The sequence below is a fragment of the Cnephaeus nilssonii genome (genome assembly GCF_951640355.1).
Source record: "Cnephaeus nilssonii genome assembly, chromosome: 4".
In the NCBI taxonomy this organism is placed as follows: Eukaryota; Metazoa; Chordata; class Mammalia; order Chiroptera; family Vespertilionidae; genus Cnephaeus; species Cnephaeus nilssonii.
Genome location: NC_137075.1, coordinates 76,254,927 through 76,356,894, shown reverse-complemented (window position 1 = coordinate 76,356,894; position 101,968 = coordinate 76,254,927). Strand labels below are relative to the sequence as shown.

The 101,968-nt window shown below is 36.9% G+C and overlaps 1 protein-coding gene across 1 annotated transcript; it reads right to left on the bottom strand.

Annotated features, from left to right (window-relative positions):
- Window positions 1-13,647: 13,647 nt before the first annotated feature.
- LRRC9 (leucine rich repeat containing 9) lies at window positions 13,648-100,406 on the bottom strand (the record flags this gene model as incomplete). The annotated part of the gene is made up of 31 exons (XM_079769789.1): window positions 13,648-13,820; window positions 16,429-16,573; window positions 22,178-22,318; window positions 28,328-28,396; window positions 32,160-32,377; window positions 36,186-36,322; window positions 42,614-42,753; window positions 43,387-43,495; window positions 45,460-45,590; window positions 49,218-49,340; window positions 50,663-50,883; window positions 52,946-53,123; window positions 54,145-54,279; window positions 57,019-57,144; window positions 59,429-59,620; window positions 63,254-63,373; window positions 66,983-67,195; window positions 70,842-70,957; window positions 71,779-71,901; window positions 74,087-74,219; window positions 78,349-78,466; window positions 78,789-78,965; window positions 84,752-84,883; window positions 86,446-86,642; window positions 88,688-88,843; window positions 92,264-92,446; window positions 97,379-97,449; window positions 98,002-98,065; window positions 98,568-98,708; window positions 99,877-100,095; window positions 100,359-100,406. 31 exons carry the CDS (start codon window positions 100,404-100,406, stop codon window positions 13,648-13,650), a joined length of 4,449 nt encoding a protein of 1,482 aa, XP_079625915.1.
- Window positions 100,407-101,968: the final 1,562 nt, after the last annotated feature.

Genomic DNA, 101,968 nt, shown 5'->3' with positions numbered 1-101,968 from the left:
GAATCTGGACCACTTCAGTATATCAATAGGAATTCTTAGTTAGTTTATTTTATATTAAATGAGAGCATTTACTGAATTTATGTATTCTCAAGATTTCAAATGTTGCATATAAAATCCTAATTTTTAGTATAGTATATGTAAAATATACATGTATTGATGTATTTCTACAGATATATATATATACATGTAAAATAATTGTATTTTTAGAAAATGTATTATAAATAATATGCAAAATAAAATACATAGCAGGCTTATTTTATTGAATCAGCAATGACTAAATATTAATAGAAGAAATCTTCATATGTGTCTTATCTTTAGCAACCTAAGTTTAAAGTAAACAAATTTTAATAAAATTTATGCAAGTAATTAAAAATTTCTCTTTTACTGTAGACACTTCATAGGCTCTTAGTTTAAATGAAAACCAATGTGTAGAGATTAATATTAAAATAATTATTAATCCTATTGAATTTAAAAGATTCTGTTATTTATGAATTTCAAGCCAAATATCAAATTAAGGTTTTAAATGGAAAATTCCCTCCTAAAAGACTTTGTAATTAGTAGAAAATATATTTATCAGTAAAGAGTAGCAGCAAGAAAGATGCATTTACTTGTAGAGGTAACCATATATTAAGAAACAAATTATGGATATTTTTAATTGAGGTTTTATAAAAAACTACCCTATGGATATCTTCCCCTGTGAATTTCTTTATAGCTTTTTCTCCTGGTGATAATATTGAATAAAATTTTAAAGACAAGCTTTTTTTAAGGGTATAAATGCCCTTCCTACCACATGTAATAAAACCAAACAAATACTCATACTATCTACTGAAAAAAATCAAATAGAATATTTTTATTTTCAATGACTGAATTAATGTAGAGAGGCATACACTCTAAATTTCACAATTCAGTATCCCTGGACAACTTGTTTCTGTATCATTGGTATACCCCAAAGTACTCTGGGCTAGAACACTGGCCTATGAAAGCATAAGTTACATTTACTCTATAAAAAAAGACTTCCTTTGTTTATGTATATCTCCTTTACCCAGCATACATTTTCATTAAAAATATAGTACATCTTAAAAATACTAACCTGAATGTGATGTGGATTCTCCCAGAAAGAATTTTTATTCTTTTTTCTCTTGATGCATGTAGTGAAGTGTTTACTTTATGAGACAGTGTACAATCTTTAAGAACAACAAGGGAGTCCTGAGCAGATTTCCCCCTCCTTTTGATTATAGCTCCAATATCCCATCCATTACTGCTTCCTCCCAAAGAGAACGATTCATTCTGTTCAGAAACAAAAGCAGCCCTACCTGAAAACACTCTGAAATACTTGTCCTCTTTTCATAATCTCCATTTACTAGACCAACATTTTCCTCACTCCTATCAAAGCATGAACCCAATAACTGATTTCTTCTTTGTTGGATAAATGGACATGGGAACTTTATTCCCAGATTAAAATAGTGGAAATGTAATATTGTGAAGGAAAAAGCTAATGATTTTCTCGGTGCTATAGAAAGCATATTTCATCAGAAATATTAAGGTCTGGGTTATAATTCACTGTCAGCAAGAAACTTGATAATTTGACATTGGGCAGACTCTTAAATTCTTCAGATTTCAGTTTCCTTAGTTAAATGAATAGGTTGGGCTATATTACTAAATTTCCATTTCATTATAAAAAAATTTCTGCTGTTGTATTATTTTTGTGTTAAGTTTATCATGTATGGATGGAAATAAATACAGGATATAACATTTTTATGTAGTTTTTTTTAAGGTATACTAGTATAAGTTTTCTAACCATACTTTAAACATAAGAGTGAGCTTTATTTATTGTTAAATAGATCTAAACAAAACATGATTATTATTGGTAAACTAAACTCTACCAACTTCTGTATTGACCACTTTACCTGGGACAGTGATTTAGTATTAACATTATGTAATGTGTCATCTTAATCAGAATTCATCAAGTACCAACTATTTACTTTCTGAGGCCTCTCTTTTTAAGGTCAACTAATAAAAATGTTAAAGCCAGCATTGTTAAGATTTCTGCTACATAATAGTCAAATTATTTTATGCTTAGCCTCTTTGATTAAAAGTAGTGGTTAAAGATGGTGAAGCTCTTGAAGGTGATTTTAAAAATGTAGAAGTGCTGGGGCTACCCAGCCAGCAATCAGAAACAATTAGGAAAATGTACCAAACGCTTCATTCTTTCTCTAGGCTGCATGACAAATTACATTTAATATTTCAGTCTAGTAGAATTTTAAAATAAGTCCTCCAACTAAGCATTTTTCAAGACAGCTCCAATCAAAAGATACTGCTTAAAATTTTCTTATTGCTATAGAAATGAAAAGACTGATTGTCTGTGTTGATTAACTTGAAGATTGCTTTGGGGAGAATTTGACAGTTCTGGTAACATTCCCATAATTTACAACCTGTGAAGACGAATTGAATCAGGGTAGTTTAAAGCTTCCTTTTTATCTGATAATTTTATCCTACTACTTTAACATAAAGAAGGGATCCTTGTAATGTATATTTTAAATGAATATATAATGTATTTTATAATGATTCTTAAAAATTATTCTCAATTAGGTCAAACAGAAAATTAATATATAGCATGATAAATGTGCCAAAGTATTTATTGATGCCTACTATGTGCAAAATATGTTGTGCTAGTTGGTTTGGCAGATACAAAGATGAAAAAAGAAACATCTTTTAATACCAAAGAACTAGCAGTTTAATGAAGAGAATTCACAAGAAAAAAGAACAAAATAAGGATAACTTAGAACCAATTACACTTTAGTTATGATGAGTTGAGTATGACTGGTACTATGTAATTTGCTTATACATAAATGCTAAATAGAACCTATATTTCTGATACCACAGAATGTGGCAAGTTAGGAAAGTGACCCCACAGTAATATTTTTGTTTAGAAGAAAGGTTATAACTGAGGGAAATTACATTACACTTGGCAATGTATAGGAAAATGTTTAAATATCAAGCTCAAAACATGCTCAAAGTCACTAATCATCTGAGAGAGGCAAATCAAAATGACAATGCAGTACCATCTCATACCTGTCAGAATAGCTATCAACAACAAATCTACAAATGACAAGTGCTGGTGAGGATGCGGAGAAAAAGGAACCCTGCTGTACTTCTGGTGGGAATGCAGACTGGTGTAGCCACTGTGGAGAACAGTATGGAGTTTCTTCAAAAAACTAAAAATGGAACTCCCATTTGACCCAGTGATCCCACTTCTAGGAATATATCCCCAGAAACTAGAAACACCAATCAGAAAGGATATATGCACCCCTATGTTCATAGCAGCACAATTCACCATAGCTAAGATTGGAAACAGCCTACATGCCCATCAGCAGATGAGTGGATTAGAAAACTATGGTACGTCTACACAATGGAATACTATGCTGCTATAAAAAAGAAGGAATTCTTACCATTTGCAACAGCATGGATGGACCTGGAGAGCATTATGTTAAGTGAAATAAGCCAGGCAATGACAGAAAAATACCACATGATCTCACTCATTTATGGAATATAATGAACAACATAAACTGATGAACAAAAACAGATCCAGAGAAAGAGAAGCATCGATCAGACCATCAAACCTCAGAGGGAAGGTAGAGGAGGGTGGGGGTAAGGGGTAGAGATCAACCAAAGGACTTGTACACATGCATATAAGCCTAACCAATGGACACAGACAACAGGGGGTGAGGGCATGAGTGGGGTGGGGTGGGGGGAGACAATAGGGGGACAAGGACACATATGTAATACCTTAATCAATAAAGAGAGAGAGAAAAAGACCTTCAAGCTGGCAAGATTTTTTTTTAATGGATCTTCTCATTTGAACTAAGTAAGATTCAGTTATTGTGAGGATTCAGTTAAATGTCATTCTCACTTATTCATTAATTCAATTAGTAAACATGTATTGTGTGTTTACTAGATGATAGGTAATTTGTTAGAAATTAGTGATGCAGCCATGACTGGTTTGGCTCAGTGGATAGAGCGTCGGCCTGTGGACTGAAGGATCCCAGGTTCGATTCCAGTCAAGGGCATGTACCTTGGTTGTGGGCACATCCCCAGTAGCGGGTATGCAGGAGGCAGCTGATCGATGTTTCTCTCTCATCGATGTTTCTCTCTCATCGATGTTTCTAACTCTCTATCCCTCTCCCTTCCTCTCTGTAAAAAAATCAATAAAATATATTTTTAAAAAATGAAGGTAGTTTAAGGGACCTTTGGGACAACATGAAATGTAACAGCATCCACATCATAGGGGTACCAGAAGGAGAAGAGAGAGAGCAAGGGATCAAAACCTATTTGAAGAAATAATGATCAAAAACTTCCCTAATCTGATGAAGGAAAAAGACACACATGTTCAGGAAGTGGAGAGAGTCTCAAACAAGATGAACCCAAAGAGGCCTACACCAAGACAAATCATACTTAAAATGGCAAATGTTAAAGACAAAGATAATCTTAAAAGCTGCAAGAGAAAGACAATTATCTACAAGGGAACTCCCATAAGACTGTCAGCTGATCTTTCATCAAAAACAGTTTAGGCTAGAAGGGACTGGAATGAAATGTTCAAAATGATAAAAAGCAAGGACCTAAAACCAAAATGAATTTACCCAGGAAGGCTATCATTTAAAATTGGAGAAATAAAGAGCTTCCCAACAAGGAAAAGCTAAAGGGTTGGTTAGTTACCACCAAAGCAGTATTATAAGAAATGTTAAAGGGCCTGCTTGGAAAAGGAGGAGGAGGAGGAAGAAGAGGAGGAGGAAGAGAAGGAGGAGAAAAATAGAGAAATCTAGTTAAAAGAATAAATGCATGCCTGTCAATAATCACTTTAAATGTAAATGGTTTACATGCTCCAATTAAACGACATAGGGTAGCTGAATGGATAAAAAAACAAGACCTGTATATATGCTGTCTACAAGAGACCCACCTCAGAATGAAAGATATACACAGACTAAAGTAAAGGGATGGAAAAGATATTTCATGCAAATGGAAAGGAAAAAAAAGATGGGGTAGCAATATATATATTTGACAAAATAGACTTTAAAACAAAAGCCATATAGTAAGAGACAAAGAAGGACACTACATAATGATAAAGGGAGCAATCAAACAAGAGGATATAATCCTTGTAAACATTTATGCACCCAAAGGAGCACCTGAATATGTAAAGCAAATCTTGATGGACATAAAAGGAGAGATGGACAGTAATACAGTTGCAGTAGGGGATTTTAACACCCCATTGACATCAATGGATGGATCTTCCAGGCAGAAAATCAGCAAGGAAATCGTTTCCTTAAATCAGATGGATTTAAGTGATATATTCAGAACAGCAGAATATACATTCTTTTCAAGTGCACATGGAATATTTTCTAGAATAGACCACATGTTAGGACACAAAACGAGTTTCAAATTAAGAAGATTAAAATCATATCAAGCATCTCTCTAACTTTAATGATATGAATATAGAAATCAACCACAGGGAAAAAAAACTGAGGAAACACACAAAGTCATGGAGGCTAAATAACATGTTACTCAACAATGAATGGGTTAACAGTGAGATCAAGGAAGAAATCAGAAGATACCTTGAAACAAATGATAATGATAATACAACAACCCTAAATCAGTGGGATACAATGAAAGCAGTCTTAAGAGGGAAATTCATAGAATTACAGATCTACCTCAGGAAACAAGAAAAGTCTCAAATAAACAATCTGACTTTACACTTAAAGGATCTAGAAAAAGAACAACAAACAAAGCCCACAGTGAGTAGCAGGAAGGAAATAATAAAAATCAGAGCAGAAATAAGTAAAATAGAGTCCAAACAAACCAATAACAAAGATCAATGAAACCAAGATCTGTTTTTTTTTGTTTTTTTAAAGATAAGCAAGATTGACAAACTTTTAATGAGACTCATCAAGAAAAAAGAGCACCCAGATAAATAAAAGCAGGAATGAAAAAGAAGTACCAACTGATACTAAAGAGATGCTAAGGGTCATAAGAAAATACTATGAACAACTATATGCCAACAAATTGGACAACCTTTTTTAAAAATATATTTTATTGATTTTTTTAAAGAGAGGAAGAGAGAGGGATAGAGAGTCAGAAACATCGATGAGAGAGAAACATCGATCAGCTGCCTCCTGCACGCCCCCTATTGGGGATGTGCCTGCAACCAAGATACATGCCCTTGACCGGAATTGAACCTAGGACCCTTCAGTCCGCAGGCTGACGCTCTATCCACTGAGCCAAACCCGTTAGGACAAATTGGACAATCTTGACAAAATAGATAAATTCCTAGAAACATACAATCTTCCACAGCTGAATCAGGAAGAATCAGAGAATCTGAATAGACAGATTACAACTAGTGAAATTGAATCAGTAATTTAAAAACTCCTAACAAAATTTTTGAACTGGACTAAATTCACAGGCAAATTTTATCAAACACAGGAAAAAAGATCTAACACCTATCCTTCTCAAACTATCTCAAAAACTTCAAGAGGAGGGAAGGCCCCCAAGCTCATTTTACAAGTCAACATTATCCTAATTCCAAAACCAGATAAAGATACTACAAAGAAAGAAAATTATGGGCCAATATCCCTGTTGAACATAGATGCTAAAATCCTTAACAAAACATTAGCAAACAATCCAGTAATACATTAAAAAGATCATACATTATGATTAAGTGGGATTTATTCCAGGGATGCAACATTGGTACAATATCTGCAAATCAATAAACTTGATATACCACATAAACAGAATGAAGGTTCAAAACCTCATGATCATATCAATAGATGCAGAAAAAGCACTTGAGGTTTTAGATATATTTCTATACATATACCTCTATCCAAAGCATAATATAACAACATAATGATGATTCCATTCACTATACATGAAAATATTAGAAGTTTCATCTAACTTGAAAAATTATTTCAGCATTGTAGTAGTTGAAAGAACACACACACAAAAAATAAGCCAGAAGACAAAAGCACAAATCAGGGATCTTGCCATAATCAACTTCCAACGTTATATCCTCAATTCAGGACACATTCTACATTCTTTTCTTTAGCTACATTTTTTTTCTAAAATTGTAAATCATGTACAACTATCAGCCTGAGGCACTATATAAATAATTGAAAATTTTTAAATTTATTCTACTTCTAAAACAGTAAAATATATCAATACATTTAATAAAAGTTTCCCCAAAATCTAGAAAACAAGTGTTCTGATTGACTTCCAGGTAATTAAAAACATTAAGCCATTCAGTCATCTCAACGTATCCTATTCTATGAGTTATATGTGTTATCCAGGTTAATTTTCAAGTTTTTGTAATTGTACACCTGAAACTTTGCCACTAACTCTAAATTACCCTTTTTTGTTATTGGAGGACAGGAAGTTTGACATATACAGTGCACTGACTGAGATAGACTACAATATTAAATTATCATAGTTATATGAGACCTATATATTGTATTTTTACTTGCATATATTATATTTGTATATATAGTACGTATATATGAAATTCACAGATGCACAATGGTGACAATTTAAAGATGATTTTATTGTTAATAAAGGCTTAATATCTAAAACGGAATAGAGTCCTTCACAAGATAAATTAACCAGGGAAATATGCCAATTTTGACATCATTTCCATCCTATTGAATGGCTGCATTCATTCTCTTTAAATTTAAAGCTCTTCATTCTACTGTTCCTCAACACTCTATATAGAATTACAGCTTGCTTTTCACCTATCTTTTAACAGTTTAACATAGATGGCTGGAACAAGTCCATTGTTCCAATTGTATGTAGCTTAAAAAGCTCTGCAGTATTTTACTCTTTTCATTGTATCTGGCTTCCTTGAGTGCTCTGCTCACTGCATTTTACTTGTACTCTCTCTGTTTTCTAAATCCATTTATGCCTATTCTTTCTGAGACACTTGTTTGTCTGGGAGCTCAAATTGACTTCTCCCCATTCTATTTCCTTAACTAAAAATGCACCATTAAGGTTGATTGAACTCTTTTAAAGCACTTCATAAAAAATGAAAGGCCATAAGAAAGTAGGCTACCATTGTTTGTAAATACCTGTCTTCAGCCAAATTGATAGTAATAAGAAATAATTGGAAACTTTAAAATGTTATTGATATATTTTTACAGATTAGTCTTTTTTTTGTTGTTCTTGAGAAACATACTTGTAAAACATTCGGAGTAAAGGCGGGTTGAGGAGCAGCATTATGTTATAATTAAAGATGGAACAAATAGAGCCAAACTACTAAAATTATCTGAAACATTTTCTAAAAAATATAATGTTTTACTATAAGCATGATATACAGATCTATACCTTTTAAACCACATGACCTTATTTTTTTTCTATATAAGATATAGATACTGTTATTTAAAAATAAATATAACCATAAATGGTTTATATAACCATAAACCATAATTGGTTTACAAAAATAGTTAAGGTCATCACTAACCTTTTCTCTTATTTGTAATGTTTAATAATGGAACTCTGCTAGTATAAAAGATTTTTAAACAAATTGGAAGTTAATTAGAATTATAATACTAAAAACCAGATGTAAATGTAGATTATTATTTGTAAAAGTATTGCACATTAATTTTTATTTTAATGTTTGATCAAAATGTCATTAATTTAAGTAAGTTACCAAACTATATTATCCCAATGGACTTTTATTCAGAGCATATAGAAATACGTTTATTTTTAATGATACAATATAAGGAAAAAATATATTCTAATTTTTAAATGAGCATTTCAGAATCACAGGTATTTTATATGGAAAATAATAATGTTAATGAATTGACTTTTTGTATTACCTAAAAGAGCATATAGTTAAGGTAAGGCCTAATAAATAGAACATAAATGGTAAATAATTTTATTTCAGGTAATTAACAGTTTCAAAGATACTTCTTTCTAAGTTCCTTTGAATGTAGCATTTTCAGGTTATAGCATTTCATGTTTTTGCCAAAAAGTCATTCATTTTATTTTAATTAGAAGGAAAAATAATTATCAAAATAAAAATGTACAGATTAGATCTAAGAAATGTCTTTTGAGTAGTCTACAAAACAATTTTATTCACAAATGAAAAAAGGAATAAGAATAGTATAATTCATATATTTATAAGATTAAAAATTGTAGAAATAATATATTACTAATAAAATAATGGTGTGCTTCTGGTTGTCAGCAAACTAAAATTGCAATTTGGTATAGGTTTTCTTTAAAAATATTTCAATAATGGAGAAAAGTGCAGAGAGGAACAGGGAAGGTAATTAAGCACTACAGCATGAGTAACAGTAAGATCTAATGTTTTAAAACATTAAACACTTCTCATAATGTATGATACTTATGAATAAGCAGTGAAATGCCATGTTACTTAAATATAAGGATTACTTTAAAACTAAATATAAGGATTACTTTAAAAGTCATGGGTGCCTGCAAGCACACACAAAAATCTGTTCACAACCATAGTTGATTTTGTATCAACAGTCAGAGAAATCCAGAACTATAAAAATAGAAGTAAATAAAGTTCTTATTGAACAATTAATTATAGTCCTTCATATATTAAAATCAGAAGATTACTCTGGCATCATCTATATTCAATTCAGCATAGTAAGCTCCTAATCTGTAGTTAAAGTGCCCTAATTTTTTAGCTTTCCATGTTGTTTATGGAATTGTCCTTGAATTTAGAACAAGTCAAATAATCATGTATATGCCTGCATGCAAAAGAAATCTATCAAAATATTTACTGGGAATAAAATACTAATTTTACTGTAGAAATTTTCCCTACATACACCAGAAGAAATTGAATAGCTTACAGTTTTTACATACACTAGGGCTCTACAACAGCTGCTTAATGGCACATTAGTAAGAATCAGATGTCAATTTACTTGTAATAACTGTAAGTCAATGAATTTAGAGTTGAAAAAAATCTAGGATTTGTTGTGATATCTGCTCTTTCCTTTTAAAGCCAATCCTATATAATAAAAGGCTAATATGCAAATTGTTCCCTCGACTGGGAGTTCGGGAGTTCAACCAGGGGGTGGGGCAGCCAGCCAACTGCCCTCAGCTCCTCCCTCTGGATGGCCCCACCCCGATCGACCTCCTTACCCCACCTGTGCACGAATTTGTGCACCGGCCTCTAGTTTATCTATAAATAGAGACATTTCACATCTACTTCATATGGTTGTTATTGGGATAAACCATGTTAAAACATGGACTAGTGGTTTGTAGATTTAAAGCACTACCTGTCTATTTTGTTGCAATGAGTTGTGAAGTGTGTTACAAATAATTTATACTATAACTTAAAATTTTAGTCTGGGACTTACTTAAACAATTTAGAGCAAATCTAAAGTCACTCCTACAAAAGCATCCCTCTTATTCAAGTATATTTTCATTGGTTTTATTGAACAAGAAAGGGTGAAGTTATAGCTATTGTTTTATGAACTACACATAACCAATGGCTAAACCTATCTAGGTATTCCCAGAGGAGTATGTTGTATATTATGTCAGTATCATCTGCCATCAGAATGACTGTGCTAAATTATGTTAGTAATCACCCCTTATAAATTATTTTATATAAATATTTATATTAGTAAATTATTCCACAGAAATTATTTATTGTATATTTATATTAAAATATTTCTAAGGTTGGGTTTGTATCTGTTTTCTATACCTAGCAATACTTAAATACATGTTTATTATTATTCTTAGTATGACTATCAAATTATATATTTCAAATTAATTTATCTTCAAGGAGAAATTCAGATGTTTTAAAATTTTTGAAATAAGATATCTCAAAATTCAATAATGTGTACATAAGAATGAAATTATAGATCTGAAATATATTATAAATTAATAGGAAAAATAGTTTAAAAAATGTCAAATGTTAAGTGGATGCTGGATAATGAGTTGTTTTTTTCTGCTTTGTACTTTTCTATTCTTGTAAAATTTTCTCCAGTGAAAACCTGTTACATTTATTTGTCTTACCCGGACTTTTATTTAAAAAAATACATTTTATTATAAAAGTAAAATATATTTGGTATTTCATTTATACATTATCATAAAAGAAAAAAAAAAAGGCAGATGATGCCCAGTTGGTAACAAATAGTGAACAGCAGACCCTTATCACTACACAGTAATGTAGGCAGTTGTCAAACCTAAAGGGCAACAAAGACATCTTCTGGACATCTTAAGAACTGCACAGTTGTTTTTTAAACAAAGGATCTTATTTCTACCTAAGAATAATAGTTTTTTAAAAACCACACATTAAGAAGTGTAAAATCAATTTGTATTAGGTTTGAAATTTTAAATATTACATGATTTAATTACAAACATACAGCCTTTAAAGAAGAAAAGATACAAAGTTGTTGCATACACATTGAAATTTGTTTCCAAAATATCTTTAAGACTATTTCCAGATAAATTAAAAAATACAAATATTTTAGTAAATTTAATTTATTTTCATGTAAAGAACATAAAATAGTATGAAAACTATATGCAATGTTGAACCAATACTTGAAAAATTTAAAGAGAATAGGTCTGAATCATGGAGCTCATTTATATTAAAATCTGATTGGTAATTTAGTTATTAATTAATTTGAAGAACTGTATTTAACAAACAAGCACATTGAATATCATATTTGATTTGTGATATGTGCTAGTACTATGCAATGTGATATTTTAGAAAAATTATTTCCAGTGAAATATAATTATTAAGGGTCCAAATTTTAAATGTCTATTCAGTTTGAACATGTTCTTTTTAGCCTAAAACTGTTTGTAAAATTATAACACTATAGGCAATTAACAAATTTTGTATATGAAATAGCACTCAGTTATTCTTAGAGCATGAATGACTGGTTGAACTCACAATTAGCCACCTTCAGGAAGCGCTAGCAATTGATGTCCAGGTTTGCCTCTAAACAATTCTTTGAACAAACCCAGTTTGAGGATTTTTTTTCCAAAGTATAGTCCTAAAAAAACTAATCTGTGATTCAACTAGTTAAACTCAACTTGCTTTAGTAATAGTTGTATTTGGTAAGAACTGTATGCTTTAGTTTAAGGTAACTCCAAATGAACAGATATTTTACAAATGAAAGTATGCTTATTTCCTAAAATTACATTTCTTAGTATCTTCATATGATAGGCCACAATGAGATTTTATAACTAAAGGTTTCCATTACCAGGACTAAATATTTGAGCCTTTTGACTTTTATGTCACTTGTATCTTTTTAAATTGTTGTATGATATAATAGTTAATAATTTTTTCTAATATAGAAATGTAAACGAATAATTAAGATAACCATAAAGAAAGGTTAAGAGAGAGCCAGTATGGCTCAGTGGTTGAACATCGACCCATGAACCAGGAGGTGATGGTTTGATTCCCTGTCAGGGCACATGCCCAAGGTGTGGGCTGGATCCTCAGTAGGAGGTGTGCAGGAGGCAGCCAAGCCATGATTTTCTCTCACTGATGTTTCTATTGCTCTCTCCCTCTCCCTTCCTCTCTGAAATCAATAAAAAAATATTTTTAAAAAGTTAGTAAGTGAAATTCACTAAGGGTGACAAAGATTACCTTCATATGAAACTGAAGTGCTTTAGTAACATAAGTAACATGATTATCTTTTTTTCCCCCACTGACATTGTCTGCTAGTTTTTGCACAACTACTAAACAGAAAGAGGTTTCTTGGTGTATGTTCATTTCTCTTTAGGTAGTGCCATTCTATTTGATCTTGGGAAGTGTCTGCCAGGAATTCTGTCAGAAATAAAATATTTGAGTCAAATAATGGTGACAATTTCTTAATGGATCAGCTAACTTAAAATAATTCTGCAGTAAATAATTTCTGTATTTTATATGTGTAAAGTTCAAAAAGATACAAAAGAGAAAATGACCCTAATTTTTGGCTATCTAAAAATTGGGTTATCCTGAGGACTCAATGGGACATGACTGATTATAGCAGGGAAGTCAGTACAGCAAGAGAGAGGCCTAAGCTAGATCTGCTGCTGAGTAGGTCCCTCTATGACCTAGAGCTTCGCTACCAAGAGGCTGGTAGACAGGTAACTATTGGAAATCAAGGCAAACAGGTTTTGAGCAGCAGAGTGAGTTCTTAATGAGACGTAGCAGGCTCTTAGGCATTGAGCTGGCCTCTAGGGCTAGAGTCCAGAAGGGAGGAAGGGCAAATAGGAACTATAAGGAGAGATTTGAAGAATTTACAAAATTCTCAGTCTTTGTGATTTCAGAGAGTTGAAATTATTGTTTGAAACATAAGTGAACTTCTTTGCATATTCAGTGAGTAGAAGTGAGTTGGGAGAGAATACAATTAAAAGTCGTTCCCATGTAATTATTTCAATTTACCCTCACATAAGTACTAGGTGAGCACTCTTCTACCTTGATAGCCATTCTAACTAAGCCTTTTTTAATTATGATGCAAATATACTGGACTTCAGGAAAGATTTTGTGAATGTGGAATAAGAAGTCTATGCTATGTGATAGTTTTTCTCAGTTCTCAGAATGAAAATGCAATAGTATATAACAATATTTCCTATTTTTATACACGACTTGCAGATTTAAGGAAGTTTTTTTAATGATGAGAAATTATGTTAAAGCACAGAATAGCTTTACCTTCCCTCATCTTGGTTGCTTTGGTACATTTGTGCAGTTGGAGATGCCATATTCTGATGTGATAAAAGAGACGGAGAGAGATTTATTCCTCTGAGTTGACGAAAAGCTATTTCTGCATGGATGCTCCGAGGATTATTTGTCAGAATTCCTGCATTCTTGGTTTTTTTGTCTGAAATTAGGAGTTATGAAACAATAGATACATTAAGTAATAAAATAAATAAAAATTTGTCCATCAGCTGAATGTATGCGACACATATTTCATAAAATGAATTAAGATTTTTAATAAATATAGAATTGGAATATATTTTTAGCACTTAATACTGCTTAATTATCTGAGCTAGTGAATCAATTTGATCCTTTCTAGCATTTTATAAGTTGAATTTATTGGGGTTACATTGGTCAATAAAATATATAGGTTACAAATGTACAGTTCTACAGTACATCATCCGCACATTGCATTATGTGCTCACCATCCTAAGTCTAGTCTCCTTCCATCACCATTCATCCCATTTATCCTCTTCAATCTGCCCTCTATAGGTAATTTTTAAGAATATAAATATCCAAAGCTGTGTACTATAATAGATGTATAGATAAAGTGACCATAATTCTAAAAATAAATACTGACAAAGCATTCTATATAATAAAAGGCTAATATGCAAATAGACCAAATGGCAGAACAACCGGACAACCTAACAACCGAACAACTGGTCACTGTGACGTGCACTGACCATCAGGGGGCGTACATGGAACATGGTGGGTGTTGGCCATGGTGGGATGGTGGAGCAGGTGAGCAGGGACACCTTACCAAGGCAGGGAACCGGTCGCTGTCATCAAGGCAAGCCTCTGGTGGTTACTGAAAATTCTTTGCTTGCACCTGCTGCCAGCAGCGGCCCTGCTGACACCCACAGCTGATGCTGGAGCTACCACTTGTACCCGCTGCCGGCACCTGGCGCCAATCCCAATCGCTCGGTGCCATCAACGGGTGTGAGCAGTGGCTGCCAGCCCTGATCGCCCCTGAGGGCTTCTCCACCTCCCCCTGCTCCTGAGGGGCTTCAGGGCAGCAGCCACCACTCACACCCACTGATGGCACTGGCCCTACTCGCACCCACTCTTGGCGCTGGCCCCAATTGCTCTGCGCCGTCAGCAGGTGCAAGTGGGGCTGGTGCCGTCAGTGTGTGGGAGTGGTGGCAGTGGGAGTGGGGCTTCCAGCAGAGAGGGGACTGGGGGCCATGGCAGGAGGGGCCGGGCAGGGGTGTGGAGGATGGGCCGAGACTCAACCCTGTGCCCACTGCAGCCTCTCAACCCACAGTTCCTTTCAAGGTGCAGAAATTCATGCACTGGGCCCCTAGTAGAATATAAGAAAGAAATCATAGGATCTTTCCAGAAAATCCTAAAAAATAGTTGCACAATGAATCTTGAAGAAAGGTATCTGAGAAGGAAGTTATGGAGATGAATCCAGGGTTGAACTAATGCCATATATATTGACTAGAGGCCCAGTGCATGAAATCCGTGCACTCGGGTGGCGGGGGGTCCTCCAGCCCAGCCTGAGCCCTCTCGCAGTCAGACATCCCTAGCACTGCTGTGGAGGTGGGAGAGACTCCTGCCACCGCCATTGTGCTCGCCAGCCATGAGCCCAGTGCTCCCCCTGTGGGAGCACACTGACCACCAGGGGCACCTCCTGTGTTGAGCGTCTGCCCCTGGTGGTCAGTGCACATCATAGCGACGGGTCATTCTGCCATTTGGTCAATTTGCATATTAGCCTTTTATTATATAGGATGACTTTCCTGAAGATGGCATTATCTTGTTAAGGAGCCTAATAATTTGGTACATCCAGTTTTACAGATAGCTCTATTTACTGGATAAAAGCATAAACATTCTGATTATGATTAAAACCTTGAAACCATAAGTATGTAGAAGTATGAAAAATAAATTAAAAATAATATCTTAGAATAAATTATGTTGGGTTTCTTTTAACTGAGTTTTCTTTAAAAATAATCACATAGAACAATCTGTTATTCTTAGCAGGCTCTTAGATCTTTTTACAGTTATTGTCATGTTCAGTTTTATTGTCCAACAGTGACCTGAGCAATGTGGGATATTAAAAGCAATGGAAGAGATGAGCCCCTCAGAGAAGGAGCAGCTAATCCCACTTTCACCAAATGGTTGCCAGTAAAGATCTGTAATTAGGGGAAATATCTGACCTAAGCCTGAATTAAAATGTATATATTAGAATGAACCATTTCCATGCCCTGTCCTTTTAGCATACTTTCTCCTTTAGAGCTCTACCTCTTAAAATTCTACACTAGTATTGTCTCCATAAATATTTGGTTTATGGTTTCAAGGATAAAGCCTGATCTTTTCTTTCTAAGATATCTTTCAAACCACATGAGTCTTATTCTCAATATTTTTAAACCTCTATTTTCTACTTTTAACAGGATGACTAATGAACTGGTTTTAGTTGTCATTTGCTATAAAATATACAAAATGAAATAAAAACTTTGAAAATAAATATCAGGAAATAATTGTGCAAGTATCACAATGTTTGAATTGCAAGCAAATGTTTAGTTACAGCATATTAATAGTTGAGCAGAACCAAAAAATACTACAGACTTCTTTGAAATCAGAATGGCCAGATGAAACATGCAATTTTAAAATGTAAATTTAAAACATGCAATTTTAAGTAGTAATTGAAATTAGACAGAGTTTTGTTTCAAATGAAGTGGGTTTTGTTATTTGTTTGTTTGTTGAATATTCACTTTGACACTCTGTCAAAATACCTTCAACTTCAGGAGTTAAAGTGAAGTCAGATCCCAAGTAATGGTTAAATCCACCAGGCAGAATTATATTTGTTATCTTTATGGGAGAAGCTTTCACTTGGCCAAATGGTCCACCATCCATAGGAGCGTTGGCAACAGGAATAAACTATGTAATAAAATAAAAACAATTAAGAACCCTCACCTCCAAAACTCAAGTCAATAGGTTTAGTTCTACCACAAGCCCCACTTGATAATAAAATTTTTTTCGGTTATGACTTATATACTTGTCTAAACTCAGAGTTAGTAAGAGGCAAAATCTGTTAAGAGGTCTTTGGGTCTTTAACTTCCCACAGAACACTATGTTCTGTCTTTTCAGATGCATTGTATTTATCACTAGAATCCAATGTGATGGCACCGACCCCTTTCCAAAAGATCTTCACAAGGAAAATGTAGAATTAAGAAAATAAAAATTAAGCCTTTTCTCTTTGTAATGTTTGTTCTTTTTATCTGAACAGAAACTTCTGGACAGTAGAAGTTATATCTTCTGCATCTTCATATCCTCACAATATCTCATCAGAAGCCTTGCAGTGAATTAGTTTTTCAAAAACAAACAAATAAAATGAGGACTAAGAAAAGCATCTTATAACAACCACTTGTAATGATTGTGCTCCCTCTCTAAATAGTGTTTGCCTTTTAAGTTAGTTGAGGATTAAGAGGCTTTTGAAAGAATTTCGGAATCCTATATATAGAAGCGGTAATATGCATATTGACCCTCACGCCCTCACAAGATGGCTGCCTACGAGCAGCCCGGCAGCGGGGTTAGTGAGGGATGACCAAACGACTGAACAGCAGGCTGCATGGGGCAACCAGGCCGGCAAGGGGGGCGGCAGTTGGGGGCAACCAGGCCAGCAGGGGGACAATTGGGGGCGACCAGGTCAGCAGAGGGGGAAGTTGGGGGTGACCAGGCTGGCAGGGGGGGCAGTAAGAGGTAACCAGGCCAGTGGTGGGGGCTAGTTAGGGGCAACCAGGCCAGCGGGTGCAGTTGGGGGCAACCAGGCTGGCAGGGGGGGCAGTTGGGGGCGATCAGGTTGGCAGGGGGGGCAGTAAGGGGTGACCAGGCTGGCGGGGGGAGGGGCAGTCAGGAGCAACCAGGCCGACAGGGAGGGGGCAGTTGGAGGTAACCTGGCCGGCAGCGGGGGGCAGTTAGGGGCGACCAGGCCATCGGGGGGGCAGTTAGGGGCGATCAGGTCGGCACGCAGAGGCAGTGAGGGGCAATCAGGCCATTGCAGGGGGGAGGGCAGTTAGGGGCTACCAGGCAAGCAGGCAGGTGAGCAATTAGGAGCCAGTGGTCCAGGATTGTGAGAGGGATGTCCAACTGCCGGTTTAGGCCCAATCCCTGGGATCGGACCTAAACCGGCAGTTGGACATTCCCCAAGGGGTTCCTGATTGGAGAGGGTGCAGGCTGGGCTGAAAGGAACCTCTCCCCCCCGCACAAATTTCATGCACCGGGCCTCTAGTCAGTAAATAGAGGAGGGAGACTCTTGGTTTCCCTAGAAATTTGTGCTTGCTGTGTCTTCATTAAGACTGATCCTGTTTATACTTTTTAAAATGTAAATTCTGAATATATGACAATTTAGAGACATAGGCTTTTGCATTTGTATAAAATAACCAATTTCCTTCATATTTCAGTGAGTGTTGTTAAGAATGCAGCTTTGTAATGAATACTAAGACATCAGGGCTTTTACTAAAGCTGGCAAGTCCCAAATTCCCTAAACTAATTATTTTCTGGGGCTCTCTCCCATTACTAATCTAGAATGTTGTCAAATTTTCTTCTGAAACCAAAGCACCAAAAATGTGTTGATTTAAAGGACAATTTTAGATTTCATTTATTCCTTCTTTATTTGCTGTTAAAAAAGAAGGAACAGCAGCAATTTCAACAAAGAAAAATATAAAGATAACTAATAAACTTCAAAAGTATTCTGTCTCCTAAACAGCTAAAAGAAATAATGGCTCAATTTTGTTCTAGCCATGAAAATAAAAAAATATTATTGAATCTTAAAATAGGTTTCCCTAGAATAAAGGCATCAAATATCCCATTTATATTACTGACCATGTGTTGATAAATTTTAAAAAATTAAATTAAATGTTTACTTATAGAATAAGTTGACATATATAAGAACTTAATTTTTATATATGGCTCTGATTCAAATGGCAAGAATAGGTATCTAGAATCACTCAAGACAACATCATAGCATAGTAATGGGAAAATGAGTTCACTATATGAGAAAGAAAGAATAAGCAACAAGTAAACCCTTTAATGAAATAATCATCATTGACTAAAATTTGAGTTTATGTAATTTTTCTGCTATACTAAGTCAGTTAATAATATATATGGAAATTAATGATCTTTAAAGTTATGCCAAGTGATATCATTATATGTAATTTACTGAATTTATATGTAATTATATGTAATTTTTCAAATTTGGTCAACATTACCTTGAAATAGGATTTATAAATTTTAATGTGATGATTTTTATAGGTCTCTCACAGGAGCCTTCCACATATATGGTGTGGTAGGCAGAAAATCCATCCCCCCAAAAAATGTCCACACCCTAATCTCCAAAACCTGTGACTACATTACCTTACAGGGTAAAAGGGACTTTTCAGGCGTAATTAAATTAAGGATTTTGAAATGGGTAGATTATCCTGGTTTATCTAGGTAGGCCCAATACAATTATAAGATTGTATTTGGTCCTTATAAGAGGGAGGCAGGAGGGTCAGAGTGAAAGAAGATGTAATTTAATGATGGAATCAGAGGTCAAAGTGATGCCATTGTTGGAAGAGGGCCATGAGCCTCTAGAAGTTAAAAAGACCAAGAACAAATTCTCTCCTAGAGCTTTCAGAAGGAGTGCAGCCCTGCCAATACTTTTGATTTTAGCTCAGTAAGACTGATTTTTTGGACTTTTGACCTTCAGAACTGTAAGATAAAAAGATTGAGTTGTTTCAAGTCACTAAATCTAAGGTAATTTGTTATATCAAGAATAGGAAATCAAAGTTTTCCAGTCCTGGAAGCAAGTAGTGACTTGCTCCAAAAATATGAAATAGAGAAAGGGAAAGGAGGCTTAAATCACTGAACTAAATTTTATTTGATTATTTGTTGTCCTTTGAAAGACTGGAACTTGTGACAGTAATTTCAGTAGATGACATTAGATCATTCTCTTTCTTAGATATATCATACAGATTAGTAATTAAAATTTTTTTCACAAAACATAGTTTTTAGAAAACATTTTTGGAGATATAACCCACAAATGAACCAGTTTCCTTGGCCTAATCTAGCTAATCTTTATTAATATTGTACACCTTAAGTCTCACAGGCCTCCATAGCTACTTTGACCTATAATAGAATCTTATTGGTTAATTAAAAAAGGTCAAGGTTAATAAAAATGTCAGGGAATAATTAAGAATTATATATGTAATTCATATTTCTCTTTAAAAATTTTAAAGCGTAAAATACATGCACTAAACAATGTTTTGATGAAGGTCCAAGGTCGTCTCTATAAGCAAGAGTCCCTTGATTGGTATTTTATCTGATTGCTCTTGGATAAATCACATGTAAGGTTTTGCTTACAATGTCTAATTTTGGTTTCTTTAAAGTAGCAAGAATTTAAAAGACATCTGGAGAAAATTTGAAAACAAGAATCTGTCTAGATTTAAAAAAGAATTTTCCCACATATTTTGTCTGAATCTATCATTTTCTCTCATATTTTGCATTTTCCCCTCCCAACCTAATTTGACATTGTGTGTGTGTGTGTGTGTGTGTGTGTGTGTGTGTGTGTGTGTGAGCTTTGTTGACCTTCCAAAGTATCCTGTTTGGTTTTCATAGAAACAGAAATAATAATTTAAAATTTGCATTTATAGTTATCTGCTTATTTAAAATAAGAGAACATTAAATTTTGAAAATACACATAGCCAACTCTTGAAAAATCTGTGAATCTATTACTGAAAGCTGAAATGGGCTGGAGATGAGTATAGCACATTCAGTGTGCTCTGAGATTTAGTTTGTTTTACAGAGGGAATGGAGAGAGTTGGGTATTCTAAGTGATAGCATCTATAGTAAGTCATATCTCTTTCCTCAACATAACTTTTAGAAGTAATCTTTGTTTGCTAAGGTCTATGCTCTCTGGCTTTCACTTACATTAAAGGTTCACTTACCTTCTCACTGCCCCTCTCCCACCAACAATACTAACCAGTCCAGGTCTTCATAATCTCCTTCTTGGATTATTTTAAAACCCTTTTAACTGGTTTCCCTGTCTCTAGCCTCTTCTTCCTAAATCCTTGCAAAAGCATTGCTTTAATCATGCTGCTTCTTAAAAAAATATATATATCATAACTTTTCTGTGTTAAATTTAGTCTTTGGAGGATGGTCAATGATAGAATTTCCTTATGATATGCTTTGGTGGCTTCTCTCTCTAATTTCTTTTCTCCCATTTTTAGGAAAGAATACCTTTTTAGGGTTCATGGGTAAAGGTCCAATTATTTTGCCAATATACAGAAAAAAAGATACACATCTCTCTTGTTAGATGAACTACAGTCCAGAGAGCTGTGGTTAGAATTCCTTCCTTCCCTTCCTATCTGCTAAGTGGAAGGAGTTTTGCTAGTTTCTGTTTAAAAAAGTGACTAGAGGCCCGGTGCATGAAATTTGTGCACTGGCGGGGGTGGTCCCTGAGCAAGGCCTGTGCCCTGTCGAAGTCCAGGACTCCTTGTTCCTTACCGCCGGCCTGCAGTGGAGGCAGGAGAGGCTCCCACCACCGCTACTGCACTCGCCAGCCATGAGCCCAGCTTCTGGCTGAGTAGCGCTTCCCTTGTGGGAGCACACTGACCACCAGGGGGAAGCTCCTGCATTGAGTGTCTGCCCCCTGGTAATCAGTGCATGTCATAGCAACCGGTCGTTCCGCTGGTCAATCTGACATTTGGTCGATTTGCATATTAGGGTTTTATTATATAGGATATGTTGTAGTTTCTTACCTTAGAGCATTATCAGACATATTGAGAAAGAGGCACACATCTACACTAATAAAAGAGAAACATGCAAATTAACCATCACTCTGCTATGCCCAGCAGCCAATCAGGAGGGAATATGCAAATTAAAAGAAAAAAGATGGCAGTTGCCCAGTTGCTCCAGGCACCTGCTATGAGAGGGAGGGCAGGGGCGAAGGTATCTACAGGAGCGGCACTTTGGCCGCAGCAAAGAGGAACACTGCAGACTCCAGCCTGAGTCTGCAGCAAAGACAAAGAAGGCAGACTCTGGCAGGAGTCTGCAGCAAAGACAAAGAAGGCAGACTCTGGCAGGAGTCTGCAGCAAAGGTGGCAGACTCCAGCCGGAGCAAAGGCCTGGGTCCTAGGTGCTGGAGGAAAACCGGTGCAGGAAGCCAAGGGAAGGAAGGCCTATTGCACAAATCTCTTCATGCAATGGGCCTCTAGTTTTAAATAATTAGCTTTATATCAAAATATGTTATTAGAAAAAGGAGCTCCCCTGGCTTGTGAGTAGTGTGTGTGTGTGTGTGTGTGTGTGTGTGTGTGTGTGTGTGTGTGTGTTTTTAGTGCTCTATTCACCAGATCAAGCCTTTGATACTAATCACTGAAAAGATACTAAATAATCTACAAAAGCATCATGGCCTAGGTTTAAATATTTAAGTAAAATGCACAAGATAGAATTTTTTTTACTAATAATGTATATATTTTAAAAGAAAAAGTATAAATAATATATTACCGAATTTTTCTTTGCTTGTAGTTCAGAGAAGTGAAATTCAGCTTTCGCCCTATCATCTGAATTCACAGGAATTCCATCTAACATCTGTAAGTTAGGTAGTCGAAATATGAGCACATGGCGATGTACCATTTTTCTAGAAATCTGATTAAAGATAAAAATAATTTATTTCTTAAGAAAATCTTTTATTTCAAATGTTAACTTTTATAGAGAAGGAAGTTTAGCATGGACAACAAAGAGGTAGATGATACAAATATGAGCTCCCTTTTGGAAAGATTTCTCAATTCCCTGTTATGCTAAATGAAAGTTAGAACTTTTCTTTTTTCTAACCAAGGCTACCATTTGGAGGCTTAGTCTCTTTTTTAGAGTACAACTATAATAATAAAAGTGTAATATGCTAATTAGACTAGACAACCTTCTGGACATCCTTCCGGATGAAGCTGGGTCTGTGAGGGCTGAGCCCCTTGCACGAATTTTGTGCATTGGGCCTCTAGTATATAATATTGTTCATTAATTCCAGGCAATCCACCTCAGGAATAGGATCCTATATAATAAAGAGGTAATATGCAAATTGACCCTCACACCATCACAAGATGGCTGCCTATGACCAGGCTGGCAGGGGGGGTTAGTGAGGGACGACCAAACGACTGAACAAACAGGCTGCATGGGGTGACCAGGCCAGCAGGAGGTTAGTGAGGGACTAACAAACGACTGAACAAGCAGGCTGTGTGGGGCAATCAGGCCGGCCGGGGGACCAGGAGGGGCGACCAGGCCAGCAGGAGGGGCAGTAAGAGGTGACCAGGCCAGCGGGAGGGGAAGTTGGGGGCAACCAGGCCAGTGGGGGGTGCAGTTGGGAGTGACCAGGCTGGCCGGGGGGAAGTTGGGGGTGATTAAGCTGGCAGTGGGGGCAGTGAGGGGCAATGAGGCCAGCAGGGGGGCAGTTGGGAGTGACCAGGTCGGCAGGGGGGGCAGTTAGGGGCAATCAGACTGGCAGAGGGGGGCATTTGGGGGCAACCAGGCCAGCAGGGGGGGCAGTAAGGGGTGACCAGGCTGGCAGGGGGGGGGGGACAGTTAGGAGCAACCAGGCTGGCAGGGAGGGGGAAATTGGGGGCAACCTGGCCGGCAGTGGGGGCAGTTAGGGTCAACCAGGCAGGCAGGTAGGTGAGCGATTAGGAGCCAGCGGTCCAGGATTGTGAGAAGGATATTTGACTGCCAGTCGGACATCCCCCAAGGGGTCCCGGATTGGAGAGGGTGCAGGCTGGGCTGATGGGACCCACCCCTCCCCCTGTGCATGAATTTCATGCACTGGGCCTCTAGTTATATTATAAAAGTTCACTTATAAATAATTAGTTTGAAGCATATTTTCTAATAGGCACTATCCAGTTTAATTCAATACACATCTATTGAACTGCATAATCTATCACTTCATAGTACCAAACTACTCTTAAAAATATTTGCATATGTGCATATGAAGGTGTGTAGAAAGAGTTAACATAGTAGGCCTGAGGCTGTTATTTTTAGAAGGGTCTGCTTACAAGGATAGCTCTTGACTAATGTTTGGTACTTAGATTTTAGAAGTGTTCCCACCATTCCTTAACTGAAAAGGATAGTTCACTGTACCTGGACTACTTATACAATAATATGATTTATGCTCAACCTGCTTTCCTTCTGAGATCCTGGAATTTTGGTATGTGATAGGCATAGGGTACCTATGCAACTAGCACCCAACAAAATTCTTGAGTGCTAAGTCTATTGGGATTCCCTGGGCAGAAACATAATGCACATGTTGCAGCATTTTTGTTGCTGAGTGAAGAGTATGTATTGTGTGACTCCTCATGGGAGAGAAATAGCATAAGGAAGACTGCATATGGATTTCTCCAGACTCTGCCTGTGTCTTTTTCACTCATCACCTGGCTGTGTATCCTCATTATACCACTGTAATAAATCTTAGCCATAAGTACAACTACCGTACTTTCCGGCGTATAAGACGACTGGGCGTATAAGATTTTCCTGGGTTAAAAAGTTGTTTTATACGCCGGAAAATACGGTATATTGGACTATATTGATGGGATTAGATATAATGGATTAGATATATTGGACTACCATATTTTCCGGCGTATAAGACGACTTTTTAACCCAGGAAAATCTTATACGCCCAGTCGTCTTATATGCTGGAAAATACGGTATATGCTAAGTCCCACAAGCCAGCCCTTCTAGAAAATCCTTGAACATGGCGGTGAACTTGGGGACTGACAACACAATCATGTGTTGTGTTATTTGTGATAACAAAACAGTCATCAAAAGGGATGAATAAACGATTTATTTCTTAAAAATGTAGCAGATACATATTCATTAATGGAGAGAGATCTCTAAGACACATAATTGAATAAAAAGAAAAATTTGACCACATTTTTGGCCATGAAGCAAGTTTAATAAATATCAAAGACTATATATAATAAATAGACTGGTTCATCTGACTAAAATGTAATAATGTAAGAAGTTAGGAAAATTCCTGGGCAAGAGGAATGGGGAAACTGAGATAAGAAAATTAAGCATGGACAAACAGTTTGGGCAGCTTGCAGCTAGCTTGTGAATCACAAGACCTTATCTTCCCAAAGCAAGACACTTGAGAGCAAGTGGTTTATACCTCTCCTTCTAACCAGAGAATACATAGCCTAAATCACCTAGGCCTGGGAAAATAGAGAGCCAAGACCAAATTAATGTCATTTTTCCAGCTAAACCCAAGAACAGATAAAGTCTGGGGGACAAATAACAAAAACCCTAAAAGCATTGGGTTGGTATCACTTAAGGGGGGAATGTTAGGCAGGACAGATTAGCTGATAGGGCAGGAGGTGGGGAAGGGGGGAAGAAAGGGGAGTTTATCTCACCCATTGAACAAAGAAGTCAACAGTCTTGGTACTTGCCAAGATAAAATCTCTAGGAATTTTCATAACTTCTTGGAAAAGCCACAACAATATAAAAGGGGGACCTTGAAATCTATCTGGCAAGGGAACCTTGAAACCTATAGAGGGTAAAGGTATAAAACCCTTGATCCCTCACCAGCGGGGCACTCAGACAAGCTGAGTTGCTCACTTGTGCTTTATGGCAAGTGTATTCTTAATAAATTCACTTGCTTTGCTTCCTTAATAAATCTGCTTGCTTGCCTAGACAGCATGACTCAATGGTTGAGTGTTGACCCATGAACCAGGAGGTCACAGTTCGATTCCTGGTCAGGGCACATGCCGGGTTGTGGGCTCAATCCCCAGTGTAGGGAGTACGGGAGGCAGCTGATCAGTGGTTCTCTCTCATCATTGATGTTTCTATCTCTCCCTCTCATTTCCTCTCTGAAATCAATAAAAATACATTAAAAAAAAAAAGAACAGGAAAAACACTATATAGCAAAACTTTTAGGATGCTGCTAATGCAATATTTTATAACCTAAAATTTATTCAGTTATAAGAAACATAAAAAATTAATGAGCTAGGCATCTACTTAAGCATTTTTTTTAAAAAGCAAATTCTAAGAAACTAAAAGAAAGAAATAATAAAGGGTGGAAGTGAATGAAATAAAAAACAGAGAAATAATACATTTGATAAAACCAAAATATGGTTCTTTGAAAAGGGTGATACAATAGACAAACTTTTAATAAGTCTTATAATAATAAAAGAAGAAAAAAACAAAAATCAAGAAACTTAGGTATAAAAAGATAACAAACAGATATAATGGAGATGTTTTAAATTCACGAGAGTACAATGATAACAATACATTTAAAATTCAGATGAAAAGGATAATTTTATAGAAAAATAAGACTGCTTAACACTAACTTTTGAAGAAATAGAAAACTAAATGACTAGATTTATAGTCATTGAAGAATTTGAGTAAGTAGTTTAAATCTACTTATTAAGCCCAGATGGTTTTAGACATAAGATTTAATTATCCTTCAAGAAACACGTGTTTTCTCCTAGATAAGCTAACTCACAGACTAGAAAAAGAGGCAGAATTCTACAATTAATTTCATGAAGCAAAAAAGGTTTGATGAACTTGAAATGAATAGTATAAGAAGATAGAATTATAGGATACATTTACTTATTTCTATAGATACAAGATATGTATGCTACATTAAATCTTAGCAAATTAAATCCAGCAAAGTATAAACATAACTAAATAGTATTCATCCCAATAATTTTAGAGTGGTTAAGCACTAGAGTCTATTTTTTTTAATTTAATACGTTTTTATTGATTTCAGAGAGGGAGAGAGAAAAACATTAATGATGAGAGAGAATCATTGTTTGGCTGCCTCCTGCAAGCTCCCCACTGGGAATCAAGCCTGTAACCCAGGCACGTGCCCTTGACAGGAATCAAACCTCGGACTCTTCAGTCTGCAAGCCGACCCTTATCCACTGAGCCAAACTGGCTAGGGCAGTGCTGGAGTCTATTCATGTAATTTGCATATTGATAAATTAAAGAGAAAAACTGTGTTACCAACTAGTCAAAATCCAATACCATTTATAATAAACTGTAAAGGAATTGCCTTAAAATGTTGAAGGTTATCTACCTATAACCTAGAGCAAACATCAGATTTAACAGTGACAACTTAGACACATTTTTTTGAAGTTAGTAGCCTACTATAATTGCTTCTATTCAACACTGTTACCAGAGATCCTAGTCAGCACATCAAGAGACGTAAAGGAAGTAAAAAAACATAAGGATTGGAAAGAAATAATTGAGTCATTTATAGATAATATGATAGTCTACAGAGAAAATGCAATAGTTTACAATCCATTAGAACTAAGAATAGAGAGTTCAGCAATGTTTCTGGATAAAGAATAATATTCAAAAATCAGAATTTCTATACTCCAGCAACAAACAATTAGAAAAATGTAAAAAGACATTGTTTAAAACAGCCATTAAAACAACAATAAATCTAATCAAAGATGATTAAAACCTTAAGGAGAAAATTAAAGGACATAAAAAATGTAGGGATATTTGTGTTTATGAATGGGAAGGATTAATGCTATAAATATTAGGGGAGACTACTTAATGTTTTTCTTTTTTAATGGAAATAGCTCCCTGATGTATCACTACTGGGCTTTCTCAATCATTTCACTTTTCCACTGGGGAAGTAGGGTGATTTAATAAATCTGGAAATAATAAATTAGACTTGTTTAGTTCCCATCTTTCCTTTTGGAAAGAGCTCACTGTTGGGAGAATGCTTTCTGTTCCTTCAGAAAGTCCTCAGTCAAGTATTTTCTGCTAATGGGTGATCATGATTGTCTATTTCTGGAATCTGTTAGCTGGCCTACTTGGCTTTCTTACTAAGCTAAGCAAAATATTTTCACCTCTCATCTGCCACTATCATATTTCTCAGTTTGTTATTAGGTGAATAATGGTGCTACTTATTAGATGCCTTCAATGACTCCAACAGGAAAGGTGGCAAATTTCTTCCAAAATTAATTTAAACTCAATGCAATTCTAATTAAAATATCAAGATTCTCATATAACTTGAGAAGCTGTTTGCTAAAACTCATAGAAATGAGTAAAGGGCCAAGAATAGCCAAGACAGCCCTGACTGGTTTGGCTCAGTGGATAGAGCGTCAGACTGTGGACTGGGGGGGTCCCAGGTTTGATTCCGGTCAAGGGCATGTACCTTAGTTGTAGGCACATCCCTGGTGGGGCTTGTGCAGGAGGCAGCTGATCGATGCTTCTCTCTCATCGATGTTTCTAGCTCTCTACCCTCTCCCTTCCTCTCTGTAAAAAATCAATTAAAAAAAAATATATATATATACAATATATATAAAAGAATAACCAAGACAGTGAAGAAAGAAAAACAGAAGGTGGAATAGAAGAAGTGCTTACTCTATCAGACATCAAGACTTAAAAAAAACTTTAGTAATGAAGACAGGGTAATATTGGTATACAGAAATTGGCAAATAGGCCAATGAATATAATGTAGAACCCTAAAACTGACCCTCATATATATGACAATGGAAGTTTATATTGGAACTAGATGAAAGAAGACACTAGTCAATAAATTGTGCTTGGAAAACTCTGTGAATACATAAATAAAATTAATCCTTTCTCTCTTTATCTAAAAATAAATTCTATATAACTGTAAGTAAATTAACTAGTAAATTAGAAAAGCAACATACTCACTGGATTGCCATAAATTGTAAGCTCTCTGAGAGAAGAGATTCCATCGAGTTTTTCCAGTTCTGCTATATCCTATTCGAAAGTAAATAAGTTATTTGGTTAGATCCAACATCTTCAAATATACACTGATTTGAAGCTAATTATATATAAGTGTTGGGTTGCAGCTAGCTCATGATTGAATCCTATGAAGTGAGCTTGAGTGACAATATTCTGTATTACTGATTAAAGACAAGTCTGTGTAATATTGATTCCAAATACATGATTGGCAGAGATGACATTCTAACATGGAAAGAGGCCATATAGCAGCAGTTACAAGAAAAGACAACTTTTTTTTTTCTCAGAAAAGTTATGATCTATTCCAGGACTCTAATTATAGTTGATTAATTTCCTAGAGAATTGATTCAGAAGTGTGGAAAAGAAGGTGAATCAGTCTAAACAATTTCAAATGTGTATATGCAATACAACCTTAACCATAAAGAAGCATGTGATATTGAGTGGACTGCATCCTGATATATTTGCTGGGAATATATGTAGTTGAAAAACTATTTCTCTAGTTGAATTACTTGCCTTCCCTAGGATTGGATTATTTCTTATTTATTTAACATTGGTGAAAGTTTGCAAATACTGTACATTTTAGGTTTTTGCACAGAAAGTTCCCAACAAGATAAATCCAAAGAGACCCACACCGAGACATATTGTAGCTAAATGACAAAAGTTAAAAATAAAGAGACAATCTGAAGAAGGCAAGAGAAAAATGAGTCACATAAAAGGAAACCCTATATAGCTATCAGCTGATTTCTCATTAGCAACTTTATAGGCCAGAAGGGAGTGGCAGGATATCTTTAAAGACTGAAAGAAAGGAACCTACAACCTAGAAGAAGTTACCCAGTAAGGTTATCATTCAGAATTGAATGAGAGATAAAGAGTTTTCATGACAAGCAAAAAAAAAAAAAAAAAAAAAAAAAAAAAAAGGAAGGACTTTATCACCATTAAACCAGCTTTATAAGAAATGTTAAAGGATCTTCTATAAGTAGAAAAGGAAAAGCCATAACCAGAAATAAGAAAATTTGAGAAAGGGAGAACCTCACAAAGCCAAATATTCAATAAATTCAGCAAATCAGACATTTAAAAAGCTACTACACAGGTTAAATGAGATGCTTAAAAGTAGATGCAATTGTTGGATGCCAGATAGGGGAATCATTTAGACACAGGACCAGGCAAGGACTATAAAGATGAATTAAATAACATCTTTCAACTGTGATCCTGTGATTCTTGCAGAAGCAAGACTATTGGCAACAATTTTCCAAAACATGATAGCTAAATCAAAAGCACCACACTGGAATATGTTATCAAGAATATGCAGTGTATGAAAGACTTTAAAGTAGATTAATGAAGGACTGCATATACCTTTTTTGGAAGTATTATTTTGCTAATGTTTCTGTGCTTTTTCCCTTCTAGGCTATAAATCCTTGTTTATTCAAGGATTATAATCTGATTGGCCAGTTGTGCAAACTAATGCCTATCCATGTTGGTATGAATCTGGAGAGAAGATCACTCCCAAAAAGAAAAGTTGAACCAAGAGTTAAGAATTTTGAATAATATAATATTTTCAGTAGAATTAAACAGAATCTCCAATTTAACCTTCTTATTCTTCTCAGTTCATTTCCCCCCAGCTAAATGTATGGTTATATTAAGTCATTATAATTTGAATGGTTAGAAGTTTAATAGTAAAATGATCAATTTAAATTCAATTAAAAATACCATTTCAAGGACACAATAAACAAATAAGGGCTGATAATTAAATGATAATCAATACCCCTTCATTCAATGTATAATCTCTTATGATTTATCCTAGCAGTTGTCCTTTAGCTATTTTAAATTTTGATAATAAATAAGCTTGACTAAGCATTATCCTGTTTAAGTTACTGGGGAGTAAGTTGCTATATCAGTTGATCTGCCATTCATTCACTTTCTTTAGTGGGTTAGCGGGGTGGGGAGGTGGGTTAGAGACATTTCTAGGGAAAAGCAAGTTACCTGGTCTAAACTCCTTGTAAGTACACTGATAACTAGATGTTCTGTCAAATAGACCAATGCTATTTACTAGAAGGTCCTTATTTATTAGATGCTCTTAGCGGATCTCTCTGGTTAAGGACTGTTTATAATAAATAAACCTAGGATGTATAGAATTATCAGGCATGGCTCCCTATAAAATGTCATATAAACTATAAATAAAACACTCCCTTGTTGAATGGGATCATATCATTTGGAGAGCTCATATTTTATTCTAAGCTGGACATTTTGTTCTAAGCTGGACAGTATGTGTGTGTGGTAAGGAAAGAAAGGACCTGAGAAGCCATGGGAATGTCCCAGGTCCTGTATACTCTTGAAATTATTTGTAAAGTGTGATACTGGGTAAGATCTTTGATTCATGTAAGTCTAACTTGACAATCCTTTGTGTTAACTCAGTTGCTATCATTGGAAAGATTGTTCATAGGATAGCAATTTTCCTAATTTAGATTTTTGTGTGTGGATAAAGCTTTGTAAGAATCATTCGGTTTTGCAGTCTTATCTCAGATGAATTTTGTTGAACCTTGATAAATTAATTGCATGATGTTTTTTTCTCTGAATGTATATTTTCTAGTTGCTATGTAGAAAAGGGTACTGCTCATGATTTCCTTCTAGCCTCAGACACCTTCTAGCCTTAGATCACCCCAGAAAAGGCTTTCTAAACTGGACTAAGTGGAGCCACAGACAAATATTGATTGTGTACCTATTATGTACCAGGCACTATGTATACTGACACAAATGTGGGCAGGACAGACTCAGTTCCTGCCCTTTGAGGCAGCCCACAGTTCATTTTGTCATGGAGTTTGTTTTAGAAATATGGGCAGAGTAGTAAAATGGATAAAAGGAGGACTAACAGATCATCACCAAAACACTGAGAGAAATGTTAGGGCTGTATAAAGTTATGCATACTACTACTTTTAACCCTCTCATCTGCATACTATCTCAGGAAAAAGTCTGGGCAGGCTCAGTTGGGGCAATGGCCTAGGTTGAATTTTGAGCAGCTAAAACTAAGGCAAGATCCTAAGAAAGCCTTGAGTAGGGGGGAGATGGAATATTAAACCATAATTAGGAATGATTGAAATGTCAGGTAGAACAAGTCCATATGCGAAGTTTAAAGGACCAGAGGAAGTCTGGAATTGAGATGCAGAAATAGCATGGACCAAGAGTAAGTAGTCAAGAACAAAGGCGATCTCTTAGAGAGGACTGCTGAGAAGAGCCTTAGGACATTAATATATATATATATATATTAATTACACACACACACACACATATATATAATACACACACACATATATAATACACACACACACATATTATTTCAGAGAAGAAGAGAGAGGGATAGAGATATAGAAAAATCAATATGAGAGAGAATCATTTATTGTCTGCCTCCTGCACAGCTCCACACTGGGGATCAAGCCTGCAATCTGGTCATGTGCCCTGACCAGGCATTCAACTGTGACCTCCTGGCTCATACTTTGAAGCTCAACCATTGAGCCATGCCAGCTGGGCGAACCTTAGAACATTTAGAGCTAACCTTTTTTTTCCAGGTGGATGCATGTGGGTTGGTTGGATTTATAAGTCTAGAAGCAGAGTGGACATCTTTGCACCACAGGCTATTTATATGCCTCTGTATCACAGAGTATTTATCTGGCATATAAATGATAAGTAACACACTAGCAAAGTTTTCATTGGTGTATTTGGAAGCTTTATGTTCAGAGGAGTTAAGTAAGTCTTGTAAGTCTCCTAACAAAAAACATAATAATGTTACCTGGATTTTATTATATCCTAGGAAAAGTTTTTCTAGTTTTACCAAATGTTGTAAGTTGTTCAGCTCTCGTAGTCTGTTTTCTTCCAGGTGAAGTGCCAGCAGGGAACTTGGTTTGGCAAAGGCACTGTCATTAAATGCTCTGATGCGGTTATGGTCCACTACCAATTCCTGAAGTACTAGTAAGTTGTCAAGCCCTTCAACTTGACTGATTTCATTCCCTGAAAAAAGGTAAGTCATGATATATTAAGTAAGCCCAAACTTCCCGAATAACGGGTTATCTATCTTCATTTAACTATTTTTCATACATTTGTTTTTGAAAAAGTACTTAAAAGAATATATTTCCAAGGAGAAATGAAAATGTGATTTTTAAGAAGGTAGACTTATCATCAAACAATATTTTATAAAATTTCCTCTTTATGTTTGAAAGATTAAGATGTGACATACACAATATCTGTTCAGTAATTAAGTACTAAAATAGTCTTAATTACTGGTTTTGACAAAAGTAGATATATAAAAGTGCCACAAAAGATATGTTCCTGAGTATATCTGATTATTCTAATAGGCATTCAAATAGGTACATCTAATTATTTATTAAAATAAATGAATTTGTTGTGTAAGTTGAAAAAATATACCTTAATACACTTTTTCATAAAAACATATTTTATACTATAACCACATTAAAAATTAAGAATTCATTACATAATTTTAAAACCGCAGTCCTTTCTTTAAAAAAATATATTTTTATGGACTTCAGAGAGGAAGGGAGAGGGAGAGAGAGAGAGATAGATACATCAATGATGAGATAGAATCATTATCGGCTGCCTCCAGCACATCCCTTACTCGGGATCGAGCCCACAACTTGGGCATGTGCTCATGATCAGAATTGAACCCAGGACCCTTCAGTCTGCAGGCCAACTCTCTATTCACTGAGCCAAACCAGCTAGGGTTCAGTCCTTTCTTTATAACCTATGAGTTCTCTCTACTGTAGCAATCAATAGCTTTATAAATATTAATGATCATTTATATGAGAAGATGACTCTTGAGTTAACAAAATACTTTTATATATGTTTCCTGTTAGAGTCCCAAAATAGGATATGGTAAATAATGTTTTTTAATGATCATAATAATAAGGGTCAGAGAAGTTAAGTGACTTCCTCAAAGACATAAAAATGGCAATATCAGGCCTAGAACTGATCTTTCCATACTGCAAATGAACAACCTTTCCCAATGTTTTTATTCTGCTTTAATACCCCCTTTTGTCCCATTTCCTAATGAAATCATGAAAAACATATGGAACTATTTTTTCTCCCCTAATATATCTAGTTAGTCATTAAATGCTAGTATTTCCTTTTTTTAAACTGCAGTTTGGACTCACCTCTTACTCATTGTTCTGTCTGTCACTATTATAGCCGGGGCCCTTGACATTCATGTCCTTTGGAGCCAGAAAGAGCATATGCTTTGGAGCCAGACTGTGTTTTATCCTGTACCATACCATTTACTGGCACAAATTTAGATACATTATTTAACCCCACTGAGATTCAATTTCTTTTCTTGTAAAATGCATATAAAATTACTATGCTGTGAAGGTTGAATTAGATAATCTATGTAGACAAATACCTTGACCAGTGACTCAATAAGTGGCAGCTATTACTGTCAAAGTAAACTGCTTCACTTCCTGCATAAGGCTGCCTCAGTGTAATCTCCCATGGTAGACACAGCAACACAACACACTTGTCCTATACATTGCTAGATTAAATAGACCTTCCAGGGGTAGGTTGTTTTTTTGTTTTTGTTTTTTTGTTTTTTGTATGTCAATGTTTCTTTTAAAAGATCTGACATTGTTTTGTTCAGTTTCTTGTTTTTTTAAGGCTAATTCTCCATGTTCTTGACCCAACTGGCAAGGACCTTTGATAGGCAAAAATATGCATTAAAAAATTAAAAATAGTCTAGAAAAGTCTGTCTTTCAGAGAAAAATTACTATACTCAGATAAACTATGCAGTTATCTCCCTCATATATCTCACTGATGTATTTCCCAACCTTTCTTCTATGTCATTTAATAATTATTTTTTGTTTTTAAATTAAATTTATTGGGGTGACATTGGTTAATAAAATTATATAGATTTCAAGTGTACAATACTATGCTGTATATTGCATTGTGCGTTTACCACCCGAAGTTGAATCTCCTTTCATCACCAAATATTTGACCCCCTTTATTGTTAGACTAATGTTCCAAACCCTGTTTTTTATGCCACTTTTCTAAAAATTTACAATTTCTACCTATTTTCAACTGCAAAATGAGCATTATCCATGAAATTGATAATATTTAGAAACTTTATAACTCACCCAGAGAACTATATGTTCTGTTTTAATCAGGTTAGTGCCTTTCCAAGTGTTGGCCCATAGACACCACAATCTTGCCCTTATGACTTTCTCCTTCCCCCACACCCTCACTTGCAAAACTCTTGATCATGCTCACTTTCAATCTAAATTCTATCACTTTTTCAGACTCCTAGATATATAGAGGGGTTAATGTTTCAATTTCTCTAAACTTCTGTTGCACTTAAGTTAATAACATATATTCAGAACTTAATTTATTTTTGTTTCAGTATATTTCTATAGGTAGATCTTAAACTATTTTAGAGCAAAGATCTAAATTATATATAATAGCAATAATTTGGTATTTCTGTTTTCTTTCCATACTTTTTATTGTTTTTAAAATAGAACATCATACCTAATAAAATGGTAATATGCAAATTACCATCACTCCGCTATGCCCACGATTGGGCCAGCGGGAGACACAGGGGGCGGGACTCGGGGTGGCTGGGGTGGTGATTGGGCCGGCAGGACGCTGAGCTCGCGTTGCCAGCGGCGACGCGAGCTCACCATCTGCGCCATGGCTGTGCTGCAGCACAGACGGGCCTCTGGGGCAGCGAGCCAGCGTTTTGGAGGTTTGGAGGCGGCGCGGGTGGGCGGGCGGCGCGGCTCCCGGGGGAGGAGTCTGGCGGCAGTTGGGCCGCAGGAGCGCGCGGCAGTGTCCCGGTGTCCCGGTGTCCGCAGAGGAGGCGGCGGCGGCCCCAGCATTCCTGGGTGGGAGGCGAAGGCAAGACCCCGGCCTGGGCTCCGGCCGCAGGAGGACCATGCCCCTGCCCCGCCTCGCCCTAGGGGCCCAGGGACTTCAGAGCTGCCGGCCACACCGGGTCCCGACCAGCGGACAGACAGCCTACACGTGCATGATTGAATCATGCACTGGGCCTCTAGTATATATATAATATGGAAGCCTGTTCGACTGTTCGACTGGTAGCTATGATGCTATGACGTGCACTGACCACCAGGGGGCAGACACTCCAACCGGTAGGATAGCTTGCTGCTGGGGTTCGGCTGATCTGGACTGGGAGAGACACCAGACACTCCCTGGAGCCCTCCTGCAGTCCCTCCCCATCCCGATCATGCACTGGTGGAGTCCCCGATTGCAAGAGGGTGCAGGCCAGGGGGACCCCACCGGTGCATGAACCCATGCACTGGGCCTCTAGTATGATATCAAAGTAAATTATGTTGTAATACTATACTGTACAGAGTCCTAGGATATTGCATTTTCTAGGGCTATAAAATATTGCATTTTCTAGGGCAATATTCAATAATCCTAGAATATTGCATTGACATTATTTATGTAAATAATCCAAGAGAAACCCATTTGTGATTACTAAAATATTTTCATCAGTGAATCTGTTTTAAGTAAATGTTGAGGCTTGTATTTGCTTATCAAAAAGGATGATAATCAAGTCAGTTTTTAAAAAATATATTTTTATTAATTTCAGAGAGGAAGGGAGAGGGAGAGATAGAAACATTAATGATGAGAGAGAATCATTGACTAGCTGCCTTCCACATGCCATGTGCCCTGACTGGGAATTGAACCCAGGACCCTTCAGTCCACAGGCCAACGTTCTATCCGCTGAGCCAAATTGGCTAGGGCTATCAAGTCAGTTTTTAATAACAAAGACTTAGGTATTAACAGTGTTGCTACTCACCCTGTAGAAAGAGGAATTTTAAATTTCTTAGTCTGTTTAGTTGCAGCTGATTTAAATTACAAATTCCATTGTAGCCCAAATGAAGAACTTCTAAATTGTGCATTATTGGAGGCAAATTTTCATTGCTTATTATATCTCTGAAACACACATGTAAGTTTGATTCCATAAGCTTAATTTCAAACCAGTTATATCATAAAAAGACAGCCTGTATGTACTTAACATAAATTGAAGATTTTTTAAAAGGATGAATTTCTTAATGTATCCAAATTAAACTGTAGTAAGTTGTCTCTATATTTTATATAATAATTTTGTAATCTTTAAAATATTTTCATATGGTAAAGTACAGAGTTACTTAAAATAAAACACAAGAATAAGTGCAATTAACCAAGAAAGAGAAAAAAAAATGCATCCAGATTAGAAAGGAGCAAATAAAATTGTTTTTATTCTAAGGTGACATGATCTTGTAGTTACAAAATCCTAAGGAATTCACCAAAAAGAAAACAAAACAAAACAATCCCCTAACCTCCCCCCACATAACTGCACTAATAAATGAGTTCAGCAAAATCACAGGTTAAAAACTTAATATACAAAAATCATTTGAATTTCTATATATCAGCAAAAAATTGAGAATGAAATTAAGGATTCTATCTACAATAGCATAAAAATAATACAATACATCAGAAAATTTTAACAAAATAAGTGCAAAATGTATACACAGAAAACTATAAAACATTGGTGTGATAAATTAAAGAAGCTCTAAGTGGAGAAATATTTCATGTTCATGGATTAGAAATTCAGTATTACTAAAATGGCAGTTCTCGGCAGATTGACCAATAGATTCAATGCAATCTCTATCAAAAGCCCAGCAGTGCCCGCTCCCTCTGAAAACAACCATATTAGGAGAAACCAAGATTGTGGCATAGGTAATCACCTATATCTGTTGCCTCTCACAACCACATCAAAACCACAACTAAACAGCAGAACAACTACCACCCAGAACTGTGGGAAAGCTGGCTGAGTGGAAATTCCACAACTAGAGAGGTGAAGAAAGCGCATTGAGACCAATAAGAGGTGTGGAGGTGTGGAAAGTGCTTGGCACCTGGATGTGCTGCTCTTTATACTGGGAGGTATAAGCTCCCCCTTGCTCTGAACTCCAGTTCCGGGCGAGACTTTGGGGGACCCAGGCACATATGGGGTGAAACTGGACTGTCTGGCATCGGGACAGGAATGTGAGGGCGGCTTACTTTTAGAGGTGCTCGCAGCGATTATTGTTCCTTTCACAGGGGCACGGGACGCAGAGAACCGGGACCTCCCTGGTTCAGGGCAGCCATCACTGTTTGCTCTGTCCTGGTGATTCCCAGATTCCCCGCCCCTCCCAATTTACAATCCCACCCAAGCTGTGCACATCAGCTTTTGCATATGAATGGCCTGTCCTTTCACCTATAAAAAAAAACTTCAGCTGGGTCAGAGAGCCTCAGAGATTCCAAAAGAAGGCCCACTGCCTGGTAGCAGCAGCGGCCTCGCTTCACAGCTGGGCCTTGTCTGGGCACTTGCAAACCCCATGCAAAGAGGAGGAATCTGCAGATGTCTCTGTAGTTCCTGCTGGGTGGCCCCAGACAGTGGCTGACCTTGCACCTCTTTGGAGATCCAAGAGCCAGTGTAACCAGTGGTCAGAGTGAAACCAAAGTGGATTATAACTCTTCACATCCATAAGAGACAACACTCAAGGGACAGACTCAGTGAGCACCAAAGCTCTACTGAAGCAAGTTCTGCTCCATAATGGTGTCTCTTACGCAAAAGATCTTCCAGTATAGACACAGCTGGTCATCGCAGCCAACTGGCCTGGAGGTCAACTCCTCCCAATGATACCAACAGCAATCAAGGGTTAAATACAACAAAACTGTGCACACAGCCCACAAAGGGGTGCACCAAAAGCGTCTAACTCAGGTAACTGGGGAGGCTGAGCCACTGGGCCTTATAGGACACCAACCAGAGACTTAGCAGCTACCCAGTACATAGAAACAAACATAGGGAAGCAGCCAAAATGTGGAGACAAAGAAACAAGTCACAAATGAAAGAAATGGATGAAAGCAAACTACTGGATATAGAGTTCAAAACCATGGTTATAAGGTAACTCAAGAATCTTCTAGAAACCTCTGAGAAATTAAGTGAGATCCTCAAGAATATGAAAAAGGACCAATCAGAAATTAAGCATACACTGACTGAAATAAAGAATAATATACAGGGATTCAACAGTAGACTAGAGGATCCAGAGAATCAAATAAATTATTTTAAATATGAGGAAGCAAAAAACACCCAACCAGAAGAGCAAAAAGAGAAAGAATCCAAAAATATGAAGATAGTGTAAGGAGCCTCTGGGACAACTTCAAGTGTATGAACATCTGAATTATGGGGGTGCCAGAAGAAGAGAGAGCAAGATATTGAAAACCTATTTGAAGAAATAATGACCGAAAACTTTTTCTACCTGGTGAAAGAAATAGACTTACAAGTCCAGGAAGCACAGAGAACCCCAAACAAGAGGAATCTAAAGAGGACCACACCAAGATACATCATAATTAAAATGCCAAGGGCAAAAGACAAAGAGAGGATCTTAAAAGCTGTAAGAAAAAAACAGTTAGTTACCTACAAGGGAGTACCCATACGATTGTCAGCTAATTTCTCAACAGAAACTATGCAGGCCAGAAGGAAGTGGCAAGAAATATACAAAGTGATGAATAGCAAGAACCTACAACCAAAATTACTCTACCCAGCAAAGCTATCATTCATAATTGAAGGTCAGATAAAGAGCTTCACAGACAAAAAAAAGCTAAAGGAGTTCAACACCACCAAACCAGTATTATATGAAATGCTGAAGGGTATTCTCTAAGAAGAGGAAGAAAAGGTAAAGATAAAAATTATGAACAACAAAGTGACAACAAACATATCTATCAACAAGTGAATCTAAAAATCAAGTGAATAAAAAATCTGAAGAACAGAATAAACTGGTGAATATAATAGAATCAGGGGCATAGAAAGGGAATGGACTGACAATTCTCAGGGAAAGGGGTTGTGGGGATGCCAGAAGAGATTGGACAAGAATCTTACACCTATGGACAAGGACAATGGGGGGGTAAGGGGTGGTAAGAGCATGGTGTGGGGTGGGAACCGGGTGGAGGGGAGCTATGGGGAGAAAAAAGAGGAACATCTGTAATAATCTGAATTATAAAGATTTATTTTTTAAAAAAAGAAAGAAAATAACCATCTTAGCTTAACAATGGTAAGGAAATTCAATGAGCCCAGAATATCCAAAACAATCTTTAAAAAGAGCAAAGTTGAAGGGTTTACAATTCCTGATTTCAAAATCTATATATATAAAAGCCTAAGCAACCATTACGACTGAACGACCAGAATAACTGGAACGACCGGTTGACCAATCTCTATGACATGCACTGACCACCAAGGAGCAGATGCTCAATGCAGGAGCTGCCCTCTGGTGGTCAGGGTGCTCTCACAAGCGGGAGCACTGCTCAGCTGACCAACCCATCCAGGCGGCCCACCAGCCTGGGGGCAACCACTCACTCCCTCAGTAGTTCTGCAGGTCCAATCTCCCGAGAATGGGCCAGGCACCAATGAACCAACAGTGCCACCAACCTCCTGGAAGTCGGCCTCAGGCACCACAGCCACTTCCCCTCCCTAGACCCTCCACAAGGAAGAAATATAAAAGCGGCCGCCAGGTGGCTCCCAACAACCAGCGCAAATGTCAATGGGAAGGATCCAGATCCCAGCCAGCAAAGGCATCCCACCGCTCATCTGGAAGGCCGATCACATTTCGCCCCCCCCCGCCCCCCTCACGTCCCTTGGGGTCCCTCCCATACATGAATTCGTGCACTGGGCCTCTAGTTTATTATAAGCTGCAGTAACCAAACCAGTCTGGTGTTGGTAAAAAGACAGATACATAGATCAATGGAATAGAACTAAGAGGCCAGACATAAACTTCTACATTTATCCATCAATTGCTTTTCAACAAAGGTACCAAGGAAAGTCAATGGGGGAAAGGATCATATTTTAAATAGTGCTGGAATAATAGATAACCACATGCAAAAATATGAATTTAGACCGCACATTTTACCTCAAAATATGCACAAAAAATTAAATGGTTCTTAGTCCTAAATGTAAGAGATCAAACATAAGACTTTGGCCCAGTGATTGAGTGTCAGCCTATGCACCAAGCGGTCACCAGTTTGATTCCTGGTCGTGCAGGAGGCAGCTGATCAGTGTTGATGTTTCTCTCTCATCGATGTTTCTATCTCTCTCTCCCTTTCCCCTCCTCTCTCTCTTTAACATCAATAATTACATTTAAAAAAAAAAACTAAAAAAAACCCATAAAACTTTGAAGAAAATGAGAAAAATCTTTGTGACCTTAGGTTAGGCAAAGAGTTTCTAGGAACAATTCACAAATCCCTATGTGTTAGAGAAAAAGTTGGTAAATTGGACTTTATCAAAATAAAAATATCTTTTAAAGACACCATTTAAGAAAATAAAAAGTCACACATTGAGAGAAAATACTTGTAAATCATTTATTTAATTATGGGCTTATATCCAGAATATTTAAAGAATTCAATAATAGAAAGTCAAACAAACTAATTAAAATATAAGCAAAAGTTTTAAACAGTTCACCAAAGGAGATATAATAATGGCTAATAAGCATATGAAAAGCTGCTCAATAGCATTAGTCATGAGGGAAATGCAAATTAAAACTATAATGAAATTGCACTTGAAAACCACTAGAGTGGCTATAATAAAAAATACAGACAATAGCAAGTGTTGGTGAGGATATGGAGAAATTAGAGTCTGTATAAAGTATTGTTGGTAATGCAAAATGGTGCAACCAATTTTGAAAATAGTTCGGCAGTTCCTTAAAAAGTTAAACATTAAATTACTATACAATGCATCAATTTCACTCTAGGTGTCTACATAAGAGAAATGAAAATATAAGTGCACACAAATATTTCTACACAAATGTTTATATCAGCATTATTCATACTACCCCCAAAGTGGGGACAACCCAAATATCCATCAACTTGTGAATGGATAAACATAGTGTGGCATATCTATACAATGGAATACCCAACATATTCAGCAATAAAATGTTCACTTTCTAATACACACTATAACATGGATTAATCTCAAAAACATTACGCTAAATGTAAGACATCAGATGTAAAAGTCCATGTAGTATGTGATTCCATTTATATGAAATGTCTAGAAAACAGACCTCTATAGAAAATAAATTAGTGGTTTCCTGGAGCGAGAGGTGGAACAAGGAATTAACTGCAAATGGACCTGAAGGTCCATTTTGAAATGTGACGGAAATGTTCTGAAACTTTATTGTGGTAATAGTTGCACAATTCTATAAATTTATTTATTTTTTAAAATATTTTTATTGTTTAAAGTATTACATATAGTAGTACATATATCTCCTCCCCCCCCCAAATTTAGTAAAACTTATACACTTAAATGAGTGAACATAGTATGTAAACTGTACTTTAATAAAGCTGTAAAAACTACTATAAATAGTTCCAATTATAAAGGATGTGTATAAATGAAATGTTTATAGAAGCTTTAATCAAAATAGCCTCAAACTGGAGACAACCCAAATGTTCACCAATGATAAATGAAGAAACAACTTGTCATATAATCTGTATAATGGAATACTACGCAGTAATAAAAATGAATCACTGACACTTGCAACAAAAGATAAATTTCAAAAGAATTATGCTAAGCAAAATAAGTCAGACACAAAAGACTACTTACTATATGATTGTAGTTATATGAAGTTCTAGAAAAAGATAAAATTTATATAATATATATTTATATTTATGTTCTACCAAAAATGTGTACGAAAATGGGAGGTATGTTTGCATTTTCTTCATAATGTATCATTTCCATTGATGCTGGGGCATTAAGTAACCAGATAAATAATTTAGAAACAAAACCAAAACCAAAGAAACCTAAGCCTATGCTTTTAGGTTTTGGGTTCTTTTATGGAGAGATGAAAATGTTCTGGAATTAGATGGTTGTAACTTGGTGAATATACTAAAATAATCACTGAATTATACATAGAGGGTGAATGTTATATGTGAATTATATCTAAATTAACACACACACACACAAGGCTATTAAACATACAAGGTTTTTCATTTTCTTTTTTTACAATATGAGTGTGAAATGGAGGAAGCAAAGAAAAATTAATGACAAAGGAGTATTTTGAGTACCTTTTTATTTGTGAAGTTCATCTTTGGCATGTAGTTATTAAATAAGTATTAAAATAAGCTAAGTGTATGTTACTGCTATCATTAATGTGACTTAATTGCTTTTTAAATTCCCAACAAAATTGATTTATAATTGTAAAGATAAAAGAAAAGTACCTGTTTATTTTTGATGTTCCTTGCTGCCCATACCCACTTGAAGACACTTTCTGGTAGAGTACTTGCCTGTTGGTCAAGTGATTCTGAGGCTTTAGTCTGGGCATGATTGATTCAATATGATTATAGTTGAGGCATAAAACCTACCAAAAGAATAGCTTATTAATCAGGCTTTAAAAAATAAATGCTGAGATATATATATCAATATATATATATATATTGGTTTGAATTAACATCTCAAAAGCTATTAAAATGGTTGGACTGTACAACATAATTTAATGATACCAGTGTTAAAATTACAAATTTTTATATTGCAAATTGTCTGGATTTGGCTTTGAATTTTTTAAAAAATTATTTGACATTCTGGGAAATGACAGCATTTTAAACAAAATAATGGAGACAAAAGAGAGCTGTTTACTTTCTCAATCTGCACTGATTTCTCCAAGCCTGATTTAAATGAAATAACTCTTTAGTTGGAGAGATTGCTATTTTCCTATGTTTAAAAGACCATAAAATGGCTCAGCCAAGCTATAGGATAGATAAATCTCAGACTTCCATCCCCATCTCCTACACTGAGTAAGATTTACTGCTTATAAGATAATCACATAAAACTGAGGTCAACCAAAATAACTTTGGAAGGTAATACTTTTTCTTGTTTGGTGAAAAAAAAAACTTTAGGAATTGTTTTTCTTTAATAACATGAAAATACCTTTTAATCCAAAGTAAAGAAAATTACAGCTTTTTCTGAAAACTTTGAAAGAAAATTTGTGATTTACCTTCACATTAGGCAGATAGATTAATCCACTGAATGAGGTAAGATTATTGTTCTGTAGGTTCACATTACACACATTTCTAAATTGGTCAATTGGAATCAAATCCACAGTTCTGAATTTAGACAAAGTAAATACAGTTACAATTTTAGTAGGAAAATTATTTAGGTGAATCCCTCATGTACAACACCAAAAGCATTTTCAAAAATCTCATCTGACAAATGCTATAAAAAGAATTGCCTTTATGTAAAATGTATGGGTCAAGTGATGAGATAAATACATTTTTTTGGAGGAGCACATATGTAAAAAAATGACATAGAATTTCATTGCTTTAAAAAATGTCTATTATAACAACACTATCATAAAAGAAACTTTAAACAATTAACATCTTCAATTTCTTTATAAATTCATATGTTCATGAAATCATAGTGAAGTTGATATGGTAAATCATAAGATTTTCAGATTGTAAACTGCAGAGGATATGAGTGAAAGAGGTGATTTCTGAAATGCCAGGAAGGGGTTAGGAATGGAAAAGAAAAGGTGAAAGCAAGTGAAATCTTTGACAGCAAGGTTTTTGTGAGATCTGAAAACTTTTATTGCATTCCACTTTGTAAGAACGTTTCGGTAATTAAACAGAATGCTTTACAACTCTTCCACCTTCCTTTGAGTTGTGAGAAAGAGCATAAAGCTAAATAACCATGCTGCCCATTTCTTTAAACAAACTCTAAACCCTGAAATTATAATTATGACATACTTTTATTCATTCAACATATTTTCATTACTATTTCCTAAGTGCAGACAACATGTCAGAAAAGGTTATAGCAAATATGAAAAGACATTGTCTCTGCCCTGAAGGAGTGGGATCCAGAACACTGAAATGAAGAAAAATTGCTATAATAGAGTTAGGTGTAATGGCATTTTAGGAAAAGAAAAACGTATTTGGGAAAGTCAGGAATTTCTTTGCAGGGGAGAACAGTCTTAAAATGAGACTTGGAGAATTTATAGGCATTTGTTAGGCAAATTAGAAAAGAAAGAGTTCTAGGCAGTGGAACAGGCATAAGCAAAGGCAGAAACATGACACATCATCTTATGATTGAGATTGAAGAACTATAATATTTTAGAATTTCTGGAGCATAAAGAGTTATAGAGCCACAGAGGTAAGAATTACAAGAGATAAAAATAAACATTAAAGGGTTTTCTATGTTGTACAATGGGACTTTAAATTTTATTACGTAGACAATGGAAAGCCACTGAACAATGTTAACAAAGGAAGTGTTCTGATAAACCTTGCATCTTAAAAGGCGGTATGGATTGTAGATGGACTTGCAGGGAAGGTTATATATGACAATAAAAAAGGTCAAGAAAGTTTCTAAAATTGTTTCTTTCCCAACCTAGGCTAATGGCAGTGATTTTGGAAAGAAGAAGGTAATTATGAGACATACTTAAGACATAGACTCTATAGAACATGGTGATTAATTAAAAATGAAGGACAAAGGAGAAAGAGAAATAACTCTTAGATTTTTGGTGTGAGCAACAATACGTGGATATTATTTTCTAGATGCTATCTAAAAGCAATTGAATATTCAAGTGCGGAGCCTAGGTTGGGCAAAAGTTGGGGGTCATTATCATAAACTAAATCCTTTTATTGCCTTTCCTTTTTCCTTATTCTGTGTGTGATTAGTGCAGAATAAGGAAAAAAGAAAGGCAATAAAATGATTTATTAACCATGAGGACAGTGATGACATAAGAATAGTGTCAGAGGAATGAAGTTGGATTGCGTTAATTAGGGTGATATGATGTGAGGAGTAAACCTAGTATATTCTAACTTTTAAAAGCTTGGTTGTAAAAGAAAAGAGAAATACAAAGTCCTAGAAAGAGATTAATGACATTTTTAACCATAGTGTGTGATGACAAAAATTATAAGGGTAGCAAAGTTAGCATGAGATTTTGAAGTAAGGTAGTTAATTTTCTGAATTATAAGTTATATTTGGGTAGATGTATAAATTATAAACCTTAGAAACTGATAATAATTACATGTTTAATTATAATATCAAAAAACATATAATAAAATGTTTTTACCTGATGGATGATGAAGTCCAATTTAATTCTTGCATTTGGGTGAAGTTTGAATGTCCTTGTCGTTCTGCGATCATGTCAGAAGTTAGTCTGCCACCAAACAAATCCTTTGCACACTCAGTCTCTGGTGGGTCCTATATATGAGAACATTTAGGAAGGGATGTCTTCCCTTACAGATGACTAAATGACATTCATTCTTTGGTTCCAGGTAAAAATAAAGTGGACTCATTTCTCTCTATTCCTCCTATTAAGTACAACTAAAACCCCTGCACATGGTATTCTCTTATATAATAAAAGGCTAATATGCAAATTGTCCCCTTGGGAGTTTGATTGCTCGCTATGATGTGTGCTGATCACTAGGGGGTGGTGCAGAACATGGCGGGGGACCAGGGGCGCTGAGGGAGTGAAGGAAGGAGGAGGCGGCAGGGAGGCCGAGAGGAACCAGATTGGCCCTGATCGCCAACCATTCCTAGGGAACCTACCTGTGCACAAATTTTGTGCACCGGGCCTCTAGTATAAAATAAAGACTGAAAGGTACAGGGAAGAAAACAGACCAGCTAGGGACCTTGGGACTTGAGGAATGACATTGTGGTGAGTTCCCTGGTGCATTTTGCTATTTATAATTAAAAAATATATATATGAGGTCTTCATCCAATGTTCCTAGCCAAGCCATATGATCAAGCAGGAGGGCAATGGAAGCCTGGCCTATTAAAGGGATGCCCATATGAGGCATGGCCCTATGGAAATTTGAAGGGTACATTAAAGTAGGTCATATTAATACCCATTAGAACTTCCTTCTAAGTTTGGAAAATAATTGGAATTGACAAGCAGATATTACCCTATGCTTAGTTAAGGTGGCCATATGGGCCTATGAAATAGGTGAAAATTTGGGGGTCTATAGTAATGCAGAGATGGACCTAATCTGAGACACAGAATGCCAATGATACTGTTCTGTCTGCCAGCAAAAGAGAGACTACAGATGGACAAGTTGTAGATTCCCCTGGGGGAAGGCCCTGCACATAGCCGGTAAGTGTTGTGAGTGTGATAGTGATGTAAGAGTAAAGGAAATACACAGAAGTGAATTTTTCCTTTAGACCTGGGTTTTCTTTTTTCCTCATGTATGCTGAACTAGGTGTTGGAGAAGCCAGAAATCCAAAAATGCCAATAAGAGAAAACAAAAAGTCCACAAAAAGCCTGCTCTCTGTGGTCACAAGACTAAGAAAGGGGAAGTCAAGCAGAAAACTTTTAGACAAGAATGGGTTTACTCCCTCCAAACACTACAAAATAAACTGTGGCCCCAAACAGAATGGGAGCAAGGAGAAAGGCCTTGAAGCCCTAACTGGTTTGGCTCAGTGGACAGAAGGTTCAGGGTTCGATTCTGGTGAAGGGCATATACCTCCGTTGCAGACTCGATCCTGCCACATATATAGGAAGCAACCTATTGATGTGTTTCTCTCTCTCTGTCTCTCCCTCTCCCTTCCACACTCTCTAAAAAAAAGAGTCAATGGAAAAATATCCTTGGGTGAGGATTAACAAAAACAACTCTAGAATTATATTGCTCTTCTATCTCCCTGGGCACATACTTTTTATGGCTTCTTTTCCTCTGTAAATTTCCTCAATGGAAGTTTTAAAGCCTCACTTGGATTTATTTACTTTCTCTACTCTCTTAATTTAGACAATCTTACATATGCTTTTGGTTTAACTATCAACTTTCTTCAAATTACTTCCAAATCTAAACAAATGTAAATCAAATTTCCATACTTCAAATTAGTCCTGTGTTTTCAACTGCTTGCCTGGCCTCTCCAGTCAGATGGATCCACTATCATATAAAACTTAGTGTGTTCAACATTAATAATCTTATTTCTGAAAAGTGCTTTTCTTCTTATATTCATATTCCTGTTATAATATCTCTTACTGGTATAGACTCAAACCTTGTAGACATCTTTTACTCTTCCCTTTCATTGTCCTTCAACCCAATTGATTGCTACATTCTGTCAATTCTCCCCAGTATTTCTCATACCTTTCAGCTCTCCATTTTAAAGTCAACTCCCCTTCATTCAGGTTCTCCGTACCTCACATGTAGACTATTCTAATAGCCTCGTATTGGTCTTTCATCTATTACTGTAAACACTTCTGTTAGATTAAAGTTCCTAATATATAGTTTTGAATATGTTACTCCCCTACTTGATCTATAATGCCCTCCCATTATGCCTCAATTAAAGTCTAAATTATTCAGTCTGGTCTTCATGTTCCATTATTAATTCATATATTTATACTCTACCTCATCCCACAAAGAATTTGTGGCAGCTTACAGGAAGCACATATAATTCAGCAGTAAAATGAAAATAATAAATAATGGAGATGGGTACCAAGAATGATCTAAGTCAAAATGGATAAAAACTGGGGGTAGGAACAGATAGACCATAGATCCTACAGGGTTTTCTGTTACTGAACCATAATTTGGCCCTGAACTTTTAGGTAGTCAAAGTGAAAGGAAAAATAGTTAAACAACACTCATTGTCAGTGAGCGGAGCATAACTTTTCCTTGGGGAAAAAAGTTTTCCCACACTTACTTCTAAAAGCACTTTCTCACGTGATCCTTCAATGAGGGCACAGAGAGATAGGAAGGATAAGATCTTCGCCACCATCATTAGAGCACATGCGTTTCCTAAGTCTACTTTTAAAACATCCCCCAATGAAAGCCAATACCTAAATAAAACCCCGTACAAGATTTTATAGAATTTGTTTGTGTTGGGGGAGAATGTTTTTGATTTTCTATTTTGAGGAATAGATGATCTGTCCACTGAGCCAAACAGGGTAGGGCTTCAAGACCTTTCTCCTTGCTCCCATTCTGTTTGGGGCCATGATTTATTTTGTGGTGTTTGGAGGGAGTAAACCTATTCTTGTCTAAAAGTTTTCTGATTAATTGGCTTCCCCTTTCCTAGTCTTGTGACCACAGAGAGCAGCAGACTAGAATTAGCAATCTTCTCAGAGCACCTCAAGAGTCCCAAACAGTCATGAACTATCTCTCAATTTTCTAGAAGATTTGATGAATTTTATTGTTTGGCAGGACTTAGGCAGTGTTACACAGGAGCCCTGTATTAACTTAGTTGTTACAGAATTCAAGCTTCTAAATATTGCTTTCATATTTAGTCCTGTCTTATTTTTCTTTACAGTTTACTGGTAATGTTGACATATCATTTGTTGGTTTAAATATGTTTTTCTTAAATATAATAACTTTATGTTCCAGGAAGCTATTTTGGAGCCCAAGGGGATGGTAGGACTCCAGAGCAGTTTTTTGGTAGGACTCCAGAGCATTTTTTGGTAAGGTTCCAGAGCAGTTTTTTTCTCCTGTTCCATAAAATTGTGCTGCTTATTTTTTAGGCATTGAATTAGTGGGTGCAAATGTAGGCAGCATCTTTGCTTCCCTGCCACCTCAATTCAGATTATTAGAATTGGCCAGAGGAGGATGATGAACACACAATACAGTATACAGATGATACACTGTACAATTGTGCTCCTGATACCTGTATAATTTTGTTAACCAGTGTCACCCCAATACGTTTAATAAAAGGGGGAAAAAAAGAATTGGCCAGAGGAAAAAATTTGGAAACCCAGGTCCATAATGTGTTTTGGAAACCTAGATGTTAATAAGCATAGTAAGTTAGAGATAAAGAATGTTAAATATGATTATGGCCTATAGATATATGAATATTCATATATTCCATATGGATCAAAAGCTGAGTCATAAAACAACTTACAATTGAGATTCCATCCAAAGCTTTCAGTTCTGGAAGATGAAATATTACAAACAACCGGTAATTTTCTTGATTCCATACAATAATGTTTCCATACACATTTAGAATGACCAAGTTGCATAAATTCTGGGTAATAAAAATACATACATTTAAAGTGATATATATCTCAAATTTTTCCCCTTAAGAGTTTATCCTTGAATTTTAATATTTGCATTACCCTATCATTTTATAGTGATTTGAGTGATTTTAAGTATACTTTTTAGTGCAAGTATACTTACCCATTCAGATCATTAGAGTCCAATTTTGTACAATATGATCAGAATCCATTTTTGGATGTTGGTGCTAAATGAATCATCTATCAGTAATAATAATTTGGAAGGAAGTTTAAAAGAGTATACTTTGTTTATGGAATAATGGCCTATTAAATAGTATGTATATGTGCATAGAGATATAACTGGGATGGAGAACACTGCCTTCTTTTTTTTTTTTTTTTTTTTTGAGAACACTGCCTTCTGATGAGGGATAAAACTAAAGTGCTCTTACCTTCTGAGAGTGTGGCAGAATTTGTTTTAAGGAAAATGTGCTTTTTTATCAGACAAGACATTTTAATGTGCCCTTGTGGAGAAAGGGTCCTGAGTGGATATAGCTGGGGGAGGTTAAGATTAGAGGGAGTGAAACTATTTTGTATCATAATGTAAAATTGTTTATTTTGTTGCTGCTATTGTTGATTAGGTTGCCTCTGCAAGCGTTAGAAGAACTGTTTATATTGGGGAATAAGATGGGGAGAAATCTGAACTTGAGGGAAGATGGGAAATGGACCTACATTTTTGTTAGGATATAAAGTCCTAGAAATATGGTAAAAGCAAAAGAAAAGGGGCCAAGGTTCCAGTGGGTTCCAGTGGTAGGAAACGGCCATTGAACTTTATAAACAATTAAATCACACATTACATGTGAAATGAATTCCCATTCTGTACTGTGGTAAACTCCCATTTTATTCAAACTTTCAGTAAACCCTGTTATACAGTAGCGTGGGAGAACTAAAGAGAACAAAGCTAAGGCAAAGTTGACCAGAAAGACAGAGCTACCAGTAGGAACTAGTAAGTAAGTGAGAGATAATTAAGAATTGCTGAGAACAGGAAATGTTAAAGAATCTTACTCTCTATCCAGGTTGGGAAATCCTTAGAAATACTGAGTTAGGAGGAATGGTTATTTTATCTGAGTACTAAAAAACATTTACCCATTGAGGTTATCAACCTGGGCACGTTATGGTTACACATACATTTGTTTGTATGTATATACATAAATGGAATAAACCATGTTATTCTTGATCATTATTTTCTTCTTACATTTTTTCTATATCTCCCAAACCCTGTACAGGGAACATGCATTACTTTATAGTACAAAGAAACAATATTTTTAAAGACAAAAACATTACCCCAGGTAGTCACCTTTAAGTTGTAGATCTCCTGATTGAGAGCAACATAGTTATTGCTTATGTATAGTTCAATTAGAGTAAAAGCTTTTTGTAAACCACTCAATGAAGTGATTCTGTTGTTCTCAAGAGAAAGGGAGTGAAGATGAAGCATGTTATCAAAAGTATGCTTTTCCAAACCAGTGAGAAGATTATTGTTTATACTGAGGCGGGTTAATTTAGTCAGCTTGGAAATGCCTAGAAAAATAAGCAAATTCAAGAAAAGATTCAGACAGCACTGAAAGGTTAATTTAAAAAAATAAATGGTCATTTTTCTGTTTCTCTTTTTCTGCAGATTCTATAATATTAACCATCATCATTTTTCCTTTTATTTAAGGATATAGTGTGTATGAAGTCCTAGCTAATGTATTAAATTCCAGTTTTGCAATTCTGAGTAGACTCATTCTTCTTAGCTGTTAAGGGAAGGTATTACGTAGTAGGAAATACTAAGTTTTGCTTTCAAATAAACTTCAAGTGATATAATTAAGAGTTTTCACCATCACAGTAACACAAAGCTCTACACACAGGTAAAAATAATTACCCCATTTAAAAAGAGGGTAAGGAACCGGAGTACAATACTCTGGAGCATATTCCTCATTGTGGTATTATTTGCATTAAAAAGAATCAACTAGGCTAATTCTACCTTTGTATGATTACAAGTACTCTAAGACAGAACTTTAAAAAAAATGCCACCTCTCACCACAATCTAACTCCTGTGTACGTTACATAGTGTAGGCACTTTATAACTGTAGGTAGGAAGGAGGTGCAGTTGAAAGATAAAAGCTTTGGAGTCAGGGTTGGTTTCAAATGTATCACTACTAGATTTGTAAAATGATGTGACCTCTGAGCCTCATTTTCCTCATCCATAAAATGGAAATACTAAAATCTACTTCTAAAGGGCTATGGGATTAAATGGAATGGCATTTGAAGAGCATCAGTTATAGCTTTTGGCAAATAATTGGTCCTCAGTAAATTTTACCCACTCCCCTTTCCCACCAACTTCTATCACAGTGAAATGCTGAAAAGTAAATCCATCTAGGGTATGTTAAGATAAAACCATCCAAGCAGAAATTTTTAAATGGATATTAAACTTATCTATGTCTGGAAAAATGAAGAGAAATATCTGTTAAAGTTTAGTGGGGTAGCTATCTTCTCTGAGAAGTAGGTATAGGGAAAGGGAGTATAGGTTGGAGGATTCTTCCCTTTAGTGGGCATATGGAAGGGAATATAAAAAGGAAATAGGGTTCTCAATTATATGTACAAAGCTAAACTAACACCCTATTGTATTGGAATGGAAGACTAGTGATGGTTTTCAATACAAATTCCTGAGCTACCTTCAGGCTTACTAACCAGTTCTCTCTTACAGAGAGACCTGTGAATCTGTATATTCAGTAAGTAGCTCAAGTGATTCTTATGCTCAAGCAAGGTTTAGAAATATATTGTTAACAGCCATTAACATAAAGTATAACAAATGCTATTTACTCATGCTGTTTTAAAAGATATTTAATATTTGCTTTTGCATGTAGAATTTTTTGATATAAAATTTTCTATTTTATGAAAAAGGTAGTACACACACACGTGCTAAAAATAATCCAAGAATTCAAAAGTGAATAAAGTATAAATTAAGTCTTTTTTCCAGCTATGATTTCCAGTTTTTACCTTCAGTCCTTGCCAAGGGCCTCCCTGTTACTAAAATGCACATTCAGAAATATTTGATGCCCAGATAAGTATGTGTGTGTGTGTGCATACCCAGACATTAGTGAAGCTGCCTAATTGTACTTGCATGTGGATCCATATAAAAGGTTACATAGTACATTTGATTTTTAATCTCTTGTGAATAAATTTTCATTTTTGTTAAAGTCTTCAAATTTCCAAATGTAACCTTAATTCCATATTTTGAAAAACAAAGTGGGCTGTTTTATCTTTTTAAAAAGCACTTCATTCATTCATTTTTTTCAACTCTATACATATTAATTACTGCCTGTTTGTAATATGTTAGGTTTGATAAGAGTTGGTAAACACTGGCATAGAGGAGAGGAGAGGGAAGGCGGAGGAGGTGAAAGTCAGCTACCTGGGCTCATGATATTCAGCAGGTGGTCACTGATCCCACTAATAGGTGTTTAGAATACTCTGCTCCTAACCTTCTTGGCACTTCTCTAGAGCTTTTCCTCTTCAGAAATTGTATCCTCAGTGCCATTCATTTTTTTCTCTTGTCAATTAAATATTCATATTCTGACTTTCAATTTCTCAAATTCTTTACCTTCTATCCTTGAGATGCAGTTCCCATCTAATGTGAGCTCTTCTAAGTTAACACAGGATTCCAAGCCTTCCATTTTAGTGAGATTGTTGTTGTTGAATGATGCCCATTTCAAATTTTCCAATTTTTCTAAATTTGTGATTTCAAAGAGATGTTGCCCATCTAAATTTAAGGCAGTTATCTGTAGAATAATTAACAGTATATATTACTTCTGAATCTCATCAACAAATTCAGTGTTATAAAAAATGATTAGTGAAATGACTCAAATGTGGTAACATCAAAGGAATTCCTTCACAATATTACGAAGCCCTTAGGTCACCAAAAAGTAAAATTTGACAACATTTTAACTCCAAGAGGGACTTATATGGAATATGGTCATTGTGCTGTGCCAGTCAGATTCCCACTGCAGTGAAAGACTTGTCCCAGCTGCTGGGAATGCTGTTGGAAGAAAGCTTTCAGCTTTGAGCCCCTTCAGGGGCAGCCTCAGCTGCAGAGAGCTGCCTTGCCCAAGGTCACGCTCCAGCCCAGGCTGGCCCACATCCAATGACAGAGGGATATAAAGGCCTGGCACACTCAGCCCAACTTGGAACAATTTAAAGGGCCATTCTAATTCCAGAACTCCCTGTGTCCCAAGGCTGTCATTGGACCTGCATCACAGCTAAATTATCTGTATATATCCCATCATAAAAATCATGCCACGAATATCTTCCATTTTCAAGGTTCAGCTTCTTAACCCAGTTTCTATCTTTGGTAAGATATATAAGGGTGCTTTATGCAGCAAGAGGCTGCTGCGGCTCCAGAACCTTGTCCTTTAACTGCGGCTGACTTCTAATGAGGCTCCCCTATGCCCATGTCAGGATTTTCCATCCCTTTCACCTTGCCACCCAAACTTTTGGTTTGATCTCTGGCTCTGACCTTTAAAGTTTGCTTGCTTATTTTGACATATTATCAGAATCTACTCTTTGATTTTGTAGTCTACCTTTATGCAAAAATCTCCAATTCTATGGTGACTACTGTCAAGGCCTAGCCCCCATAACATAACTATATACAACTTGATCTCCCTATTTAATTTTAATTCCGCTCTTCCACTTTTCTGACACCTATCTGTGTCCTCTTTATGATATACAGACCAAAGCTAACTAAAAAAATCTATTGAAATTAAGCTTTTTTTAAAAATTGGGTTTAATAGAATTAGCCTTTACCTTCAAGTACCAGTTTGCATTCAGATGTGCATGCGGTCCTAACTTCGAAATCTGTGTCAGAATTTTGGCCGAAGGCCATATACTAAGTATCCGGGGTCTTTCCTCTTTACTGCTAGAATGCCGTAAGAGAGATAACTAATACAATAAAAAACACATGATGAGTAAAGGAAAGGACATATAGAAGTTTATTTCTAACTAGTTAAAAGTACTGTTTCCTACACGAGTGGCCCAATGAATAATTTTAAAATATGACATTTCCTTTGCCTTAAAATGTTTTCAATGTATAGATAAACCTTAAATTATGTACTTTATTTTTGTTTTAGCAGATATTTAACCATACAAATAATATTTATAAAATTGTGAAAGGAATACTGTAATACAAACACCATATGATCCACCCATGAAACCAGCTTAAGAGCTAGACTATTCCTATTACCCTTTCTAATTCTTTCCTCTTTCTCCTCACAGGCCATTACTCAAGTGAATCAGTTGATCCCCTAAGAATGATCAAATGATCTCAAATTTTGTATCTACCATTTACTTACTTTATTGACCTGTTTGTTTTCATAAACAATATATCATTTAGTTTGCACATATTTGAACTTTATGTAAATTGAATAATATATATGAAGTTTTCTATGACTTGCTTTTTTACTCAACATTATATTCAAGAGACTTAGCTATCCTGCTGCATGTAGCTGTAGATTATTTAGATGTCATTGCTATGTAGCATTTCCTGTCAACTCTTCTGTTAAAGAACATTGGATCTGATTTCAGTTTTTTGCTCTTATAGACATTCCTGTCATGAATATTATTGTGCATGACTCCTGGTGTATACAGTAAGAGTTTCTTTAGAGTATATACAAATATGTACCCAGTATATATGCTGGGTTGTAAGGTATATTTATATTCAGCTTTACTAAATAATGCCAAATTGTTTTTCCAAAATAATTGTACCAATTGTAACGTTAATTCAGATCTTTGCTAAAACTTGATATTGTCAGGCTTTAAAATTGTTGCCAAGTGGTGGCTATAAATTGGTAAATCGCTGCAGTTTTTTGTGTTTTGTTTTTTTTAATCCTCACCAGAGGATATCCTCCCATTGATTTTTAGAGAGAGTGGAAGAGAGAGGGAAAGACAGAGAGAAATATCTATGTGAGAGAAACACATCGATTGGTTGCTTCCTGCACACGCCCCAACCAGGACCCTGGCCGGGGGAGAAGCCTGCAACCGAGATATGTGCCCTTGACCAGTATCTAACCCAGGACCCCTCCGTCCGCAGGCTGACGCTCTATCCACTAGAGCAGTCACTGCAGTTTTAATGTTCATTTTTCTTGAATACTAGTACAAATGTGGTGGAGCATCTTTTCCTAAGTTATTTGGCTGTTCTGATTTCCTCTCCAGTGAAGTGTCTGTTTAAATCTTTGGACCATTTATTTCTATGTGATGGGTGGTTATTTTCATGATATATTCTAATTATAAAAAAAAATCTATTGTCAGTTATATGTGTTGCAAATTTCTTTTCCTAGTATGTCTTTTCATGGAATCCCTTTTGAGGAACAGATGTATTAATTTTACTGAAAACAAATCCAGCCTTTTACAGTTTTATGCTCTCTGTTTCTTGTGTAATAAATTCTTCCCTAATTCAAGGTCATAATGAGAATCTCTGATATTTTTTTCTAAAACATATTGGTTTTTCTTTTTACAGTGAAGTTCTTAATGCATTTGTCGCTGTGCCTTTTATTGACTAGCCTCTCTGATCTGTAAAGGCAGCTCTGTTATTTATCAAGTCTCCATGCATGTGAGGGTCAATATTGAGTCTTTATATTCTATTCTTTTGGTCTATTTGTCTAACTCTGCACCAATTCCACATTGTCTTAAGGCAGGGATGGGAACATTTTTTTCTGCTAAGGGCCATTTGGATATTTATAACATCATTTGTGGGCCATACAAAAATTAGTCTGCTATATTTGGTCAAACATTTAATTAACTCATCCCTAATGTGTTGGCAGGGCCAGACCAAATGATTTCACTGGCCTTATACTAGTCCAACCCGCAGGCCAGATATTCCCCACCCCTGTCTTAAAGGATTTTAGTAAGTTTTTATTTCTGGTAGGGTAAATCCCCAACTCTTCTTCAGGAGTTAATTGTATTTTTAATCAACAAAAGAGTTTCTTTCCTTCATTTTGATAGATCCAAAATTAACTAATATTTAAATGCCTTATAAAAAATAAATAGATAGAAATCTAGACTGGAGATATTTAGAATGTTGAAGCGACTTTGTCCAAAATATTAGCACTATTAATCTGCGTAACATAGACCTCTCCCCTCCTTCAAGTTAATAGATTTTGTTTTTTTCAAACACAAACATATAATATCAATACTATGTAGATAATTCACTAAATGATTTCTCATGGCCTCTAAGCTTATCTTACTTTATAGAAAGTTAAACGGGCCCTGACCGGTTTGGCTCGGTGGATGGAGCGTCGGCCTACGGACTGAGGGATCCCAGGTTCGATTCTGGTTGGGGGCGTGTACCTTGGTTGCGGGCACATCCCCAGTGGGGAGTGTGCGGGGGCGGGGGGGGGGCAGCTGTTCAATGTTTCTCTCTCTCTCTCTCTCTCATCAATGTTTCTAACTCTCTATCCCTTTCCCTTCCTCTCTGTAAAAAATCAATAAAATATATTTTTTTAAAAAGTTAAATGGGACACATTTAAACAGGAAAAAAATTCAAGGGATATGATTGTTATATATTAATTGCTTTTTTATTAGTATGCTAAGAGGATATAAAATCTTAATAACAGAACAAGAATATAGGAAATATTATTTGTATATTCAAAATATCACAATTAGTATTAAAGAGTAAAATCTAACCTGAGTAATCTTTGTGCCACTAATGAATTTCATAGCTGCTGTAGCTTCTTCCTCCGAAACTACAACCCCATCTAAGTGAGTCAGGGTCTTCAGTCTGCCAACAACACTCAGCCTTAGTGTGGCTGGCTGGGGAAAAATAACAGAAAGTTAATTTTTACAAAATATTACATCTGTTACGGCATGGAAGGAAGTGCTTTTTCATTCCTTCCCATATAACTCAAAATTATGCACCTTTCATTTTATTATATATCCAAAAATAAAGGCTTAGCTTATCTATAATAATAAAAGTGTAATATACTAATTAGACCCGACAGCTGGATGTCATTCCAGACGTCCTTCTGGACGAAGCCGTGGCAGCAGGAGCCGAAGCAGAGTGGTTAGGGGCGATGAGGCAGGCAGAGTGGTTAGGGGCGATGAGGCAGGCAGGCAGAGGTGGTTAGGGGCGATCAGGCAGGTAGGCAGAGATGGTTAGGGGCGATCAGATAGGCAGGTGAGTAGTTAGGGGCATCAGGCAGGCAGAGTGGTTTGGGGTGATCAGATAGGCAGGCAGAGTGGTTAGGGGCAATCAGGCAGGCAGAGTGGTTTGGGGTGATCAGGCAGGCAGGCAGAGTGGTTAGGGGTGATCAGGCAGGCAGGCAGAGTGGTTAGGGGCAATCAGGAAGGCAGGCAGAGTAGTTAGGGGTGATCAGGCAGCCAGGCCAGTTAGGAGCCCGCGGTCCCGGATTGGGAAAGGGTGCAGGCCGGACTGAGGGACCCCTCCCATGCATGAATTTTGTGCACTGGGCCTCTAGTTCTTTACATAATAGTTGAAATTAAATTATATTTGTGAATTCATCTGTCCTGTTTGGAGGTGGATGGTTTATTCTTACAAAGGGGGAAATCCCATAAGCTGTTGAAAAGCGACTGTGGTGAAAGTGTTCAAAGAACAATGGCGGTGCCTTCTTTCAATCTAGATCAGCAGTCAGCTATTCAGCTACGGGTGGGATTCAACATGGATCTTCAGCCCTGGACATTTAATTTGGAAACAGGGAGATAGGTGTACTGTGATGATTTAAGAAGTCCACTTTGGTAAAAGAAAAATATCTTTTAATTTTATGGAGCAAGATATAAGAAATATAAACAGTAATATGGCCAATTGAATAGAACCAATCTTTGAAAAGCAAGAAAGGAGGATTCTTGAAATTATAAACTTGGGGATTGTTTTAAATACTTGGATATACACTTAAATATAATCATTGCATACTGAAATTTCTTAACATGAACCTACATATTTTTTGATGAGAAAAAAGTGTTCAAATTTCTTTTCATAGTAGAACATAGTAGTGGAGATGACAAATTTGTTCCCCCCTTTGTAGTATATTTCTTTTACTGTACTTGGTTCCTTTGCTTCATTACAATAAAGTTCTAGCACACTGAGCTACATAAACTCTCTGAAGTTTTATAAATGGCAATGACATCTAACATTCTTAAAGCCATAATACTATCAAACTATTAGATTACAAAAATGTCTGGCATGAAATTATAGCCTTCTTATAGGCTATAATGTTACTTTTTATAGTAACACTAGAGGCCCAGTGCATGATTGAATCATGCACATGTAGGGTCCCCTACACGCTTTTGCTTTTGATCGCAGTGGAGCTGGGTGCCTGTCCGCTGGTGCACCAGGCCTTTCAGAAGCCTCCAGCAAGGTGGAGGCTTCTGAAAGGCCTGGTGCCGGAGCAGACAGGCACCCAGCTCCCCCACTTTTGATGGTCCGCGGCGGGACGTGAGCTCGCTGCCCCAGAGGCCCCTTCTGTTCCGCAGCACAGCCATGGCACAGACGCTGAGCTCGCGAGCTCAGCGTCCCACCGGCCCAATCGGCTACCCTGGCCACCCCGAGTCCCGCCCCCTGCGCCTCCCGCTGGCCCAATCGTGGACGTAGCGGAGTGATGGTAATTTACATATTACCTTTTCATTAGGTAGGATTTGATTCATTTGATCACTATACTAAATTCAACTTATGAAATACTTAAAGAAATTCTAGCCTGACTGGTATGGTTCAATGGTTGAGCATCAACCTATGAACTAGGAGGTCACGATTCAATTCCTGGTCAGGGCATATTCCTGGGTTGCCGGCTCAATCCCCAGTGGGGAGCGTGCAGTAGGCAGCCAATCAATGATTCTTCCTCATTATTGATGTTTCTCTCTCTCTCTCTCTCTCTCTCTCTCTCTCTCTCTCTCTCTCTCTCTCCCCCTCTCTCTCCCTTCCTCTCTGAAATCAATAAAAAATATTTTTTAAAGAAGAAATTCTAATGCAATGAAGATAGTTTGCCTATTTCTGGCTATCATCGAATAGTAGTGAGAAAATAAATAATAAAAATTATTTGAAATAAAAATAATTGTTTGCTTTTTTATCACGTCTGTTACATACCTTTTGCCATGGATTATGTCGAATATCAAGAGTAAGAAGGCTTGTGGTGTGTTTGCATAATATATTTATTTCATCGCCAGATTTTTTCAGTTGATTCCAGCTCAAGTCTAACTGCTTCAGTTTCATCAGACCTCTAAATCCCTCAAGCGTTATCACATGGTTATGGCTTGCATCCAAATATTCAAGGTTGTACTGCAATAGATACAAATAGAAGTGATGCTGAAAGGACTGTGGTTTGTATTTACATAGTTCCTTTCTCTATGATCCTCTAAGTATTCTGCATGCTTTTTGGTAATCCTCACAGAAACCTAAACAGTAGTTATACTGCAATCATTGTATCAATGTATACATTCCCTATAGAGCTACAGGTATTTTATTTTAGTCATTCTTTCTTAATTCACACTTCACCCTTATTAACATAGAGTGGCACTGTTTGCTTCCAGAGAAGAGAAGGCAAAGAGAAACTGGGAAGATAATTTGTCCCCCAAAACAAGGAATTACACTTCTTAATACTTAGGTTTTTGCTTTAAACTATTGAACATGGTTAAAAGGTTGATCTTCAGAGGTACAAACCAAACCTATTTTAAGATTTTCTTATTCAAAAGTGCATGAATTTTAAAAAATCATTAGAGTAACATATTCTCTGTTGGAAATTTGGGAACTACAATAAACAGATACAAAGAAAATATAGAAAACATATAATTCTATTGCTCAGAAAGAATAATTGAAAATTTTTTATTATAGGGACATATATATTTTTGTATAAAACAGATTATATTGCATAGAATTTTGTATCCTTTAACATGCTCACATATCATTAAATGTTCTTCAAAATTATTTTTAATGATAGCATAATATCTAATATGTGTATTATTAGGATAGTTTTTTTTAATTTTTTTAAATTAATCTTTATTGTTGAGATTATTACAGAGGTCTCTCTATATTCCCCCCATAGCTCCCCTCCACCCGGTTCCCACCCCACCCCAGGCCCTCGCCACCCTATTGTCTGTGTCCATAGGTAATGCATACATGCATATAAGATCTTTGTCTAATCTCTTCCCACACACCCCCACAACTCTCTTTCCTCTGAGAATTGTCAGTCTGTTCCATTTCTATGCCCTTCCTTGTATTCCATTCATCAGTTTGTTCATCAGATTTTTTATTCATTCAATTTTTAGATTCAATTGTTGATAGGTATGTTGCCACTTTGTTGTTTATATTTTTTATCTTTACCTTTTTCTTCTTCCTCTTCTTAAAGAATACCCTTCAGCATTTCATATAATACTGATTTCATGGTGATGAACTCCTTTAGCTTTTTCTGGTCTGTGAAGCTCTTTATCTGACCTTCAATTCTAAATGATAGCTTTGCTGGGTAGAGTAATCTTGGTTGTAGGTTCTTGCTGTTCATCACTTTGAATATTTCTTGCCACTCCCTTCTGGCCTGCATAGTTTCTGTTGAGAAATCAGCTGACAGTCATATGGGCATTCCCTTGTAGGTAAATAACTGCTTTTCTCTTGATGCTTTTAAATTTCTCTCTTTGTCTTTTGCCCTTGGCATTTTAATTATGATGTGTCTTGGTGTGGTCCTCTTTGGGTTCCTTTTTTTTGGGGTCTCTGTGCTTCCTGAACTTGTAAGTCTATTTCTTTCACCAGGTAGGGGAAGTTTTCTGTCATTATTTCTTCAAATAGGTTTTCAATATCTTGCTCTCTCTCTTCTTTTGGCACCCCCATAATTCAGATGTTGGTACGCTTGAAGTTGTCCCAGAGGCTCCTTACACTATCTTCATATTTTTGGATTCTTTTTCTTTTTGATTTTCTGTTTGGGTGTTTTTTGCTTCCTCATATTTCAAATCATTGATTTGATTCTCTGGATCCTCTAATCTACCGCTGAATCCCTGTATATTATTCTTTATTTCAGTCAGTGTATGCTTAATTTCTGACTGGTCCTTTTCCTTTTTTTTTTTTTTTTTTTTTTTGCATTCTCACTAAGATCCTTGAAAGTCTCACGAAGTCCCTTAGAGGTTTCTAGAAGATTCTTGAATAACCTTATAACTGTGGTTTTGAATTCTATATCCAGTAGTTTGATTTCTTCCATTACTTTCATTTGTGACATGTTTCTTTGTCTCTGCTTTTTGGCTGCTTTAATGTGTTTGTTTCTATATATTGGGTAGAGCTGCTAAGTCTCCTTGAGTTGATAGAGTGGACTTATGTAGTAGTTGTCCTATAGGGCTCAGTGGCTGAGCCTTCCCAGTCACCTAAGCTGGGAGTTCTAGGTGCACCCCTTTGTGGGCTGTGAGCACAGCCTTTTTGTAGTTGAGACTTGATTGCTGTTAGTGTCACTGGGAGGAATTGACCTCCAGGCCAAATGGCTGTGAGGACCAGCTGCAACTACAGTGGGAACACTCCTGTGCAGGAGACACCCTTATGGAGCAGGACTTGCTTCATTGGGGCTTTAGTGCTCACTGAATCTGCCCCTTGAGTGTGTCACTTACAGATGTGTAGAGTTGTAATCTGGTATGGTCTGACACTGACCACTGGGTACACTGGCTCTTGGGTGTCCAGGGAGGTGCAAAGTCAGCAACTGCCTAGGGCCACCCAGAGAGATCTGCAGATTCCCCCTCTTTGTATCAGGTTTGGAAGTGCCCAGATGAGGTCCAGCTGTGAAGCAAGGCAGGATAGTGCTGGTGCTGGGTCTTGGGCCTTTTATTGATAGGTTTGGGGCTCCCTGACCAAGCTGCAGCTTGTTTGACAGGTTTTTAGCCTGAGAAAGGACAGGCCATTCACATGCAAAAGCTGCTGCCCACAGCTTGGGTGGGGTTTTAAATTGGGTGGGGCAGGGTCTCAGGGAATCACCAGGGCAGAGCAAACAGAAATGGGCAAAAGAGGGAAAATGGGGACTGAAAGAGACTTTGCTTTGGGCGATGGGTGCAAGATGCAGTATGCAGATGATGTTTTGTTGAGTTGTACACTTGAGAACTATATGGCTCTGTGAACCAATGTCACCCCAATAAATTCAATTTATAAATAAATGAATAAATAAATAAATGGGACTTTGGCTTACCATAAGATACAAGGAAGGGAGCTTAATTAACACTGAAACCTAAGGCCAATAAACCAAGTAACCGCTCCCACAACAGTGGTGGAAGCAGCAGTGCAAGGGTTTTGATATGGTTGCTAGGAGGTAGAGAATGAATAAGAGCTGAGAATGATATTCTGAAAAGGTATGTCAATGAGATGGGACCCAGGGAAACTTGGAATGCTGGATTGGTGTTATGAAATCACATATGTAATTAGTTTTGCTATATAATATATGACAAGGAAAGCAAAAGCCAGACAAGATCCAAAGTAATGTGTATATGAGCATTACTGTAATTTTCCTATGAACTATGAGACGACAAACATAACTCAAACAAGAGCCATGCATGTGACATTCAGGTAGAAAGGACAAGGCAGAGAGAAAAAGAAATAACATGGATAATGAACAGATGGGAGGAACTGACAATATTAGATGTGAAGTAGTAAGAGCAGAATAAAACGAAAACAACACTTTCCAAAGGATATTTTTAAAAATAATCTGGAATGGTTTTAATAAAAATTTTTTAAAAGTAGCTAGAAATAAGATATGACCATAGATGTATATTTGGTTTTCAAATGGAATTTCTATTTTAGAGAAATTAACATAGTATGGTCTATGTAGGTTTTGTTCCTGATCTGGGCTATATAATCTTGAATATGATATATATGAGGTCATAATTACAATCACAATATATCCATTAAATTAATAATTCTGTTTTACTTAAATAATTTCAAAAGGACAGTTCTTACCAAGTGGTATACATCATCTAAACAAGTAAATTCATTAAAGCTGATATTAAGTTTTCGAAGTCCTGTTAACTTGGAGAGATCTCTCAGTCTACTCAAGCTGTTTCCATGTAGATTCAGATTCTGAAGTAAAATAAAACATAAATTAAAAATAAGACAGATTATACTTTCTACCATAGTTACTTAAATGACATTAAGATTGAGCCAATATGAAAAAAAATCTGCCCAGCTGGTGGCTCGGTGGTTGAGTGACGACCTATGAATCAGGAGGTCATGATTCAATTCCTGGTCAGGGCACATGCCTGGGTTGCAGGCTCGATCCCCAACATGGGGTATGCAGGAGGCAACCGATCAATGATTCTCTCTCATCATTGATGTTTCTATCTCTCTTTCCCTCTCCCTTCCTTTCTGAAATCAATAAAATATATCTTAAAAATCTAATGTAGGATTTTTAGAAGGTATAGTTTATTATAGCATCATTAGATCTGGTTCTTGATTAATTTGATTTTCCACTTGGTCCAAGTTTATCTTTAATTGGCATAAAATTATTTTAAGAAAATAGTTAAATACTAGAGGCCCAGTGCATGGGCTTGTGCACCGGTGGGGTCCCTCAGCCTGGCCTGGGGAGATCGGGCCGAAACTGGCTCTCCAACATCCCCCAATTGCGGGAGGGCAGTTCTTGGGTGATGCACCCCGGAATCAAGCTCCCTCCTCTCTGGTTCTGGGTGCATCACCTGAGAACCCCCAGCTGCCAAGTCACTGCAGCTCGGCAGCTCCTGCATTGAGCATCTGCCCCCTGGTGGTCAGTGTGCATCATAGCTAGCGTACAGTTGGCCAGTCAGCTGGTTGGCCAGTCACTTAGACTTTTATATATATAGATATTGTTGAGATATTTATTAGGACCGATATCTTGCTTAGGCTAGCTAGTGAACAATGTAGGCCCTAAAGATTTTGGATATTAGCTGGATAACTCACAAGAGAGAGAGGATAGCAAGGATATACCTTGACTGCAGGAAACCTTGTGAGAGCACTGGACTGAGGATGAAAGGCTGAGTGAGGTGCTAAAGTAGAAGGACAGAACATCAAAGAAGGAGGTGGAAGAGTGGCTAAGACAATTTCTATGTCAGAATTTGGCCCAGACTTGCCCTGTTCATTTCTCCTGGGCTATATAAAAATGAATGTTATTATATATTTTTATATTTGGGGGAGACCCTGATATCTAAATATCTTTTTAAGCTACAGCATTGTGAATGGTATCAAGTGAAGATTATGTTTATATATAGTCTACAAAATAAACAGTGGCATAAGAAAATGTATTAATACAATTAAATGCAGTATTCACAATAAATTGGTATTATGATAAAATCAGGTGTCTACCTCCCAATCTTCCTCACTTACCTCTACCATCTAATACCTTATTACATATACTATGGACACAACTAAATTCCTGGTAGGGAGAAACAAGTAAATGTCAAATAGTTGTCAAAACTTAGCTAAAATTAAGAAGGGCCAATTTATGCATACCAGTTTATTCTACAGGTCATATGTAGGTATCATCCATCATAAATTCTACAGATACCTTACACCTAACATGTCCACAACTGAATTCATCAACTTTCCTATATATATATATATGCTTGATAGTCTATGTTGTCAATCCTGATTAAGAGTTTCACTATCTATCAGATTTGTTGATCATCCCTTTTCCCTCTTTTCCACATTCATTTGATTCTAGAAATGTTTCTCAAACCAGTCACTCCATACTATCACTACTATCAGTGCCTTAGTTCAGACTATTATTTGTCATTTGGACTACTACAATAGTTTTTACTGGATTTCCATACCACCAGTCCAACTTTAGTGAAATCTAATCACAAGCTGTCAAAATTAGAGTCTTTACAGAGAGCCGGTTTCTTAAAGAATCTAAAATTTTAAATTTGCCTTTAAAAATCCAATCTAATATGGCTATAATCTCCTACTCTTCCACCTATTGCTTCATGTTGCTTCCTGTATTCCAACCGACACCTCTACCTCCTACCATCACACATCCTATGTTCTAGTCACACTGAGTTTCTCTGGTTCCCTGAAGACACCATGCTCTTTCAAAACCATGTGCCTATGGGTAGAGTATTTCCTCTGCTTGGAATATGTAAACAACTAAATTTCGCTTATCCTTCAAAAATCTGCACTAAACACCTCTTTCTGTGGAACTCTCCCAGCAACTCCAGACTTCCTATGTTTTTTTACATATCTGTCTCCTCCACTAAAATGATGTCCTTGATGCAGGAAAAATAATTTCTTCATTCTGAACCCCAAGTTGCCTAAAACATAGCCCAATCTCAGTAAATGCTAGATGAATAAATCAGTGCAAAAAACAGACTATCACTGACAACCCTAATTTTTTGGTATGTAATTGTGCTATAAGAGAATATAAAATCATCTGTTACAAATCTGGGGCTTTTATTTCTATATAATTTATTTATTTTTATGTATATTTTCATAAAACTCAATCCAGTGGGGAAGACCAAAAAGAGAATGAGAGGTATGTACCTGAACTTACAGTAATGGCACAAAGAAGGAAAACAAAGAATGTGCTCTCTGAACATTCTTGTGACATCTAGTATTCTTACTGGAAGCTCTAGAAAGTTTGCTGGCTTTTAAGCAGTATAAACAAATTTAAGATGAAAAAGCCTCTCCATTCTTATGGGTGTTGACCAAATTAATGCATCCAGGTTGAGGTCAATAGCAGGCTAAGGCATTCTGAAATCGTATTCTCCTCCTCTCTGTTTTGTTTGTTTGTTTGTTTTTTTCCTCTTCTCTGTTTTTTTATCTTACAAACCACAGATAATAAAAGACCTATCTTCTGTTGTGTTTTTAACTTTTATTCAGTCCCTTTAAGTCTACAGAAATACATGTTATGGAATTTCAATCCAGTCAAAACACACTCATATGTATTATACCTTGCATTACTAAGGTTTTATAATAAAATTTTTATTACTCAAATATGACATCTTGATATTATAGTGTGGGAACAATGAATTGCAGGCACCGGGGGGTGAGGGCATGAGTGGGAGGGTTGGGGGGAGCAATGGGGGCATAAGGACATATAAGTAATACCTTAATCAATAAAGAAAAAAATAAAAAAGAAACAATTAATTGGAATGTGCTGTAAAACATATTCCAGAATTCAAATAGTTATTATGAAACAATTTGGTTAATGAATCTTAATATCAATTGTATTTCAAAATCATAATATTTGGGGTATGTTAGATTAACTAAAATATATTACTAAAATTAATCCTGCCATTTAAATTTTATTATCTATTTATTGATAGAGGAAGAGAGAGAGAAACATCGATTTGTTGTTCCACTTATTTATGCATTCATTGGTTGATTCTTGTATGTAACCTGACTAGGGATAGAACCCACAACTTTGGTGTATCGGGGCAACACTCCAACCAAGTAACCTACCTGACCAGGGCCAACTTTTAAAATACGCTGTAAATGTGAATAATAGAAAAATTTTAATTACATGTATAGTTAATATAACATTGCTACCAGACAGCACAAATGTAGCCCACATAGAAGAAAAGGGTTGGGTACTTTGGAATTTGACCACATGATGCCTGGCATGATCAGATAGGTGGTTTAATATCTTTAGATTTCATATGATAGGTTCTGATTCCAAATTTAAGGATCTTGTCCAAAAACGTTATTCATCATAATACTTACCACAATATGACTGTATATGTTAGTCTTGGCAAGGGAAAGTATTGTTTTATCATCCAAACTAATAAGTTTTGGTCTTGGCTTGATCCTGGGGTCCATTTTTATAACTTCATCATCAAATTTCAATTCCTGGGACAGTACTGATCCTTCTGAACTTTTTTTGCTTTCTTCTAGAATAGCATTGTTGACTGAAGAAAATAAAGAATAAGTCTTGACCTAAAAATTTATTTAAAATATTGAAAATTTGATTGCTGAGTTTATCATTTTGAAAAAGAAATAGGCTATTTAGAAAAGATAAGTTTATTTAGTTATATAATAACTAGAGGCCCAATGCACGAAATTCGTGCAAGGGGCTCGGCCCCTGCCCGCCACAGTGGCCGCCTTTGCCTCAGCCCTCTCAGCCCCGGCTTCATTTGGAAGGTCGTCCAGAAGGATGTCTAGTCTAATTAGCATATTATGCTTTTATATTATAGACTAGAGGCCCAGTGCATGAAATTCATGCATGACGTGGGGGTCCCTCAGCCCAGCCTGCACCCTCTCCAATCCGGGACCCCTCGGGATATGTCTGACTGCTAGCAGTCAGATATCTCTCTCGCAATCTGGGACCACTGGCTCATAACTGCTCACCTGCCTACCTGCCTGATCGCCCCTAACCGCCTCTGCCTGCCAGCCTGATGTCCCTAACTGCTCTCCCCTGCTGGCCTGATCACCCCTAACCATCTCTGCCTCAGCCCCGCCACCAAGGCTTTGTCTGGAAGGATGTCCGGAAGGTCATCCGGAAAATGCCCAGTCTAATTAGCATATTACCCTTTTATTAGTGTAGATACCTATGATGATAAGAATCACATTAGCAATGTATGAAAGTAGATTAAAATTGTGGGCTAAGAATAGGTGTGATGTATTCATCCCCTCCCACTAATATTAGTTAAAATTAGCAAAAAATTATATTACAATGGATAGGGCACAACAAAAGACTAGAAATTGTGAGACATAAATCAGAGGGGACTGAATTGACAGAGAAATAGGAGCAGAAAGGTAACCTCTAGCCAAAACACATGCAGGAGATAACCACTGCAGAGCAGGTCCAGAGAAACTTGGTGTTCTGAGTGGACAAGTAAAACAGCAGGAGAATGCTCCAGGTAATTAGTAATCAGATAATTATGTAACCGATAAGCAAGAAAAATATGAACAGACAGAAATGATTCTAGAAAAAAAACAAAAGAGTCTATAAGAGAATTTTCAAAAACCTAGGAGAATAAAGCATCTATAATAGAATAAAGCATCTACTATAGGAAAAATAAGATACAAACTTTGAAATAAAAACAATAAGTGGAATTAATAAATGATTTGACAAACCAATTGGATATGGTAGCAGATCAAATTAGCAATGTGGAAGCTGATATTGTGGAACTCATCCAGAACACAAAATTTTAAAATTGAAGATATAAAATATGAAAGAAAAAATTTGTAAGATGTGGAGGATAATTTAGAATGTCCAACGTTTAGTTCCAGGGAGCTTGACAGAAAATAGAAGAGAGGAAATAATCAAGGAATTACAAGAAGAAAACTTCCATAAACTAAAGAAAGAACTGAATCTTCAGGTCAAAAGAGCTCATGAAGTGGCAAGCAGAAGAATGATGGAGTTACTGTCCTTGCTGACATCACTGAATGGTCAGGAACTGCCCACCTGACAACTACTTATAATTTGAGTTTTTTTTCTATTTACTACTTGTCTGCATTTCTGTGTCTTTTGCTGAAAGCATACTTGACTAATACAATTCCATTCATAATAACAATATAAAATATACATGCCCAGAACTATACTTAACAAGAATTAAAGCTTGTATAAAGAAAACTGTCAGAGAGGACTTGAGTAAATTAAATGAAATAACTTATCATGTTCCTGGATGAGAGGCCCAATACTGCAAAGTATTCATTTTACCCTAAATGAAGTTTTAAATTCAATAAAATCTCTATCTAATCCTAATAGGATTTTAAAATAGAACTTAACAAGCTGATTCTAAATTTTATTTGGAAAAGAAAATGCTCAAGAGTAGCTGAGAATTTATTTTCTCGATGAGTTGGGGTCAGGGGAAGGGAATTTTCCCTATCATTTATCAAAACATATCAAGGTTGTAATAACCAAAACAATGTGATAGGGATCTAAGATTAGACAGATGAATGGAACAGAATAGAAAGATCTATAAATCGACCCCTTTTATATGAAAATAATTTAAAAAACAAAGATGGTATCTTAAAGTAGAGGGAAAAAGATGATGTTTGTCAAGTAGCTATTCATTTTTAAGAGAAAACTTATTTGATCACCATACCTACCTCACACAATATAGAAAAATACCTAGATGGAACTAAATATCTAAAAGTTTTATAATAATCTATATAAGATTTGGAAGAAAAAAAAAGAATATTTATATAAGCCTTCTGAAATGAGACATAAAATTTAGAATCCGTACTGGAAAAGAGAAATATCTGACTTCTTAAAAATTAATGTGTAAATTACAAATTAAAATGAAAGGTAAGTTTTTTGCTACAAATAAAAATATAAGTGACAGAAAATATTTGCAAGATATAGACATGATAAAGGATTAATATCCAGAATGAATATAAAAATTTTTCCAATTAGTTTGAAAACAATAGAGCCCAATAGAAAATGGTTAAAGGATATTACAGGTGATTAAAAAAATTATAAATAACCCATAACATATGAAATAATAAAATAACCTTTTTTTTTTTTTTTTTTTTTTTTTGCCCATCAGAGTGAGGAAAAAAAGATTGGTAAGATCCTGTGTCGGTAAAGATGCAAAAAAACAAACACTATAATACTGTTGGAAATTTATAAAATGGTAAAATCTTTGCAGAGAATGCTCAAATTATCAAAATTTAAAATGTATATGCTCTTTTACTATCCAAATTCTTCTTTAAATCTATGCTTCAGAGAAACGTCTACAATGATGTTCACTGAAATATTGTTTTAAATAGTAATAATACTGAAAGAAACCTATGTTTCATCAATAGGGAAGTCAAATAAATAAGATTATTACTGAATAGTATGCACCTAGCAAAAGACTGATGTATAGACCTATATATACTGAAATGAAAATATGTCCAAAACCTATTGTTAATGGCAAAAATCATCACAAAATACTTAGAATTTGATTTTACAATGTAAAATGGTATGTGTTGTTATATTTGTAAATGCATAGAATAAGTCTGAAAACAAACCCACAAAGCTGTTAATAATGGATGCCTCCTGAAAGGGAATGAGGTTGAAGTGAAAGCAGATTTTCATGTTTATTCCATACTAGAGGCCCAGTGCACGAATTCGTGCATGGGTGGGGTTCCTCGGCCTGGCTGGCGATTGGGGCTGATCAGGGCCAGCCAGCCAGGGGGAGGGACCATGGGAGGTTGGCTGTGGGAGTCCACCTACCACCCAGCCGGCTGGGGTGAGGGACCATGGGAGGTTTGCCAGCCGCGGGAGGTTGCCTGTGGGAGTGCACTGACCACCAGGGGGCAGCTCCTACATTGAGCATCTGCCCCTGGTGGTCAGTGCACATCATAGTGACTGGTTGCAATGGTTGCTTAGGCTTTTATATATATAGATTCTTCAATATAGTTTGAATCTTTTCCAGTGGGACTCCAGCCATATGGTACTCATGTAATATATTTGCATAATTAAAATATTTAGGTGTCATAATGATTTGCTTTTAAAATTTGAGTATATATAAAATTTGAGTAAAACCTTTGTTGTTAAAAGGGTTTTTATATTTTGACGTAACATTATTAGACTTCAAATTAATGTTATGTTCTCATTTAAGAAACTCTAGTATTAAAAATACATCCATACCACTGTAACAAACTCAAATTCAACGATGTATTCTGGCAAAACAAGGTCATGATCAAAGACAAACCACTTGCACTGCCGAAAGCTGCAATCACAGTTTCTTTGTCCCACTATAGAATCTAGAGTAAAATCAGAAACAAAAACAGGCAAAACAAACACTCTTCAACATGACACATAATATACTTTTTCATTCTTACATAGATTCATAAACAACAAATTCAGTAAGTTCCAACTATTATGTTAGTATGTGGAGGGTTTTTTCTTATATTTTCCCACACTACATAGACTGTTAATTCCGTAAGTACTTACTAGTCACTCTGTCACAACATAGATAGTAGGATTTACTTTTTTTTCATATTATTTCCCTTTTCATACTTTTCCACTTTTCTATTCAATATGTGATCATATAGTTTTGACAAATTATTTTTCTAGCCCTAACCAGTTTGGTTCAGTGGATAGAGCATCAGCCTGCGGACTCAAGGGTCCCAGGTTCAATTCCGGTCAAGGGCATGTACCTTGGTTGCAGGCACATACCCAGTAGGGATTGGGCAGGAGGCAGCTGATCAATGTTTCTCTCTCATCGATGTTTCTAATTCTCTATCCCTCTCCCTTCCTCTCTGTAAAGAATCAATAAAATATATTTTTTAAAAAATGTATTTATCTAAAACCTTTGTTGTTAAAAGGGTTTTTATATTTTATCATATGTAATATATATATGTGTGTATATATATATATTATATGTATGTAAAATATAAAATTTTACAAATAAAATATTTGCACACATAAATGGCATTGATGTAGGGGTTAGAAAAATGGAAGTTCATTAGTATCTAGGAACATTTTTTGTAGAAAAGTTTACTAATTACTTTAAGTAGAGGTTAAATTGTAACATTTTGTATTCAGAAAGATGAAAGCACATTTCTCTTTATGGCAGACATACTTAGTGCACATTTTCGAGGGACGAACACTGAATTAACCATTGGATAGTTGGCTTGATTGATGGCGTCATGTTCACGAGCCTGAACACTCTGGCCAAGGAAAACCTTTGTAATGAGGAGGATGCCTAAGTTGAAAAAACAAATCATTTTTACCAATTCATTTTAGTAATTTTCCAATATAACATTCCTTATTGGCCCCAGACCTGACTGTATATTCTGTAAGGGCAGAGATCCTGCCTAACTTGTTGCCACTGGATAGCACATAGCACATTGCTTGATCCAAAATAGTAGCTCAAGAAATACTTGTTGAATAAATGCAATGGTTCTAAAAGGAGATTCCTGTGATTATATGAAGCAAAGCTTTACAGAAAAGGAAGGAAAGGACCCAATAATTTAGCAATGTTTTTATTAAGTAATTTAAAATAAGAAATCTGTTGTCCTTAATGTTAACTGTTGTAAAAATTCATCTCTGCATCATTAGTATTTAGCATGTGGCTTGGAGCATAGGAGGCATTCAATAAATGTCTACTGATGGATGAACATTTCTTTTCCCTTTAGATTTTAGGGAACCTTGAGATTCACTAAATCCTAAGGATCTCCAGGAGTCACTGAATCATATAGAGTAACTTCTAATTATTATGCATAAAACATTCAGATGACTTTTTAAAGAACTACATATCCTATATAATAAAAGGGTAACATGCAAATTGACCCTAACAGTGGAATGACCAAGAATGACTGGTCACTATGATGCACACTGACCATAAGGGGGCAGATGCTCCACAGGGGGAGAGCTCTGCTCAGCCACAAGCCTGACGGCTGCGAGCATAGCGGTGGTGGCAGGGGCCTCTCAGCACTAAGGATGTCTGACTGATGGCTTAGGCCCGCTCCCACTGGCTCCTGGGCTGCCAGAGGGATGTCCACCTAAGCCAGCAAGTAGACATCCCCTGAGGGGTCCCGGACTATGAGAGGGTGCAGGCAGGGCTGAGGGACCCCCGCCCCCGCCCGCCCCTCCTGCCGAGTGCACAAATTTTTGTGCACCAGGCCTCTAGTAAGCTATAAAATGTTAATTGATAAACACTAATTGCTTTAGAAAGCATATGCTAGAAAGATAGAAAATACCATCCTTAGGATGGAAATGGAGAAGGATGAGAAAAAAAATTTAAATGTTGTTTTTTCAAATAAATAGTTCTTTCTAGATTCAATAATCTGCTTAATTTTCTGGAACCTAGAATATCACTCATATAAATGAGTTAACCAAATTTCTGACTACTCAATCTTCAGTAGGTTGGATAGCTGAGACCAAAGAATAGGTGTCCCTTACTCCCTGACCTGGTCAATTCTCATTATGATGAGAATGGATACTATGCATTAATACTTCGTCTTTGTAGCTCTTATGATAATTGTAATTCTACATTAATTTGCATAATAATTAATACCTGTGAGCACCATAAAAGACAAGACTGTCTAGTTTGCATTGACTATCCCTATCACCTACCAAGTGCCTCACTGTGTGTAAGCATTCAGTAAATACTGGTGGGAGGAAAAATGAACTGTGGAAGAGGGCCAGGCAAGAGAGGACATGATGAGTTGGTCTTTTCCCCTAATCTGTAGGTACCAGGGAGCCTCTTCTAGAAGCGTCCTACAAATGGGTCATGTACTTTTATTTATATCTACTCAAGATGCAAATAAAGTTCTGATGACTGAATCAATGAAATAAGAAAAGTTTATCTTTAAAAAGGCAACTTATAAAGCAATCCATATACTTCACAGTGGGTCTTTAGCCAATTTTGGATTTATAACCAGGTTTTCGTATCATTTTATATTTTGATAATTAAGGACAAATAAGGCCTGCCTTCCTGAGTGCTCTCTATGATGATTATTGCATAAATGGGCCAAGTTCTCTTTCCCACAAATTTGGGGTATGTGTAAGTGTAAATAATATATATACATTTATATGTATGTATGTATGTATGTATGTATGTATGTATGTATGTATATTTAAAGTTTATTTTAGGACACAATGAACAAAAGCAGACTTTATATTAGATAACGTGGATTAAATATGAGTAACAAATGAGTCTCATCCTATTAATGTTGACACATAATAATCACTCAGTAATATTTGTTGACAACCTGACTAAAGTAATAGATCAGAAAGTCATGTATCACTACAATGGTAAATACTAAATAAAATGGTTTCAGAAAATCTCCCTGAGTTGATAAACCAAGTATCAAAAAATGTTATGAAACTAATGAATTTGAAGACTTAGAACTTAAAAGTTCAGAAATAGAGTATATTTGTATTACCGTGTCTAAAGAGCTCGTGGTCAAAAGAGTTTTTCTTCTCATCCTTGTGCTTTTGCTGTAGAAATTCAATTCTGGGACACTCACACATACTTAGGCTGTTAGCAAGAGGGACAGCTTCCTTTCTGAGAGGCAGCTGTAATGAAAAACAAAGCCAGTATTTTTATAAAATTGGTAATACTTCAACATAATGGGTTTATTATTTTATGTTTATGTGGTGCAGGAGCTACAGTTTTACACATATTCACTGATACCCCACTAGTAATCGTGCATATTCCAAAAAGAAAATCCTAAAATCCATTACATTAATGAAGGTTCTAACATATGTATATTTTTTCTAATAATATGTCTGGTCTAATAATCTACCTTGTTTTTCAGATACATCTCACTGTGCTAATGCATAGAAATTTCAGTTTGCACTGTGACTTGATTTCTTTCTTCAAAGTGTTTTATCAGAAATATCTACGTTACTTGTTGTGAAGCAACTCTAAAGAGCAATCAATCTCTAGTTTTATCAGTCAAAAAAAAAATAGAGCTAAGAGAGATTATATGATCTATCCAAAGACAGATGTAGAATTTGGCAAAGCCGTGATCTAAACTCAGTTCTACTTCTCCATGTCACTTACTCAGTTTTGAAGTTATTATTAGTTTAATGTTAGTAGCCAAATTATCTAGAAATATAACTTTTCTGTAAATGCTGAATTGCCTATATCTTTTTTTTTTTTTGCATTGGGAAATCTGTTGTCCAGGGGTTTTATAAAATAAATGCTGAAATGTGGCTCATATGACCACAATTTCCACATCCCAGTAAGTACAACCTTCTTAGATTTCTAGGAAACATCACTTAATATTTATTAGATGCAAGCTATTTGTATGGCATTGTGAGGCTATAGCATGGTCTTAGCCGTCAAATAAGAGAGGGGATGGAAACTATACCCAATAATTAAAAATACAAGGCATCAATAGATGCATCAAATAAGATATCTTTTTTTTAACTGAAGTGGTCAAAATTAGACATAATTCCAACAATCAGAAACTTTATAGAGGAAAGTATTTTTAAGAGGAAGAAAACATATGAAGGCACAGAAACAGGTGTGATTGCCATTCATCCATCTGCCCAACTATCCATCTTTTATTCCTCAGACTTCAACTAAGAATCTATAAACAGACCCTATTCTCAAGGACTTTTGGAGAAATGCATATAAATTATTACATTTCAGTATAACAAATGTGCTCCAACTGCTTGCCACTTAATCAATTTCCACTTAACCAATTCACAGCATTAACCAATATTTTCCATTCTCTCTATAACCCACAGTATGGTAACAGTCAGTATAAGAGGGTACTTTTAAAATTACTGATGTACTTCTAATTCCATCCAATCATGTTGTATGCTTATCAAAAGTCAGTTAATTTTGTTCCTAAACTTGTTTATACTGGTTTTATTTATTATTGAAATCATGTACATTACACAAAGCAATGAAATATGAGATTTTTCCAGCCAATATGTCCCTCCATTTCTAAGATCTTAACAATGAGAGTAATTGATGGTGGGTGTAGAAAGAAGGGCATGTTAGTAAAATTTAATCTTTGGGCATTCTGATGTTTTGAAGCAAGACAAGGAACAAAAAGGAAACAAAGATAGGGCAATCAGAAAAATAAGAGGATAAAAATAGTGCAATATCATGGATGCCAAAGGAGAGTTTCAGAAAGGAAAGATCAGTCAATAGTATCAAATGTTTCAGACAATAGTAGTAAATGTTATAAAAAAATGTATGTGCCAGGAACTGCTCCAAGAACCCTTTTGATAAATTTTAATAATACATTTTACTTAATCAAATATTTCCAAAATATTATCATTTCAGTAAGTAATCAATATAAGAAATTACAGTCCCGTTTTCTGTTCTATGTCTTCAAAAACTGGTATATATTTTAAACTTAGAGCCCATCTCTGTTCTGGCTGGTAGCCCTTCAAATGCTCAGCAGTCACAGGTGGGTAGTGGCTACTGGATAGAGCATTGTAGAGAGCCACTGGGAGGATTAGAGATATTGCATCTCCTTTAGGAGATGCAGGAGTTGAAGCACTAGCACAGTGTCTGGCAGGCAGAAAACAGACAGAAATGTTAGCCCCATCCTTCCCCTACCCCAGATCTGTGCCCATGGCGGTTCACAGTTCTCTGAAATGACCCTGAGCACTTTACCTTCTAAAACTCTCAATTCCCTACCTCCTTCATACTTCTCTTCCAGAAAGTACAGAGAGGGCACTCTCACCACACCACTTGCTGAAGCCACCCTCACCTCTGACCTAAGCTGCGTAGCACCTGCATATAGTGCCCTTGTTATTTCTTCCTACTCCCTTCAATCCATTCTCCACAGAGCAGCTGGGAGGTTGTTGTTTTGTTTTAAAATGTCGGTAAAAATATGGTAAAAGATACCATTTTGAACATTTTAAGCATACAATTTATTGGCATTAAGTATAGTTACAATATTGTGCAACCATCACAACTATCCATTTCCAGAACTTTTCAACCTTCCAAATAGAAGCTCTGTACTCATTAAGCAATAATTCCTTATTCCTCTATCCTCCCCACCCCCCTTGTTCACCCATATTCTACTTTCTATCTCTACCTGTTCTAGTACCTTATATAAGTGGAATCATATAGTATTTAGCCATTTGTGTCTGGTTTATTTCACTTAATATATATTTTCAAGGTTCATCCATGTCATAGCATGTATCAGAATTTCATTACTTTCTATGGCTGAATAATACTATATATATATATATATGAATGGGTAAACAAACAAATTACATATATATATATATATATATATATATATATATATATATATATATATGTAATTTGTTTGTTTACCCATTCATTGTGTTGTTTCTAGTTTTTGGCTCTTGTCAAAAATGATGTTGTAGACATTGATATGCAAGAACTTTTTTAATTCATATGTCACTGAATCCTGACCACAACTCTGTGAAGTAGATACTATTATCATCTTCATTTTACAGATAGGAAGAAACAGGCACAGAGAGGGGAAGTCTCATAACTGGTTAGTAGGGTATGGATTCAAATGTAGCAATGTTTTTATTTTATGTGTGCCATGATGTGAAAAGAGTTAGGAAACACTGCTCTATACCAGTGTGCTACAGCTGCATCAACAAGAAGGTAGAGGACTGAGAAGGGTTGATGTTATTTTGGAGCTCGGGGTGATCAGGAATAGAGCAATGTCAGCATCAAGGTGTGGACAGTGAAGTAGAGAATAAATAAATGGTGGCAGTAAAAAGAAAGAGAAAAATAAGATGACAGAAAGCACAGCAGTGTTAGTGAATGTATTTTTTTTTCCAAGATGGGATGGACTTTGGAATGCTGAAAACAGACGAAAGTAGACTTCAAGATCATCAACAAAAGGAGCATAACATAAAAGGTAAGATACCTAGCAAGATTAAATAGTCATGCAGATAAATTAATGGACTTATTCTTGTACAATCCAAAGAATGAGGATGCTATACTTTCTATGATAGCACTAAGCCTTTTGTGAAACAGAAGTTTACTATCCTATATAATAATAGGCTAATATGCAAATCAACCAAACAGCAGAATGACCGGTCACTATGATACGCACTGACCACCAGGGGGCAGACACTCAATGCAGGAGCTGCCCCCCTGGTGGTCAGTGCGCTCCTACAGGGGGAGCACCACTCAGCCAGAAGCCAGACTCACAGCTGGCAAGCGCAGTGGCAGTGGCGGGAGCCTCTCGTGCCTCCGTGGCAGTGCTAAGGATGTCTGACTGATGGCTTAGGCCCGCTTCCCACAGGGAGCAGGCTTAAGCCATCAGTTGGACATCCCCTGAGGGCTCCTGGCCGTTGAGAGGGCGCAGGCCGGTGCTGAGGGACACCCCCCATGAGTGCACGAATTTCGTGCACTGGGCCTCTAGTATTTACATATGGGTAAAAAGTAAAAAGGATTGCCTGGCCGGTGTGGCTCAGTGATTGAGCATCAACCTACGAGCCAGGAGGTCATGGTTCAATTCCTGGTCAGGGTACATGCCTGGATTGCAGGCTTGATCCCCAGTGTAGGGTGTGCAGGAGGCAGCTGATCAATGATTCTCTCTCATTATTGATGTTTCTATTGATGTTCCTCTCTGAAATCAATAAAAACATTAAAAATATAGGATTTAGGAAAAAGTTCATGCTTAACCGAAACTTTGTTCATGAGGAAGAGACCATTGTTCTGAATGACATTTTTTTTTCTTACTTTGCTTGTTTCATTGTCTTTGAATCCTTTTTCAAGTATTTGTAGCAGATGTTTTTTCTTTACTGCAACTTCAGGATCAAAAACATAAAAAAGGCATTCCAGCATCTTTCTATAGGTCCTTAAGAATAGAGATAAAAAAATTGAAATCTGATATTAAAAAAGTTTAGCTATAGATAAGAAAATTGTATGTCCTGCCCAGGATTATCCTAATTATATTGGATGTTCCAGTGTCATTATTAAACTTCCACTCGCCCTCAGTCTCAACAAGAGCCCAAATGTGGATAAACTAGGAGGTCATCTTGGTCAAGGGAGTTGCATGGAAAGGAAATATTTACTAAGAAGTTATATTTTCAATATTGTAAACTTTTAAAACAGGAAGACATTTTTACAAAATAAAATCAGACTTTAAAAAATGTTCCTTATGGAATTTAACTTCTTACTCTGAATCATGCATATCTTCATTGTCCAAAAATGTTTGGAATTTATCTTCAAATTTTAGTCTCAGAATACGGTTGTTAACTTTGATGACACGTTTTACTTTCACTCCTGTAATACCATATGATCTGAAGTCCCATGAACAAAAACGTGCTAGAATTAATTCATAGCAGGAATTGAACCTAGATAGGGATACAAAATATATACAAAGAAAGTAATAGATTTTCCTCAAGATGTTGAAGAACACAAAGTTGCATATGTTAATAGTTATAGCCCATATTTTATGTCCCCTTCCCCCACAAAGATACATCATCATATAGTGGCTCTATGTTGGTTCAAATTGGGCACATTTATTTAATCGATAAAAGAGATGCTAAATTTTGAAACATCCTATTTAATAAAAGAGTAATATGCAAATTTACTGTCACTCCAACACACAAGATGGCCACCCCCATGTGGTCAAAGATGGCTGCCCCCATGTGGACACAAGATGGCCTCCACAAGATGGCCAGCAGGAGAGGGCAGTTGGGAGGGATCAGGCCTGCAAGGGAGGGCAGTTGGGGGCAATCAGGCCTGCAGGCGAGGACAGTTGGGGGGGACCAGGCCTGCAGGGGAGGGCAGTTAGGGGGGACCAGGCCTGCAGAGGAGGGCAGTTGGGGGTTGGGGGAGACCCAGGTCTGCAGGGGAGGACAGTTTGAGGGGATTCAGGCCTGTAGGAGAGGGCAGTTGGGGGCAACCAGGCCTGCAGGGAAAGGTAGTTGGGGGGATCAGGCCTGCAAGGGAGGGCCATTGGGGGGGGGAACTAGGCCTGCAGGGGAGGGCAGTTGGGAGAAACCAGACCTGCAGGGAAGGACGGTTAGGAGCAACCAGGCTGGCAAGGGAGGGCAGTTAGGGGTAACCAAGCCAGCAGGGGAGAGCAGTTAGGGACAATTGTGCCAGCAGGGGAGCAGTTAGGTGTCAATTAGGCTGGCAGGGGAGTGGTTAGGGGGTGATCAGGCTGGCAGGCAGAAGCAGTTAGGGGCAATCAGGCAGGCAGGCAGATGAGCAGTTGGGAGCCAGCAGTCCTGGATTGTGAGAGGGATGTCCCAGATTGGAGAGGGTGCAGGCTAGGCTGAGGGACACACCCTTCCCTCATGCATGAATTTCGTGCACCGGGCCTCTAGTAAAAATAATAGTTCTCTTATTAATCATTATGTATTTATTCTGACTAAAAGATATATTAGTAGAGCAATCCTGCATTTCTGAAACACTTTTTCCTTTGGCTTCAGCAAAACTACATGTTTCTTGTTTTGTTCTTCTTGGCTGCTCCTTCATGGTTTTCTTTGCTCCTTCTTTTTCCTCTGACAGACTCTTGAATGTTGGCTTGACCTAGGACTAAGTCTTTGGCTCTCCTCTTATTTCCATGAACACTATGCCTAGATAATTTCATCTGGTCCTTTGGCAATATATAATACAAAATATTATGTGTGTGTGTGTGTGTGTGTGTGTGTGTGTGTGTGTGTGTGTGTGTCCCAAAATATATATGCATACTTTGAATAATTATAAAAATTGTGTTTATGAAAATACATTCCATTTTCAAAATTGAGCTATCAGCTGTCAAAGTGTGCATACATTTTTTGGGGAATATATACATATATATATTCCAACATTTTATTTCTAGACTTTATCTCTACTCAACTTATCTGGATATATCCAGACCAAATATATCCAACTACCCACTTGATATGTTTGTTCACTTGCATATGTAATAGGCCTCTCAAACATAACTTGACCAATTCCTGCCCCTAAACCTGTTCTTCCTGAGTTCCTGAGTGTTTTCTACCTCAGTATATGGTACCACTATTAGCTTAGGTTGAAAAACCAGGAATAAATCTTGCCTCCTCTCTTTCTCATCAGTACCCAAGTCCTCTGCAAGTCTCTTTGGCCCTACATCTAAAATACATCCTTAATATGACCCTATTTTATCATTGCCACTGTGATTAGACTACTCTAAATCACCACCATCTCTTGGTGGGACTTTTCCAGTAATTTCATAACTAGGGATATAGAAGTGAATGAGGCGGGATCCCAGCTCTCATGGAGCCTATACTACAAGGGGGTTAGACAAAGAAATAAATAAGACATAAATAAAATAACTTCTAAAAGGATAAGTGCTTTGAAGAAACAGAGGCTTGGGGTAAGGAATGGAGTGGGGGCCACTTAAAGGTTTTGAGCTAAGAATTGAGAGAGGAGGAGGAGGGGCGGGCCATGTGAAGAGCTCAAGAAAATGTACTGAAGCTGCTCTCTGCTACCCTCATCTGGCCATACTCATAATAATTCTGGTCCTGTCTTAAAGTGCCACAGAATTTAGATTAAGAGGAGATTTAAAAATGGATCAATTTGAAAGGAAATTAAGTGACCTTATGTAGTATATATTTGCCTTTGATGAGATGTCTGTTCTCACTGGCACAGGACCTGAGCATGGGTGTGGACTAAGATCACAGAGGTTCCTGTTGGGTGGTCTCTCCCTAAGACTAACATCTGAAGGGTAAAAACCTCATGATCATATCAATAAATGCAGAGAAAGCATTTGATAAAATCCAGCAACCATTTGAGATAAAATCTCTCAGGAAAGTGGGAATAAAGACCATATATGACCAACCCACAGCCAACATCATACTCAATGGGCAACATCTAAAACCTTTCCCCTTAAGATCAGGAATAGGGTAGGGATGTCTGCTTTCACCACTCTTATTCAACATAGTACTGGAAGTCCTAGCCACAGCAATCAGACAAGAAGAAGAAATAAAGGGCATCTAAATTGGAAAGGAGGAAGTAAAACTGTCATTATTCACAGATGACATGATATTATACATAAAAAATCCTAAAGATGCCACTAAATCTACTAGATATAATAAATGAATTTGGAAAAGTAGTAGGGTACAAAATTAATATTTAGAATGATACATCTAATAAGTGGTTAATTTCCAAAATTATATAAAGTACTTATACAACTCAACACCAGAAAGACAGACAATCCAATTAAAAAATGGGCAAAGGACCTGAATAGACACTTCTCCAAAGAGGACATAAAGATGGCCAACAGGCATATGAAAAAATGCTCAACATCATCACAGAGATGCAAATTAAAACCCAATGATATATCACCTTACACCTGCCAGAATGGCTACCATCAATAAATAACAAATGGTGATGAGGATGTGGAGAAAAGGGAACCCTTATGCACTGTTGGTAGGAATGCAGGCTGGTGCAGCCACTGAGGAAAACAGTATGGAGTTTCCATAAAAATTTAAAATTGAACTGCCTGTTGAGCCAGCAATCCCACTTCTGTGAATATATTCTAAGAATTCCAAAATTCCTATTTGAAAGAATATATGAACCCTATGTCCATAGCAGTGTTATTTACAATAGCCGAGATCTAGAAATAGCCCAAATGCCCATCAGTAGATGAGTGGATAAAACAGTTGTGCTACATTTACACAATGGAATACTACATGGCCATAAAAAGAAGGAAATCTTACCTTTTGCAGGAGCATGGATGGACCTGGAGAGATTTTTATGCTAAGTGAAATAAGCCAGTCACAGAAAGACAAATACCATATGATCTCACTGATATGTGGAATCTAATGCAAAATAAACTGATGAACAAAATAGAAACAGAGGCATGGATACATGGAACAGGCTGACAGCTGTCAGAGAGGAGAGGGTTGTGGGGGGGACTGAATGAAAGAAGGTGAAGAGATTAGCTAAAGAACATATTTGTACAGCCCATGGACACAAATAACAGTATGGTGATGGCCAGACGGAAGGGGTGGAAGGGGCTGAGTGGAGGTAGACAAAGGTTGGGGGCGGGTGGCGGAGAAATGGGGTCATCTGTAATAGCGTCAAGAATTGAAAAAAAAAAAAGAAACTACCCTGTACATACATTATTTCTATTTTATATAGGCTGTGTATCATATAATTCCTGCTTTTACTATGTCAGTGTTATTTTAGGTTTTATGTATTAAATGATATGATTTGGTGGATTATTTTGGGGGTTTGGGAATGCACAAAAATTTTCCCAAATAAGGTAATGGTAATTGCTTCTTCATTTTACACCATTTTGGTTTATGAAAGGTTTCATAGAAATGCTCTTCTTTGAAATAGTGGGGAAACCTATATGTGAGCTCTAGCTCTATTCTAGTTCATGGGCTAAATCATTGCCTTTAAAAATATCAATAAAAGAGAAGTTAGTACAATTTAAAGCACTTTAGTCAATAGTTCTTAACATACATAAAAGATCAGAACTAAGTTTGTAGTATGCTAGAAGTGAAAAACAGTCCTTGGAATTCTGCCAACATATATTTGATTTTCTCCTTAAAATGGATCAAGGTTATTTTTATTAAAACCAAGTAAACAATTGTTAGCACTTATTACAATCCATCAAGGTATCTAATTTACTATCAGGCTGACATAATAACCTAAATGGCTTTATGCACACCCCATGGACATAGCCCATAGACACAGACAGTGTGTATGGGCCATTTCTTTTACATATTTTTTCCACTCATCTACCTGTTTTACAAAGAGCTTACTTTATAACAAGTTAAAAATAAACAGATACAAAAATATTATGTTTAGATTGAGTGCATATAAGTGACAGGCTAAAAAATTATTCATGCATCTTGCAAAGACACACCGTTCAGGTTTTGCACTTGAAAAATTAAGGCCTCTACTTCTTTGCATGGGAACTGGGATGAACACCTTTTATATTTTGCACAGAAAAATAAAGTATGGTGGTTAAGCAACCATTGGTAACTGCTGGGCAAATGGATGTACTGATACAAAAGAAAGATTTCAAAAGGTCTCTTCCTTCCTGAGGCAGAGCTACTCATACTTTTCCAACAAGGTACCCACAAGGTTCTTGAGAACCACATCTACTAGCAATCAGGGGTCTTGGTTGAAAGTAACCCATAACAATCACACTTTTTTTTTTCTAAAAAGTTAATGCAAATTTTGCATTTGATTCCACAGAGAATCACAGTTTATTTCAACACTGACTGCGAGTAAAAGCATCCCCTGGGGTGAAGTACCAAGTCCATTCTGTAGCTCTGTGTGTTTCTTGGTCTCTGTCCACACACCCAAGTTTGCAGTAAGCTCCTAGAGTTCTAGGGCAATCTTTGGCTATTTCATGGGTTTCCCAATTTTGAGAAATTGATTACAGAAATGTGAAAGTAATAATTAGTGATACTTTTCTGTAAAGGCTTTTTTAAAGAAAGATCATTATTTTTTTGGTTGTATCCTCTAGTTGAGGCAACACAACCACCTCCTTGTGTCTACCAGGAGGCCTTGTTTCTGAAGTGTGGATGCTGGCTTCCGGCTTCTGTTTCTGGCAGCTCTCTCTATTTTTGTCTAAGTGCACTGGCCATCTGGATTCCTGGTTTTCAAGTGTATGCCTTACTTTAACCTGCATAGTCTATGTGCACCCGGACTCTAGCTAGCCCTAGACAGCTTGTTTTGACTTTGATCATGGAGCCTACAGGAAATTTCTTAGGCAGCCTTCTCTGGTGTTTGTAATCTGCGGTTGCCAATGCTGCTTTGCCATTCCTTCTCTGTTCTAACTTCTCGCCCAGTATTCAGAATCCAGCACTACAATCTGTCCAGAAATAATCAGTATAAACATACATAAAATTAATACTTGACCATGAACTTTTAAATTATATTCTTCTTTTGGGCTAAGGGAAATTGGGTAAAGAGCAATGAAATTCCATTAGGATGTTTTCAAGGTTAGTTTATGGCAATGATATAAACAGAAAGACGTATAGATGGTAAAATAGGTAACTGTCAATTCTCAATGCATGAATATTCTATATAAGAACAGTTTTGAAAATGGGGTATTTTAACATTTTTATAAGTTGATATTTTGGTTGATGATCCAAAGCACTTAGAATTATTTTTAAAGCTATAACTAAATTTCAAACAGAGTTACCATTCATCAGCTCGAGTGCCTTCTTCAAAGTGGATATTTCCTACAGTCTCCAACTCAATTGACAAAAATGGGATCAATAACCCACTACTTTTCTTCTTTCGCTTTGTTTCAGTACGATAAATTGTTTCAATTCTATTGAAGAAAAAAATGTATCAAACTATTAAAATAATCTACACGTCACAACATTGAAATTCATGATTGATTTTTTAAGAAGCTGATGTTAAAATACAAGGCTTTTTTATCAATGGATAAAGATTCAGTGTGGTGTTAATAGTTAAACCATGTAAAATACATTATATTGTTGGCAACTAAAATCACCTTAATATTTGTTAATCTCAGAACAAGTGAAGGTTCAAAGATTCTCCTGGCTCCACCACTTGCTCTCAGATCTTAGACAAGTCACAACATTTTTATTCTGCAGTTTCTCAGTAAAATGGCAATATTAATGGTACTGATACCTGAATATAATTTGAGGATTATATGCAAATTGCATGTGAAGCTCTTGGCAAAGAGTTTGGCACTGAGTAACAATAAGAATTCAATAAATGTTATAGTTATTATTTTGATAGCATTATTGCAGGACATACTAACTTACCCACTTGGTGCCCTAGTAAATAAAAAAAAAGAAATCACAATACTTACTAAGTCTTCTTGCTTTATATTTCTAGTTAACATTCAACCTGAATTCATTTCTACATTATTCCACACAACTGTGTATGTGCTTTGCTCAGTCTCCTCCATGCCATGAGCTTTTGCACTGGTAGCAGTTAGTTTGAAAAAAAGCACATAAATATTTTTAGTTTGCAGGCACTAGAGTAGTGATGTGACAGAACGCCACTCAGTGGATGTTCACTGTTCCTAATTAAGTATTGCCTCTGTAAAAGCCTATATCCCAGCTTGCCCTGGCCGGTGTGGCTGAGTTGGTTGAGCATCATCCCATGTACCAAAAGGTTGCTGGTTCGATTCCAGGTCAGGGCACAAACCCAGGTTGTGGGTTCAATCCCCAGTTGGGGCATGAATGGGAGGCAACTGATCGATAATTCTCTCTCACATTGATCTTTCCCTCCCACCCCCCCCCTTCCTCTCTTTCTAAAATCAATCCTACCTAATAATAGAGTAATATGCAAATTGACCGTACCTTCGCTACACCCACAAGCCACGCCCACCAGGAAACCGTCGCAGGGACGCTGGGGTGCGGCCGAGCCCAAGGCCGGGAAAGCCTCGGGCGGAGGCTTTCCCGGCCTTGGGCACCAGCGGGGAGCCTGCACGGATCGCAGGCAACCACTGGGGGTCGGCTCCTAGGATCCTTAGCAGGGAGGCTGGGGTGCAGCCAAGCCCAAGGCTGCCGCCCGGGGCCAAGCCCTGACCCTGAAAGAAGGCAGAAGGCGGTGGCCACAGCCAAGGCCTGGGTCCCCGGTGTCGGCAGAAAACTGGTGCAGGCAGCCAGGTGAATGAAGGTCTATTGCACGAATCTTCGTGCAAATGGGCTGCTAGTATAAACATATTTTTTAAAAAACCTATATGTCAGCTTTGAACCAAAGATGCCTATCTCTACTAGGAAACACATTCCATGTTTTACTTAATACTATAATTCTTCCCACTCCTGAAGGGGACACTGAGCTCAACTGATGGCCCAGAACATTATATTCTCTCATGTTTTAAATTTGAACAACTAGATAATTTATTAAACATACTCATCTAGTTTTTTGTTCCAGAATGTTACTCTTTCATTCAAGGCATTTAGTTTGGTCTGTATCTTCTGCTGAAGGCTTGGCTCTTCTGAGACAGTTTCAGAGTTCTTTAATATTTCAAGCTCGGTTACTTTACTGTTATTGGGTCTTTCAATTTGCCCTTTGCCAGATCCCTTGAGTTCAGCCAATTCCCGTTCCAACTGTTGAAATCAATGTACCAGATAGCAATTTTTTTAGTGGACTTTATTAAATATGTAGTTAATTTAAATGACAAATCTACATTCTGTTCCTTTGCGATTTCTAGTGTTTATTTGGTAGGCTGAGATCAGTTACATCTATATATTCTTAATTTTTCTCATAGTAACATTTAAATCTTTTTCCCATTGGTATTTACTTTGGTAAAATGTGAATTAAGGGTCCAACTTCCCCACCCCTAAATGGTTCTACTAGTTTTGTAACACCATTTGTTGAATAACTCATTATTTTATCATATTTAAAAAATATATAGTTTTTTTATATGCAAAGTTCAGTTTTGAGGTAAATAATCTTAATTTTTTAGATCTACTTTTAGTAAAGGAAACCTAATCTATTCTAAGTAAAAAAGGTACAAACAATATAACTACTAACGTATCCTCTCTAATAAAATGGTAATATGCAAATTAACCATCACTCCGCTACATAAGCCACGCCCACCAGCCAATCAGGGCGAGTATGCAAATTAACCCCAATCCAAGATGGCTACAGCCACAGAGAGCAAGGTTTCCCAGGTAACAGAGCAAGCCAAACTTTCCATAGCCGTTGCAGGCCTAAGCCTCCACTCAAGCTACAAAGTTTCAATTATAGAAGGTAAACAAATTCAAACAAATGGCGGCAGAATGGAGCTTGAGAGAGCAGGCCAGGGTTGCCGGCAGCAACAGGGGAAGCAAAGCTTTCCGCACACCCTGGCCGGGCTCACCCACTTAAGGCTACAAAGTTTCAATTGTAGAAGGTGAATTAACTGCCACAGAAATGGCTGCCGCCCCGGAGGAGCAGCAGGCTTGGCTCCGCTCCAGGCTACAAAGTTTCAATTGTAGAAGGAAAATAAATTCCAGATACCAAGGCCTCTGCTTGGGTTGCCAGGGGGCGTGGCCAGCCTGCAAACCACCACAGGCCCCTCGCTCAGGCCGCCCCACGCCCCAAGGGAACCCCACCCTGATCCGGAACACCCTTCAGGGCAAACCAGCTGGCCCCCACCCGTGCACCAGGCCTCTATCCTATCTAATAAAAGAGTAATATGCAGATTGATCATCACTGCAACACACAATATAGCTGCCCCCATGTGGACACAAGATGGCCGCCACAAGATGGCCAGCAGGAGAGGGCAGTTGGGAGGCACCCGGCCTGCAAGGGAGGGCAGTTGGGAGGGACCAGGCCTGCAAGGGAGGGCAGTTGGAGGTGATCAACCCTGCAGGAGAGGGCAGTTAGGGGTGACCAGGCTGGCAGAGGAGGGAAGTTGGGGGCAAACAGGCTGGCAGGGGAGCAGTTAAGCATCAACCAGGCTGGCAGCGGAGTGGTTAGGGGGTGATCAGGCTGGCAGGCAGAAGCAGTTAGGGGCAATCAGGAAGGCAGGCAGGCAAGCAGTTGGGAGCCAGCAGTCCTGGATTGTGAGAGGGATGTCCGACTGCCCGTTTAGGCCCGATCCCACCATGATCGGGCCTAAACGGGCAGTCGGACATCCCTCCAGGAGTCCCAGATTGGAGAGGGTACAGGCTGAGCTGAGGGACAACCCCCCACCGTGCACGAATTTCGTGCACCGGGCTTCTAGTAGCTTGATATAAAGTTCTGACCTTATTTTATACCTTAATAATATTAGTAAAGGAATATGTCATCCTTTTAGACAAGAAAATGAATTTGAGTGAAACCTACTGGTATCTAGTAAAAATGAGGCTAAAATAAGTCTAACAAATCTCTAAAACTCTGAATCATATTGAATTACTTTAAAATTCTTATATATTAAATTTTTTTAATTTTTATGCATTAAGCCCATACCTTTTCTGAACTATATATTTATAAGCACAGAATGAGGCTTAGTAAAACACCTGGAATCAATACATTTTTGGGAATAAGCTTGACTTGAAATTCAATATTAATTACAATAACATATGTGTATATGTGTATATTTATATATAATGAAAATATAATGCTATCTTATCCACCAGTTTCCCTTAAGATGTGGCCACTGAAATTTTACAGCAGTATGTCTTACATTTTTTTTCACAAAGCTGAATAGTTTTATTCGTTCTTCTGGCAACTTCTGTAATTTACATTTTCGATCAGTCAGTTTTTCAAGGTCTTCGTTAAGATGCCTCTGAACAGTTTTTATACGCATATTGTAATACATTATCTTTTTCATTGCTGTGGTCTAAAAGTGAGAAAAGATTAACTGAAATAAAAAATATTATAGGTAACTATTAGCAATATATTATGAGTGCAATGTGTTCTAACTAACAATTTGAAAGATCTGCATGTTGTTACTAATGATGATGTTCTATATTTAAACTTGATAAGCGAAATATAAAATTCCAAAGATTTTCCTTGTGGATAATATTTTAAATGTGAGGCATATTCACATTTACTTCAAGATGACAACTTAAAGAGATGCAATTTAATTTATAAAATAGTATCATATATCTAAAGTGGCAGTACTACTAAAGCAAATATATAACTACATTTTTCCTATCTGATTAACTTATGGAGAAAGTAAAGAAATTAAAAAGAATTAAAATCGAATGTAATATTAATTCATTTTTTAAAAGCATGGCTAAGAATAGGATTTCATGTAGGGTTGTTGTTGTTTTTTTCAAATCTATAAAAGGATGCTCTAAGTGAACTCATTTTATTTAGAGTGAGCAAATTACTAAATTATCAATCTAATTCAATGCAGGCAATTCTATAAAAGAGCAGACTCATATATCCAGCTACTTATTGGATATACTCCTTGGATGTTCAAAAGGTTATTCAAAATTTATAAGCTTAAAATTAAACCGTAATTCTTCCTTCTAAACCTACTCCTCCCATACTCTTCCTCATTTCATGAAATAGCAATTTCCTCCCCTCTTTCAGTTGTTTGGGCCAATAACTTGGACTTATTCTGTACTACTTTCCTCTGTACTTCACATGCAATCTATCAGCAAATCCAGACAAGTTCTACCTTCTGACTACTACTCAAATCTGACTACTTTCCACCACCACCTCTACTAAAACCCTGTATCAAACCATCAACATCTCTCATCCAAGTTGTTGGAATTTAACTGGTATCTCTGCTTTCACGTTTTCCTCCTCTAATTCTCTGTTGTTAATCCATTATCCAAAAGGATACCTTTAAAACATGTCATCTCGTCATCCCTCTGCTTAAAATTTTCTAGTGGCCCCCATCTCACTCATTGTAAAAGCCAAAGTCCTTACAACATTCTAGTCTCCCATGATCTGCTCCCCACCACTCCTGTCTTTATCTCTGACTTCTCTCACCCTCACTTTCTCCAGCCACACTAGCCTCTGTTGTTCTTTAAATATGAGGCATGCTTCTGCATCAAGGTCTTTACATTTGCTGATCCCTGAACAGCTTGCTTTCTTACTTCCTTCCAATCTCTGCTCAAATGTCACTTTAGCATGTCCTTCCCCAACAATCCTATCTAATAAAAGAGTAATATGCAAATTGACCGTCACTCCAACACAAGATGGCTGCCCCCATGTGGACACAAGATGGCCGCCACAAGATGGCCAGCAGGGGAGGGCAGTTGGGAGGGACCAGGTCTGCAAGGGAGGGCAGTTGTGGGCAATCAGGCAAGCAGGGGAGGGCAGTTGGGAGGAACCAGGCCTGCAAGGGAGGGCAGTTGGGGGTGATCAAGTCTGCAGGGGAGGGCAGTTAGGGGTGACCAAGCTGACAGAGGAAGAAAGTTGGGGGCGACTGGGCCTGCAGGGAAGGGCAGTTGGGGGGGACCAGGCCTGCAGGGGAGAGCAGTTGAGGGGGACCAGGCCTGCAGGGGAGAGCAGTTGGGGGGGACCAGGACTGCAGGTGAGGGCAGTTAGGGGTGACCAGGCCTGCAGGGGAGGGAAGTTAGGGTTGAGCAGGCCTACAGGGGATGGAAGTTAGGGGCAATCAGGCTGGCAGGGGAGCAGTTAGGCATTATCAGGCTGGCATGGGAGTGGTTAGGGGGTGATCAAGCTGACAGGCAGAAGCAGTTAGGGGTAATCAGGAAGGCAGGCAGGCGAGCAGTGGGAAGCCAGCAGTCCTGGATTGTGAAAGGGATGTCCGACTGCCCGTTTAGGCCCAGATTGGAGAGGATGCAGGCTGGGCTGAGGGACACACCCCCCTGTGCACAAATTTAGTGCACCGGGCCTCTAGTTCTATATAAAATAGTCAACAGCCTGTCCTCTGCCCCTACCAACAATCCTGTTTTCTTCACCCTTGTTTATTTTCTCCATAGCATTGATCACCATCTGATATACCGCTTGTTTCCTTATTTAGTTGCTTATTATCTGTTTGCTCTCAGTAGAGCTCCAAGAAAGCAGGGATTTTGCCTGCTTAGGTCAATCTATGTCTCTAGTGCCTTGAACTGTGCCTGGGATGTCATTTGTTAGATGAGTGAACCATCCAAGTAATATCATGAAATATTTGTTAGATAAATGAATTAGCCAAGTAATATCATGAATAATATTCACCTTGCTCACCTTTGCAGTAACAGCCTGATGTCAAACTATAGCCTGATGTAAAAATATGGTTTTCACTGCAAAGCTTTGCTGTTATTTTAGACTTAACATTGTTAGAGAAGGCATTCCTCCTTGGCCCTTCAATGATTCCAAACATCTGCTAGTGGACAAGAACTCTAGCCCTTTACTTAATATTGTAAGACAATTTATTTCTCAGATTGGGGTGGGAGGGATGATAATCCCAGTTTTGGCAGGGGGGCGGGGGAGAGAATGAAATTTTAGAATAAATTCGCAGACTAGCAAGAGAAGAGAAAGAAGTTACGATAAAACAATAAAAACATTATCTATTTGAGATGAGGGATGAGCCACAGGAAAGAATGGGAGGGTCATATGTGAGGGCATCCACATGGTTGGCACATTCTACCTACTCAAAAACTACTTATTGGATGGTTAATTGAATGAACAAATGTGGCAGGGAGAGGTAGAAATATAAGGTGGAAAGACTCTTAATAAACATGGTGACTCCCTATGCACTCCATTCTGAAATTACAGACCCTTTAGGAGCACATCAAAGTAGACCCTCTACTGGGAGGTTCAGCAGCAGCAGCAGCAGCTCCAGAATAGTTCTCTTCAAGGTTTCAGAGATCTTCAAGATTTTGTCAGTGTGGGTGGTTCCCCAAATCATCTTTAATTAGATTAAAATTTACCTAATCCTAGCATACTACCATCCACCGTGGATATTTTCTCATTTTTATACATAAAATTTCAAATGAGAGGAAGTCACTTGATTCATTTCTACTTTCTTTAGGCTTTATTAATGTTTGTGTATATATAGCACTAGTGCAAATAATCTTAACAGTGATGAAAATTTTTCAGATTACCTTTTAGTTTTGTATAAATTAAAAACTTTTAAATTATTATTTCACCTTTCGGCACTGTCATCAAAATTGAGATCTTAGGACTTATTTTATTAATGGTATATATCTGTGTGAAATAGCCAGCTCACTTGGGGCAAATGTAGAATTGGTGACAAGAACTGACAAGATAATACTACCTGCCATATGTGGACACAGCCAGAAAGAAGCAGTTAATTAAACTTAAGTCACAGATACCCGCTTAGGGATGCACTTACATCTGCCAGCTCCTTGATTGGCTTTGCTGACACATCATATGTGTCAAGTCTTTGAAGGCAAGGCAAGTGGTACAGTACATGTGTGGAATAATTACACAGCAGACAAACTGGGTTGGTTTTATATTGAGGATCATTCAGACATAAATCCTTTAAGCGACGAAGCCTGGTTAAGTTGGTAAGGTCCTAAAACAGCAGCAGTAATAATGTTTAATTAATGGCATCTGTCCATTTCTAAAGAGGGCTTCTGAACACTAAAGATCACTGTAATGTAATGCATTATAATCATCTGCTTAAATATGCTACAGTGATCTAGATGGATAAAATGTCCTTGTCTAATGAAAAACACGCTAAATATATGTAGATCATCGATAATTAAATAGCAGACTCTATATGAGTGTAAATTGTACTTTTTAAAAAAGGCCAAAGAATATTTACTAAATCATGTATTTCACCTGGAACCTTGGAGCCAGTCACCTGAGCACATTTATTCAGTAAGAGGGTTCCTCTGTGCGCAGCTCCTTTGTAACACCGCCCCCTTGTGCCTGTAGGTCTCCTACTCCCTTCCCCAGCCTTCCCCACACTTACCACCGAGGCACACAGCTCGCCATTTTCCTCGGCCTGCAGATCCGCTCTTCTCATCAAAGGCCATGGGGCCCTGGCTCTATTACAGTCACCATCAAATTCCTGATTTTTAGTTGTTAATTTTTTTTTTTTCTGTAAATGCCTTTTCTACCTATTAAGGACTTCTGAAACCTAGCTTTCTCCTGAGGCCTCATTTTTCTCACAACCTATGGAAGCAGAGGGGTTGATAATGCACTTCCAGACTGTTTCTCCTTAACATCTTTTATCCTGAAGTTTCAGCCCTCTTTCCACCTGCCTTTATTTGGCATCTGGCCCTTGCTTCACCCTTCAGTCTTCTGTCTTCCAATTTAAACCCTGACATTTTATGCTTTAGCCACGTACTGAACAACTAGAAATTTGAGAGTGTACCAGACCCTACCTTATCTTTAGACCCTCACTCAAACTGTTGCCTTTGAGTGGATTGGACTTCACCCCGATTTAACCTCTTAATCTGTCAAGACTCAACCTAAAATTCCTCTTCTATAGGAGCCCTGTTTCATCACCCCAAGCTTGGGGTAGGTGCTCCTCCTATGAACTCTTAGCCACTAGCTTACCTTTGTGATAGGATTTATCATGCTGTACTGCCAATTGCTTGCTCATCCATAACTCTGTAAGCCAAGGGTCTATCTATATGGACTTTGGCCCTAAGAATGGTGATTACATTTTTAAAGTGTTGTGCGGAAAAAATTAAAAAGAACACGTGACAGAGGCCATATTACCTACAAAGCCTAAAGTATTTTCTACCTGGCCTTTTATAGAAAAAGTCTGGCAATTCCTGAGATAAACTGTTTGAGAGCAGGGTTTGTGACCTGTTTAACTTTACATCCCCAGCACTCAGCATTTCGAACACAGTAGGCACTAAATAAATATGTGAATTGAATTGAATGATTATTACTTTCTTCCAACCTCCAGGATATCCTCATATTTTCCTCAACAATAGCATTTCTAGGGTGGTTCCTAGGGTAGGAGGGTGCTATGGTGGGATTGGACTTAAAGGAATGCAATGCTACATAGTAGAGTCAGAATCAGAGTTAAGGGAAATCTAAATCAAGAACCAGGAAACAGTAATTCTGAAGATAAAGCACAAATGGAACGGGGAAGCAAGTAGTGAAGTCAGGCTGTTAGAGGAGAAAGTAACAGGGTTAGGTAGCCAATGTGTCTCCAAACTCTCTCTGGACAAGTGAGAATTTGACTCACAGGCAGGAGCTGCAGCTGTGGGCTGGGCCCACGGGAGGAGTAGCGCTAAGCAGAGCTGCTCTGAAAGGGCAGTTTCTGGTCAGAGCTGTGCAAATAGTTATTTGGTGTAATTCTGCAGGAACAAGGGAGGCAAATCTCAGAGCTTCTTGTAAGTAAAGACCCCCTTTAATTTATGGGTGGCTATGTTGCATTTGACCATCAGTCTGGACTAGGAGACTGTGAACTCTGAAGTCTTACGCAGAAACCCCCCACCCACACTCAAAAGTCAGATGACATTGAAGTCCTTTTCATCACTGAAAATTAGTGTTGCACTACCTGGTGTGGATGGAAAGTGGCACAGAAGTTATTCCATCATTACCAGGATAGTATCTTTTTAGGGTGGATGGAAAGGTTAGAGATAAAAATTCAAGATAACATTGTGTTTCAGGAATATTCTTAAGATGAGAATAGTAAAAGTTGCTGTGAATCGCGTTCAATGCTTTTATAATAAACTAGAGGCCCGGTGCATGAATTCATGCACCAGTGGGGTCCCTCGGCCTGGCTTGCGGGATCGAGCCGAAACCAGCTCTCTGACATCCCCTGAGGGGTCCCGGATTGCAAGAGGGCACAGGCCAAGCTGTGGGACCCCACCAATGCATGATTGGGGCTGGGGAGAGACACAGGAGGTTGGCCAGCTGGGGAGGGACCTCAGGAGGGCTCCAGGGCATGTCTGGCCCATCTCGCCCAGTCCTGATCAGCCGGACCCCAGCAGCAAGCTAACCTACCGGTCGGAGCATCTGGCCCCTGGTGATCAGTGCATGTCATAGCAAGCGGTTGAGCGGCCTTAGCATATCATTAGCATATTACGCTTTGATTGGTTGAAGCTGACCGGTCAACCGGACACTTAGCATATTAGGCTTTTATTATATAGGATAGCTATCATTATTATAGGGAGCCTCTTTAATATTATGCCATACAACAAATGTTCACAATAACCCTATTTTCTCCCCAGATTGAAAGAGAATAGGTTAACATAATTAATGTGATAGTAATAATAATAAAATTGCATATCTATTGAGTGTTTACTATTGATATCTTTACATTATCATTTCACTTAAACTTCATGTTACCACTGCATCTGGTTTGTGGCAGGGCCAGAACTGACAGATCTTTCCCCCTGTGAAGCCCATGCTCTTGGCCACATGAGGCCACCACGGCTAGCCAGCGTAAGGTAATGCTCCATCTGGCTTCTTGGCAGGGCAATCCCTTATCCTCCCAGCAATCTGCCTCATCTTCTTCAGCCTCAACTCATGATTCTCTCCCTCACTCTGTTCCAGACACACAGGATTTTTAGTTTCTTGAATTTGCTATATCCCTTTCCACCACTTAGGCCATTTCACAAATTTGTACAGAATGTGCATTCCTTAGGTAACTCCTAGTTTTGGTAGCTTAAACATTACCTCCCACGGCATTCTGGATTTTTCTTTCATAGCTTCCTCTGGTCAAATATACCCTTTGATTTCTGCCCTCCATGCCTTTGTGTATATTGTTCTCCCCATCTTAGAATGCCTACCTGCCACTGCCTGGAAGATCGGCCCACAATGCCTGTCAAAATTCTGTCAACCCTTCAAGGTGTGACCACATCAAATATTTGATTTTGATGAAGAAAATAAAATTGTGCTTAAATTTCTTTTAAGGTGCTTAGAACGTTCTGCCTCACTCCATAGCTTTTTGGTGTCTTATATATTCTTCCCTGAGTAAAAGAATGTCTATTTTAATACTGATCAATTTAAAATTATTTCTATTGTAAATTTGCTCATCTTTCTTCAGTATTATATAGGGGAAGTGTTGGAATATGCACCTTCAATCTGACAGTGTTAAAATTATGAATGCCATGTTTCCACCCACATTATGTGCCATAAGCATGAAGTCTTTTTATGTTTTTTCTCTTTCATTCAGGTGCTTGACAAATGTTTGTTAAGATTTATTACATGCCAAGTACTGTTTTAAGCCTTGCGAACATAGCAGTGAACAAAACAGGTGAAGTTCCTGTATTCACGAAGCTTGTATTCTAGTAAGGGATGTGGATCAGTGCCAAGACAAAAAATAAAACAGGGAAAGAGATATGGGAGTGCTTCAGGATGGGGAGGGCAGTAGGGGCTGTTGCTCTTTTACCTAAATTGTGTGGGAAAGGCATCATGAAGAATATAATGTTTGACCAAAGTCCTGGAAGAAATGAGGAAATGAGCAATGAAAATATATGGGAAGACTATCCCAGCAAGTGCTAAGGCCCTAAGGTGAGTATGTGCAAGGAACAGTGAGGAGATCAGAATGGCTGGAGAGGAGTAAGCAAAGCGGAGAGTGGTCAGAGAGACAGTTGGGGAACTAGATAATTTAGTGTCTTGTGGGCCATTGTAACCACTGATTAATGGCTTTTACTCTGGAAGAGATGAGAGAAGTCAGGGGAGGGTTTTGAGCAGAAGAGTCATTTGATCTGACATATTTTTAAAGGAATGGACTGCTGTGTGGAGAACACACATCATAGCAAAAAAGGTTAACACAAGGAGACCTGTTAGGAGGGTTTTGTTTTGTTTTTTCCAATAATGAATGTTAGAGATGATGGTGTCTTAAATCAGGGCAGTTGTGATACAGGTGGTAAAAAAATGGTCAGACTCTGGACATATTCTGAAGGTGGAGCCAACAGAATTTGCTGATGAATTGAATGGAGTTGAAGGAATGAGAGAGTCAAAAGGATGGTAAGTATTTGGCTTATGTTACTAGAAGAATGAAGATCTCTTTAGAGAGGCAGAGAAGGCTGCAGGAGAAGAAGGTTCGGTGGAGGGGAAATCAGTTTGAGTCGGCACAGGAGATATCTATAGTTTAGGGAGTTGTGAGGGAAAGTAGAGATACCAATCTAGGAGGCATAAGTGGATAAAAGGTATTTAAAGTCTTAGACATGATGAGATTATTTACAGAGTGAATGCAGACAGAAATAAGAAAAGACCCTGGGACTGACCTGTGGCAGTCCATTTTTTAGATGTTATGAAAGGATGAGTAATCAGAAGAGGTATAGTTAGAAAGACCAGGGGGAAACTAAGAGAAATTAGTACCTTAAAAGCCAAGTAGTTATTTGGTTTTAATAGTGTCAGATCATTAGGGTCAGTTTAGTCAGCTAACTCTAAAATTCCCAGGAGTGTTGGATAGTCCAACATGATCAAGTTATTTCTTTAAAGGGGGCTGGCTATTTAGTCCATTTTCTGCAATAAGATGGTTCATGATCCAGGTTGGTAAATAAAAATCCATTCCACTTAAACATACCTTGAAAGAACATATTTGATTACCAGAAAGGTTTAATTTTTCCAGTTGTTCATTGGGATCAAGACATCGACCTTTAATTTAAAAAAACAAGATGAAAGAAAAATTAAATTTCTTGTTTTACCTCCTGTTCATATCCTGTCATATTTCTGAATTGTATATGGGCATCATTTCTTGCAGGTAAATAAGACAAACAACAACTCTGTATAATTAGTAACCTCTGATTTAGAATCATAGATTCAGAAATGCTTTGCAAAGATATCATACAAAAAGGTCTAAAAAAAAGAAATGTACTTTTTATACTGATAAAATATTATTGTAGCACTAGAGGCCTGGCCTGCGGGGATCGGGCCAAAACCAGCTCTCTGACATCCCCCAAGGGGTCCTGGATTGTGAGAAGGTGGTTCTAGGGTGATGCACCCTGGAATTGGGCTCCCTCCTCTCTGGTTCCAGGGGCGTTACCCGAGAACCACAGCTGCCAAGTCACTGCAGCTCGGCAGCTCCTGCATTGAACATCTGCCCCCTGGTGGTCAGTGCGCATCATAGCTACTGGTCGGATGGTCGGACTGTCACTTAGGCTTTTATATATATAGATTACCTTACATTCCAAACGAAACAGTACATACCAATGCTGCTTATTAGATTTCCAGCAAGGTTGAGATCATTTAAGTTCTTCAAAGTTTGCAAGCCCTAAAAATTTAGACAGTATATAATTTAGGAGAAATCAATAAAATCTATACTTATAAACCATCTGATCAATCTGGTTAGTTCTCCAGGTGTTCTGAGCATTGAGCACAGAAGTAAGTGGGAGCCTCAATGAAGCCATCTTTGTTTCTCTGGCACCTGGAAAGAGTTATTGGAGGAGAAGGGAACAAGAAAATGGAGAGGAAATGAGGAAGAGGAAGGGGAATAGGGAAAAGTGTGCTTATAATCTTAGGCAAGTAATATATAAACTTATTTAAATCTCTTTTTTTAAAAAAAACCTCCAAAGAGGAAATAACACTTTACCTCTCAGGCTTTGTGGGAGGAATAAAGAAAATAATGTATATGACATTCTCTTTGTTAGTTTTTCTTAACAACAATAATTAAACTAATCATGAGTATTTTGGCTCTTAAGCATAATAAGATCTTGGACATTCTGGTTTAAACTCCATAGTAGTAATTAACTTTACATATAGTGAAATTATCTTACCTCAATATTTTTAATTGTATTGTGGTTCAGCCAAAGAACCTCCAGTTTCCATAATTTCTCTAAACCTTCTATTTTAGAAATTTTATTATAATATAAATACAGTTTTTCTAAATTTTTACATTCTCGAAGACCTCCAATTTTCTGTTTAAAAAAAAAAGAGCAGACTGAGTAGTGTTAGCTTATATTTTACCATAATCCTTATAATAAAGTAGATATTAAGTACATTTTCTTTTAAAAGTCAAATTTTATTGCAAAATAAATACCCAGCAAAATTAACTAAATTTTTTAAATCCTCACCCAAGGATTTGTTCATTGATTTTTTTAGAGGGAGGGAGGGAGAGAAAAACATAAATTGGTTTCCTCCCCAACACACCCCAATTGAACCCACAACCTAGGTATGTGCCCTGTCTGGGAATTGAACCCATGACATTTTGGTGTACGGGACAATGTTCCAACCAATTGAGCCACACTGGCCAGGGCTAACTAAGTTTTTTAAAGGAAAAACATATAACCTCTGCACCTATATACAACTATTTTCAATTTTATATTCTATTTTTATTTAAATCAACTCTGCACCTAATTTTATATGGTTATAATCATAATACCTCTACAGATTGGTGTTTTTTTAAACTTAAGACTGTCTAAAATGTTTCGATAATTGTCAAATATTTCATAATTTTAAAATATGAAAATATTTAATAATTACAAAATATTTTAGGAAGTTTATAATCATTTTCTTTAAAGTAACCCTATATGTGGCATATTTATATTTCAAAAATTTACCTATTATAAATAATACTGCAATAAATAACTTCATGAATACAGTTGTTTTCTGCTGCTGAATTACTTCTCTAGGATAAAAATCTTAGAATAGGGATTTCTAAGTCAAATAGTATGTACCTTTCTTTGGCTCTTCACACATTTTGCAATATTGCTTTTCAATATAAATGTCATAATTTTCACATTAGCAATAGTATCTAAGTGAACTGATTTAATTCCTAAGCAATACTGGGTATTATTTGGTCTGATTTGATTACTAAAAAAGTAGATGTGTCTATGTCTTAATGCTTTATTTCTAGTTTTTCCTATGTGTAAATCTATTTCCATCTTTTGCCCACTTACCTATTTTGTGTTTTGTTTTCTTTTACTGGATAAAGGGTATTAGTGCAATTCATCATGTATGGTCTCTTTTCCCCCCTCACTTATCTGTTTTGATCCACGTCTCAAGCATATATTTCAATGAATTATTTTCCATAACCATAGAATTCAGTATAAAATATTTCATGTAAAGTTATATGTTTAGACTTACCTCTAGGTAACATTCAGCAATCCAAAGTTCTTTGAGTTGTAAACAAGTCTCTAATCCTGAAATTTCTTTTATATCTTGAGCAATGATTGTGAGACTTGTTAAATTAGGAAATAATGATAATCCGACTATACAGGGATACCCTGAGAAAAACATCTCCAGTTTTGAAGTATCTGATCCTTCTTGTACAACCATCTCATAAGATAAACCATTGCATAAACACTGTTTTCAAAAAAGAAACTGGGTTATAACCTATTTAAAATAATAAAAATGTGTTTTGCCATTAAAAATTATAAACTGTCATTTGCACTGATGCCATGTTTTACTCTCATAAGAAGGAATGTTGTACCATATGTATAATTTTTCTTTGATTCCAAAGGTCACGCTGTAGAAGAAATCTCTAGGTAAACTCCAGAAAGTAGTGTAAAATATTCTATTTAATATTCTTACAGATGTGGTTGGAAATAAATTTGGCCCTAACTCACCAGTTCTTTAATTATTTCTTCTTGGTTTAGATTTTCACATTCAATCATCTTCCATTAAAAATAATGGTGATAATATATTATCTGTTAAGGAAAATAAAAAATTAAACACTAGAGTGATGTCATTCCACGTTGAAAGGGCTCTTAAACCTACTTAGGTGCGACTGCCCACCTGTGGCTTGAAACCTTCACACAGTACATTACCAAGTATTTGCCTGGGCCCCAAGACAGTCCACTGCATCTATAAAGGTTTCCGTTAGAAAGTTATTTTTTTATTCTGAATTTAACTGTCTCTTCATAACTTCTTGTTATTTGTTGCCATTTTACCTTCTGGGTTCATATAAAACAAGTATAATTTTCTTCCACAGTATGAGCCTAATTTACCACTTGAAGACAATAGTCATCTCTCATCTACATCCTTACCCTGCCTCCAGTTCATGTCTTTTAGTTTCCTAAGTGTACTTACAGAGCAAAGAAAAGAATCCATGGGCTTGGCGACATATCTGGCATGATAATATATGTTGATTAAAATGAATTAGCCAACTTCTTCATTTTAGATGATATGAATTAATTAATAACTAAATAGATTTAATACAATTTACCCCCACAGTCACCAAATGGTGATCCAAGTTATCTAGTGTATGTCCAAGATAGCTTTTTAGAAGACATTAACTGTTCCCTTTGTTATTCACTAAATTATCACATGTACTTGAGTCTAATGTTGGACTTTCCAATCTGTGCTCTCTTTCAGCTCTGTCTATTTCTATCGTATTATCCTGTTTTAAGCACTATGATTTATATTGTGAATTCCCATATCATATTCTGTTTTGGAAAAATCCTGGCTATTCTTTAATATTTATTTTTCCAAATAAAATTTATGATTATTTTGTATTTGGTTTTTAAAATTTTGCATGGGGTTTTGAGACTCCATTGTAAAAATTAATTTAGGAAGAATTTCCATCTTTATAGTATTGAGTCTTTCTTGAGAACAAGGTATAGCTCTCCATTTAAGAAGACTTTTTCTTGATAGAGAAAAATATACATATTTGGGATACTAACTTAACCTGGCATTCACCTTGTTTTCCCTTCATCAACGCCCTCATTTAGGAAAAAATATTATTATTCATAATTAACTAGCAAAAAATAATTTTTAAATGCCAAATTCTATAATTTTCATAATTAAATATGAATTATGAGAACCCTGGACCTTTCTGGTACTTATAAGCTTTGTATACTTTTTCTAGTCACAAGGAGGCTCAAGGCTTCCAGCTAAAGCTTCTGATTCCATCAAGACATGTGTTCTGTTGGCCAGCTTGTACTCACTCCCCTGCACTTTGGGAAAGCTCTTTTCGGGACCTGCTCATCTAAGGGCCCACAGGTCTTCTCTAGTCCCTCCAGGGGATCTGGAACCACTAGGAGCTTCTGCAGCTTTCACCCTTCAAATCTCAAATCTCTGACTTATTCCATCACCTCTCTCTTCTGCTCTGGAATGCTGCCGGAAGATTTCACATAGCCAGCACGGAGTTTAAGTTACTACAAATGCATGCCTCTAACTTCAGCTGGATCTTCAACAACAGTTATTTTATATTTTCCTCTTCAGCTTCCTTTCCCAA